General features: G+C 43.4%; 5 protein-coding genes and 1 non-coding gene across 10 annotated transcripts; 3 read left to right on the forward strand and 3 right to left on the reverse strand.

Moving 5' to 3' along the window:
- The first annotated feature begins 11,666 nt into the window (after positions 1-11,666).
- Positions 11,667-12,929, forward strand: RRS1 (ribosome biogenesis regulator 1 homolog). Its single transcript, XM_068672000.1, has one exon. The coding sequence runs from the start codon at positions 11,700-11,702 to the stop codon at positions 12,783-12,785; it is 1,086 nt and encodes a 361-aa protein (XP_068528101.1). The 5' UTR covers positions 11,667-11,699; the 3' UTR covers positions 12,786-12,929.
- A 1,912-nt stretch (positions 12,930-14,841) lies between these two features.
- Positions 14,842-34,823, forward strand: ADHFE1 (alcohol dehydrogenase iron containing 1). The gene is made up of 15 exons (XM_068671998.1): positions 14,842-14,949; positions 15,204-15,241; positions 17,569-17,612; positions 17,780-17,833; positions 20,204-20,358; positions 20,515-20,711; positions 21,067-21,144; positions 22,288-22,393; positions 23,638-23,790; positions 24,882-24,980; positions 25,933-26,011; positions 26,158-26,254; positions 29,363-29,520; positions 33,107-33,235; positions 33,816-34,823. Exons 1-14 carry the CDS (start codon positions 14,894-14,896, stop codon positions 33,188-33,190), a joined length of 1,398 nt encoding a protein of 465 aa, XP_068528099.1. The 5' UTR covers positions 14,842-14,893; the 3' UTR covers positions 33,191-33,235; positions 33,816-34,823.
- Positions 34,824-45,786: 10,963 nt separating this feature from the next.
- Positions 45,787-63,898, forward strand: VXN (vexin). Of its 2 annotated transcripts, none has more exons than XM_068672001.1 (6): positions 45,787-45,958; positions 49,640-49,695; positions 54,703-54,829; positions 58,724-58,785; positions 60,034-60,122; positions 60,781-63,898. In XM_068672001.1, exons 1-6 carry the CDS (start codon positions 45,892-45,894, stop codon positions 60,965-60,967), a joined length of 588 nt encoding a protein of 195 aa, XP_068528102.1. In that variant the 5' UTR covers positions 45,787-45,891; the 3' UTR covers positions 60,968-63,898. The 2 variants fall into 2 exon arrangements, with proteins under 2 accessions (XP_068528102.1, XP_068528103.1); XM_068672002.1 differs by having other exon boundaries at positions 60,037-60,122.
- Positions 63,899-71,054: 7,156 nt separating this feature from the next.
- MYBL1 (MYB proto-oncogene like 1) lies at positions 71,055-93,571 on the reverse strand. Of its 3 annotated transcripts, none has more exons than XM_068672006.1 (16): positions 93,071-93,571; positions 90,025-90,127; positions 89,828-89,899; positions 88,193-88,285; positions 86,889-87,109; positions 84,934-85,117; positions 84,637-84,711; positions 82,875-82,976; positions 81,428-81,661; positions 80,776-81,141; positions 80,174-80,316; positions 79,647-79,761; positions 77,807-77,923; positions 77,616-77,720; positions 75,449-75,628; positions 71,055-73,660 (listed from the first exon to the last, which is right to left on the reverse strand). In XM_068672006.1, exons 1-16 carry the CDS (start codon positions 93,307-93,309, stop codon positions 73,532-73,534), a joined length of 2,478 nt encoding a protein of 825 aa, XP_068528107.1. In that variant the 5' UTR covers positions 93,310-93,571; the 3' UTR covers positions 71,055-73,531. The 3 variants fall into 3 exon arrangements, with proteins under 3 accessions (XP_068528107.1, XP_068528106.1, XP_068528108.1); XM_068672005.1 differs by having other exon boundaries at positions 82,875-82,979; XM_068672007.1 differs by lacking the exon at positions 75,449-75,628 and having other exon boundaries at positions 82,875-82,979; positions 93,071-93,570.
- Positions 93,572-93,808: 237 nt separating this feature from the next.
- Positions 93,809-93,898, reverse strand: TRNAY-GUA (transfer RNA tyrosine (anticodon GUA)). Its single transcript is given in 2 exon segments — positions 93,809-93,844; positions 93,862-93,898. It is a non-coding gene; the product is annotated as a tRNA-Tyr (tRNA).
- A 10,053-nt stretch (positions 93,899-103,951) lies between these two features.
- On the reverse strand, positions 103,952-120,242 carry VCPIP1 (valosin containing protein interacting protein 1). Of its 2 annotated transcripts, XM_068672003.1 has the most exons (3): positions 117,388-120,241; positions 112,125-112,211; positions 103,952-109,154 (listed from the first exon to the last, which is right to left on the reverse strand). In XM_068672003.1, exons 1-3 carry the CDS (start codon positions 120,071-120,073, stop codon positions 108,286-108,288), a joined length of 3,642 nt encoding a protein of 1,213 aa, XP_068528104.1. In that variant the 5' UTR covers positions 120,074-120,241; the 3' UTR covers positions 103,952-108,285. The 2 variants fall into 2 exon arrangements, with proteins under 2 accessions (XP_068528104.1, XP_068528105.1); XM_068672004.1 differs by lacking the exon at positions 112,125-112,211 and having other exon boundaries at positions 117,388-120,242.
- Positions 120,243-121,896: the final 1,654 nt, after the last annotated feature.

The following is a 121,896-nucleotide window of genomic DNA, read 5'->3' on the forward strand; positions in this document are numbered from 1 at the left end:
TCTAAATGTCTTTGTTGAGAAGTTTGTGGTCTACTCCATGTTTCCACACGAAAGTGTTGTTGATCACCCCCAGTACTATAGGACTTGCTGCCTGTGGCAGCGGGAGGGATCGCACTCCCTGTCATTTCTACACGGCACCCTAGAAAACCCTGAAGCTTTGTAATCATTCCTTCCATTTCCCTGCCAGTTTCACTTCTGAGTGAAGGATTCAGATGGCTTCACTTGCTCTATTTTCTATTTCTATTTCACTCCTCACTTGCTCTGTTCGTTCAATATTCTTCTGACACTATGTAGAAGTATGGCATCAAAACGACGAATGTTGGTCATGAGGCCTTAATCATCTCATGTAGGTCAGGACTGCAAAGAGTTAGTATGTTATTGAGGTGCTTGGCTTCTCCATTTAATGTAATTCTCCATTCTCCATTTAATTTAATATGAACTGGTTTTGTATTGTCATATATTACACTGTGTATCATATTGTATTATGTAAGGGGGAACCCCTCATTAGGCAGCAGTTGTGCAGAAAAAGTTATACTTATTCATGAACTGAATATGAACCAGTAGTGTATGATGTTGCATTAAAAATATTATACATATTTTAGAAAAAAAAAAGAAAAAGAAAAAGGCAGAGGGAAGCTATAGTCATATTTGAAACCTTTCATGGGACAGCAACAAGAATAAAAAGTTTGGAGAACCACTAACAGACAAGGGTAGTTTAGCGGGACAGTTAGCATCAGTACAATTTCTAGAAGTCCTTCCCATTTGCCATGCTTAAAGTGAGTGATTTTTGACTTTTGACTCAATCCTTCCAGTCCACAATCATCAACATGTCCTCTTGGGGAAACTTTTAAAGATCCCAGGGAACTGAAGGGCAAGCTGGGAAAAGCTATCTTTGTCAGGACTCCGGGCATCCATGCACTATGTAATGCAAGTTACAGGAATGTCAATAATTGTCTGAATCTCTGCAAGATGTTTTCCCCCTGCACACACTTTTCAACAGCTTAGCCTAATTGTACCCACCAAGGGTACCTAACTGTGTCTTGCAGGTACTCAGACAATTATTCACAACCTTGAACCTAGCTAATCATACCCTAACTGTACCCTCAGAAACAAATACAGAGCAATGCTTTGGCCCAATGCTGTAAAGCTGTGCCCCTCTAATTAGTCCCACTATTCATCTGTGCACCAAAGCAGGTTCAGATAGCTGGCAAAGCTGACGTAACCCAAGGCAATGCCAAGTCCCACCTGTCAAGGATTAGTCTGTAGACCTGCAACGTAGCAAGGGGAAAAAATTGTTAGTAGAAGCTTTCAAGGATCAGGCCCTGCATGGTTTTCATAATACAGTTAAATAACTTCTATTAGACACCAAGGGGAAAAAAAAATGTAGTTTATACTGTGCAGAAAAAGGTCACAACAGCACTTACATTTCAACAAGAGGTAATTAACATATTATTTGGCCTTTCATTTGTCAGTTCTTATAAAGTGATCTACAAGGCCAGCAGTTACACAGGTACACTGCTGTACTCATGTTAGCAGATAAAAATTTTATTAGAAAACCCTAAAAGTTACATGGAGGGGTTACTAATACAGAAATTATTTGCAAACTTCCAGATTTCTTCTTTTAAGCTTCACACAGAGAATGAGTACACAAAGTTTCATTGTGGGGCTTTTTTTTTTTTTATTGCAGGTGAGATGTAGGGACTTCAGATTTTCTGTTCAGTGAGACACACTGTTGGAGGATTTTGCATTCAAAATCTGCAGTTTAAACACATAACTAGCTTCAAACCCTGAAATGAGTAGGACTGCTCATGTGCCTGAATCTGAATACCTTCCTGAAACAGACTGGAAAACAGAGGAATTTTTTCACCTAGATAAGTTACAAAGGAAGCTGACAGAAGAAGCAAGGTAGCAGCCAACGTATTTTTAGCTTGTCTAACAGCTCTCACCTAGCATTGACTCTCATTGTCTTGGCAAGTCCCACATATATATATGTACATATATATATATTACATTTTAAAAAGTGGATTTCAAAGAGGAAGGGCTTAAAGGACAATTCACAAGATTCATACTTAATGCATGCTCAACTTTATCTGCCTGGGTTTAAATTTTGATATTTAAATAAGGGAAAACACTGGTGGTTAGTCTGCAGACAGAAGTGCCTAGCTGAATTGAGGAACGATTTACGAGTGTATTCTATGTCTCTATACATGTATTTTTAAAGTAGTGTAATAGTGTACTTTATGTGGAAAATGCAAATTCAAATGTAAATGTATAAAAGCAAGATTTTTTTTTTCTAAAGGACAGCAATCAATATCACAGTCAAAGTGTATTTTTCCTTTATGTAAAACAAACACCTGCCACCATGAAGGCTGCTGCTGAACCTATTGAGATGATAAACACAAATCTTTTTACTTCCAATCCTTAACTAGACTTTTTAGCAAATACTAAGTTTGATAGTATTCATCTACTTTTATTTTTGTTCAAATTCTTTGACTCTAGATTTATTTACAAGGCACAAGCTTAGTGTCAGATGTTTTCATCATAATAACCCATAGCCTGATCAAGAGCACATCCCAAGACCCATGAATATTCTCAGTCCAGTCCTAAGTCATCTACAGTTGTGTTGTTTTTTTCTCTGTATTTCTTTCTCTAATCAGTGAAAACATAATGAGAATATACTTTATCTAAAGCTGTTTTGCACAGCTTGAGTAAATTGGAGTGAAGGAAAAGCTGCAATCATTTAAACAATTCGTTTAAAGAGATGTTGATCTCCTCCTTCTTCCCTACTGATCCTCTAAAACTCATTTATGGAGTATTTTTCCACTGAGCTTCCCCCTTCTTTCCTCTACTCTCACAACTGTGGCTGTCTGTGTTTTCACTGCTGCAGGATGCAAAGCCCAGGAAAGGCCTTACTGAGTGAGTGAAAGGCAATTGTGTTCCAGTACGTAACGCTGCCCACTCTAAATGTACAGCTGAGATTTTCCATGATCCTCTAATTGACTGGTAACATCAATAAGGGTTGAGTCATAAGCTTAATTCACAACTCTGCTATTTCTCAAACTTACCGTCAACTGTTTCTCAAACTTACCCTCGACTGTTTCCCAAACTCACCACCGACTGCTTCTCAGCCTTGCCACACCATCCAAACTTATCACGCCGTTTATATCAGAGCATTAGAGGAAAGCTAAGCCTGGCTTACTCATGCAATTAATAGGTACTTTTTCCAGGTACCCAGAAGCAGAGAGGCACTACAACGCCAGGTCTGACACACCTCTGCACAGCAGGCAGCTGTTCTGTCTGCAAACTAGTCCAGAGGCATACTGCAGACTGAAGCAAGGCTGCGCCATGAGTCAGGTGAATTTTAGCTCAGTGCTTCACAGAAAGAATTAGAAATACTCTGGGAAATGATCAGGTAAAGCAGAGACTATGGAGAACTGCCTCAAAAAACAGGAACAGATAAATAAACATGGTAGAATTAACAGTCTTGGAGGTGAAGCTGAGATGTCTGCATTAATGTAGTAAACAAGGAGGAACTAGTGAAGGGAACGAAATGGATGACAGGAAAAGAAAGCCTTGGATGATGGATTATGAGGAGCATCTCGGAGGCACTCAGAATGGGTCTGTAGGGAATGCGGCAAGTTTTCAGAAGCCCAGAGAGGAGGCAGGTACAGGATTAGCTTCAAGAGAAAAGGAAGGTGTCCTTCATCAGAATTTGAGATGTGCGGACAGGTAGAGAACGTGAATGCCTGGCTGTAAATACTGCAGGGAAATGAGTGACAAGGAGCAGCAACACACCCAGCAAACACTTCTGTTTCCGTTCAATGCCTGTGATGATAAGATTGGAACTTTTCTTGCACTGGAAGTACAAGGCAGTCCCAGAAGCAAAGATGGCACATGAGTTGTATGAGATGCCTTCAGGTTTGAAGCCAGGAGTTAACAACATTGTAGATTAAGCCATTCATGCATCCTTGGCCAAAAAATCAAAACTTTTCTGTTGTCCCTTTCATTTATTGTATGAAAATATTTAACTATTTTCATTTTATCACCTGACTACTGCTACATACACAATTGCCCTACCTCTCCCTGAACATTTCCTCAGTAACTGAGGAGCATTACAGGTGAACCGATTCCTACAGTGCCTGTATAAATATTTTGGAAACTGAGTTCCTATTCCATTTTACAGCTTTGCTGCTGTACATGTAGTACAGCAGCTGATGAACAGAAGGATGCTGCATAAAACTAAAAAATAAGGATGCACTGTATAGAATAGCTGACTTGATTATGTAGTGGCACAAGGGAGACACTGAACAGCTCAGAAATTCACTCATCCTCTCCAAGGACCCAGGAGCTCTGACTGCAAATTTAGGACAAGGAATTTCCTTCCCCAGATGTGAGAGATCTGATTCAGCAGCAGCAGCAGGGAGGTTTCCTTGGGATGGCCAATGTCATTCCTGCTCCCAGCTCTCCCCCCCACCTCTCCACGGTGCTCCCAAACCCTCTGCAGGAATGACTGAGCAACCCATGTAGCAACTGATCTTGTTTGTATTATTTAAGGGTAATCCCCAACTGCTGCCAGCTCACCTTAGTGCAGCAGGCTGTGAGCTCTGGTTGCTGCAGGAGCAGTTATGGGAGATCTCAGTGGCTACCTGAGCAGTTATGCCACCTTTACAGCAGAGACTTCTTCAAGAAGAGGTTTGGCAGGCTGCTGTAGGCATGGGCCACAACTGCTCCTCCGAGGGAAGCCATCCCCACTTGTGAGTCAATCTGTGGCTAATTCCCCCATGGACAAAGCCAGTCTGGGAGGCTGCTCTTCCCTCTCAAACACCTAGCTGCTCCCACCCCAGTCAGCTATGCTGATTCAGCTACCTTCTGACCAGACTCTGTTAACCTCTAGGACTTCATTTTCAGTGCAAGAACTCTTTCAGACAAATCTCTTGCCACTGGGAAATGACGTAGAGTAACAGCCTCTTTGGTTGTATGACATTTAAAATGAAAAATATTTGTTTAACAGAAATTGTCCTAATTTACTCTGAGCCACAACATATATCCTAGCTACAAGCTCATACAAGCTTAAAGATGATTCTTGTCTTACATGAGTCACCTGTGGTTTCATGTGGTTGAAAACCTCCCTAATATCTTAGATTGAACCTATAAAGTGCCGTTTTCCTGTATGCAAAAGGATCTAAGCCAAGACTTCTTTCCCCTTTCATTGATAATTGTCAGCTGAAGATGTACCAGCAAGACCTTGACGTGACTGCAACCAATTTAATTGAAACATCGGGTCTGAAGCACAGCACTTAGTATCTTACTTGGACACCTACAGCACACATCATCAAAGTACCTTGTAGGAGGCATAGTTGCACCCGCAAACGCTTTTGCTCCTTTGTGGCAGGACGTGCGTGCATATTCCCCACTCCTGGTCATACATCTTCAGTGTGTATTTCATCACGCTGGTGTCAACAGTAGCTTTGGGAACAACACAGTCTGAAAACAAACAGAAAACAAAACTCCATCCTGACCAATCAGCCTCACTGATAGACGGAAATGTGGAGGATAAGGTTATGAGGTGTGTATGGGAAGCCTTTTCTTTGCTGAGGGCCAAGTAGTGCCAAGGCTTTGCAGACATCTTTGAGAAGCAGCATTTCAGCACACATCTCCACATCATCCTGCGAGGGCTGGGATCCAGGTGTTTGTGCTGTGTGAAAGGGTTGTGTTGTGTGTATGAAATGATGCTTGGATTTACATCTAGCCCCAAGATGAAGGTTCCCTGATAAGTCATTGAAGAATCATGATCCTAAATACATTGCATTGTTTTGCTTTGAGATCTGATCTCAGCCTTTTTCCTCTGGCAAAAGTCAACATTCAAATCTCTCAGCCCACATGAATGCTGGTATCTGCATAGGCTTAATAACATGCATGCAGTATTTGTATATACACATAAAAGGCTGAGACTTCCTATTGAAAATGTGGCCCAAGAAGTCTCTTCTTAGGCCACTGTCAGAAAATGCGGCTTTTTTGGGTACACCTTTTGTATCTCGGATGAAGACTGCCACATATTCCATATCACTCCCAACACTGGAGACATTTCTAACCATGAGCCCCACCCAAGAACAAAAGAACCTTTTTTCTTCTGCTGCTTGCAAGTGAAGACTTAATCCAGGGCAAATCTCCGTGCATGACAGGTTTCTTGTAAAAGAAGGAAATCTGTTCAGTGCTTAAAAAAAAAAAAAAAAAACTTGCAGAAGCAATCTTATGCCAAAGAGTAGGCATACTCTAGAAAGGTGATAAGAAGGAGTGACCCTGGAAGAAGAATATGTTACTACATTGCCATTCTTTTCATCACCGTCTGACAAAGGTCCCACTCTGTGTTTTGAATTCTCCTAAAAAAACATCTAACAAAAGCAAGCCATGCCATTGCTGGGATTTTTCACATTAAGACCATGCTACAAGAAAACTTTTTCAAAAAATCAGGTCACTGTAAAGCTCATAAAAAAAAGCAAAGTATACTGCAATCAGATTTCAGCCCGATTCCCTAATGCATAGCAAGATAGGCATCGTGCACTTGGGAAGGCCTCAAATTAGCTTAGCTTGTGTTTTGTTTGCCCAAAATCAGTTCAACGAAACCACACAGTCGCAGCCAGTCAACTGATGGAAACAGATTATGGTCTACCAGTCGCTTTCCACAAAGGCCTATAGGCATCCAAATCTGCATGCTATCTCACCAGCTATCTACGTTGTGGCTTCTGAACCAAAAATCTGACTCTGCTGGGTACCCACTTGTAATTGCATTTCCAATTGCATTTCCAATTACTTGGTTTTAGGTTTTTGAACTATAGCTACAGCCTCCTGAGTGTCACGTTCATGGTTTTCCATAAATACAGCCTTCTGCTAATACTGCATTCAATTTTCAGACAGGGAGATTTCCTGCTCACTTACAAACAGGCCAGAAAAGCTTTTAATCGTGTAAGCACAGGTAATACCTTCAACATCAACAAAACGGTCCACATGCTTAGAATTTAGCACGTCCCTTAATGCATTTCTAGCTTAAGGCCTTACGTTGGTGAAACCACAAGAAGGAACTACACTTTATTTGTAATGGGTAACATAACTCTTTCTTAAATAACAAAAATTTTAACCATAAGGCATTTTTTTTCAGGCCTTTGCAATTTGTTTATTCCTGACAGACAACTTTTTCCACATTATATGGACTAGGGAATAGAAAAGTGTCTTTCTTTAGCCAAGTTGTTTTCATTTCTGCGATTTATTACTTGGACTGCAAAAGCACTTACATATCCCAGGAAATAATATATATTTTGAAATACATCAAGATTTTAAAAATAATAATAATAATTGGGAAGCAGAACTAGGTCTACAAACTGTTGATCTTAATTTAGCTTCAGTGAGCTAACTTCTCTCTTACAGGAAGAAATCCTGCAATGTAGATTTCACTTTAAAGCGTACTGAACAAAATCAGTGGAAATAAGTGATTTGGAGACATCGTGGGTAATTTAAGGGCACTTTCTACTATTTGCCAAAATTACCAGCACTTTGTGTTTTCCTGATAAAAGTATTCTTCATAATGATCCTCACAGCAGGTTAAAGAATTGGTTGAATCATCTTGCAACTACATCTACTGCCATCCAGAGGTAATTGGCAAAAGTTTGAAGAGTAAATCTAAGCTAATTGTATCACTAACAGTAAGACCTGAATGCTGTACATTGGAGCAGGTCTGATGAAATACACACATAAAGTTGTAGCCCAGCTGAACAGAAACTACAAAAATAAAAGCTAAGCAGGATAGTTCCTTATTATTTTTCAACAGGCAAAAAATATAGTATATCACGTGGATGTTGTTCATTTGGTGTATTGCATATATCCTTCATTATGCTTTCTATTAATGTTTTAGACAAGTGCTTCTGCAAATTACACTCTACCACCTTATATTGTTCATATAAACCACAATTATGGTAAAAAAAAAAAAAAAACACCAAACAAACACAAAACAAAACTGCAGCTTTTCGCACCACAAAGAAAGCCTACACTTTAACACAGAATCCAGCTTCTGTCTGATCACCTCACCAGACAGAAAGTAAACAGTCACTGAGGAATTAAGCATGAACAGAAACACATGCACTCACACTATGAGTTACGTATTTCTATCACTCATACTGAAAAGACAGAGAACCTCATGAAAGAAGAGGGAGGCTAAGACTGAAATTGGTCAAGTATCTATGGATTGTGGAGGCCTGCAGTTAAGGGTAATTCATTTCAAGTGCTTTGAGTGAGTGCTGAGCACTCACAAATCCAGCCACATTTGGAGAAATGTGATATATGCAATTTTAAAACTCGGTACCCTCAAGAGGAGAATCCAAAAATTCATCCTTAAAAAAAATATATACATTTAAACAGGCTGCAAAACCCTGTTATGAAAGATGGAGCAAGCTTAGATAAAAATATTTATTTCCTAAATATAATTTCCATAATTCAACATTGATATCATTCTGTCATCTTTTCAAAACCCCAAAATTTCAGCAGTACACACATCTATTCATTTCTGGGAAGCTATGTGCCTGCTTGTTACTCTCAGCTTATAACTGAGAGTTAAAAACTCAAAGTGTAGTCTGATTATTACAATGAGCATCTAAGAAGCCGCTTCCACAATGGGATATTTGCCCAAAATATCTATGGCTCCATTTAAAAATCCTGTTGGGTTTACAAATCCATTCAAACATTCTTCAAACCACCACTGCACCAACCGCACTGTGAAATCACAGGCTCAAAGATGTCCTGTCCATCAGCCTGTACAGCAGCACGTGGGTGCCATCACTGTGTACAGCTGTAATAATTTTGTAGTCAGACCTCAGTAACACAACATTGTGCTGAGGAAATTTGAAGCACAGCAGAGTGAAGCTCATTGCTCAGTTATGTCTGTTCTTCAGTGCTTACAGGACCAAAAAAAAATGGTGTTGTCAGTAAACTAAGCAGTTATTTCTTTCTTCTACACAACAGAAGGAGATCTATACAAAGACTATGAAATTTCTCCTCAAGATAAATTAGAACTGACATTGCCAAGGACTACAGCGAAACCATCAAAGACTTCAGCTTGAAGGTTTTCACCCATGCTCTTTGAAAGTCTGAATCTTTAAAAAGACGCAGGTTTTTTTTTTCAGGTTTATTCTCTAAACAGGAATTTAAATGATTTATTTGTGTTTTTTGAAACGCTTTAAGAATGTGTTGTAACCTCTACTTGTGATTAGTTTCAAAGACTTACCTAGTCTGCTGAAAGTGTGACTTTCAGGATTTTCATAAAGAGCAAGTAAACAAACAATTTAAACCATTTACAGATTTCCTCTGTTGATTATAATTGCTACTATTCAACCACGTACATAGAGACTAAGCCATGTAGCAAATCAATACTTCTGTTTACTGCTTTCTAAGCACTCACATAGCAAATTACAATTTCTGGAATATGTAAGAAGGCTGGAATTCAGTTCTAAACAGCAGTTGCCAGAAAGTGAATTTTTACCTTCTGAGCTTCTGATTTTTTCCTCCTTAGCAGGTGCAAGCTGTCAGGTAAAACAGACCAATTTGTAGTATGTGCTCCTTCTGCTATTCTAGTGATACACAGTAACCACAAACTCTCAAGGCATGTCTGGCAGTGTAATAAACACTAATAGTTAAATCCTCCTATACCTAGTCACTTACCTGAAGGTTTTTGGGTTCTGTGCAAATACAAACTGAAGAACTCAAAGAGCAAACTGCTTAAGGATAAAACTCAGGGTAGTGCAGGGATCAGTCTAAAGATATTGACCAGACTTCCAAAACGATGGACCTTATGCTTCTCAAAAGCATAAATATACGCCTAAGTCCAATCTCATAGTGCATGTACATCTCTTCGAAGACCTGTCTTTAAAGTTATTTTTTTCTGTATTTCCAGGTGATAGCATGAGCCGTCCAGGAAAGAACGAAATAGTTTCCAGTGCGATGCCATCTTGTGGTAAATGGGGAAACGGTCTGTGCCATCGGATCTGCCTCGAAACACATAGGGAACCTGCTGTTCCATGGTATATGAATCATACTCATAACTGTTTACTCAGGAAAAAAAAAAAAAAAAAAAAAAAAAGTAAGACTTTATCATAGTTATAAAGATATTCATCTCCTTTTACAAGCCAAGCAATTTTTCTCATCCCCAAAACACTATTGTGCCAGAACTGTTTCCATCACTCCGGACATAATGTAAAGGTAGAGATGTGATTTAACTTAGCAGAAAATTGTCTCTCATATAAAAACTCCCACCACTTGGCTGCAGTTCAATGCTACCATGAGCTTGTTTTCAGGGCACACGGGATCAGCTCGAAATGTCATGGTCACAGAAGCCAAATCACCGTACAGCTATAAAAGGATTCTTCCATGGCTCATTTGTTTAAAAATAGCATGGAGGTATCTTTGACCCATCTGACCTTTGGGTGTATGCAGTATCATCCGATCACCTCGCTTATCATGGTGCCTGAGGAGACATCTGCCAGGTGATACTGCTGGCCTCTCCTCCCTCCTCTATGGGGAGACTTGCCCACAGGGCACGTGTCAGTCTGAGCAGAGCTGGTAGAGAGGGGTTGAATATTGGTCCAGCTGCTAGCACTCACAGACACAGCTCCACAGAGGCAAATTTCAGCTATAAACAGCATGCTATGCACATATAAACATATGTATATAAACACATATGTATGTGTTTATGAGGCTTAAACCAATATGACCAATGTGTTACGGTGTATATATTTCGTGTTCATCAGGCTTAAACCTGCTTGCTGTTGGAATACAAGCACACCATGTGCAGTGGCAGGGTTTTTTTGCTGTTTGCTCACCCTGGGCACCATGCACATGGCAGTGGCCATGCCCCACGTGCTGCAGACACCAAGCAACCATGCTTTGGCTTTGCCCCTTCCATGCCACCTTCCAGTGCTTGGCTTTGCCCCTTCCATGCCCTTCCAGTGCTGCTGCTTCAGTCCTGTGTGTTTTGTATAGGTGCCTTAAAGGAGGCTGTAGCGAGGTGGGGGTTGCTCTGTTCTCCCACATGCCTGGTGACAGGACGAGGGGGAATGGGCTAAAGTTGCACCAGGGGAGGTTTAGGTTGGATATTAGGAAGAACTTCTTTACCAAGAGGGTTGTGAGGCATTGGATTGGGCTGCCCAGGGAGGTGGTGGAGTCACCATCCCTGGAGGTCTTTAAAAGATATTTAGATGTAGAGCTTAGGGATATGGTTTAGTGGGGACTGTTAGCGTTAGGTCAGAGGTTGGACTCGCTGGTCTTGAGGTCTCTTCCAACCTAGAAATTCTGTGATTCTGTGTAATGGCGGGCGAGGGGTTTGGGCAGAGAGGTGTGGGGCAGCTCTCTGGGGACTTCGCAGGCCTCACTGGGAAGCCAGCAGGCCTGAGGTGTTCCCAGAGGTGTTTATTGCTGTGTGTGGGTGATTAAACAGCGGTGAACAACGGGCACAAGGTGCAGCGCCCTGCAGGGGGCAACACCCGCCCCCCCACCAAGGGCCAGCCGCGCAGACTACACTTCCCAGCATGCCCCGCTCCCCCAGCTCCCCCAGCCTCCGGGACTACACCCTCGGGACTACAACTCCCGGCAGGCAGCGGGGCGCGGCACTTCCGTCGCGCTGAGGCAGAGCGGCTCCCCTTCCGTTTCCCGGGCAGAAGATGGCGGCGGCGGTGCGCGTGGAGGAGCTGCTGGCGGCGGCGGCGCCGGGCGAGCGGGAGGCGCCCAGCTCCGTGTCGGTGGAGAAGGAGCTGGAGCTGGAGTTCGACCTGGGCAACCTGCTGGCGCTCGACCCCAACCCTCCGCCGGCAGCCGGGCTGCGCGGGGCCGGGCCGCGGCGGGAGGCGGCGCTGCGGGCGCTGGCCCGGGACAACGCGCAGCTGCTGGTGGCGCAGCTCTGGGCGCTGCCGGCCGAGAGGGCCGGGGGGGCGGCGGGGCCGCTGGTGGCCAGCCTGCCCGAGCCCTCCTGCCGCCTGCCCCGCGAGAAGCCGCCGCCGAAGCCGCGGCCGCCCACCCGCTGGGAGCAGTTCGCCCGCCTTAAGGGCATCCGGCGGCGCAAGCGGACCTCGCTGGTGTGGGACGAGCAGGCCAAGGAGTGGCGGAGGCGCTGGGGGTACCGGCGGGCGGGGGGAGACCCGGCCCGCTCCTGGCTGCTGGAGGTGCCGGAGGGCGCCGACCCGGAGGAGGACCAGTTCGCCAAGAAGCGGCAGGAGAAGCGGGAGCGGGTGGCCCGCAACGAGTTCAACCGCCTGCGCAACCTGGCCCGCGCTCACCGTGCTTCCACTGCAATCCCAGCCCCGCCGCTGCACCCCACTGGCCACCAGAGCCGCCAGGAGCTGGGCCTGGCCGCCCGTGTCGCCCGCGTCTCCACCGCCTCGCTCGGCCGCTTCCAGCCCCGGCTGCCCAAGGAGCCGGTGGAGCTGCCCCCGCGAGGCCGCTGCAGCAAGAAGCGGCGCTTTGAGCCGGTGCTGGGGGACCTGGCAGCCGAGCGCGGGCGGCAACTGGAGCTGCTGAAGGCCATGAACAGCAAGAAGCCGGCCCTCGACATCACCCGCGCCGTTAACAAGCAGCTCCGCGAGGAGGACGCCGAGGCGGCCGCCGCCAAGGGCAAGAAGCAGAAGCAGCGTGGGAAGCGGGGCCGCCGGCAGCAGCAGCGGCCTGCCCGTGGGGGCAGGAAAAGCGGGGCCCGGCGGCAGCAGCGCCCTGCAGGTGGCAACGTCACAGGCGGCAAGAGGAAGAAGGCTTGAGGCAGGGACTGAGGGACTGGGTGTGTGTGTCACATGCTGGGGGTGCCTGCTGAGGGGCATGAAGGGACTGCTGGTGCCGGCCGCCTGCCCTGCGTGCTGCTCCCACACCTCATTGTCAATAAACGTGGTCTGTTTTTTTCTAAAGTGGCCTGCGTTTGGCTCTTGGGTGGCGGTTGACGAGGGCGGTGTGCTCCATCCAAGAGGAGTTCGTGGGGTGCCCAGGTGCTCCCTGGGCTGGGGGCTTTGGGGATGGCCAGGTTCCAGCTTCACGGCCGGCCATGGCTGCAGCATTTCCTGGCTGAGCAAGTCCTCAGCATAGGGGGTGGGCCCAGCTGCAGGGCTGTAACCGTGCTGTGATTGAGGAATGGTGCACGCAGACAGGTACAGGTGAAAGACAAAGCTCTCTGCTCTGGGAAAGCCGCCCAGCGGGAGCTCTTGCTCTGTAAGGGAACAGCTGTTCAATTCATATACAGGCTCAGTTACAAGAGGAACGTGGAAACTTACTGGAAGACTCACTGTGGAGCCTAAGAAATAGCAAAGATTTCAGAGAGTTCTGTTTATTAAACAAAAAAGTCAAAGCTTTTGAATAGTAGGCTAAAACCTTATAAATTCCTACTTGCATTAGCTTTAATAGTAATAGATCACTTTATAAAAATAGTTTTTCTAGTTTTTTTTTCTGTAATTTTTCTTCATTTTTTCTTTACCAAACAGATCAGATACTGGAAATTATCTAGGGTTTCTGTTTCTCTTTGTGGTGTCTCCCATACATTTGAACTAAAAAATAAAATTTTCTGTCCCAATATGTGGCATAGCTCCGCGAAAGAAGACACTTTAAGAAGCCCTTCTTGGCATGAGGAGGGGTAAAATGAGTTCCAGTAATCTCAAGTAGATGAAGGTTTCAAGCTTTCAAGTGGTAAACTTGTTAATAACACCATTTTGCTGCAAGGTTTTAGAAAAAGCTAGATAATTAGCAATTATTTTCTTGTTCTGTAGAAGTTCGGTAAGATGGCAACTTGACCATGACCCAAAAATGAGTTAAGACTACCGAGGAAGACAGAAGGGGTTAAGTGGTGGAGCTGGAGGAATTTGAGTGGCGTTAATGGATCAAGTACCGCACTGAATCTATCAACTTTGCAAAGGATGCATTCTTCACCTCCCATGCATCCTGTAGCTCACATGGACACAACCCCCAGAAATCAGGTGTTCAGCAAAATTAGCCAGGCACAGCAGGGCAAAAAGCACTGGGAAGTGGCAGGAAATGTTCCAGATTTTCCTGGCATTTCCATGGGGCGTGTCTTGTACCTGCTCAACTAGATGGCGTCGTTTTCTTTCCACCCCCTGACTGCCCGTTAAGTATTTCATGCTGCTGTGTTAGTGGTGAGCTTTCCAAAGCTAAGGATTTCTCCATTAAAATTCCAGAAAGTCTGAATTTTCACAAATAGTTATGTATTTAGAACAGAGATGTAGAGTGCTTCCTGGGTGCTCCCGCTTTCTGAAGCTCTGGCATGACTACAGATCTAAAAACTCCGAGAGGGTGCCAGTTTTTAAGCAGCACAGGCACCAACTTAGCCCTACGTGTGCAGGGAGCTGAGCTTGCTTGGGTTTGGGGAGAGGAAGGGCTGTGCTAACACCAGCCACTTGTTTGAGATGTATTTATTGGCATAATGTAATTTTTATGTCCTTTTTATCTGCTGATGCTCTGCAAGCAAGCATCAGTTGAATATTGCAGCTACACACCCGATGTTTGAGAGTGTTCATAGAGAGAGGTGAATAGGACAGTGAGGCCTGTATTTTTGTTAAAACTACAGACTTTGAGGCAATTTTGTCCTCTGCTGTAGGAACCGGCCCCAGAGCTGTGCCCCCCCGCTTCTCCCCCGTTCCCGACGCCTGCAGCGTCGCGCAGGTTCCCAATTCCTGTGCAAGCACCTCGCTGAATTTCCACCTCCGTGAAACCAGAACCACCCCAAATCTCTTTTCCTGCCCGTTCAGCACCCGTTTCACCCGATACACGTTATTTTTAAGCTCTCCCCCATGAGCACAGCTCCCCCCCGCCTCAGGCCCCGCGGCCGAGCAGGGAGGTCCCGGCCCGGCCCGGCCCCCCCGCAGCCATGGCGGCCGGGCGGGAGCGGGCTGCCCGCCTCCTGCGCCAGCTCCAGCGGGCGGCGTGAGTCGGGGACGGGCCCCGGAGGGGGCTCCCGGTGCCCAGCCGCTTGCCCCGGGCTCCCCCCGGGCTCTCCCCCGGTGCCCGGCCGCTGGAGGGGCCGCTTGGCACCCCCCGAGGCTCGGTCCCGCCGCGGCCGCAGGGTGGCGGCCTCCGGCTGCGGGTGCTGAGGGAGAGGGTGGGAGGGTGCCGGGCAGGGACACGTCGGGGGTTGTGCTCTTAAACCTGACTTCTGTGTCTTTTTTTTTTTTATTTAGGTGTCGGTGCCCGAGTCACAGCCACACATATTCCCGAGGTAAGGCTTAATTTATATCTCTGACATAGCAGGCAGCAAACAGTTCAAAGCATGAGGGAAGCAGGTAAGCAGCCTGTTGTTTGGCAACTCGAAGTACATAAACACAAGAATAACCACATAATAATACAGATTTTTGTTTGGAGAGGGTTCCTGTGCCTCCTCATCAGCCACAGCTAGCACATCTGGCCTTCCCTCCCCTCACTGACAGGCAACCAGAAGCTGTGGTTTCTGCTGGTCCTGCCATCACCCGAACCATCTCCGCGTCTGCATCTGTGGGGAAAAACACGTCTCTGCTACACTAGGAATAAACAGAAGTGCCGTGAATAAAAAGGAGCCATGCACAAAGGCGTGTGTTATCTGGGGGAGTGGGATCTCCTCAGGCTTTTTGTGCAGGCAGCCCGGAGGATGTGGCTTTTATCAGTCAGGGTTTGGGAGCAAGCAGGAGGAGCTCTGCTGGTGACAGGTGCCCTTGGAGGAGCTTCTGGTTGCTTTGGCTGTAGGGTGTCCAGCAGAATAGTTTACAGATGCTCTCAATCATTTAATACCTCCCAAATGTTTCACTCTTAATGCTACAAAGGTACCTAAAAGATACAATTGGGATAGTTCCTGTAAAAATGGGTATTTGGGGTCATAATTTCAATAATGAGTGGTTCTGAGTGGCTTAGTTTCATCTGCTTTACTGAAGACACTTTTTAAAGAATTATCATTGCATTATCTTAGCTGTGGAAAAGCAAATATGTGTTTATGTGTTCATACATTTATTTTGCTCAAGGCCATCAAACATCACAACAACAGCACAGCTGAGAAACTGAATCTCATTTTTCTGGTTGTCTGCCTGATGACCTCCTCAGTCAATTTAAACTAATACCCTGTAACTAGAAATCTTAATTAAGAATACCCTCTAAGTTTTAAGCAGAAATTGATCGTATAAAGTAGCAAGATGGTATCAGTTCTGTAGGTCTGTAAATAATGGGAACTGGCTTAACAGTAACTAGAAGGAAAAAAAAAATCGTTCATTGTTTCTTGGCAGTAAATAATGCAGGTTTTGAACTCAGTAACATTCTTCCTGTAAGTTAATTTTGGCTCAAGAAAATAACAGCAGGGCACCTATTATTTCGTCAGAAAGCAAGAGAGTAAATCGCTTGGACATGTTTTTAGCCTGTCAAATTAATGACTGAGGGTACAGCAGACTCAGACTCCTGGAGAGGTCAAACATGTACAGCCTGGCAAGAGATGGCAATGAAAGAGCTGATAGCAGCTGGCCTGGGCTTGAATAGAAAGCACATAAAGGATTTTAATACATCTATCTGTTACTGTCGTGGGTCAGTGCTTCAGTGCACCCCAGAGTGTCTGTAAGACTCATTATCATGGCTTCACTCATTGGATCTGAATCCAAATCACATTTTTTCAATTAATATAACAGACAGAAGGCATGACTTCAGCAGGAAGAGCAGAACGCCTCATCTGATCCTTTCTTGGAGAAGAATGGGCTGTTTCAGTTGATGCTGTTTGTTTCACTTTCTGGCAAAATCAGGATATGCAAGAACTAGAGATCTGTGAAAATTCGTGCAAGAATGACGTGGCAAAGAGAAGATATGACTGAAGTACTATCCTTACAAATATTTGCTTCTGCTAAATAAAGTTGATAGCATCACCAGTTCTTGTTAAAGCCCTATTGTTAGTGATGCATGCAGTTTCTTAATTTTGAAGCAAGCAGTTCGGATTCACCTGCAAGTTCAGGACTAGTCAGAAGTAAAAAGCAGCATAAGCAGCTGTCAGAATTATTTTTACATATACAAAAGGTGTTTGCAATCCTGATACATAGAGAATATCTCTTGTTTTTGTCATAAAAGTTGGTCTGAAGGTTATAATGTAGCCTCTATGCATTCCTAACAACTCTCAAATGATAGAGTATCCTGTATGCTCTGCAGATACTCAGTTCTATGTATTTATTATTTAATTCTACGTATTTATTATATATAAACATATTTAATAAAAATATATTTATATAATAAATAAATAAATGTTTTATACATTGTAATGCGAATTCCCTGTTAACTTACTCAGTTTTTATAGGAAAGAATTAGTGAAGGAAGGAAAAAACACCCCTTTTTGCTGAATCATATGAATCAAAATAAGCATTTAGGTTATTAAATCTCACAAACAACTAAGGACAAAATGGGTAAGACAAGGCAAGATGACCTGTGCAAATGTATTAGTGATTTTAAAAGCAAAGAAATCTGTCATCTGTAATATTGTTATAAATGTAATATAGAGAATGAAGTCACTTTTTATTCCCTAATTTTACTGTTTAATTTTCATTCCAGTTCCTGAACATGCTACCCTGGGAAACACAGACTATGCATTTGAGGTAGATTTAATAATAAAGTTTATATGATTTTTTAAAGTAATATATTCTTTCAAGTATAGCATTTAACAAGTGCTTACATTAGTAAATATTTAAGTTTCACTTTGGCTGTTTGGGACTTGATGTCATTTCTTCATTTTTTCCAGAAGAATGTGTTCTTTATTTTGCAGATGGCTGTTTCTAACATCCGATATGGAGAAGGAGTTACTAAAGAGATTGGCATGGTAAGCCTCTGTAATGTAAATCCCTCACTGGTGAAAATTTATTTTCTAAAGGACTGCTGGTGCTATCAATCTGTTAAAAATAGGAAAGCTTATACATAATGTGTCTGAACCTCCGCTGCTTTGCTGTCTGTGTAGTCATACACAGCAGTGTGAAAAGGTTGGAAAATACTGCTGGGTAAGGACCAGAAGCATGTTACATCAGCGTTGCTGTGGTGTAAGTGACTGCATGACGTGTAGCACTGGATAATTGGATCATTGATGATTGGCCATGATTACTCAGCAATACTTGACAGGGAATTGAATTCAAAAAATTTTGAATCACAATGACTCAACAGGATTTTTTCAGTACTGTGTCTCTTCCAGCACTTATTAAAATGAATCAGAGACTTTCCATTAAATCAGATGGATATTAGTTGGGCTCTGAGATTGCACTGTGAAGGCGTGGAATTTGTGTTTCAGCAGTGTGGGGTGATTCACCTGAGTACATTGTTCTAGTTTGGCTTTATCTTTTTTTTTTTTCTTTTTCTTTTTTTTTTGTATTTTTTGTTGCTGCTTAGCATTTATGGAGTTAATAGTTCTCTTTATTTGCATACGTGTTAAGGAGATTCATGGTCAGATAGTAAATGAAAAGTTAGACAAAACTTCTATCTTTAAACCTAGTATTTAGATACTAGGTTTAATACTTACCTAGTATTGAGTATTTAATTTTAATTTACTATTTTAAGTAAAATATAGTATATATATAGTATATATATATAGTATATAGTATATATATATATAGTATTTTAATTTACTATTTAAGTATTTATTTAATTTACTATTTAAGTATTTAATACTTACCTAGTATTATTATTTAAATTACACCTTTCATGTAGCTATTGCAACAATTAATTTAGCAAGGGTTAGGATGCAATATTATGTGTCTTCTTTTTGTCACCTTATTTTATTTTTTTATTTTTTTTTCAATGACAAATGAATATTCAGTGTTACATTTTCTAGTTATTAATGCTGTGCTTTGGCAGGCAGCTAGGAGAGACCTAACATGGAAAGGCCTTTTTATGTCACAGAAATTGTGTAGGGGGAAAAAATAGTCCAAAAATATTTTACATTTTAATGCAGCCTTAGGCAGTTCCATGTGGTTTTCATTTGATATCTTTATCTTCAGTTTTCTGCTTGTGGTGTTTTCATCCTGCTGGGCAGCTAAACTCCACCACAACCGTGCGCTCACTCCCCCTCCTCAAAGGAAGAAGGGAGAAAGTACGATGGAAAGGGCTTAAGGGTTGAAGAACAGGGAGATCACTCAACAATTACTATCATGGGCAATACAGGGAGATTAATTAAAATAGGGAGATTATTGATATTTATTGCCTACCACTAACAGATTAGAGCAGTGAGAAACAAAAAGCAAATTAAAACCACCTTCCCCCCATCCCTTCCAACCCCTTCCACCTCCTCCCACCGAGGGGCACAGGGGAATGGGGGCTACGGTCAGTCCCTGAAGCTTCGTGCTCTGTACCACGGGGTCCATCCCCCAGGAGCAAACTGCTCCAGCATGGGTCCCCCATGAGTGGCAGCTCCCCCCAGACCCCTGCTCCTGCGTGGGCTCCTCTCCACGGGCTGCAGCTCTGGCCCGGGGCCTGCTCCTGTGGGGGCTCTCCATGGGCCGCAGCCTCCTCCAGGCCACATCCACCTGCTCCACCGGGGGCTCCTCCACGGGCTGCAGCGTGGAGATCTGCTCCATGTGGGACCCATGGGCTGCAGGAGGACAGCCTGCTCCACCAGGGGCCTCTCCCTACACAGGCCACAGGGGAACTGCTGCTGCATGTCTGGAGCACCTCCTGCTCTCCTGCTGCACTGCCCTTGGGGTTTGCAGGGCTGCTTCTCACTCCTCTCTCCCAGCTGCTGTTGCACAGCAAGGTTTTTTTCCCCTTCCTTCAATCTGCTCTCCCAGAGGCCCAGCCAGCCTCACTCCCTGGCTCGGCTCTGGCCAGCAGTGTGTCTGTTTTGGAGCCAGCTGGACCTGGTCCTTATCTAATATGGGGCAGCTGCTGGGCTCTGCTCCCAGAGGCCACCCCTGCAGCCCTCCTGCTACTAAAACCTCACCAGGTAAACCCAGTACGTTTCTATAATGAGACTTCAGCTATAGAAGTTTGACAGCTTTATAATTTATGCTATTGTCTGCATCCTTTACAGACATATGAACCCTCTTTTTTTCTTTAGATGATACTGTTTCAAAAGTCTTATAATAAGCAACAATTTTTAGTTTTTGTTTTTTTATTAAATAATTCAGTTGCTGTGGATTGGAAAGTAAATAGTTAAGCATATGATTTTACACCAGTTGTTTCTGTTGCAATTTATTTGTTATTGTAGGACCTGAAGAATCTGGGTGCTAAAAAAGTTTGTCTGATGACAGATAAAAACCTCTCCCAGCTCCCTCCCGTAAATGCAGTATTGAATTCCTTGACAAAATATGGTATAAACTTCCAGATGTATGATGAAGTCCGGGTGGAGCCGACTGACCAGAGGTACTACTTACAACAGCACATTTCTCAAAGTAGCACGCAGGCTCCATGGTTGTATAAACACCTCTTTGCCTGTCACCTATGCACTGGTCTTAATAGTAATTTCTCTCTGTGCTGTTTTTCTCCTGAGTGATTGAAAAGCTTTTCCTGTTTTCCAAGTTTCCTGGATGCCATTGAGTTTGCTAAAAAGGGAGAGTTTGATGCCTACGTGGCTGTTGGAGGCGGGTCTGTCATAGACACCTGTAAAGCTGCCAACCTGTACGCATCCAGCCCTACATCAGACTTCTTGGATTATGTCAACGCTCCCATTGGGAAGGGGAAGCCCGTCACTGTGCCCCTTAAGCCACACATTGCAGGTAAAGCAGCACAGGTGTGTGTGGGGAGTGAGGGGCAGGAGGAGAAGAGTCAGTTTACCCTGACCTTTTCACCTTCCTTTGGGCTTACTTTTCCTCTAGTTGTATTTGGCAGCAAGTTTGCTGCTTATTTCACAGGTTTTGTCATTAGTTTGTCTTTTTTAGCTGAGTTGGACTCCATTTACTGAGAAGAACAATCAAAGGGGCTGTTTATTTTGACCTGCTGGGTTTGGATCAGGGACACCTCCAAGATTTCCCAGATCCTATATTTCTGGTGGCATTATTAGTGTGTTTTTCTTTATTCTGTGTTATTATATATTACTTTTTATTTGTTATTATCCCCATTCTTCTTTTTAAGTTCCTACAACAGCTGGAACTGGAAGTGAAACCACTGGTGTTGCCATTTTTGACTTCAAAGAACTAAAAGTAAAAACTGGTGAGATTTTTTGTCTTCTATTCAAGATATTTTTCCCCCAATGTATTCATTATTTTCCTGCCTTTAAAAAGGAATACTGCGTGCCATTGCAGATGTCAATTCATTTGATTCAACTGCCACAGACAAATTTGAAGAGCTTAAAGGTTTCCTCCTCAAATTAAATTTATAGCATATTAACATAATGAAATGCCTATGTAATATAGTGGATTATAGTTTGAAGGCAAAACAGGAAACTAAAATCTTTCAAGTCCTTAAATGGCAGAAAATGTTAATGGCAAAGGAAATTTCTACTTACATTCAGGGTCAACCAACTGTTCCTTATTTCCTCTGTATTTTTCTTTCTGTTTTTAAGAATTATGTTTCTTTGTTGTATAATTGCGACCAAATGTTCCTTTTCCTGACTTCTGAAACCTCAGGCCTGAGATGCTGTGCAAGTGAGGGGCACTGTCTTCCTCTGACCTTTTCATCCCTGGACAATAAGGATTACAGCTAAAATGTCATCTTAAGCTTCGTAGCTATTTTGAGGTTTTACTTCAAATTGTGTGGATTTTTTACACTATGCAGTCTACGGTAGTAGTCCCAAGTGGGAGTGCTAAGGAGTTGTGGCTGTAGCTCAGAGTTTTGTAGTCTCTATATAGTCAGTCAATCTGTCTGTCTGTCTGTCTGTGTCTCTCTCTCGCTCTCAAGGCTACATCTGTGCCAGTTTAACCAGATATGAAGGCACAGTGATTGTAGATACTGAAGACAGCAGTTAGCAACAGTAATTTGTTGTGGAAACAAACCACTCGTGTCCTCTGATTCACAGAGATGTCCGCAGGAGATGCAAATTTAAGAATGGTGTTGCAAATGCCATTCAGCGCAGACATTTTGAAAGGCAGGCTGCTCAGGGAGAGTGACAGCCAGAGGGAGAATGTTGTCTGGTGGAATTCACTCCAGGCAACAGTCTCAAATCCAAAAAATCTGTTACAGGGACTTCATCAATAAGACTTAAATTCATAGATACTTACTCTCCCTTCTCTCCCTTTGCTTTTCTCCTGATATTTTCAAATCACTTGCCTTCCTTACCTATTGAACATTAGGCTTTTGCTGTCCAATTTTGTTGCAAAAAAAAAATTAAACTCAGTTTCTTCCCATATTTTGCAGGTATTGCTTCCAGAGCCATTAAGCCAACGCTGGGCATCATTGATCCTTTACACACGCTGTCTATGCCCGAGCGAATAGTGGCCAACAGTGGCTTTGATGTGCTTTGGTGAGTTTTCTGTGTAGCCTACTGCTTGATTTTATTATAGTTTTTGTATTTTACTATGATGACTGTAGAAAAAAATATATTTTAGGAGTAGAAAATTATGATCTTTTCTCCTCCTCTCCTGTTCTTGTTAAGGTGATCTCTGTTCTGCATTCCTCTTACTTAATTGCACTGCCTACCTCAGAAAGCATGGGCAAAAATCACTCATTTGCAGACATTTTAATGTTCTTGCAAAACTGGAGAGACCATTTACTTCCAAAATGGTTGCTGTCAGGGAAGAGAGTCCGGGTGTCCTTTTTTTAAGAGATCAAGTAGATGATTAATCACAACTGTGACAGCATTTATCACATTTGTCAGGCATGGCATGGAATAGAGGACAAGGATTTTCTAATAAAAGCCACAATGTGTCAAACAAACCTTTTGAAGACCTGTGGGCTGCTGACAGGTTTTAGCCCAAATACAACCGTCTTCACTACCTCTCTTGTAATGTGTTTTTCACTTGGCACTAAATTATCTTCAGCTTTAACCTACAGCTTTCAACTGCACAAAATGCATGGAAGGTTCTATTCTGAGGGCCAGAGCTTGCTTTGCTTCTGGGTGCTGTGTGTGTTAGAGTAGTAGATCCATAACGGAACTCTGCAGTTTCGCAAGCTTGGGGAATTATTCTGAAATACAATGTTTGTAATGGAATTTAGGCATTTGTTTATAAATGAAAATGGTTTTCCTATAGTTTAGTACATCGAAGTGCAGCAGTGTAGGCAGCGCTCCTGCTCTGTGTAACCAGATTTATGCATATCTGGGAGATAAGATTGCTGGCACTTCCACTTAGCTGGAATATCTTACGTGTAATTTTTGGAAGATCCATGCTTTTAAAAGAAAGGGGTCTCACTGTGCATCTGGTGCTAGAGCCTCTTAAAGTGCCTGTCCTACAGAGAGGAAATGCACCCACTGCAGATGCAAAGTGCTCTTTGTTGAAAAGCATTGCAGTCCAAGATGCCAGTTCATCCAGCCTAATTTTAGGCATGAGCTGATAGATTGTGACTGTGTCTGGACTGCATTCAGTGTGTTTGTTGGAGAGCTAAGCACCCTGGAGGTGTCCGCCCAGCATTCTCTCAATTGCCCATGAGATCGTTTCTCTTTTTGGCTAAGCACCAGAGATAAATAAGGAGAACCTTAACTCAAAGGATAGCAGAGCAGCAAATTGGAGCTCTCCCACTTAAATAATTAATTTTTCATCGTTCTTTTAGCCATGCTCTCGAGTCATACACCGCTCTTCCTTACAAGATGCGCAGTCCCTGCCCTTCCAATCCCATCAACCGGCCAGCTTACCAAGGCAGCAACCCCATCAGCGACATCTGGGCTCTTCATGCTCTGCGCATTGTGGCTAAATATTTGAAAAGGTAATACCTTTTACAGCCCCCCACCTCCCAGTGTGTTCAGTCTTCAGTGCCCCAAAAGAACTTAGAACCTGAATTTTAGGTTGAAGCAATGCATTAAGCCTTCATTTTCTACCCTGAATTTCTCTTGAATAAAACAAAATATTTATCAAATAAAATTGAAACTAGGATTAGGATTACTGGGTTGTTTTGTAGCCATAGCTTTTTAATGCCTCAGTGGATCTACTTCAGAAGTCCTCGGTTAAAAGAATTTCAAGCTGATCAGTTAATATGGGAGCAGCATTCGTATATTTTTGAAGATTGTCTTTGACAGTGTAAGAGGAATATGCAACAATGAAATATTGCTGCTGTCATTTCTGTGACTTTCATTGCAAATGAATATGCAAATAGATTCATCAAGAAGATGACTGCAATCACTTAGAAATGTGTGAAGTTGTACTTCTGCTGAAAACTAGTTAATACTTAGAAGACATTCAATTTAAATGAAGTTTTGGCTTAACTGGGAGTTGGCTTTGATCCTTACCAGTTACGTTTTAATCTGTATACAGGTTTTGTATACCACAAGCTTTTATGTTAAAGATCAATATATTATTTTCTTAAAGACTTTTTGCAGTACCTAGCCAGTCAAAGTAGTTTTTTTTTTTTGTTGTTGTTCTGTGGAATCTGTTCCAGAGACATTTTCTCCATATTGTCAAACTGCATAAGCAGCCTGACGTGATGGTGGGGTTCAGACCAGCTTTCTCGTGAATCTCAGTGGGTGCTGGCGTGATCTAGGATCTCTTTGTGAGGTTGCCAAAGCTCGTTAGTAGAATTAGTAGGGACACCTCCCACCAGACCAGGTTGCCCAAAGCTCCATCCAGCCTGGCCTTGAACACCTCCAGGGATGGGGCATCCACAGCTTCTCTGGTAACCTGTGCCAGTGCCTCACCGCCCTTAGTGAAGAATTTCCTCCTAACATCTAGTCTAAATCTCCCCTCTTTTTGTTTAAAGCCATTCCCCATTGTCCTATCATTATCTGCCCAAGTAAAAAGTTGCTCTCCTTTCTCCCTCCTCCGTCACAAATTTGCTGGTACGGTTGTCTCCATGGTGTGCAGAGCCATCAGAAACCCTGAAGACCGTGAAGCACGAGCCAACATGCACCTAGCAAGTGCTTTTGCTGGTATTGGCTTTGGCAACGCTGGTGTTCATCTCTGGTGAGTACAGAAAAATGTTAATCCCTTCTGAGGTCAGCCTCTAGCCCAGTGCTTGTTCTGTATTGTCAAAAACATTGCTGCCTCCTTTCCCGGGTATAAGACAACGTAGCTTGACCTGCATTGCCCCTTATCACAGGCAGGGTCATATGTTGTGAGAAATTAGTAGGCTTTTGGCATTTACATGGATGAAGATTGTGTATTCTGGTTTGGGATACTCAAATCAAATCCCATGAAAATTCCAAAATGTGGCCTTCTTTACCTTCCTTGACCGTACAAGTAAAAATCATAACTGGAAAAAGAAGCATCAAGGGCAGCTAAAATGTTGGATTCCATGCCAGCTCTTCTGCAGCACGGAGGTGATCTTGTGCCATTCACGAGCCAAGGCAAGTGGCAGTGGGGTGGGCATTCAGCAGCTTGAAATGAGCTGTAATTAATATTATAATCCAATCTATCTTCATAGGGGTGAAAACCTCAGAGAAGCAAAGCCGAAGCCTGCATTATGTGGGAAAGTTATTAGCAGTCATTCTCTTCAGAGACCTTCCTTTCATTTCTTTTGTTTGAGCAAATCCACTCTTTAATTATACTTTAAAATCACTGTTTATTTTTCTCATGCAGCGTGATCAGGTGGGAATTCGGATTATGTTCTTTTTGGCACGTCTGCCTTACTTTAGTATCAGAGCATCTTTCAGTCCCATCAGTAGAGTATGTAACTTCACCCTCTCAAAGTAAGGAGCTGCTTGCTCTTGCTGTTTTTAAAACTTGGTCCCTAATGTGCAGAGGATAAGGGTTATCTGTCCCCAACATCCATGCTGTATCTGTATCTAAATACTTTTTGTGTTTCTGTATCCGAGAGACTTGCACAGAGAAGGCTGACCACACAGGGGGTTGAACATACATTTCCCAAATACCAGGCAAGTTGCCCTAACCACTTTCTCTTTACTCTCTGTTCCAGCCATGGAATGTCCTACCCTATTTCTGGTTTGGTGAAAACTTACAAACCAAAGGATTATAACGTGGATCACTCTTTAGTGGTAAAACTTGGTTTATCTTTGTTTCCCTATCATGCACTTCAGTTCTCTGTTATATCACATTGCTGAGCATTAAAGCACATTGATGGTACAAGCAGATGTGCTGTTAATGTGTTTTTTTGTTTGTTTGTTTGTCTGTTTTTTTCCAGCCACATGGCCTGTCTGTGGTGCTGACATCCCCAGCAGTGTTTGCTTTCACAGCACAGGTACATCCTGAGCGGCACTTGGAAGCTGCAGAAATACTAGGTAGGAATCTCTGTGAATATTGAATTTGTTCCAAAATGTCTTTTCGGGAGGGGAAGAAATGTGTGGAAGCAGTCATAGTTGTTGCAGAGGTTTGGAATTTAAAACAAAACAAAAAACAAGTGTTGGGCTCTGGTGTCCAATTTTTTATTTTGGATTAAGTAATTAAAGAAGCAAACTGGAGAATTGTGCTTCTTGACTAGAAAACTGGAAAGCTGAAATTCACTAGATACCTTACAGATCAGGAGTGTAACTGTGATCAACATTTCTTGGTGCTTTATGGAGAGAAGTTACTTTAAAGCAGATACCATAAAATAAACCAATGCTCAGTTGCATCTGTTTGCAAAAAGAAAGCATTTTGCCCAACAAATCCCCTGCTGTTGCACTGAATTAGGACAGAGTGGTGTTCTGGATCGCTCCTGCTCCTTTTCCAAGGCAAACAATAACCGTGGCTTTCTGTCCTTCTAACGTAGGTGTAAGATAGTAGATTAGATTATCTGTAGGTGATGGAATTTCTCAGTGGCTGATACCAAGGGAAAGCACGGAGTAGCTGTTCCGTGGACACCTCTGCGATGGCTCAGCTACCCTTTTCTGCTCCTTACCAGAATGACAATAAATGCTGCAAGCTGACAACACATTTTAAGATTCTCTTTTCATACAGTGGCTCATAAATCCGTGCAGCCCTTTGCTGGAAGATGTCCTGGAGCTAGGATAGCTCTTTGTTGCACCCCCAGCATGGCTATGTATAGCAAACCAGCTCTCAGTGACGTAGTCCTGGAGCTGTTAGCAGCCTTGCTGTGACAGCATGGCTCTCCTGTGGGCTCGTTTATTTATATCTAAGGCCAGCTTTGCTGCTTGCACTCAGTCCTGTGTTGTAGCTAAACTGCAGCTAATACCCGTGCTCTCTATCTTGAGGAGTGAGCAACCACAGTCATGTGCACAGCAGCGTAGACAGCAGAGAGAAAGTGGGTAGAGCAACTCTCCTGGTATTTGGAAAATTCGTACTCAATCCCTTGTATGGTCAGCCTTCTGCCTGCAAGTCGCAGCAGTCCAGCCATGTGTATGGCTTCCCTTTGTATGTAGGCTGAAAGCACCGTGCTTCTCAGCAAAGTCTCCTGGATAGACAGTGAAAATACCACAGCTGTATTGCAGAGGGTAAAACAACATGCTCAGGAATAAATAGACTGGGGGAGAGTTCCGTTTATTTTATTATTTTCGGTTCTGAGATTTGTTCAGCCGTCCTCCTGCAGCCCTGCCTGTGGTCATAAACAGAACACAGCCTAGCTGGAGAGATACTAAGCTACAAAATGCCTGTGTTCCTGCAGCAGTAGCATACAGCTCACATAAAGTGGGCTGTTGTCAGATAACTGGCCTGCACAGCGTATCGGAGAGTTTGATCTCTGGCTCCCTGATTTTAAAACTCGCTGTTGAAAAGTAGTTCCTTTAGGTTTTGTGGTTTGAACAGCTGCCATCAATTCTGCTTCTAGAAGCTCCGTTAATATTCTCAATAGAAATTTAAGCTCTGTTAGTGTCTGCCTTGCTGTAAAGTGTCCCTGCTGAAAAGATGTCACGTGGAAGTGAAGTTATTAACTCCCACCTGGGGTGTTTGCTCTTGATTCAAGTCTGGAATCCAACTGACTCCAGTAGCTGATTCAAATCTGTCATGTTGCCAGATGCAGTGACTGAGGAGCTATTTTATAATGTGGAGAAGATTACTAAATAGTCATGTTGTGTGTATGTACAGCTGTGAATTTGGGTACAGCCAGAAAAAGCTTAATACCTCCTCGGGTGGATTCTGTAACAGTTGAAATAGGTGTGTGTGTGGCCAGAAATGTTCGGAGTGCAGTCAGTGACTAATGGATCCTTTAGGCTGAGCAAAAAGAAAATAACAAAACCTTTTTTTGTCCTTTTTTTTTTCCCCCACTCCCTTTCCCTTTTCACTTTACTACCTGAAGACAGTGGATCACCTTTACATCCCAATGACTCCTCTACAATTAAGCTCAGGTAGCATGCCATAATCCCCATGGCATCAGTCTGCATACAGTACTCTGTCGTGATATTCATCAATTGCTGGCGGTGTCTACCCCAGTACTGCCCCTCTTACTACCCAAATATCTGAGCTCCTCAAATGAGTTTGTTGGTCTCCTGTTCGCTTAGTCACCCGTGCATGTTACCCTGAACCGCAGGAGGGTCACAGAAAACATTTCTCCCGTAGCTATGTTGTGCTCTTACTCATCTCTCAGCATGGTTCTTGGGCCCAGCATAGTTCTGGTGTAACATCATTGAGGTTACGCAGAGAACAAACTTGGCTCAGGTTGCTTGGAAGAGAAATCACAGGGAGGAAGCTCCATCTTCTATAGGGACGTGTAGGTTTTTTTATTTTTTTTTTTTTTAATTCTTGACCATTCATTGAAGAAGGGGGAGCAAGCTATTCTGTAATTTTGTATTTCAGTTTATATTGAAGCTTTCATTGCTGTACAGTGGATGTCTCAAAGATAGCAATTCCTCCTCTTCCGTTCTGTGTTATCCTACACAAGGAAGCACAGATTCAAACAGCATTAACTGCAGGATTTATTTAACCTATTAAACCTCTGCCCTGCCAGCTCCTATCTTTCTCGGCCTCTGCACTCTCGTCCTCTCTTTGAATGTGCAATTACACAGAGCAAGTAGGAAATTATTTGGTCACTGGTTTCCATGTCCTCTAGATGTCAGCAAACTCAAGGCCTTAAAATAAAGGTAGCATCTGGCAGGCTGTCCATAAAAAATAAATAACGCTGACGTTCATGTGCTAGCTTCTTTCCTCCCAGCAGTTAGTCAGACTGAAGAGTGCTTCTCCCTGTAAGCACAGAGGGAGAGGAAGCTAACTCCATGTGGCAGTTAGTATTTCTGGCAGTGGTTACCTGCTTCTCCTGATCTTGTTTTATTTCACCTTTTACCAATCACCCTGACTGTAAAATGAAGACTGATTCCTCTTTTTACTTCATGTTGCTTTTAGGGCAGCGACTGTTATGTATGGATATGTATTCAGCTGATATTATGATTAAATTAAGTCCAGAACAGGCTTCCTCCTCTCTCTCCACCCTACAGTCAAGGCATTATGTCTTATTTTAGGAGCTGACATCCGCACTGCCAGAATCAAAGACGCGGGGTTTATTTTGGCAGACACGCTCCGGAAATTCCTATTTGATCTGAATGTTGATGATGGCTTAGCTGCAATTGGGTATTCTAAAGCAGACATCCCTGCATTAGTCAAAGGCACTCTGCCTCAGGTAAGACAGAAAGTAAAAGTTTTTCTTGTCAAATGAAATAGAGCAGATTTTTTAAAAAAACAGAAGGGTTTCTTTTCAAGCAAATGTTGTTTATAGTCCTACATGAAAACACAATGGAGAAAGTAAGGTATAGTCAGCTGTTCTTCTCTCTACATGGTGTAAGTTTTATTTTCAGTGAGATGGTGTGCATGCTGCAGTCTGTTCTTTGCATGGGTCCAGAAAGAACAGGGCGTTTTTTAAACTCCAAGTTTTTAAAAAAGGGGATGGTTTTCGTAGAGCTTTGATCTTGGTGGAATAAACTGTTTTCTCTTAAATATCTCTGTTACTTGTATGTGCAGGATGGGTTAAAGATAAAACCTTAACACCAAGCACTACTTGGTAAGAATGGCGAAGCTGACTTTGCAATAAACTTTTCCATACTGAGAAGTCACACTTTTTTTTCCACAGATGGCTTTTTTGTTCCATTGACCCCCATCAGAATTTGAAATAAGGTCCCCTGGGAGGGTGTAGTTTAAACTTGTAATACCCTTTATTGTTTCAGTGCTCACAAAGACACTGCAAAAAGCAACACACCACACCAAAAGCAAAATCCGGTGTCTTCCTTGTAAAAAGACAGCTCAATTCATGTGCTATGGACTGCTCTGTCTATTCAGGATTTATTTCCACCAAATAGCAAGGGAAATAAACAATATGGTGAAAATGAAAAATTTGTAGGCTGAAAGGTTAATCACTTCTTGCAGCAGGATCTCTTATCATGTCTAGTTCTCATTGATAAATCTCAGAGTAGCTTACAATAGAGAGTAAATAATGATACTCCTATTTTACACCTGAGGAAATGAGACCCAGAGATGCAGCTACTTGGGATCAAGTGGCAAAGCCAGGAAGAAGTAGTGTCAGAGTATGCATCAAATAGGTTATGCACATAAATTGTTATGGGGCATTTTGGAGGTTTGTTTTCCTAGTATGCTTTCTTTAAAACATTTATTTTGGGGCAGCACAAGCACAACATCTCATTGAAGGCATGTTTTGTTTAGCTAAGAGAGGGGGAAGTCTCTTTAGCTAGACATTGAAGGTTTTATTTGTTGTCGTTATTTTTTTGTTAGCTTATCTCAGATTGACTTTTAATTCATTTACTGTCATCTCACTGCATTGGTGATTAATTGTGCTGTGTAAAACGAGCTGACTTGGTAGTTTCTCAAACCTCATTTTGTGTATTTGTACCATACTGGGAACATATTAGTATTCCTTAACAGTCCATTACCTACAGAGCCAGTCCATACAGGTCAGTCTTTGATATATTTATTTTCTTTTCACCTTTCAGTAAGTTTTCTTCAGAACACAGCAGCCACCCATTTGTGCTGGCAAGGCAGTGTGCTGCAGGCCGCTGCTGCTAATACCATCAGTCAGCCAGGTGTACTTCATGCTGCAGGGCTGGAGCTATTCTGGGGCAAACCTGAAGTTAGAATAGGATTTTGGTTTTCTTTTTAAATGAGTCTGTTGGAATTGATCCCATTCACAACAGCGAGGTGAATCTATCAAGGAAGATCTATCAAGGAAGATCACGTCCCAAGGCCAAAAAGGTGGCTGGCCCTGTGTGGGTTTCAGGGGGGAGATGAGGAAGGCTGATAATGAGCGATGGCAGCAGCCCACCCACCCCTGCAACCATACCAGAGGCAGTGGCAGTGTGGCTGAACCAGCGATGAGCACAAAGTTGCTCATCCTTGGCATTACACCAGACTTTACTGAGTCAGCCCGGAGGAGCCAGGGCCTTGCTGTCTGGGCATCAGCACGTAACAGTGGGCTTGTGTGGGGGCAGCGCTGGTGCCTCTGTGTCGAGCTGCCATGTGGAGGGAGCATCCTGCTGCTGGGAAATGCTATGGTCTGTCAGGGTGACCGTCCCCTGTCACCCCGTGGGACTTCACAGGTAACACAGGGCTGCAAAACTGCAGTTTGGCCCAAAGCATCCCAGTTTAAGGCTGATGAATTTACTGGGTATTTGAGCTCTGAGTTACCGTGTATTGGGAGTCTGACAAAAAGCAACACACTTTTTCATCCTGGTGCTGTTTGAATTCTCCATTTGTTTTCAAAACTGCACAGAAGAATCTGAGCCATTTCCTTGGCTGGATCCATGTCTGCAGCCGCGCTGATCAGAGGCGAGGAAAGGTTTCATTCAATTGTTGCAGCTGTACCTGCAAAGTTCCTTTTGCACATGAAGTTGTCTGCACAAAGCTGCGCCTCTCGGACCCATCGCAGGCCGTGCTGATTATGAGCTGTGAATATCTCTGCGGTGACTTCCTCGCCGTGCTCGCTCCGTATCCACAGATGAACTTCACAGCGTGGTGCTCTCGCTTTGCGGCCGCATCCGGCTGCTCGGCAAATCACAGCCCTGTGGGCACAGGGGGAAGCAGAGCAGCTGCGGCAGCGGTGTGAGCTCTGCCTTTTGCTTTTGCTGAGCCTCCTCCAGATGCTGAGGGCCGGAGGCATCCCCTCCCTGCCATCCGACCCGGTCTGCGAGGCAAGCCCCACAGCAAATGACGTTCACAGTGTCACAGGTGGAAAAAAAGGGAGAAATGAATCAGGGCGTTTAGAGGGACAGCCTCTTCCACCAGGGAGATGTGGAAACCGGTTGTAGTAGGAGAAGCTGTCTTGCCAAAGAGGCAGCAGATAACGCTTAGAGACTGCTTTGCCGAGGCACGATGTGTTCCTGCTGTGGGCATCTGGCTTTGCAGGTGTTTGTAAACCTCCCCAGTACTTCAGTAAATGGTAAATTCATTGATTGTTGAAGGCATGAAGTCACTGATCGTAACACTACAAGTGCATTATGTTAGGCTGTCGCAGCCCAGTGGAGCCCTGTCATGTTTCTGCAGTCCCTGGCTCCCCGCACAATCACAGCTCCGCACCCTGGACAGCGTGGGGGCTCTTCGCAGTTGCAGTCCCTGCCTTTGTAGTTATTTCTGTAAAACAGCACGGGGAAGCGTACAGCTGGGTTTCGTTTCAGTCAGTGGGACTTATGCATCTGCAAACTCTGGTGAATCACAGGCCAGAGTAAAACCCAACCTAATTATTTTCTGTTCTTGGTCCAAGGTGTCCAGCTGTATATCAAGCAGCTGCACTACCTTCCTTTGGCGTGCCTCTCCTCTGGAGCCTGAGCTGCACTCACTGCTTATTCTCCCCATCTACTGGGCTTCCCGGCCTTTGAGAGGAGATGTATTTTGAAAATCTCAGTGCCTAAAAATTAAGTTCTTAGTTCCAACGCTGGCAAATGAATTTAAAATGGACTGTATTCCCAGATTGCTACCCCCAGCGTACCTGGATCTGTGACTGGCATGTTTGAAGTACTCAATTTTGCAACTGAACTGCTTTTTAATCTTCCTTCTGTGTGTTTAATCATAAGCTGTTTTAGCCAGAATATTACTGAAAGTACAGTGCAGTTGATGATGGTTCAACCTTAATTGCTTGATTACTTACTTGCAAACCCTTATTCTCTGCAAAGGACATCAGCACATAGCTGAGCTGCACAGTTAGCTGCTCTTTGATTCCACTTGTTGGCAACCTTCTCTAATCTGGTTTGTCTTTCATCTTGCAGGAGAGAGTGACTAAACTGTCACCACGTCCCCAAACAGAAGAAGACTTATCTGCCCTCTTTGAGGCTTCCATGAAGCTTTATTAGCGTAAACATTTTGCTCAGAAAAGCGTGCCCTTTTTTAACACAAAGGTAATTTCTTACAGAGAGGGGGGGTTGAATTTGTTTAGAGAATGGAAGAACTTGGGTGTCCTCCACTTCTGTTCCATTGTGCACCGCCAGAAGATCAAGTAATTCATCTTTAACTAACAGTACTTTGAAGTGAAGGATTGATTGCATTTTTCCTTGCTCAGTAGCCAGTAGTATTTCTTGCATGAAAGCTGAGTCAGACATCTAGCTTTACTGAGGGCTTGCTGGTGCTTTAGAGATGGTCAAAAGTGAAATTGTTTTTTACGGGGCGTTTTACAAAACGTGTGTTTTATTTAAATTGTCTATAATTTTGTTAAGAAGTCGTGCTATATAAGAAATAAACGGGGTCATTTTTAATTAGGGGGGAGGTCCCTTACGGAAAATGTCAATCAGCTGTATTGTATTCCACTTTTTCATCTTCTTACCCTCTTGCTTCACCAAGAAGGCTATTGAAGGGAGGTCATTTGTTGTTTGATTCAAAAACAAACATAACAAGAAACTACATTTGGACAAGACTTTCTGAGGTTTTGCTGTAGGTTAAAATTTTGAAATGTATTTTCCAATACTTGTCTTTCCTTTCCAGATATATATGAAGTATTCATAGGAGGAGCAAACCAGAGCAAAGCATGGTTGCACCCTCACCAGGAACCACCTAACAGCAAGACATCATCCATCACGGTCATTTTGTCTCCGTGGAGAAAACCGCTCCCTTTTCCTGCTGTGTTCTGTGGAAGGAAGCTATCAGCTGCATGTGTGAAGCGAGCGCTTCTGCTGAAGTCCTGCAGGTGCTGTCACTCGGAGCGCAGCCACCAGCCTCATGCAGTGGCAGCAGGCTGTGGTTCAGTACGAAAGTGTGGTGGTGGAGCATAGGGCTCCACGGTGCCCCGCTGGTTAGACGTGGGAACGAGTGTGCACGTTCAGAGCAGTTAACCAGCTGGTGGACTGTCAACTGAGAAAGGGAAGTGGGAAAGGGAGAAATGAAACTAAAATTTTAATACTATTTTTCTTTGTTTTTTAAAAAAAAGTGCACACAGTTGCATGTGCAGTTCATTTAAATCAGATTCTGCTTCATGTTGGACCCTTTCAGCACCAGATTTATGCAGTGAGCACAGCACAAGACAAACATAAGAAGAACCCCATGACCTGCTGGGAAAGAAGCAGTCCTGCAGTCACCCAGCCGAAGCAGAAGGCTCTATACATACACCTGTGTGCTTTGGGGTTGGTCTGATAGGATTAATGCTAACCTGGAATCTAAAAAGATCTGTCTAAAAAGGCAGACATGTCCTGGATGATGGCGTTGGGTCTGGTTTAATGTTCAATTGAAGTAGGTGGATGGATACTGATTGGATACCAGAGATTTTCTTATTTACCATAAAATGGGTTTGGTGGCAATAGGGACTGCACTGCCAAAATGCCTCAGCCTGTTCTGGAAAACGCATCTGTTTTCCGTGTCCTTCTGAATCTTGTCCTGCGTTGAAATAGTGCAGAGAAACCTCTATCATGAAGAGTGCCTTCATAATAGCAGGGGGTGAGGGATTCATTTTATTTTATCATGCAAAGTTACCATACTTGGAAAAAACAAAAACAAAAACACAACCTTCTTGTCAAACCCTTTTGTGTATAATATTTTGCTCTGTTTCAGCTTTTTGCTCCTACCTCTCTCCAGGCTGTGGGAGCAATCCTGAAGAGAGATTTTTTTTTCTAGGAGCCTAATTCATGGCAGCAGTGCTGCGTTCGGAAAGTTCTGGGGAACTGAGCAGCACATGGGTTTCATTACTGCACCAGAGCACTTTGATGGGCTACTTAGGAATGCAGGATATTTCACTCCAGCACACTTTTTGTTTGCTGTTTATGCTGCTGTGGCAGTTACTAACAGGCTGAGTTTTCAACCTCACACTAAACTTCATGTACTCGGGCAACCCAGAGCTCTTGCTAATTTCCAAGCTAAGCCTTACAACCCGTTCTGATGTAATAGGTTTTCTCCACGTTTTGTGGATGAGACAAAGGCTCTGATACCATACCTAACCCAGCATAAGCACCCGGTACTGTAAGGGGACGTTTCTTTTCCTGGCAGTTTTCTGAGCAAAATTGAAGGAGTTTAAGCCACCCTGCAGAGCTGTCTTTCAAATAATGATGGTTTGACAAGGAGTCATGTCCTGGCTCCTGTCCTATTCTGAGCACTGGTAGTTTCATTCACAACTGAATGAGGGTTTGTGTGTGTGTATTATCTAACTAAACTATCCTGTACTGAGAAATCTGTTTGATCAAATATACCTGTATCTTTGAACATGTCTATTTTCTGTACGTGAACCTGGTGTTTGAGGAGAGTAATGGGGGTGAAATTGCGGTGGTCGGGCACGTCTGAGTGACTTGTCCCACATGTGACTTGTTACTGCCCTGTTGCTAAAGGCCTCCGTGACACATCTGTTACCACCTTGAGATGATACTGGAATCCGAATAATAAATAGTATTGTACTTGCCATAAACACAGGCTTGTTTGGAAGTCTTTGACAGCAGTATTTAACTCTACCATGTTAACTTTTAAAATAACTATGAACCAAAACCATTTGGAGAAAATAAGCACTTGCTAGCTTTGCAGTGCATAGTGACTTTTCCAGCCAAGTTGTTTGGTGCACTCAGCAGTAGGCAAAGCCATTGCATTGGGGGTGACGACTGAGATGAATGTTAAAGTTTCAGAAACAAAAGCACCCCAGCTGCTGCACTGCAATTCTCTAAACCTTGAAGCAGCTTTTCTGTACACCTTACCCTGCATAGTCAGTACATAGGTTAACAAATATTACATACTGCATGACAACACTACAATCCTTGTGTGGCTTACTTGTGAGCACTAGGCTGTGATTGATTTCCTCCCCTTCCTTGAGGAGTCAGCCTTACTTTCTGCCTTATAACTACATAAAGGGATTTGCCAGTCTCTATATGAAGAACACATGCCAAGTTTATCTAGGCCATGTTTTTTTAATAGGTTTTGAGGAAGCGTAGATAGGGGCTATTCAGTCACGACAGAAGAATGGGTTGAGGAGACTCCAGGGACTCCTTTTCATTAAAGCAGGAGTTGTCATGTTCATGTTATCAAACTGCTCAGATTCTTGCTGTAGACATCGATTTCTAGTCCTGGATTCTCAGAGCTCTGTGCAGGCATACACAGGCTGAGCCCTGGCCCATTCGGTGACTCAGTTGGTCCATCTGCTGGGATAACCAGTGTGAGCAAGTGCATGTGTAGTGCTGGTGAAGGCAGTTTAACAGCAGGTATGGTTTTACCTGGACTACAAAATAGAAAACCAAAGTACTCAGTGCTCACAGGGTGGCTGCATGGCACCAGCAGAAATGGGCGCAGCTCGTACAGCAGTTTGTCCAGCCCCTCTTTTCCCTTGCCTCGTCCCATTTCAGTGCTGATTATCCCACCAGTTAAAGCAAAAGGAGAATGAGGCAAAAAATACATAACCTACATCTTGGAAAACTCCCACAGTCATCCTGCGTGAATGAAGGTGGAAGAAATTGCAGGTGGGTTAGCGTGTGCTTGCTCATCCCTGACTGCATCGTGTTCTCTTCAAGGCAACGTGCCAAGGCTGTCATCTCCTGTCTCGTGGTTGGCTTTCCATCCCCCTGAGGCCTGAAAAATGGATGAGGAAGAGCGTTAGTTAAAAGACACGCTGCAAAGCTCTCTCTAGGCACTTTCCATAAGCCCCAAGCAAATCTGCTTAAGCACTGCAGTGCTCCAGGACATGTGCAGCGTGTCTTGGGCTTCAGCATCTGCGGCCTCATAAATCCCTCCCTACACTGAGTGTGTCTGTGGAGAAGGGGCAAGAGCAACTTAATGCAACATAGCAAAAGCTTCAAAGTATGGTCTGTGTTTTGCCTCAGACCATCCCTGTGTACTTCCCAAACAAAAGGGAACTGCATTTAAATTCAAAATAGTTGTTAAACACCTGGTAGTGAATGCAGAAAGTAACGTGATCGTTCTTATCTCTCCAAGAGCGGTTGCTCATGGGGCAGTACAAAGACCGCTTGCTCGTTGCAGCTCTGGGAAGCAAGAAGAGGATCTTCCACATCTACCTCTCTTAGTAGTCCTGTCTCAAAACCTGCTTCAATTTTTGACTCATCACCTTGCAGAAGAAGGTGAAGAAGGCTACTTGCAGAAGAGGCTGCTCTTTGAACGGTAATACAGTGGGACTGTCAGGGACTGAATTTGCAAAGGTCTCAGCATGCACAGTTTTTCTGCAGGCAGCTGTTTACCTCAGCACTTACCTGCAGTGTACAGGTGTGAAAGAATACAGGCTCAGTTTGTTAAAAAATTGCTGGGTGTATATTTTTACATGCGTGTGTCACAGCAGTTGTGCCAATGTAGTTGTACATGGGAATATGGAGAAGCTTACCTTTCACTTCTGAATTTCTCAATGAAACCAAACCCAAAACCAAACACACAAACAAACAAAAAAAACGTGATATGACTAGGAAAGCTGCAGTTCCCTTAAATGCACCATTTCACAATGCAGTTTTATATTTTGCCAGCTTGGGACTCCCATTAGGAAAAAAAAATAAATAAAATCCATTCAGCCATTCATTTTCTTTTCTTCCCCCATTGTACTGAGACAGCTGCCACAAGTGAGTTGGTAGAAAACTTCGTGCAGCCAAATAATAACAATAAGAGGAAGAACCGCTTTGACACAGCTCAGTGGAATGTTAATTCAAGGTCTTGAGTTAACTGCTTTCCTATTAATAGGAGAGGGATGAAAAAAATGCTTTTAGTCTTTGGTTTCTTTTGAAAAATTACACGTGCCTATGTCTCAGGGAACTCTAAATACAGCAAATGGCAACAGATTTTTGTCTTATTTCTCTGAATGTGGAAATTAAAGTTAATGCACAGCCATTAAGTCGAGTAAAAGCAGAGAAGATGTGAAATGCATCCTTTCGAGGGCAGTGTAAATTGATGTCACGTTGTAGAGCCAGAGCCTGGTTCTGCTGCCACGTGCGCTGGCAGCACAGGCACCAAGTCAACCGAGCAGCAGCAGCAACCGCGCCGTGGTCTGAGCCTCTCTTAAATGTTTAATCTGATCCAACCCTGCTGTATCATGAAATATATATCCTAGCACAAACACTGGTTTATTGATGTGGAACTTCTCCTCCGTGTTCCTGCCTCGCGGTGACTTTGACCTACTTCAACAATACCCTAATGCTTTTCACGGGATGCACCATCTGAATGCTCGGCCATACAGCCCTAAATTAGCAACTTGACATTGAAATGCTGATTTACACCTGCAGTCAAATGGATAACACATGTTAAAGGCCGATTGTCAGCAGCTCCAGCGCGTTCTTGCTTCATTCTGTGGCATTGTCGCTTGCCTCCATGCAATTTAAGGACACCCTTGTGGGGCATTGTCAGTATCGCTGTGGACACAGCTGTAGGGGGCTGACACTTTGTCCGGAGCTTGTCATCTGTCTAAAAGCTGACATCACTTCCCCAAAATCACTGTGAACGTTTGGATGTTGAAGTGTTGCTGTATGTTTTAAGACAGCATTGGAAATAAAGAAGCTTTTGGCTAGCATAAAAAGCAGTTAGCATTGAATAACTTGCTCTTCTGACCTTCTCACCCCAAGGAAGATTAATGGTCATTTAGATCAGAACTTCCCCCCTGATCAGGGCTCTGAATGCCTCGGGGATTCGGACAGACAAAGGGAGCCTTGTCACCCCTGGGTCACCAGCCCAGACCTGCGGTGTATCTCCAGTGACCATTAGATGGTTGCTCAGCAGTTTATGTGCGAGAGGTGGTGGCTGTAATCCATTTTCCGATGGACAGGCCTCTGCCTCATGGAAGCTGTCACTATGTGCTTGCCGGAGCAGGAAGGAACAGGAATTCACACAAACTGTGCCCAAATTGGTTTGTCTTGCACTACTGAAACCACAGAGCCCGTGTAGCACTTGTTTTGGTGGCTCCATCCTCCTCCTGGAGGGCTTTGGCCTCTGCTCCCACCTCTGGAGCACGCGGGTCCTGCTCAGACACACTCATAGCTGCGTTTCTGGCACATGAGCCCAATTTTTTCTCTCCCACTTCTCTCTGTGTGCTATCGAGAGCTGTGATCTGCCCTCCAGGTGTTCACTTTGGAGGGAAGGGCCTTACTTTGGGAGCCGCCAGTTCAATGCGTGAAGCAGTTCCGACATCCAAGAAGAGCACGTCCCACAGCCCTCACGTAGCCATCTCCCAGGTTTAGTTCCTGATGTAACTCATGCCTACTGTAACTGTATTTTAAGTGGAAGTCCTAAAAATAGGACTACTCAGTAAAATCGAGCACAGAGTTCAGGGACAGATTTCGGTAGTAAAGTAACCGTTTGTGACTTCTTCTGTTAGAAGGGATGAGGTCACCAAATGCAAAGCACAATTTGGGGACCTACACACCAAGGCTAAGCTAAAAGCACCAACTTTTACAGCTGCACATGGTAAGCAGATGGTCTGTAAAGGGCTAAGCAGGTTGTACCTCACTGGAGACATCTGCATGTGCACAGCATATCTCTAAAAAAAATGACCTGTGTGCAGACATATGCATACAGTAGCTGCAGCTGAGACACTGAGCCTGAATATATAACATGGTTGCAGACCAGAGATTATAAAAAAATATATATATAACTGAAAGGGAGAAGTAGGATTGAGGAGCCTCTCTCTCCTATTTGGCCATGTTGTGAGAGGAAATAGAAATGTCAGACTTTAGGGTAATATCCACAATGAGAAATGCATTTTACAAAACACAATAAAATCCTAAGGGACGTAGAATCTAAAACTACATAGTTATTAAGGAGAGTGTGTTATGTCTATTGCAGAGCCCCAGAAACTCTCTCCTGTTCCCTTCTGGTTTTCTCTCTCCTAGGCTTATCTCTGCACAGCTGGTGCCACGGAGTGGACAGAGCAGCTGAGCAGGCCACAACCAGAACTGAGCTAATAAACTAAGTGTCTAAGTGTTAAAGCTAATAGGAATGATGTAAAGGACAAATAAATATCAGTTCTGTGAAAAACAAAACTCTTGGAGGCTGCACGACTTGAAAAGGCCTGACCTCTATGTAGCTTATGGGTTTGAAAATCCTCTCCTATGTACTTGCAGCATTAATTCATCTTGTTATCTGAGGTGATCTACTTTAATCAGATTCCTAGAAGCAAGTCAGGTACTTAAAGCAAAAGATCTTTGACACCCGTGCTGGCAGTGTCAGTAGAGAGGCCAAAGACCAAGCCAGCAGGGAGAGCAAATAACCCACTTCATCTCCTCAAAACCCCTTTTAGGATAATTGGCGTCAGGGGCATTTCTCCCAGTTTCCCCTCACGGATTCATAGCTGTAGGGCCATTTAGCATACTTGTCACACAAAAGCTGTCCCTAACGTTTTGTTTCAAAGACCCAGCTGTTCCATAATGCTCACAGCCTGTCCTGAAGCCTCATCTGTCAGGTGCCATCTCCTGTGCTTGAGGCTCCACACAGGCACCTTCACTTAAACCTGGCTTAAAGAGGGCCCCGTGAGCACGGGCCTGCTCCTGTGCCCTTAGTGCAGCTTCTCGCCTTTCCTATTCCTCTTTTCTGAATTTCCTAGCCCTGTGGTCACCGAGTGCCCATAATGAGGTTCCTTGTTCTAAACTTAATCTCATTTTCACCCAGAACTTAAACCAGAGAAGGAAATGCAATCTGCTGTCCTCCAGAGACCTTCATCCCACAGAGCACGTGTGGCACAGGCGGTAAAAAGAGCCTGATGGCAGCATGAGGACACATTAGATACAAGTAAGGTGACAGTTCATGTCTTTGGGCTTATCCATGGGAGGAATCCTAAGCAGTTCATGCCTGGTTATCCAAACAGTGAATTTTCCTCCATGTTATGTGAGACACTGTATGCAGCTGCAGCAAATGAGCTGCACAAATCCAGCATCCGTGTGAGAAGCTTTAATCAAGGTGCTTGTCTGTCCAGAAATAGTTATGTTCTTGTCAGGAGAAAATAGTCAAAATAATCCTAAAATGTTTTAAAGAAAAACATCAGGAGTAAAAGTGCCCCATCCCAAACTGATTGTGCCTTATCAGGGAATAAAGAACTCAAAACAGCCTGAAAAAATAAAGGATAAATGTAAATTAAGTTCAGCATCTTAATAAGCTATTGTTATCACAGCCTGATTTAAACATGCTACTCTTTTGGTGACATTTTTAATGCTTTCTGTGGATTACCAGTGCATGCCCAGAGTATGAAAGCTTGCTAAGCCTCCACGTGCTCAGCCCAAATACGCAGAATTGGCCCTAGCATTAACGCCAGCTCAATGCAATCCTTGCTGCTGGCACCAGCTATGCGGGACTTGAACTTTACAGGGCTGGGCATTGTGCTTCATACAAATCATTGTATGGACTTACTCAAGTGTGTTTTACAAGCTTAGGGCAAATTTGTGAATGTCCAATTATCTAGATGTAACTTTTTTAGGAGGCGCCAACCAGGCTCTTTTTGTTGTTGTTTCCTCAGAGTCCTGCAGTATCCTTCTGTAACTACTGGAGGATGCTTTCAGCCTGGCTTCCAGATCTGGCTGGTGTTTCCCTTCCCGATTACCAGATAAGATGTCTGTGCACTAGCCCTTTCAAACCGCTGAACATTGGCATCTCTTCTGATCCCCTACAGTGAAATGAAAGCTCAGAATGTTGTTTTAAATGCCTCAATCCTCTTACTCCTGTTTGGGTAAAAGCAGTCATAGCAGCTGCCAGCAAATTAAAATGTTACTTTTGAAGATCCTTCAGTTATTCACAGACCCTTCAGCTGCACAATGTTTCTTTTATTTCAAACTAGTCTTGCAAACTGCTGTAAGAATGAGGTGAAGTTGTGGATAGCACAGCCATCTCTCTTTTCCTCTTGTTTAAATGAGAATAGCAGGCTAGGTATGACAGGCTGACTTTACATTTTGCACTTGATGTTGGTTTTACTTTTTTGTCATTGTCAAGCGCAATTCTGTGGCCTTAAAACCATTCAAAGCAACTTCCTCCCCACAAAGACTACCGCTTCCATCGCATCATGCAGAAGCGTTTCAGAGTACATGCCAGCAGCATGCACGTGTAGTTTTATCCCATCTTATTTTTAAATGGTTAACCGTGCACACATTTGAGTTCACAATCCTATTCCAAAAATACCTGTGGTTTATCCTTATCATATTGCCCAGCTATCGGTAAGAAATAGGCTCAAGTGGCTCAGTACAGATTAGATTCGCCTCTTACGCAAGAGGGTACGAGATCCAGTGAGAGCCCGGAGACCTGACCCGGGGAGAGCTTTGTCTTCCCATGACCAGGGAATCCCTTGGCAGAACTGGGTATGCTGAAAATACAGGGATGCTTCCCACTGACTTCACTGGAAGAATACTGCATTAGGAAGGCATTAATTTGTTTACAAAGGCCAGAATAAATAAGGTCTAGAGGTTTCGGATACTTGTCTTAAATCACTCAAAGTTTTAATTTAATTTTTTGCAAACATAATTAAAATTTGTTTTTATTCTATTCCTTTTAAGTTTACAAACTATGGAAAACTTGGCAAACAGGAGAAGCATATGCAGTTGTTTCTTCCAGATGTGTCTAAACAGATCCAGTCCATGTGAAAAACAACCTTGCCACCCCCCCCCACTGTGACATTTTAATATCTTCTGGGTCGCCATGGGGTTTGCTCTTTTATGCTGTTCTCACCAATTTTTTTTAATCTCAGCTTCAGCATATGTCTCTTCCCCATCCCCACACCTCCCTCCCAACATCCCAAAATCAAATACTTTCCCTGTCCCAGGCCTGCAGATGATGTTAAGTGGATGTTTTGCCAGATGCCATATGTCTGTTGCTGTGTCCTGAGTTGTCCTCCTCCTCCTCAGTTGTCCTCACTCACCTTTGGTCACCAGGTTCTTCCACCAGCAATTGTTTTGATCACTTACTGACAGCACTGGGATTTAAGGCATTTGGAAAATAGAGATAAATAGAGATTTGGGAACTTGGGAACTTGGATTCCAAGTGCCGGCTTCGGAGTCTTTGATCAAAGATACAACCTAATGTGAAAACTTTTCGGGGGGGGGGGGTCTTCTCATGGCTGTAGCAGCACCATCCAAATTAAATTAATAACATTCTTTTAGCAGTAAGGAAAAAAATAGCCTAGTCTCTAGATATTTAGTGTAATTCAAGGAAAGAAAAAAATAAAAGGAACCACAGAATCTACAGACACATTTGGTTTCCTGCTGCCTTCACAAGCTGAGCTCTTGCTAAGTCAGTCAGGAGGTGAAGGAGATGGTGTCAAATTATCCAATGTGACTCTACGAGTACTTCTTAGGTTGGGAATTGTGGAGAGTGTCTTCTTTGAGGCTCAACTTACTGCCACGCTGTTCTTCAACAGGTTGCATGCAGTTGGGCTTTCTTGGCAGGTATTATCACATCTGTTGTAGCTGGATGAACCAAGATGATTTGTCCAAAATAACTCGTGGAGATCTAGAAAAAAGTAGGCATTCGCGTCATGGTCCTTTTCTTGAAGCCACATCAAAATTTTCTGCAAAACCCAAGGCATCCACAGTGCTTGATTACCTCTTTAAATGCTGGGTAGAATGAAGCAGAAAACTCCTTTTCATGATCAGGGGAAAATTCTTTCCCAGGTGATGATCCCAGAGGAAACATGCAGTGTGTTGGCCCTCTGGAGCCCTATTTTCTGTCTGAAAGGGCTGTGGGAGCTTTTTGTCAGCTCTCTGTATAAAGCAGCTCATCCTCAGAGCATCATGCCCCTTGTAGGGAGAGTTATTCAAAGCCTACCTGCTCAAAACCTGACCTGCAAAGCAGTAATCAGATTTTTGCTCTTAAATCTCACTTCAGTTTCCACACCCATGCTGCCCTTCAACATGATGAAACCCCAAATATTTGTTCTAACATTAAACACTGACTATGTTTTAAAAATATCCTTAGATCATCAACTAGGAAAACAATGACTTGGATCCAAAAGTACCTCTTCACACCAGACTCTGAATAACCAAAGGTGTAATAAAGGGTGGGATAGATGTGTTATAGCTTTTTTTTTTTTTTTTTTTTTTGGTCAACTATTCAGTGTTGCTCTTCATTATTTTTTTTTATCCTTTTTAAAGCCTTAAATCCTCCCTGCATAACCGCCTCTGCTCTATTCACCGCTGAATGGACGGTGCGCTGATCTTTTTATTGGTGGGTAGTGGATTTGGTTTGATTGCTTGACACGGGGACAATAGCGGGATAAACAATTCCTTTCGAGCCCGTGAAACTCCCCATCTGTTGGGCGCGCGCGTGTTCAGAGAGAGCTGGCCAGAGACAGATGAACACGGCAGCCAGGCCTGATGTTAATGGCATCAGTCATACAGGCAGAACATGTGGCACAATAAATCAAAAACTAATTGAACTTTTGCTCGATTATGTCGCCATCCCACTGCCCATTTTAAGCAGCGCACGGTTTCCTGGAACAATGCCCCCAGCCCCTGCCACAGATCCCCTGCCCTCGGACAGCAGGAGGCTGCCCTGGGAGGTAGCAAGTGATAGCGGCTTCTCTCTGCTTCTTTCTTGCTCAAAACAGCGACACCTTCCTCAGAGCCTCCTTCCAGGATGTGTATTTGACCAATATTTGTCTGTGCAAAGAGAACTGACATCAGTATGACAGTGACAGCCCACGTTTGCTGGCACATTCCAGCTGGGACTGTTGCTGACAGGATTCTATAGGAGAAGACAGACAGCATTAATTTATGTGCTAATTACAGTATTAATGAAGGCTGGACTGATATAATTTAATATCACTGTTAGCACTTGAAAGTGTTTCTGCTACATCTGCTGCTGGAGCCTGCGAGCCAACATTTTCAAGCTTAGATGTCTGTGGCAGAACTTGAGGGGGGCAAATTTCCACAGATGTGGAAGGAACAACTTCTGATGGGAGCATGAGGGAACCAGCTGGAAATCTTTAGAAAGGCACCCCTATAGTGAAGTGAATAAATATGAAATAAGGCCCCAAGATCCCTCAAGTCATATAGAAACCTGGCTCTGACTGAGCCACCTGCTCTCCCTCAGGAACCACTAAAGCATAGGGGACATACATACAGACCTATGGATACCTGCCTGACATGCCCTTCTTTAGCATTTAAAATTTTACGCTGACATGCCTAGGAATGCTTGGATGTTTACAAACTTAAAAGGTGAGGTGCCAAACACTTAATACACTTAGAATCAGCTCCTTGTTATATGGGAGGAGCAGCATTTTATGATAAATGTGTTAAAGTACACAAAACATAACCCAACTCATTTTATAAAACCTTGCAGCACTTCTGTAAAATTTTACTTGCCCATACATTAGCTGCACAGAGCAGACTTTATTATTAGCCATTTCTTGTAGAGGATTCTCCAAACTGGTAAAAGGATAAAATGTTCCTATCTGAGTAGAGGCTTAAGTAACAGCTAAATTAAATCTTTGCATTAATAGTATTCATAAAAAGGCAGATGGGAGCAGAAAATGTTGCAATGAAGAATATGGAATGAGATGAGATCACAGCATCAGTCTGTCCTTTGTAGATCTGGACAATGATCACAGAGCCAGATTGGATTAGTGAAACCTATTTACCAGAAGTTCAGAGCAGTTGCATGAAGCTGAAAGGCAGTCAGGAGAGAGAGGTGGAAAATGCACCAGATTTACAGCTGCAGCGACGAAAATTTAGAAGTTTTCACCACCGTGATTTCATCCAAATGTGAGTACATCGGAACTATAATGCTGGGCGCGGTGTTGTCTTTTGGATAGAAGGAGGGTTTTATCCTTAGAGAAACCTTTGAAAGGAGCAGCTCATCTGTCTGTTCTGCTTGCGCCGCGCTGCGCTGCCAGCTCGGTGCTCGCTGCTTCTTTCTGGAGCTAATCCATGCAGGTGCTTCGACATTGTGGCTGTGTAAAATCCTCGCACAGGCAAAATTGGGAGAGATCTGGAGTCAGTGTTCGTGTACCTATGAGGTAATTGCTAAAGTGACAGCTTGCAACTGTGTGGCTATTCTGTGTGATAGAAAAGAAAATGAAGTTCTGTGAGCAGTTAGCAGCTCAGATGAACTGGGTGAACTGCATGAATGTGGAATTTAAGTCTGCTGGCTCAATAAGTGGAACATTTCCAAAGCCATGCCCTCGAAATGAATGCATGATTAACATTAATTGCTTGTAATGAAGAGTAAGAACCGGACAAAGCCTAGTCTGCATTTGATTGAACAAATTAGTTTAAACTCAATAGCTGCATATTTCAGCAACAAGAAAAAGAAAGCAGGTAAAAGCAGGGAAAACAAATTGTGGGGCCAGATCTGATCTTTACTTGCAAGCTGCAAGCCTGAGCTCTCAGCTGCTTAATTTCAGAATGTAAGTGGAAATGACAAAGTGAACCATCATTGTAATTGTTTTTGTTGCCTGAAATCTGGACTGTACATACAAACAGCCTCTTGCAGGCAAATCCAGAAACGGCATCTGCAAGAATTCAGCCATGCCTCCCTGCTCCTGCTCCCTGCAGAAAAATCGTGTTTGCAGGGAGAGTCCCGCAACCCCACTGTTTTCATTGCTGCCATTGTATTCCTGTGCAAGTGGGTCACTCGCGTCTACCTCCGCAATTCACTCTTCTTTCAATGGCTATTCAAGTAATTGCATGTTTGCTGGTGCTGTGACTTCCCTTTCATGCCTTCCCTTTCTTCAGCCCATGTGAGCCATTTGCCACGTATGCTGGCAAATGACAGGCAGCGAGTGAGTCAGTCTGTGGATCGCACGCACTCTGAAAATAGGCAAATTTATTACCATTAAGTACATTAGTGCACGGTTCATCGTGCACCAGCCTGGTGCCAATAACAGCACAACAGTACTCACTTCTGGAAGAAATACGTATAAACTGTACTCCTCACACTGGGCAGTAAAATACCAGAGACATGAAGGTGATTCTTTGTGTCACTAAACTTTTCTGCACTTGAGTTTAATTAAAGTGCTTTGCCTGTGAACAATGAATGATTGTAGTCCTCACACAGTACAAAACCAGCAGTAAAGGTGATTGCAGCAGCTTCAAAAGCAAGTTACAACACATTCACAGAAAAAGAAAAAAGAAAAAAAAAAAAAGAAAAAAAGGGAAAAAAACATGGTGCTTGTACCATTTTCACCCCATGCTTGCCTTGTTTTAAAATATAAAACTACTCATGCAGGAGAAGGCAGTAGGGATCCTTGAGGATACCACCCCGTTCAAAACAGGCTGTGATCAGGCTGATGGCTGAGCACACTAACTGTGCACACAGATAACTCGCTTGTGATAGGTTTGTGAGCACCCTGTACCTCAGCAGGTTGCTAGCAGGGGACTTGGACAAGATTTATCACCTCCTTTGTTACTATCCTGCTATGGGCAGAGCTTGGCCAAAATTCTGTTTCTGTCTAATGGGGTCCTAATGCTCAGTACTTGCATCCTCACTGTGGTGTCTGAACTGGTGGTCTGGTTTTCAGTGGTGGCTGCAGGTGTTCAGCATTGCAGAGAATCAGACCACCCATCTGAAGTGGGGATTTCAGGTCTGGATCCATGAAAGTACCCGAACGGTGAGCTACCTAAAGCTGAGATCCCCACACCTGTGGGCTAGTGGCTGTAGGCACTAAGACTCCCGGTTTGCCTCAATTGCCCCACTAAAATTTCCAAAATGCCTGGATTCCTGTGACTGAGCACCTACACACTCTGGGGCTGGCGACTTCCCTGTGTGCAAGGGAGAAATCATGGGATGCCACAAGTCATCGCTGGCATTGTCCTGCACGGCCAGTGGCACATCTCAGACAAATGCAGGCTGTGTGGGAACAGTGATTCTGGTCCCATGGCCAGCTCATCTTGTACCACGGCCCCGAAAGCTGCTCAGTTTTCCTTCACACCATCCGAGGAGAGGCCGTGGCATGGGCAGCAGTGCCCAGCACTGTGGAGGCCACCGCTGCTGTAGTAGGCCCAGGTCCTTCAGGACCGCACCTCATTGCCTTAAGGCAGGAACTCAGATTCGCAGCAGCAATGAGAAGCCTTGGGCCAACTCCAGCTGCTTCCACATCTTCCAAAGTCTCCATGAACATTAACGCATAGCAAAGATGAACAGTGCTGCTCCTGGATGCCAAAAATGTAAAGGCAAAGCCAGCTGGAGAGCAAAAGTCACCTGTTACTCCCTAACAAACCTTCCTGATGCTTCAAGGCCTTTGGGCTATAAACAGAGCCTGAATGGGAAGCCTCCCTTCACATGCCTTGCCCACAGGGTCAGCATTTAGAATTAGAGTTAAACCTGGCTCCGAATTTTTCAAGTTTTTGTAGACTCCCTTCTGTAACCAGCTCCTGTAGCCATAACTCCCGTATCCTGCATACAGGGGAGGGTAATAATTCTAACATGCAAAGAGTAGGATACAATGAGAGCTGGGAGAATAACAGAGTTTTCCAGGTCTCAAGTCAAACTGGAACAAGAAGTGTTCGACCAAGCTTCGCTTTGTCCAAAAAAGACCATCCAAACCCAGTCACTTCCGTGTGAGTGCCAGTCAAAAGCTTGGCTGACGATCCTCATTTCTCATGTGTCCTGTGGCTAGTGTTTCTGTTTTGCCTATGATTTTGGTGTCTTCATGGGTTTAAGAAACCAAATGGAGAAAAACTTCAAGCAAAAGGCCGCATCAACTTAAAGTACCGAATGGGTCATTTTGTGGCTGGAAAAAAAAAAAAAAAAAAAAAAAAAAAAAAAAAAAAAGGAACAGATGTAGCACAAATGTTGTTATTTGGACATAATGTGATAAAACTGAAATTTCTTCATGAAGTGATTTGAGCTTTTTGGAAAAAAAAAATAAATCTGTATTTAAATAAAGCAATCAACCTCTCCAAAGTCAGTGTAGATACTAGCCATGGTTGAAGCTTGCTGGATGGAAGGAGAAGCTCAGTTTCTCCTAACACCAAAGAGCCCCTATCCCAAATATCATTAGACAGCAGGCCAGGACACAGCCTCCTGTAGGTAAAGGTCACATATTGATTCATCCTGGAAACCCATGGGAAAGTGCAGACACTTTGGGAAGGCTCTTGCCCTGTGCCCACAGATGTCTGCATTGTATAGCTAGAAAATGGTCTCTGAGGTGACGTTTAAAAAAATACTTTCTTTTGGGTTGTTTCAGCTGGAATCCCCCTTACACCCTCTTTTCCTCCCCTCCCAACCATGCCATTCTTTTGGAGGCATGTCAGAGGTGTATTTGACCTGGTGAGGGTCGCTGCTGGTCTCCTAACACTTCACCCCAAACAGAGCAGTGCCCGCTTCCACCCCAAACCAGCAAGATCCTCACCAGCATCTTCAATGGACACCACCATTGCGTGCTACTTGGGCATGTCTGCCTCCACCCCACCCTGACCGTTTTTCTGTTGTTCTTTTCACAGCATGTAGTCCTGCCCGGAGGAGAGCCAAAAGTACGCAGCACTTCCTAACCAAGAGTGTAAGAAAAATTTCTCTCCCTCTCTCTTTGTTTTGTTTGTTTGTTTTCATTCTACTTAACTAATCTTTCAAAATGCCATGGAGAAATGGGAAGCAGATCGTTCAGGGCAAAGAAGTTCAGCATCTCTGCATCTCTGATGCAGAGAATGAGAAAAAGGGAGTTCCTATACAGCTACAGATGATTTAGTCTGTATATACAGATTATTACAGAATTACTTTGAACCTCCTCAAAACAAACAAAAAAAAAGGTCTTTGTGCAGAGCTATTCAAAATGAACATAGCTTATCAACACGGGTCATCTGAGGGATTCACAGACTTAACTCTTATCCATAAAGCACTAATAATAATGCCAGAGGGACAGGCAGGAAAGAAAAACAAGCAAATCACAGCAACACATACACACATAAACCAAGGAGCCAGTACCACATTGCACTGAGAATTTGGGAGGAAAACACCAAGCAATTGGCTGTAACCTCCAGTCAAAAAAATGACTCCAAGGGAGACACGGGAGGATGCTTGTCCCTTGGTCCTGGTGGCACAGGGTCAACCTGGCACCTAAACACCTCAGCAGCTTGCGTCTGTGTATGGTTTTCTCCTCTCTCTCCATTCCTACCATCCAGCACAGTGCTCGCCCCTGCTTTGGGCAGAAAAATGCCTAAACACAGCCCTGTGCTATGCAGTCTCAGTTTTCTTCTCTTCATTCCCTGCTTTCCCTTCACTGAATGGGTGACTTGTGTTCATTGCAGTTCTCCTCAATAGGTCTCTAAGTATTTTTGTCCCTGATTATATCTGCTGGGCATTATTATTAAATAAATAGTAATAACAGCATTAGTAAAAGATCTGAACACTCAGAAAATGTTTTCCAAGTTTAGACAGTTTGACACATCGGTTTCATTTGAGTTTTCTTGTCTTCAGAGCCAATTTTCCTTTCTTAAACCCAGTTAGCCTATTCACGACCCCTTCCATCATCCTTTTATTGCAGTTCTGTCTTGTAGGCATGACAGCCCTGCTTTCTCTTGCGCATGTTAAAGCACAAGCTTTAAGACTCTTATGTCAAAGTGTTTCTTCTCATTATAGACATAGGTAGTTCTCTAGCACTTTGCTGAAACATTTTGCTCCATGGTCTTTCCTCTTCCCATGCTCTATCCAACTTACCAGCCTGATCCCCATTTGTAGATACCCTCCTGTTCATAGTCCAGATTCCCTAATCTCCCCACAGCACCACGGGTCCCCCTGCTTACCACATGTACCCATGCACTGTGAAAAAACTTGCCATATTTGCTCCCATCCCCTCTCCCGGTTATTAAAGCAGATCACAGAACCCATAGGATACTGAAGTGGACCCCAATAAGAGCCAGGAATATTCCCATGTTTTTGAGTAAAAAACACGTATGTGTGTATTTTCTCAGTTTGTAAAAATCTTATTTTCACCCAGTCACTCAGGCTGAGGTTTCGAAGTGACTCTGACCCAAATGAGGATGAAATTCAGTGTCCCAGTGTTGCTCAAAATAAGCTGTTTTTAGAAACTTTTTTTTTTATTTGTTATGCTCTCACATATGTTGTCACATAATGTAAAAAGAGCATAAAAGCCCAAACAAAAAGTGAACTGTTGTAATAAGGCAGAATGCTTAGACAGTTTTTTTTTGTTGTTTGTTTTGTGTTTGTTTTTTTTTTGACAAAATAAATACTTTTCCAACCAAATACCCAGATTTCCTCTAATCAGAACTTTCTCATAAACCTATTCAGCTGGATAATTTTCAGCTAGCTCTCATCAAAATCTAGGGCAACCGTATGCCTGTTATGATGTCTAAAAACTCAGTAGAAAATTGTTTCTGCCACATAGGGGGCCTCTAATATTTAATTTGGGTTGGGTCAGCTGTTGTACTCAGCACTACATTCACAAAGGTCTAAGAAAACAAGAGAGGAAAGTCCCTATTTTGTTGCTGTATTTTGGTATGATTTTCTTTTTCCTTTGGGGCTTTCCTGACCCCAATTAGAGATATCCTTTGACTGGCTCTTAGTCATGATGCACACAGCATCATCTTAGCTGTAGGAGCACCAAGCCTAAGGAACGGTCTGCAGATCCAGATAAGCAAGGCTTGCAAACCAATGCAATTTGGACAGTCAGCTCTTTGACTTGTGCATTCCTCTTTTTCAGTGTGATGCAGCTGCTGATGTGCAACCATTTAAATAAATTGCACCTAGTGGAATGTAGATGCCTGTGAGGAAGTTGTGATGACCAATTTCTATACCCACACTAACGTAGCAGTATGATTATTTATTTTTCACTTTTACTTCTGCACCTGCAGTCAGTGCTGTAGAAATGCCTCAGCTAACTTGAGAGCTTCTGCTCTGGTGATTGCAGTGGATGCACGACTTTAATCCTAGAGGAGGGCTAAAATAGCAAGCAATGTGGACATCTGCCAGACTTTTTTTCATGGCAGAAATACTCAAGCAGTGTAGCACTGAGTGAGTTAACATTCAGATGGCTGACCTAAGGTAACTTCCATGACATTTGAGAATTCACCCCAAAAGCACAATCATGGCAGTAGAAGGGTGAAAGGGAGAAGCACCTTCTTTTGTAAAATTATTTCAACAATATTGTGATTTGCAGTTCCTCTTGTCCTATTAAAAGTTCTTCCCAGTGACAATAGATCATTTCTTTTGATTTCTATGTACTCCTATCCCCCAAGTATTATGATTATAACTCTAAAAACACTCTTGATGACAGTACCTGAATACTTTGCAGAGAGCTGGCAAATCCCTCTGTGTATGCTAGTGCTGCCACATTAAAAATTAGATCAGCATTAGACCATCAAAAAAGAGCTTAACTCCAAAAACCTGACATTTCCTCTATAAACAATCACCTCATAGCCCAGCCTCTGAGCTTTGAAGTTTTACCCAAACCCAGATGTTTAATTGGCCCCTTCTGGGGGACTTTGGTTCCAGAAGTGCTGATGGGGTTGCTGGAGCAGCCTCCGCACTGTCCTACAATGCTCCTGTGTCCTCTGTGTCCCCTGTGTAACACCAGCAGGTGTGTAAGGCCTCAGTGCCCTCATGTGCATGTCCACATTAAAAAATAAAAATAATTTTAAAAAAAGACATTTTATTGAGCTCTGAATTCAGAGTCAGCATTCTGCAAACAGAATGAACCGAGCAAATGACATAGAGGTTTCAGTCAGTAATTATTTCAAGAGCAGTTTACTAATTCGGCAGAGTTTGGGTGACTCTGCCATTCACACAAGATTTAAATTTCCTAGTGCATTTAGAAAAGAAAAGTGACTTCTAGCTGATCCTTCTGCCTTACCCTAAGTACCCTAGAGAAATGTCAGCTCCACTTTAGATCAAAAGTGTGCTGCAGCAGGTTTAGTTTCCTGACCTAGATAAGTCTGTATGTATTACAGTAATGGGTGAGGTAGCCAAAGTCACAGTGAAGTCTCAAATTAGGAGTTAAGAAACTCCCAAAGTGTACTATAGCCAAATGCTGCGAACAGGCAAGTTCACTGAGGTGGTGCTGCTGTCCCTGACTGTAATGGCAAACGGCACTGAAAGTTGCTTGAAGGAGTTCTGGCACTCCTGATACGGCATGTCACAAGAGACCTTGAGAACGCAGATAACGTGCCTAAATAATTCCTGCTATTTACGGAGTTCAAACTAAGTATCATCCCTTGCAATGCACAGGCAGATTGTTAAGTTTCAAGTCAGTTGTGGTTTACACTGATCAAACAAGCCACTTTCAGGACTAGAGACTGCTGCAGCCCGCATCCTACTTACCAAAAATGCTCTGTCCATGACCATGCAAAAGCAGCGACCTCAGGTGCCTGGCTAGAAGAGGGCTGCAGAAATTTTCAGCCACACACCAAACATGACAGAGTGTGAGCAAGAGCTGAAGGATGGAGCAGCAAGAGGAGGCCTCCCACCACCAGCAGCCCCCTCATTCCTGAGTTTTGGGCAGGATGGTGTGGCCCAGCTGTGTCCGGCAGTGCCAGATTGCTGGTCAGGAGAGCCAGGCCCCACCTGCTGCACGTGCCTGACTTCAAGGACACCAGCAGGCCCTTTGGCTTTACCTTAGCACGGGGCATGACCTTAAGTAGCTTATAGAGAAGGGACTGCGCTAGGCTGCCTGCCAAGATCCACCCAACTACAAGAAAACCCCTCTTAGGTCTCGGATTAGGGCTTGCTGGCCTCACCAGCCCTTGGCAGCAGCATTTCTGCCTGCTGTCAGTCTGTTCCTGCTCCTTGTCCTGCTGGTCATGAGGATCCAGACCAGACTCCTGAGGATACAAGCAATCTAAAAAAGTAAAAAGTGGTCATGTTTGGGCTTTTATTTTGTTCCTGTTCGGGGAAACATCTGTTTGCATGTGTTTTTAATCTGCATGAAGGTTCACAAACATAGAATATTGCACATTAACAGTACACTGAATTCAAATTTATTTCAAGAAAATGAACGATTTTATGAACGCAAGGGGATGTGCCTGAACGCTGTCTTGTTTTTACCTGGCGTGTTTGTTAGAAGGCAGACCAGTGGGTGGAATGAGGCCTTTTCCATGTCAATAGCAGGTGAGACAGGAAAGGCCTGAAGAAATCGCATTTTTAATTCACGCTGCGTGCCCAAACTGACTGCCCAAAATATGATGCAATAAGAAATTAAAACTAAGCTGACTCAGAGGGGTATCCTGAATCAGTATAAGACAACGAGGGCCACACTTCGTTCCCTTGAAACAAATGTAGGAAGCTACAGCTCAGCACCTGGGTCCCCGAGGGAACGCACCTCATTTTTCCTTGCTTTGTGTTTTTCAAGCTCAGAGTCAGAAACCAAACAAGATGAATCCCACCCCACTCCTCACCTCTCCCCAGATGACAGGAATGCAGTCAGAAGAGCAAGCAGCACACTGCTCCCAGCCAAGGCTGCTCCATCAGGACTCTGACAGCAGACCCCCTGTTGGCCTGCAGAGGTAGCCCTGTCCCAGTCTGGCTCTAACAGGAGGTTTTTGCCTCTTCCCTGCAGGTGATAGCGGTGTCTGACTGTCAGCCCCACCACAGTAATCTCCACCAAATGTTCTACAGAGAAGAGGAGGTGCGGGGTTTGGGCCGCCTGCGGGGCGGGCAGCAGGGACCCTGCACCGCCATGCACGGTAAGTCCTCAGAAATGGCTTCACCGCCTTCTCTGTCTCCACTGCTTCAGAACATTTTTAGGCGTTGCAGTCTTCCAGTCTGCAGTGAAGCAGACATTTTGTTATGTAGAGAAAGGGTACTTCCATGCTTAAAACACTCGGTGAAATTTATGAGATAAAGACCACATCATTGCAGAGCTCTGCTCCCTGCAAGAGCAACCTAATAAAGCAGCGCTTGCTTTATTCAAAGTCATAAACTCTTCCTTTCCAAGAGCTGACAGTATTGCAGCGATGATAGATTGCTTATAACTGAGCTTGCCTGACTCATCTTATTATGTAAGATCCCTGTTCAGTTGCTTAAAATTTGCCAAAACATAATCATTCGGGATGAAATTTTAGATTCTGGATGTCAGCCATGGGCCTGATTTTCTTGGTGTTTTTTTTTTTTTTCAACCCAAACTTGTTCATCATATTTGTGAGAACCCATGAAGGAGAAAAAAGAGTTTGCCAATGCAAAAAAAAAAAACAACAAGGAAATGCATAAACATAAACAGACTGGTCGTTCAGTTCCCTCAGTGCTGATGTGTTATGCTTGGAAGGAGGAAGCTGGAGCAGGGCCATGACGTTTGGCATGGGATGGCCTTTTAATCAAAAACACACCTTTTGCTCTCCCATGGAAAACCACCCAGATGCAGCCAAGCTAAAAGACTTTGAAAAATCCCATATGGCACATGTTTGGTAGAGACATAGGAAGTTTAGCTGTTAAAAGCTGCTAAATATGTAAAGCAGATCCTACCATGAACGAGCATGTTCTTCACACCACCCCTCTGCAACTGCACGGTGTGTAAGGCACCTGATCTGAGCACAGAGTGGACAAGAGCAGGGCCTGGGAAACTGGGAAGGGACAAACTGAGATTGGGACTGTGGGGAAAGATCTGAAACCAGGAAAGGAGCCAGGACATGGCTCAACAAAGAGCTGAGAGGTTGGAGGAGGGTTGGAGAAGGAATGGCTGGGACTGGCTGGGAGGCAGTGGGTGGCAGGGAGGGACTGGGGGAGAAAGAAGAGGCTTGTGGTGTCTGTTGTGAGGGGAAGCAAAGGGGAAAAGAGACCAGGCAGGCACCAATGGGAGAAAAGATGCAGGCCAATTTCACCAGGAGCAGCTGTTCGGGACACCAGAGCTCCTCTAGGGCTACCTTAGGTTGTGTAGCGTAATGAGGACATGTGTAGGATCCTGGCACAGAAAGTGCTCAGAGAACGCAGTGGGACGTCTCCAAGTTCCTGAAAAAGCTTCTTAAGCTCTGTCCATGACTGCCAACAGGTTCCTCAGTGGTGCACATCTCCTAACACAGCTGATACATCCCCTGTTTTCTGGGTGCCCATTTCACAATTCAGACTCTGATACCCAGGAGCACTCATTTCTAGCTGCCACAAAAAGCAATACTTTGACGGCAAACCATGCTGGATTCTGCTTGATTCCTCTGAAAACTGCATCCCAGGAACCTGTAATCTTAAACTCAGTACTCTTTGTTTCCCCAGTATAGGGAAAATCCAGGAGGCTATGAAGCTGTTGAATTTTTTTTTAATGTTTGAGCAGATGTTAACTGCAGTGATCAGCAGTACAGAAAAGCACATAAAAATGAATAGTCTAGCCTTTAGAGGATTCACTAGTGGGAAAACTCGGTACCATCTACTGAATAATAAAAGCTGAGGATGAATAACTACTTTCTGAGTGAACACTCTCTATATGGTGCACTGAATGGGGCAGAACAATCTGTGGAAAAATGGTTTCTGGTCACAAATTAGAGCCTGAATCTCAATGGCGAGATCTCTGGGGAATAAAATAACTGTGGTCCAGTTCTGGTGCTTCATAACTTTTGATCACCTGACTACAAATTTAGCATTTTAAGGGGAGAAAAGCAGAAGTGTTTGCAAATATTTGTATGAAAATAAAAATAGCTCTTTGCTATGATCAAAGGATCACAGAACGGTTTGGGTTGGATGATGTGCTACAGCTTCTGGTTTCAGTACGCTTTGTACTAACAAATATCTACACAGAGAATGAGGTGCCATGAAAGAGTGCAGAAAGGTTTTTGCAGCTGTTTCTCAACAGCTGAGAGCCAGCCTAATGTGTTATAAAGTGATATATATATATTTGTCCCAGGATGTACATCATCTGTTTGCATTAATCTCTACAAATGTGCCCTCTACATAAATTTCAACCCTCAAAAACAACCTTCAACGTCCTTACTGGGAATAGTTCTGGCTTTGGTGTTTTCCAGGCTTGCTTCATAGACAATTATTGTTGAGTATTAAGCAGACTTCAGATTTGATAAAGCACAAATTGAAATCTGGGTACAAACAGTTAAATTTTCATAGTAAGCTAGAAATGTGCAAAGAGTACAGATGAGAGCATCAGCATGCCTATTGCTAGCATTAGAAATGCTGTACAAATATCAAGGTGTAAGGACAGTCTGTACTAGCATGGAGCAGGTCAGGGGTCAAGGCCAGAACAATAAACTCCTGACAGGCCTCAAAGCTGTGTTTTGCTTCACAGGATGGATAGATTAAATATATATGTGTATAAATGTGTTTATTCTATAGCAAAGAAGTACTCAGCCTTGTGCAGGCACTCATCTTGGAAATATAGGGCAAAGTCAGAGTAAAAGGTGTGGAGCAACCCTTGTCCCATGCTTGGCCATCCATAGCACCTTCTGGAAGTGGCATTCACGCTGCACCCAGCCACCCCTGTCCTGACAAGTGCTTACCAAATTGAAGCCGTGGGGACTTACTTTTGCTTAAATATTTTGCAAAAGTTGACCAGAGCATTTTCTATATCTAATAAGAGGGGGATGCTGAATGGAAGAATCAGACAATATAAGAGCAAACAAATAGACAATATATATATATTGTTTATGTGTATTGTTTGTAAATTGTAATATTTATATAGATTATATATTGTAACTAACTATATATGTTATCTATAATGGGAATATTAGCTGAAGCACTGGTGCCTGGAGCCACTTTCCCAATACTGTTAGTAACCTAACACACAAGATGAGAGAAAGTAATTGAATTAAACTTTGACGTGAGGGATACAGTTAGGTACCTAATGGAATTACTGGCGGGGGAGAGCAGCAGGAGAGAAGCTAGTTAAGATATTTATCTCGGTCAGCTATTGCCCCCAGAAGGACAAGACATTTCTGACTGTTAACTCACGCTGGAGACAGTGCTATAAGCAGCATCTCTGCTATTTCTGAGGTTTCCAGTCATTATTTATATTTCCTTGGTAACAGCAGTTGTGAATCATATTGTATCTTCTATCTTGGTGAGTCCTGGTGTTTCTGTATGTCTGTGCTCTTTCCTTACTTGAATACCACTTTTAAAAAAGAGCAGGCACCTAAAAATGGCCAGGAATGAGAAGAAAGAGGGGAGAAAAAAAAAAAAAAAAAAGAAAAAGAGAGAGAGATCCACATCATTCCCACAGCCAAATGGGAGGATTTGGCTCCGTGAGAAAAAAAATCTGGAATCCCTTCTTCATTTCTTTCCTTGGCACAACAAGCAGGAATGTCAGTGAGCATTTACATGGGGAGAAGGCCTTGGCTGAGCACTCGCCTGTAATTGCAAGCTAACCTCCAGGCTCGAGGACAGCAGAGGGAGGTCCCACTCAGCCAGAGGCAGACGGAAAGGTTAAAGTCTCTCCCTGTGGTGGGGTGGATGTCACACGCATCACTGTCCAAGTAAGAATAATTCCTTGGGTCAACCCAGAAGGGAGAATGACTCCCTGCTCCTAGACAGGGCAAACCTGGTGGGGAGATCAAGGGTACACAAAAACTGTGTTAGCAGAAGGGTGCTTTTAATACAAGCTGTGCCAATGGGATAACTACTGATAATGCCCTGTTTCTTATGCTTTGCAGTGGGAATAACTGAACGAGAGTCATCCAAGTCCTGCAATCACCAGTCAGATAGAAAAACTTTGGTAAGTGAATACAGCAAGACCGACTGCCACTGCCTGATGCATATTAAAACCTGGTACCTGTTAACATGTCCCACACTAACAGAGTGGCAGCCTGTAGCAGCACTTGTAGGGCTTCTTTAAGGCTTTGAGACAGGCTTGATGCCAGGGGCTACCCAGCTGGGAGCAGGGGCTGGCACAAGAGAGATGCCCCTCCTGAACCAAGGACACACTGTGGGATGGGGGCAGGCCGGCACCTGCATGGTCAGCCCTGGCAGGACTTGGGAGGAATTAGCCTCTTGCTCCTCAGGAAACCTCATCAATTGGGAAAAGATGAGTTTCTAAGATGGAGCAAGTGTCAAATAATTCACACACTCCAAAACGTAATGCTGAAAAGTTGATCAGATCAATCACAAAGGTCAATACAGAGTCAACAGGAAATCATCACACAAAACCTGAAAATTAGTTCAGTAGTAGGGACAAAATGTTTTGGTTCAGAATGATTCAGCTTTGCTAAAATATTTCCCTCCTCTTTTTCTTACAAACACAATTTTCAAACACAATTTTTAAATTTTCAAAACATTCTAGAAAAACTAGATTTTCAAACAGAAAATAGTCCTTTGAAAAGTTTCTGACCAACACTAGACTAAGCTACAGAAACTTTATGGCTTCAAATGCTCTTTGTATGGCTACAATATACCAGCTAGCTGTTAGCTAACCTACGCTCAAGGAAAATGACCAATATTTAAGGATGGTCAGAATTAACAGCATTAATTTTATTAATGTGATGAAACTAATTACACCTACCAGCAGTTAACCTGGTTGAATTTCAAAGAATATTTGCAAAAGTAATTTCAAACAGCTTAAAGTCTTGGGATTCTTACAGAACACACCTAAAAGTATCCAGTTCAGGGGAAGCACTTACAAAGGCTCAAGAAATTGTGATGGTTGGGAAAGCAGCCGTAGACATGACCTGAACAAAAGAAGCCAGGCATAAAAACTAAGGAATAAAAAGGTCTGCTAACCTTCCACATTTTTGGGGAGGTGTAAGTCCTGCTCATACAGCTGCTGTGCTGAAACTAGTGAGACCAGTCATGTGAGTAAAATGGTTGTGTGGGCAAGGATACAGCAGTCAGGTCCTTAACCTGCTTTTTCTTGCTAAGAGACTTACAGCATGCATTCATTTTCCTTAAAAAAATAATTAAAAATAAGAGCCTGTTTCCTCAGACTAACTCAGGTTCCCACTTAGCAGTGCTGTTACTTTTCCCCCAGCAGCCCCCGTCATCGTTAGCCATCCCCATCGCAGCGAAGCCGGCGGCTCTCACGGGCTCCCCCATGGATGACCACCCGCTCGCAGACGAGTGAGTCCCATCCCCATCCCCATCCCCATCCCCATCCCCATCCCCATCCCCATCCCCGTCTCCCAGTGAAGCCATGCGTGGGCACTGCCCGGTGGGGAGGGAACGGGTGACATCCCCCAGCCAGGCACCGCTTCACCAGGACCACAAGGAATTCCTCAGCCACAGATCTCTGAATCACAGCTGTAAAACCTCCTCAAAGAAAACCTGCTTCTTCCCAAAGAGAGGGAGACATTGGCTGCAGAACACATTGATGACACTGTTAACCGTGGCTGTTGTACAGCCACCCTGGTGTCAGCTACAGTTCTGTCACTAGAAAAAAAAAAAACAAACATCTAAATCCAAAATTTAACTATTTCCCCCTATGTAGTCTATAATATTGGTCCTAAGGCAGTTCGGAAAATGTAATTAAGTTGCCATTTTGTCTCTGGAGTGTAATTAAGGAACAGTTTGACCATGGTATAAATGCATCTCATCAGTAGATGGTTAACTCAGAAATGGATCTGGGTGGCATTTGAGCTCATCGTCACAGAGTCATGGGGACACCCATACCTTTGGGAACGGGCAGCCCATGGGTTTCAGTGGCTGGTCATCATAGAGACGGAAAGAGGGCCCCAGAGATGAGTGCTTTATTCCAGCCCTCCTGTGCTTTATTTGCCAGCCACAGGCAGCGCTTGAGGAAGATGGCAGAGTACGACCTGACCCTGCCACCAGGAGCAGAAGCATCTCTACCACTGACAGGAGGAAACCTGTGCGGGACGCCCAGCCTGCTGAGGAAGATGTGGATGAAGCACAAGAAGAAGTCGGAGTACCTGGGGGCAACAAACAGTGCCTTTGAGGCAGACTGACAAGTCTTGGCATCTCTCAGAAAGACAAAAGTTCCTTTAGCCAGGACAAGGTGCTCTAGGATTGATAAGGGAACAGACACAGCACAGCTCCCCCAGGAAAATGATATCCTTTTCATTACTTGATGCCATTGCCTCAGAAAAGTAGGAGAAAGGCTAACTAAGGTAAAAATGGTGAGTGTGATGCAGCGTGCTAGCCTTTCCTTGTTGCAATACACTAGAACCCCAAGTATCCCACTAGATGTACATCTTGACTCAATGATGCTGACACTACTGCTGACCTATTGTACATGTCCTGTCTGAATCAGCTCAGACTCACAACAGGAGAAGCCTGCTAAGATGTTTGTGTGTTCCTGCAAGGTTACGATTCTGTTTTTGTTACAGAGTGCCATTGAGAGCCAGGGGTTTGCTCGTTGTGTACCACTGCTTGCCCTCTTCCTCTTCTCATATCCTTTCTTCTGAGAAAGGAGACAAAAACTGCATCTTACTACTTGCTTGGTTAAATGACGTATGCTACACATCTTTTTTTCTTCAGTTTTGATGTTTCAAGACAGGAGTAAAAGATGCAAAAAGAATTAAAGAAAAGATGAGTCAGAACGGAGCAAGTTTGCAAATACAGATTTACCAAACTTTGCCACATGGCAAGTCACTGGTGCTTTAAAGTCCCCTGCCAGTTCAAACAATGAGCTTCTGAATAACCTCAAGAAACACTTTCTTCCATTGAACCTGCTTATTAAGTCAGTAACTTGCGTTCTACCTGTGTGGTACAGAATATTTTCCTAAGTGTGCAAAATGCTAGTAGAAAAGAAAATACATAAATGATGCAAGTAGACAACTAAATGTGAGATATTTGCATATACCAGATCTTTGCTTATGAGCTGGTGGATTCAGTGGAATCCCCTACCCCCATTTTTTTTTTGAAACTTAGAAATTGCAGATCATGGTCCCTTGGCTTTCCTCAAAAAAAAAAAAAAGTAATACAAAAAATGTCACCAGAATTACAGACAACATTATATTAGTCAGGAACAATACTTGTCTCACATAAGTGCTAGCCTGGTCTTTGTACAAGACTTTGGTTTGCTGAAATACACAATTTTAAATATAAAATTGGAGAAACTATGGCTCCTGCAGCTCATAGCAGTGATGATTTCTGTGATCTAACTGCCAGTGCTCCAAAGCATAAATGAATGGGTGGCCACCGATGCACCACAGGTGTGAATGGTATGACTGCAGCCAGCAGTGTAACTGCAGCTACATCTCCTTCCCTTCCTACCACAACTACCCAGGTAATTTCTGCACTTGTGGCAACTGCTGACTTCATCCACTACTTGTGTTAAGATATTTTCAACTTGGGCTTTGAAAACACGTATTCCCAGTTTCTCTTCCAGTGAAGGACTGAGAGAGCCTTGGATTACAGCCTACAGAGGTGCAGGCTTGGGCGGCGATCCACAGCCAAAGGCCACCAAATCAGAGGTACCAAGGCACAGCCCAGGCAGGAGGGAAAGGCTGCAAAAGCAACCAGCTCCATTGGCTTTGGGGTGAGCAGGATGGTTCACAGCCTGACAGGTTCACAGCCTGACAACCTGAGAAACCAAGGTCTGTGCGATGTGAAACCTTTCAGCTGGAGCCTGACCCCACTGCCCACGTGCAATAGTCTGGACAGTGTAACCCTGCCAACATCAGGTCCTCCGTGGCTGAAGCCATCCCCATTTTTTTCCTGAAATGTGTTTTACAAATATCACAAACCACACTATCCCCTCCCCTGCCCCCAGCCCTGCCACTGGCCTTGGCCTTGCTGGCACATGCTATTTTTATGTGAATAGGTAAACCTAGTGCATCCAGTGGGACTATTCGCTTGTACAGTGACACATACATTCAAGGAGTAGGGAGAACACTAATAACTAGATTTATTCCCTAAGCAAAGCAAAAATAAAAAGCAGAAAAACAGAGGGAAATGACCATTCGCTGCATTTGGGGTAATTAACACTGAGCACTTGTAGCTTATGTGGCCTGGAGAGTTCAGTCCAGGGCAGCAAGAGTTTTGTCTGTTGAGAGCCGTACCTTAGTATTTCATTTTGTTAATTAATAGCTTTAAGCAGTATGAGGATGGAGAAGAGACGGTTAATGTTTCTACATAAAATTTGCTGTATCTTGAAATGTGTATTTATGGTTTCCTTATTTATTTAATTTATAATTTGTGTCTGAGAAGGATTTGCAAGATGCATAATTAATTCCTCTGTATCCCAGGAACCGCTGTGAAGATTTCTTGTATTGTAGTAGATACCTATTTTATTGATTCAAATAAAATACATCCTGTTCATACAAAAAATAAAAGAAACACGTAACATGTGGTAAGATATGGATCTTTGTGACTTAAAAGCTTTTTGAAAGGCTTTTGTGAGAAATAAAGGCAGGTTTTGTCATACTGAAGAACATGCATATCTGATGGCAAAAATCCAAGGTTTGTTCCCCCACAGGAAGAGCCCGTAATTACGTGTTTGTGAACAGTCCCAGTACTGTACTAGTGAAAAACCCATCCTTTTTTATTAGATACTCAGAGAAAAGCCCTGGCACAGCCAGGCATTAGACATCACACGTATGTTTACTCATCTGACCAGAAGAGCACTATGGACAATGACGTCTCATCTCCTTGTGGCCCTGGGAGGTGAGCAGTGTCACCTCCATCCCACCCATCACATAAGAGCACCAAGACAGAGACTCCTCGAGGGTAATTAAGGCCCTAGGAAAAAATAAAACCGAGTACTTTCTATTTTCAGTCCTACCAGTTGGCAGCAAAATCACTCAGCTTACCTCAGACAGAACATGGCCTTCAGAAAGCGTAGGCTGAACCACGGAAGGCACAACACAAGGCCCAACACAAGGTGGGTGGCACAGGGACACTGGAACTGGAGGAGCTGACTGAGGACTGTGAGGGGAAAGACCTTGAGAAACAGCAAGGGAAGAAAACACATAGTGTTGGCATCCTTCACCAACCTGGACTTTGCCAACCCTGTCCCTCAGAGGAGGACTTGTCCCCTCAGCTCTCGTGAGAAGGCACAACTCTTCTGGTGCTCTGGTTATGGACAGTCTACGTTCAAAACAACCAAGGCAGGAGTGCACCCTTGGTGGGTACCCACACCACGGGGCTCTGCACAACGTTTTTGCAGGCAGTGGGAGAACAGCCTGGCCTCTGCTGGGAATTCCACCATGAATGCCTGACCTTCAGCCGTCCCCTAAAAACAGCAGCGTGGCTCGGGCTCAGGATGTGGACGTGCAGTATCATTTCCAGATGAGCGTGTGCAGAAAACAATGTTGGGTCAGCTCCAGCCCAGCACCAGAAGAATGTGAAATGGTGATCACGACGTACGTGAACTGTGCCATTTCGCACAGAGCTCACAGCATCGCTGCTGGCACTGCCTGGCACATGCACCTTGTCACACTTTGTAACATCTATGGGAAGATGCATTTTTCAGACACGTTTCTTGTCATTTTACGGTTTTGTGGTTCCCCAGCACTACAGAGAGACTAACTGGGGCATGGACATGACTGAAATAGGCTGCGTGAGGATAGCTCACCATGTTTAGCATCACACTTGCAGTAATTTGTATTTCATTTCCAAAAATAGTTCTTAATTTCTTCTCATCACTTCAAAAACATCTTTGTGACAGAGCAACTCCTTAAAATATCCATCATTTATTTGCATGCCACTCTATTTAAATAAACTGTAGTGAATTTAAAGTTAGACTACTATATAGAATAATTCCTACTGATGCATGAAAAAATCTCAGATATGCTTTGCCTGCCTTTCTTCCCCTTTTGCACTCAGGTCCTGCAGCAAAGAGATTTGCTCAATGGGCTGCTCACAGACATCTCTGTTTTGGGGAATAACATACACTTTTTACAGATATCATTTATAATGCAAATGTCAGCATTTGCACGACAAATTTCACATCTCTGAGTTACCCAGCCAGAAAAGATACAATATCACGACTCATATACATAAACAAAAGTGGAACAAGTCGGATTTCTCAGATGAAATCCCTACTCAGAAAGCTGTAAGCAAACTCCACAAACAATACAGATGCCAAATAGCTATGCATACCCTATGAGAGATTTAAAAATTTCAACATGAACTCCGTAGAGATAGTGTGTAAGTGAGTGGTTCAACTCTATATGATGTTAAAAACTTTTTTTTTTTTTGTGGCAGAACTATAATTTCAATTAAGGGGCACAGAGATCAATAAATTAAAGTGCTCAGGAAGAAAAAAAGAGATTAATATTTAATAAAGTTAGATGAAGGAGAAAAAAAAAAAGACCTAGCAGCCGAGTTCAAAGAAGAACAAATCAGCTTGAAAATGATGGACATGTGAAGGATGTCCCTCCTCTCAGTGATCAGGTTGGATTCACCACAAATACAGTTATCATTTTTAGCAGCCTCATAAACAAGCCCAATGCAAAGGCAGGTGAACAGGCACAGACACCCCGGCGGTCAGGCCCTGTGCCCGCAGCATCACCTGCCTCACAGTTTACTCCACTTTATTTTAAACGGACGTTTTCCTACTTGCACAGTCACGTTTTGCATAGCATCAGAATAGCCAAAAGGCAGCACACGGTCGGTTTGCCCACCGCTCCCTTTTTGGGGGAAGAATGCACGCTGGACCGTAAAGCAGAAGAGACATGCAAAAGGCCCTGCGGCATGCCCAGTCCTTCCCCTGTGCACCTGAGAGGGCAATTCTGGGTGATGCCAGCCCTCGGCATGGTCATGCCTGCTTGGGCACAGCTGTGCCGAGAGCTGACACTGCAAAACCCAGCGCTGCTGCTGCTGCTGCTGCCGCCGCCACGCCAAGGAGAGCAAGGTGGAGGTCAGGAAGCAACGCCGCCGCCGTCAAAGCAGTTGTCCCAGCAACGAGGACTGAGAAACAAAACAAAATTATGAAGCTTCTGCTTCATAAGTTACCAGGCACTTTAGCCAGGAAGTTGTGCTAATCCTAGTGAGGCTGTATTCAGCTGTTGGATGGCACAGACAGTCCTGCAAGGGATTTTTTTGGACTAAAGAAAACTTTTCCTGTGAAAAATGCAACTCTGCTTTATAACTCCATTCCAGAGCCTTCATAACATTGGATATCTGACATCTGTTCTTGTGAAGTAGGAGGCAAGTAGATTTTCCAACAGATTTGAAGCAAGTTGGCAAAAGATTTGTCTATAGCAAAGCCTTAAAAATTGGGTTAATCAGCCCTCTGACTCTTTCAACTCTTGCTGTTTTAACTGAGATAGTGACACCAAAAAACAAAGCTTAGCTAATCATTTTTAATTGTTTACATCATAAATAGAAACATATAGAAACATCAAGCTGTTTAGCTGACTACAGCATGTGTGAGGTGGGAGAGATTATAAAAAAATAAAAAAATAAAAAGAACAAGAAATAGGCCTCCAATCATTCTCCTCCATGGATAGACCCTTTGAAAGAGAAACTGAAGTGGTCCCCAGGACTGGATAAAAAAACAGAAGAGATATTTGGAAAAGTTTCCCAGCCTCTCAGTACTAGTGCACTGAGGTGGTCGTGTCTCTGGTGAGGCCCTCACCGGGTGTCTGGTCTCAAAGCAGGAGGCAGAGATGCATGGAGGCCCTGTGGTACCTCAGGTGGTGCCTTTTTACTCCTGCCTGCCCCCAAAGGACACGAGACAAGCTCCTGTGGTGTGGCAGAGGAGTTGCCCAACCTGCACCTTGCAAAGCAGCTACGGTCTGGTTGCCACTGCTCTGGCACCTGCATCGCCCCACATCCACCTTGCCGGCTTGAAACCTCCTTGCCTTGAAAAAGTCAGAGGTCCAAATCACCCCCAAATAACAGGGCTGAAGCCTTCAGTGCTGACTACTAATAAAAGAGAAAAGGGAGGTTCACAAATCTGGGAATACACATTCACACACCGTTCCCCCTGGCCTGCTGCCTGCTGATTCAATACCTTCACAGGCAGGGCTGAGCGGTGCCATCCTGGGCACAGCAGGCACTTGGCTGCCAGCAGGGCTGGGACAGTGCTGCTGGGACTTTCCATGAAGTCAGGTATTCTTGGAAAAACCTCGAGATGACTCGGACACATCCTTCCTCCAGTGTCTGACAGGCAAAAGAGCCAAACCCTGTGCTCTGTGATCTCCTTTTTGATGCACTAGAATAAAGTATTTAACTGAAGTTTGGGGTGAAGCTGGAGGTAAATGAGGTTGTGGTGGCACTTTTCTGGCTGCTCCCAGCTCATTTCAGCCCATCGGAACAGGAATCGACCTTTTTCCACTTGTATCAAGCCTAAATAGGGGGTTTAACATCACTGTCCAGCTTCTGTGTGGTAAAAAGGTTTTGGGGAAAGACGGGGCACTGGCACTCCTCAACAGGCAGACCCACAACCAGCATTTTGGAGCCACAGCACAGAGGTGCTGTCACTTCAGCATGCCGCTGATCTTGTGCAGTTAGCTCTGGAGGTCCGAACTGAATATTATCCTTTTTTTCCCATCCTATCATAGTCCTACCTTGCACCCTTATAGTGATTATTTTTTTTCTCCTTCTTAACTCCTGTAAATTTGTGACTGCTCAAGCAGGGCCAGCTCCAGGCACCTCTGCAGCACATGCCTTCCACACAGGCATCCGTGGTCTCAAGCAGCAGAGTAGCACCACGACCGACCCTCAGTACCTAACAACTCACCTGTGTGTTATTTACAGTGCTGGATCTCAGCCCTGCCCTGAGGATAACTCCAGTTTTCCCCTTGGCTCTGGCACTGGCCATGTCCCAGCCTCCCCAAAAGCATGACACTGAGCAGCCCAGACCCCATTTCCCACTTTTCCCCAGCCTGTGGCACAAAAGCGCTGGAACAAGCAGCACATTTTACACGTCCCCCGACGCAATTAGCCACACGCTGTCAGCGGCGGGGCCGCATTGTCAGCCCCAGCTGGATGCAGCTAAGCTGATTTGTCCGGGCTGGCAAAACTCCTCTTTTACAGGCCACGGTCTGAGGACGAGCCGATGAGGGCCCGCCGCGGCCCTGCCTGCCCCAGCCTGGCAGACGTGGACCCAGGAGGGCTGTGCTGCTTTCTCATGATGGAGCAGGAGTAGGTGGGTACCGGAGGAGACCCCGTGCTGGAGGTCTCCTTCTCGGCCGAGCCAGGAAAACTTTCGTGCCAGCACCGCGGGCCAGTATTTGCAAACTGCACGCCACACAAACACAGGCGTAAGCACTGCTCGGTACTGGCCAGGCAAAAATGCCTGAGCTGTTGTAAGCATCAGAAAGGGCACAGAGGGAGCGACAACTCGGCACCCACTGGGCGCTCCGTGCCCAGCCCGGGTGCCTTCTCTGAAGGGCACCGTCAGGAGCGAGGTGGCATTAGCAACAAAAAGGGGGGAGAGAAGAAAAAGCTTTTTCCCCTTCCCGCCAAAAATTATGCGGCAGCAGGTCCGCGGAGTGTCTGCCAGATGACCTGCTTGTCACACTCCTAATTGCTTCCCATCTGGTGTCTGGAGTACACAAAGCCTGGCCGTTTGCCAGCGCAGGGCGAGGCACAAACTGGCCTACTTCTGGTGCTGCGGGCCCTCCAGACACCGCCGAGGCTCGCTCCCTTCCCCTTCCGTATGGCTCGGGAGAAGATGGCATTCACTTGTAAATCACAGGCCGTGGATGCACCCGGCTGCCCTGCCGCTGCTTTGTATCTGTGTAGGAGTATGGTCCTTCTGCAACCAGCTTTCTGGGTTTTGGTTGGGTTTTCTGTTTTCTTTCTATTATACATATATTTTTTATTTTTATTTCTTATTTTTATTTAATGCCTACTGCTGTACCTGCAGAAAACTGAGCAAGCAGTCCTTGCCCTGTTGGACACACGACTGGAAAGCAGTGCACACAACACGTAGTACAGAGTGATGTAGAGCTATGCTGGCTGTGCAACCACCAAACATCACTTTTACCAGCAGAGCAGCTAAGATTGAGTGATAGTAAGCAAGGATGCTAATGCTGAATAAGTAGCATTCGCCCACCCTGAAAGACAGAAGCGCCTGTTCCCCTCAGACTTTGGCACAGGACAGTGACAGACCAGCATCACTGCCAGCCGACACACAGCCCGTGCCCATCGTGCTTGTGCTAAGGCCAATAACATCCATCTTCTCGGTAGTCAAAGGCTACGAAGCCACAGAAAAACAGGAATCGAGTAAACAATCCTGGGGTCTCTCTAAAAATAAATCCACATAGAAGAAACCTGAATCTCTGTAAAAGGTAGTAGCAGGAAGACAAAATTCATTTTGTAATAGCAGTAGCATCGCTGGGGGCATGCAGTCTAACAGCAGGCAACACTAGAGGGGTACTCTGGCTTCTGCACCTCACAGAAAAAAAAAAAAAAAAAAAAAAAAAAAAAAAAAAAAAAACAGCAACATAGCAGAAGAGAAAATGAAATTCAACAACCCAACCAATGCAGGCTGGTGCTGCAGAATGGCATATTGCACATCTGTTACTCCAGACGCAAACAGAAGCTGCTGCACTGATGTTTCTCCGTAACCACAGAGGTGTAACACAGCGGGTACAAGCACTCAGATTTTTACTTTATGCAAAACTGCAACATTAGGGCTAAATGTCCAAAGCTGCTCCTAACACACGCTGGCAGGACTACAAGGGCCCTATTGTTCCCCCCAGGCTGCAGGGCGAGAGTCCAGCCCACTGGAGGGACAGGCTGTCCTCCCGGGGAAGCCACACAGACCAGGTGTGCTGCAGCTCCAAGAGGGACCAACCTTTTGGCTCAGCTGGCACAGGAACAGTAACCCACAGCTCCCTAATGAAAGTAAGCATTTAAGCCTGCAAAGCTTAAGCTTATCCAAGGTCAGGGAAACTTAAGAAAAAAATTTAAGTGAGGCCAAGCATTAGGAGACATTAGTATGTTTACTGCCTCTGTGCAGAACCCGTACCAGAATGCTTGCCACAAAACTAGATGCCAGAATCAATTCCAGATTTAGAATATTTGTTGTTTGCATTGTGTAGGTGGAGCTTGGTCACATGCATGATGCCGCTGTGGTCATGCCAGCATCCAGTGTTAAGGCTCTTCTTTCTTGAAGCTTGATTCACTCACAGTGCTGTGTCAATTTTAATTTGGTACAACTCCAGAGGAGTTATTCTCGTGTAAAACCAGACTAGTAGCAGCATGAACTGGGCTCGTTCTCACTATTCTATTCCTTCAAAGACTGTTTCTTACAAATACAGCCAGGCCCTGAAGTAAAGCTTTCAGAAACTCTGCGTATAACCAAACAGTGTTGTGGCATACTCCAAGTTTGGCTGTTCGTCTGCTCCGGTTACTTTCACTGAGCAAGGTCAACACAGGAAAGACAGATTTGCCAGCCACATCTTTGGGGAGACTTCACTCTCATCTACCTGTGCTTTGCCCCAGTTTCCACCAGCCACAAGTGTGCCTACCTCGCTTATCCCAAGCAATGGAAAACTTCATGCAGTGCCAGGAATTGGACTTGATGATCCTTATGGGTCCCTTCCAACTCAGGATATTCTATGATTCTATGAAATATGAGCAGGTCTGCAGGACATTCACAGTGGTCTGGCTATCACAGCCCCAGTAAAAGTCACCCCGTTTGCTAATACAGTCTAAAGGTAGATGATACAAGTTACCAGGACATATGAATAGACTTGTGTTAAGTCCCTCATCCTTTTCCTTAGAGATAATCTTATTTTAACATTTATATTTTGTCACAAAACTGGGAAAGGCAATGAATGCCCATGTCTCAAGATAAGTCATATTCAGATCAAGGCATGCTGGTATTAAAAAAAAAAATCATGCTGCACAGTTTACACTTGCTCTTAACTCCCACAATCCAAGCACACTTATCAGAATAATTTCACTTCCACCATATAAACGATGGGAACACAAAAAAGCTTGAGGCTTACAAGCAGGTTGGGTTGAAGCACATGTTGCTCTGTTACCCACTGACTCACACAATCACTTTTTCTCTGTGCCCAGTCCAGAAAAGGTTAAGCTACTTGCAGCATCACATGCACATGCATACAGAGACATTGCTTTAAAGAGCACCAAGTGTTTCGGTTCTCCAACAAAAGGGACGTGCAGTAACCTGGTACATAGATGCTTTATTTCTGACATTAATACGGTCTGTATTGTATGTGAGAGTCTTACATAAAAGAAAAGTTGTAGTACAACAAAAACAAAGATAAACAAAGCATTTGTTGTACATTATGTCAAACCTTAAAACAAAAAAATGGAGTAATATGTATTGAATTTTCATGCAAGTTTGGCTGCTGCATGTACAATCTACTTATAAACTGAAAGAAATGCAAATGCACACAACATTCAAAAAGTAATAAAAGATGCCTGACATATCAGAGATTAAAACCTTCTTGCTAAAGCAACAAAGTAGGAGTTAACTAGACAATCCAACCAATACCAACACAAATTAAAACTACTTATCGTAAAACTATGTTTAAACGTGGCATAGGCAGTTTTTGTGATACCACTTCTACTGAAATATATCATCCAGATTCCAGATAGTCATTCTCTCTCAAGGTGTTATTTCATCCTTTGGGAATTAAATGCAGTCTCCAGCATAAAATGTTTTGGTTAAATCCATTCTGGTAATCTGAATCTCGTACTGCCAAGAATTCCAATTGCCTCCTCCCAGCTTTCATAGGTGAGGTTAATCCTGGCATGATGGGTGTTTTCCAATCCCATTACTAATGGGATTCCCCTCCCCCCCTAAAAATTTTGATCTGAATTAAAAACTGCTAAAAATGTTTATGCCTACTACTATCATAGCCAGGCGAATATTTAATATCAAAAAATCTAAAAATAAGGATTGTATAAGCTCTGAGATGTTTAAAAAAGTTGAATAACCATTTACTTTCTTTGTGCCACTCATCACATGTTAAAATTCTCCATTAATAAATTATTCTCTACCATCTTTGATATTGAAATGATAGGAATACTTTCCACACCCTGCATAGTACTGGTTGATCTCATAAAGTTAACTAGAGAACCTGACATCATTTTGTAATTTTACATACAGTGCATATGATGCTCGCTCTTTCCATCTCTCATAGCAGCAAGCCGATTCTGCCACTATCTGTAGCAGCACACCCGGGAGTGGAGAGGAAGAGTGTTTGAATTATAAATAGCTAAAACTACAGTGTACAAGTCTATTTACCTGTCAGTATTTGTTGATAACACACCGTTGCAATTTGCTAGAAATTAACTACATAAAAATTTCTACAACGAAAGCAAATGAAAACATTCCTTCAAAAAAAAAAAAAAGACATAAAATAAGTGCAAATACCTAAAATAGGCAACTAAAGCAACTGTTGTGACCTGTATTACTTTAAATAAGGACAAAGATTTTCATAAATAAAAGAATGTTCTTTGCTCTTCAAACATTTAGTAAGTATATAATGGTCAAACTTAAGTGCAGATAAAACCATTTTGAGATCCAAGGTGCCAAGTTTCTTCTAAAATAAAAAAGATAAAAAATGCATTAATTTTTAGCTCCTATGCAGGACAAAGTACTCCTGGGTCACGTACAGGACCCTAACCTTCTCTTCTAAATATATTAAAACAAGGTATGGGACCAGTAGCTGTATTTCAGGTATACCTTGTAACTATTTCGTAGACCAACATGATTTAAGGTTTATAGTGCAATCTTTATGTAGATGTAACATACAGTATAGATTTGTACACTTCACCTCTGTAATTCTTCTGCTATACCATACTTTAAGGTTAAACTTGTCCTTTTTCATTTCAGCTGTTTTAACAGGAAACAACGTTGGCTTCTAGACAACCTGCATACATATAAATATCTACATTTAAGCTTTAAAATGAAAATAAATTATAAAAAGACTCCTTTCCAATTTACAAAATTTTCCCTGTTCCTACATACTGTACAATACATTCAACAATCATCTCATTTTGAGATTTATGAAGAAAATACTGATGCTTTACACTAAAACCTAATTCACCCCCTCTGCCTACTTCTAAGTACCATTCGCAAATAAATATATTTAACACTGTAGTTAATTTCACTGTTTTGCAGCATACCAAAAAATTAGTAGTGCAACTTTCTATCCTTCCTTTTTACACCTCTCCATTGTGTTTCTTTGTATACTAGAAAAATGCTACATAAGCAAAAGCACATTCAGTCACGTATGTTGCTCATTCAGAAACCATTAACAACCTATAAACCTACTCTATATCAAAAATGCACTAGCAGAAAAAAGCAATGCAAGTCAAAAGAATAAATATGAAAAATAGACTTAAAAACTGTGAGTTGATGTGTACTGCAATGCTCTTTACCATTCTTTATGGTATTTCAGGGTGTTACTTTTTGAATATGTAAGAAACGCATTGCAGAACTGGTTGTACTATCCCTTGGTAGAGCTTCATGTCTGTTCTTTGTCAGTCAAGAGAAGAAAGGAAGCTTTAAGGTTTCCCTTAGCAGACTGTCTCAAAGTAAAGACTTAATTCACAAGTATTGTGCTGGAATCTCCTTCGACATTGAGTCAGTTTCAATGGAAAGAGACGGTTGTCAGTTGCAGTGACCATCACAGAATCAGAGCCCTTGAAGTGCTGTTGGTGGCTGTGTATGTGCTCAGATATCTTCGTGCTTGTTCAGTCATGATAAGTTGATCTTCTGTTTTTCCGTAAACAACTGCTTCCCATTCACAATTTGACTGCATAAAAGAGAATTCCATTAAAAAGATTCTTCTTTTAACTAAAACTCTTCTTCATTAGAATTAAACAAGTCTCATGCAGCCTTCCAGAGTAGTAATAAATTATCAAATTCTAGCAATGCTTCATTTTAATGTGAAGGATTCTAGTCTGCAATACAATACCTAAAATCTGTGACAAAGGTCTTTCACACCCCCCAATCCAGCTCAGCAGCAGTATATCTGTGTTGCATTTTTAAGCTATAACACACACCAAAAATGCTCTTAAAAACAGATTAGTTCAACAATTGAAACATAAAAGAGAAGTTAATTAAGTCATCTTCTTTTTGGATATCTTTCCCTTCAAACATGCTAAGTTGAACAGGCAGCAAAACACATTATTGACAGCTGTCTGGTGACACCAAGGAAGGCAAAATGGTTTGGCAGCTGAAAAGATACTGTAAAGGACTTCATTGAATCAAACTGACAGCTGTGGAAGAACAGTAAGACATCTTGGGGATATATTATAAATGGCAAAGGCATTAGGAGTAAAAATAATGAATGGAAGAATAATTGAGCCACTAGTCCTGCTTCTTCCATGAAGTAAATCCTGCATATTTACATGAGTTATTGAACCTCAAGCTGATTTGTAGCAGCTCTAAATTGGACCTGACACTAGCAGACTGCAGCATAATGAAGAAAGCAAGATTCTAGTTCATGCAGGAGGGAAGGAGAGGAACATGTAACAGAGGAAAAAAAATCAGAGAGAAAATCAGCCATTTGAATTTCTGTGTATTTCATGGCAAGGCATCATGTTTAGAGGAGCCAGTAAACTGAGAGGGAATTTCTCTGAGGAGAAAGGAGGAAAAGAGTGAGATGGTTCAATAAGAATATTAGCAAATCCAGTAATAAGCCCTCCTTTTCAAGTATTCAGAAGTGCATACTTCTCAGTCAGATAGATGTGTACCTTTACTGCAATTCACAGCATTTAGTTCTGTTTTGGAACAACTATAGGAGGTTTATTCTTCCTTCTCATTAAGAAGTATCAGAAAGAAATACTGTTGGACCTGTACTTAAAAACATTGTTAGAGCAATTAAGTGGAACACAGAAGATCAGACTCCAGGTGCCTTGCCTGTTTTTTTTTCCCCTTGATTTATTCAGACAAGTGGATGTTCTGAGAAGAGACATTAACTTATAGAGGGCAAAATGGAACAGGTGCCAACTGAATCAAAGAGAATCTCTCCCTAAACCTGGTGGTCAAAACACAAGCACCCACACACAAACTAGGTTCCACTAGCTGAACCAATCAACAGTTTTAATGATATGGAAAATATAGTGTTGTACAAGAACAGGCACTTTACAAGAACAATTACCAAACAGAACCTGTGGACTAATTCTGCTTAACGAATCCCACTGGGATTATTATGAAGCAAGGACCAGACAAATTCAAGAAACGTAGGTGCTGTGGATGTTCAATTTGCCACAAGTCAGTGCTACAAACTTTCTTAGTGCTTGACTTGAGCACCCAATCCTATTTTCTACATCTCTGCTATCCTGACCCCGTCACAAGTACACATATTTAAATCTCAGGGAGCATTTATTGAAGCATCAGAGTCACATTTAATGAACTTGGGTATCAGCAAACACTTCATGGACCGTACAACCAACTTCTGAGAAATATGGATAATGGAAACACTGACCCAAACAAGATAACTGAATAGAACTGTTCTAGATGTTACAAGACAGAGACAAAATAAATTATTTAATAGTTAACCAGCCAACCAAACTAACAGAATACTTTGAAACCAGACCTGAAGAGCTTTCTCCATTTTGACATTTTTTGAAGCACATGCATTCAGTTTCTTCTTAATTACTGCATTTGCTTTGTTTGATGAATTTGTATCCTGTTTTTCTGATGTCAGGTTACATCTGTTGTCATGTATTTCCAACAATGGTATCATTAATAAAGACGTAGTATATACATTTTCTGACTATTAAAAAAAAGCGGGTAGGGAACATGAATAATAATTAGTATTTCATTGGAATAATATTCAACTGCTTGAAAAGAAGCCAAAATGAAAACAAAGCAAATACTATTAGACAGACCCTAGGAAAAAAAACTGAAAGGAAGCGATGAACACCACATAAGCGAACCAGCCTGCTCTACACTAGGATTCACAGCCAATACTGAGCACAGTAAAATTATTAGCTGCTAGCATGGTTTCAGCATTACTGAGTAGAAGTTTCTCTCTTCCATATAAAGCCTTGCTACAGCTGATATCATTCTGTTACGAGCAAATTTTATCAAGCCAAGTGGTAACTACAGAACAGTTCTAAAGAAAAAAAAAACACAACACTTGTAATTCAGTTTAGTACAACCCTTGTGAAAGTAAGGACAAGGAAACTAGAGTAAAAAAAAAAAAAAAAAAACATATCAAGATCAGTATCAAAGGAAGAACTGCTTTAAGAACTGAAATAAGCACTAGATTGGCAGTTCCACTGAAGAGTTTCATATGCTGATAACATTTGTGGAAATGAAGAAGAAAATAATCCAGCTTTACTAGAGCAAAAATGGAGAAAGGTATATCACAGTTTAAGAGTATGAAATTAGATGAGAGTAACTGTGGCGTATGTACTTGTTCACTTGCAAAAATACACTATTAAAATGTGTTTAACTGCCTTTACATATCCTCCCTTAGACCCCACTCCTAACTTATCTCCCCACTGGCACACAATTTCCACTTAAGGACTAGCACATTTTTGATTTCTAAATCAGGTATTAAACCACCATCTCTCTTCATAGGAGACAATGTTCCTGTTGCATCAGCATCCCTCACTGAGATAGAGGAAAAGCAATTTCTCCCAATCCACTGTCTCTTATGCACCAAAAACTCATTGTGTATCTTGGTTTAGGCTCGATAAGCTGACCATCAGTGATGCACAATATAGCATGGCATAACAAGATGTTACTAAGGGACCACTGCATATTTGTTTCCGTTTTGAATGGCTGCAGCAATGAGGAGTACAAGAAGCCGGAGGTGTTCTTAGGGAAGCACAGGATTTCCACTAGGTGGCAGAGCACCTAACACCCGGTAAGACAGACACCTAGGCTTGTAGTGGAGTCTGAAGCACTTAAGAAGGGAATTTAGAAAAACAGCTACAATAAACAGAAAGGGGTTTGACTTAAGCACCTGTTCGTTTTTATCTCCTACCTCTTGAACATCACTTAACACCTGATTGCAATTCATAGACATTTGCTCTTTCAGAAAATAATGCAAGTGCTTAATTAAGAACTATTATTATAATAAAGCTTTCCCACAAACTACAAGACTAAAGATTAATTTATTCAGTCACTCAAGTAGAAAAAATATTGGGCCACTTTTGAAAGAAATGAAAGACCAAGACAGTCCCATCTCTGAACTCCTGATTTCTTGGTTGCTGAGGGAGAATTATTTGAATTCCTTCAGGCAGAGGAAAACCACAAACTTTATCTCCCACACACTTGGTGTTTCTTAAAGTATCCTGCTATTATGTGAAGTGGGAAAAGGAAAAACATGCTGCCTAATATGCAATTACGTATCCTCAAATCATGCCTACCACATTGTCAAGCATGCAAAACACAGGGGTAAATGCCATCTACTTGGTGAATTACAGACAGCTTCAGCGTACTGTGTATGCTAAAGCTTATTAGTTAACCAGCATGGAAAGTATGCTGCTGTAATGGCAAGCCTGCTAAGCATCCACACCACTTCACTAGTCAAAATTTCCCGCTTCCCTGCCCTGAGGGCCTGAAAGAAAGAATTCATGAATGGAAGAGCAATGTTCAAGTATTGCTTAAGTACTTAAAGTAATAGTTCAACATTAAGGTGATTTCATTTCATAGATTTATGATTCTAACCTTTAGCTGATACAGTGAAAAATATTCAATTTTATGTTAATATTGCTGCCAGTGATGCTCTTTAATAATTTAATACCGACCTGTACATCCAAACCACTATCTTCAGCAAAGAGCTGGGCACCAAGGTCTTCTTTTTCCCATGGATCTAGGACCAGTGATTTTCTGACTTTTTTAGAAGAATTGCGCTGCAATAAACATTTTGCAAAGAAAGATTGTAAAATATTATTGAAAAGCAGTTATTTCCTATCTGAAATTATTATTGTGAAATTACCTCCTGCTTGCAGCTTTTATACACAGAGTCATCTTCCTCCTTGAGAAATATATCTGTTCCAGTTTCCTCTTTCAAAACTTCCCTAATGTCTTCCTCCAAGAAGGCAAGTGGTTGCGACTAAGTTAATTAAAATTGGAGGAGAAAATACAGGAAGTCTATTAGTTTCTATTTTTTACCACATTCTACATCTGCCAGATAAAAGATCTTGCAAAACATAACAGATAAAGGATTTAAGCCATTGTAGTTAATAAGCTACAGATAAACATTTCAAGACTACAGAGATTTTATAATTCACATTACTCCACATTATTTGTAGCCAGATAAAGCATATACTTGCACACTGTGTCTAAAAAAAACAAAAACAAAAACCACACAAGATAGCATCAAAGATGATGTGAACTATTTGTTCACATTTGTTAGCAATAGTTACTCACTGACAAAGGGATAAAAATTCTTTATAAATACTAAACACAGAAAGACATGTATGTATATATGCATACAAACATACTAAAAAGTGTACTATCAAAGTCTGACTCTTGTTGGGAAAGGAATTTATATCAATCGTAACACAAATCTTTGAATAAGACATTGATAGTCCTAAGTACAGTACAGAATTTCACAGAAGCCATACAGATGGCTCCTTTGTGTACCAACAGGAGAAGAATTCCCTTAAGCCCTCAAAATTTGATTTTGAACAGGAGGTTAACAGTGGACAGAAACAGAAATGCCAAACCACTCCATTTGCATAGTGAGAGACTGTGAATCTATAGGGTAACACAGATGGTGCCAAGCCCTGTGGCAAAGTCTGAGCTACCTTCTGTGTTTGCAAAAAAAGAAGTAGTCAATATACATTGGCTGGAATTTTTTCAGAACTTTAAAAGCATATGTCTACTGAATTCCAAAAGTTATTATGCATTAGCATGCCTTAGCTAGGCTAAGAAGGGAGCAAAAATTGGATTAATTGAAAAATATGTAACATTATTCATAGTCAACTAAAAAAGGTCTTCTGTGACAGCCAGAAGAATCAGAAGAAACATGAATTCCTAAATTAGGGGGTTGTTTTTAGATTGAAGAAAATTCTAGAGTTCACTCAAGAAAACCCGTAGGAGGGATATAACACTTCTAAACATCTTCCCATCCAAAAAAGCTCAGAATACTAGCATGCTGTGATAATTATCTGGTTTCAATCCTAGCAGTACAGCAGAGCCAAAAGCAAAAAAACAGCTCAGCTCTTACATGGCCCAGAAGATTCAGATAGTGCATTTTTTCAAGTTAAACGTGAACATTGGTTAAAATAAGCAATTAGTCACTCATTCGGTCATTTATCTTCTCCAGTTTGCTCTTACAGGGTTATCTGGTTGGAGAACACACCCCCTTTCCCTCTCTCACTTATAATTTTGTCGTTTGAAAACCAGAATGCAAGTATTAAAACTTGGTTCTCAGACAATGATATTACTACCTAGAAGGAGGTACAATGTTAGCACGGCTGCACAAATTTAAAACACCTCACAAATGCAGAAACAATGTTTTAGTCTATGTCAGTACTCCTAGATTACTGTGTGTCAAGTGTTTGCATGTACTGAATACCATTCAAAAAGGCAATGCCTTCATACTACACTGAGGGATGCCAGTCTGTTCAGCATAGAAAGTCTGAAACACATTAAACATTTTATTTTTTTTCTAATCTATGGTCTAGCTGTTCTCTTGAATAATGCTGAAATTCGCTGAGACATTAGCGCTGCTTGAAAATGCTTTTCAAGATCATGCTGAGGCTCACAATATCTCAAAAACAAGAGGACACAATTTAAAAAAGAAGAAAATAAATGATGTCATCACATACCGTAAGTTTAAGAGGACCATACTTTTTTTCCTGAGCAGCCAGAGCATTTTTAAAAGGAGTTGGTGTCCTCGGTGTTGAACCCAACAGAGATCTTCTAATTGTGGGAGTTCTAAAACTATTCAAATATAGAGAAGTGTTCACACATGCATTTTAATATTTTACTTTATCAACAGTAATGTGATAACATGAATCTAATAAAATGAATCTAACAAACAATTTAAGAAATACCTTAATTCACACAATAGATACCACCACCATGAATCAAGTATTAAAATTGCCAAAATATTGCCCCAGGTATATAAGAACTTTAAATGGATTTTGTTCTGTATTTCAAAAAAGAAAAAAAAAAATTAACCACCTGTTAAATTAAAAACAGGAAGCCAGTTTACATTAGTACACAAATATTGAAGTGTGAGGGTTTCTAAAAGTCATTCATAGCACACAAACAGGTAGACTCATTTCTCAGCATTTAGAAAAACTTGCATATATTGAGCAACACCATCAAATACTTAATGTCATAACCCTACCCAACGTTTTCCTTTTGATCTTTTGGTGTCATTTCCTTGTGTAGAGGAGTCGTAATGAGAACTTTCTGCCCACAGATTGGTGTTGATGTGAATGCAGGATTTTCAAGGTTAAATTGTTCGTTTCCAGAGCAAGTGTTGAAAAACTAAGCACAAGAGAGAAAAACTAAGTCAACTTGAAGGACAAAGCTTCACCATTGTATTGAGCACTAAAAACATATAAACATATATCAGAAGAGCTTTTACTGATAAGCCCCAATAAGCTGTGACTTATACTCCAAGACATTTGCCGTATTCATCACTGAAACTTGTAAAAAATTCTTACTGCTTGTTTATGCCATAGACAATAAGCTTCTATCTACAACCACTTGCATGAAAAAGAGTGAACTGAGACATTAATTCCCCCCAGCATGAAAGTTAATTTTCCAAACAAACCAAACATGTTCTTTTAAAAAATCTTTTTGATAGATCTACCCTTATATACACGTTTTAAGGAGTTTTTAAATATATTTGTTTAGGCTGTAATGTATTACGAGGGGATAAAGTAATTTATAATCCACACTCTGCAGACTTCCTAGCTTAGCTGTATTTAAAAATAAACTCACCTGTGATGGAGAAAATGGTAGTGTTTTCACTGGTGTATGCTTTAGTGCAACATTGATGGCATCATTACATAAGCCATCGTTCAGTTCATTAACTGGTGATTGCCCAACACGCAATCTCTTCTTCTTTCTTAGGATAGTAGGTGGAGTGCTGAATTTTGTTACGTTCGGGGTTGTTGAACAAATTCCTTCTTCCTCACCACTGCCATTGTGTTTTTTGCCATCGAGCACAATACCGACGTTAAACTGGCACTCTGCAGCCCGGTCGTTGTGTTGAATCCGCATCAATTTTACTGGAGCTGGCTTGACAGGAGATGCAACAGCCTCTGAAAGGTCAAAACTGGTGACATCACTCCAAGCTACGGGATCCTGTGAGGCAAGATAGAAAACAGTCAAAAACTAGCAGACTTATCTGAGATTATTTCACGACTCACCTATCTAACAGCTTTCTACCTTCAGAAGCCACATACTGTATTATACTCCTTCCACACAATGCTAAAACTCTGAATGTTTTAAAGCAGGCAATAAAAAAAATCATTCAATCCAGGTGAAACTACAGACAAGTGCACAATAACGCATTCACAGAAACATTTTATACCCATTAAAGTTTTGATGTCCCTAAATAAACTTTTTGTTAGAATGAATACAGACTTACAGATTCAATAAGCTCTAGTGTCTCTGCAAATTCAGGAATGGTTTGTAGAGATGATAACACTGCATTTGCTTCCACAGCCAAGTACTTAGTGGGTGAATTCTGCTGAACAGATACGCCCTGGGTCTCATCCATGCTGTAGAACTCGCTTGTTTGTTCCCCAAGGCTATTTAGTGTATTAGGCACACAGTCTTCCATGACAAAACTTCCAGACCAAGTAGGTAAACTTCCAGCTTGCTAAAAGTATAAAGAAATATGTTAACCTTACTCAACTTAGAAGTTGAACAGAGTCATTTGTTAAGTGGAGAAAATAAATAGTATGTGGAAAGACTAAGCTAAACTATTAAATTTTTCTCTTTCAAACACCAATTATCTGTTTGCATGAATGCAGTTAGTGTTTTCCTTATGTTAATGCAACTAAACATTCTCAAATCCTGTCAGATTTTTATCTCAATCTTCATTCATATCTTATGCATGCTCGTACATAGATAATTATGGGTTGTATTGGAAGCCATCCGTGATGAAATTTCCTGTGTTCCTGAACATTAGCATATTACAAAATCATCTTCACTAAAGTACAAGGTACGTTTTAAGGCTAGAAACTTCCTAAAATGTGAAATAATTCCAGTATGATCAGATTTTTATTGAAGATTCTACCCTGACAGCTTGCTTAACTTCTAAGTGGTTATTCCCTTTTAGTATACCACTTAGTGCTCAAGAAGCAGATTCTGGTTTGCACTGAAAATCTAGAAACAATGTGGATTCTACTGTATAAGGAGAACATCACACTGTTTCAAGAGAAAGCTCAATCACATAAAACTGGAGGTTGACCTGTAATCTAAAATACCAATCAGTAAGGTTGGGTTAAATATTTGACTTTGCTCACAGCCCTCTGTTTCTGAGGAAACATCTGTCATCTGCAAGCTTCTCCCATTCTACTCAAGCACATGAAAATTACGTACAGTGCAAATTTATATAGTATTTGGTATGTCCAGATGTGGATAATATGTACTGCAAGCACACACCGAAGTTTGACAAAAAATAATACACAGGATCAGAGATAAACTTTTGAAATCAAATAGGACAAATCCAATACATCTTTCACTTTTCTCTGATGTACAGTTAATTGACGTTGCTGATCTATAAAACTGAATTGCAGTGGTATCAACAAGCATTTGCTGCCGTTTGGAAAGAATTTAAATTGCAGGCCTAAAATTAGGAGTAAGTGTCAAATTGCAGGTCACATTTCTGTTGTTTTCAGTTTAGAAAGTGGCACTGAAAGTATTTTGCTTCTATTTAACATATAGAGTTTGTTTTATAGCTGAACAATAGCTTTGATTTTAGGAGGTCAGATGAAAAAATACCATACAAATCCAAACATGCCTGACCATGCCAAAGATTAATCTCAGTAAAGCATATGAAAATATTTACAGAAATTTACAGTCCTTACAGATGATACTCGCTTTCTTCTGATTTCATTCTCTGCTGACATAAGCAGCAATTCAAGTTCCTTTATTTTCTTTTCTTTATCAGGATCATCATCAATAAATGACTGCTGAAAAATTGAAGAAAGAAGCCATTACTATTTTGCACTTCTGTCACCCCTTCACAGCAAGGATCTACATCATACTTCAGCTACATTTTTACCAGCCATCTGCACATAGCTGGAACAGAGCCATTCCAGCTGCATCATATTTTGTAACACAGTAGTCACTTGCAAGTAAATCAACTCCAGCGATTAACAGGAGATGAATCTGGTGTTAACAAGCTAATATGGTTTCTAATGTGCTCTATAAATGCTAAGTATACTATAGCACTTTTTAACTATAAAAGTTATTCAGTTCCACCTTTCATAGAAGCAACAGTACTGGCAACTCGATAGATGTGCTTGTGTTGTGTTCTCATGTGTTTCCTACAATTTTGAATGATTTGTTTTTCCCTCAAATAAGCATGTAAGGAAGTAACAAATTGTTTCAAATCAACGTTTCTTGTCAGAATGTCCAGACAAACCATTCTACCACTACTATCAGAAATTAAAACAAGTTAATCATGTCCTGGTTTTATTTTTTTGTTTTGTTTTGTTTTTTTGTTTTTTTTTTGTTTTTTTAAAATCTCCCTAAAACTTTCTAATACTGCTATAAATACAGGCAAGTGAAAATATATGCCAGGAGCTTCAAAACTAGTTATACTCCCTGGTTTAGGGAGGATTTCAAGGAGCAGCAAGTATCTTAAACATTTCTTTATTATAGTACAATCCAGAGTGTCAGAAGTTTTGTGTCATGAGGCTTTGCTAGGATTTGTATTCATATACTGAGATCAGGGAAGAAAATTCACTACAAAGCAGATGAACTGCACAGGGAAACTTAAAGTTAGGTACAGAGTTCTGCAGAACAAATATAACACACCTAGTGCAAACAAAACATCTATGTTTCCCTATGTCAAATTGTTTTATTGATTTCAAACTCACAAAAATTCTTCTAGGAAGTCATATTGCCAGCCAAGATATACATTTAGTCTGTACCACACAAGGAATTTCAAATCCATTACTTAGTAAACAAGAAGCAAAATGGAACCAATATGTTTTTGATGTTTGTTTTTTTTTTCTTTACAGTTTCTCAATGCTTTAGTATACAGAATGCTGCAAAACAGCATTTTCAGCTGATTGACAAGTGTTAATCAGTCACAAAAGATAAAGCATACTGAGAACAAAAAAAGTACAGCCATAACTTTTAGTTATTGAACGGAATCTTTTCAGATACTGTATTTAATACATACATAAAGTAGTAAAATCCCATCTTTAAATCTCACAGGAGTTAAGTAATACAAACAGGTTGTAATTTTTATCTAAATATTTCACTAATAACTATGTTTTAAGCCATACTTCTATCAGAAATAAGCACAACTCTTGTGCCCACATACTACATAAAGAAATAACATATTGTGCCCTTCATTATCATCTAATAAAGCTCTCCTAAGGAGGAAAAAAGAGTACGACAAACAAAACCACTTGCAGCACTGGGATCTATGAGGACAGCTCCTTTTTTCCTATCTAGAACTATCTATCAACCGAGTCAGAAAATCTTCTTACAGAGGAACATACAGAAATTTAGATGAGTGATAAAAACTTAGAGACATTTTGAAGCTATGTGTTTACTCTTCATTTTACAGTATAATACATGGTACAGTCTCTTCATTTCCAACACACAATTTACCTGAACTAAGTTGGCAGAAGCAGAAGCATGTTCTATACAGCTGCCTTCTGGTGAGGCATACTGGTATGCTGGAATCTAAAAGACACAAATCATTTTACATACCCTTAAAAAAAAGGCTATAAAAGTAGCTCTAGTTTATTGTATATAAAATATTTATTATAGTTTAGAAACCATAACTTACCATGCCATCACAAAAATATTTAACAGATCTTCATTCTTACAGATTTGTTTCTAGTTCCAAACGCAACACACAATTTGAAACTGGGAAACACTAATTATTCTGAATTTAGAACTTACATGTGTCTGAACAGGTATGTAAAATTGATTCTGAGTGTGCAAGTGTTCCATAGCCACACAAGGTTTGTGCTGAAGTTTGGATGAACTAGCTCTTTCGGACTTTATACCATCTTGTAAATATCCTTCCTGTTCCACCTTTCTTCGCATTGTTGAGTTCCAGTGATTTTTAATTGAATTATCAGTCCTAAAATGAAAGTGCACAACAATAACTGGTTTCCGTATCTCAGAAAGCTTAACACATGGCATAGTTCACAGGGTTTGTTACAAGTGGGTTAATCTGAAGCCACAAATCCAGAAAGCTCCAGTAGCTTTGAAAGTTCTATCAGTGTTTTTTTGTTGTTGTTTTTTTTGACAGAATTACTAGAAAACTGCTCTTTTCAAAACTTCCTTCTATTGAATTTGAAGTCTGCAGGAAGATAGGAGCAGAAAAGAGAAAGCCTTGGTTTTGGCTATGATCATGGGTAGGAACTTTTTTTTCCTCAGATACTTAGAACATCAATGTGTTCAGTATCATTGGATCATTTACCCTGTACTACAAATTTGCAGAACATCAAGCTAAAGCACTCAGCCTACTGTCCTGCAGTGTGATAAGAGCACAACGGGCAGGGTTTACCATCTGAAATCATCTTTTCTAAAATGACAGTATGCATTCCCAGCTCTAAAGGTGCATGTGAGCTTTCTGGAAGAACATCCCAGTATCTCTTGGTGCCCTGACTTTGTCTGGGGAAAGCAGGCATGGCAAAAGACCAGTAGCTATTGCCACTCCCCTGGAAACAAAAGGCCTGCAGTTTGACAAGCACAGTGAAATCACTTAATACTAGGCAAGAGTAGAGGATGAATTCTCTACAATCAAAAATACTAGCAATATTACTACTAGCATAAAGAGTGGTATGCTTCACTAGAGCTCAACTCCAAGAGGTATTCCCCTTTTCCATCCCATTAGTGTTAGACTCTTCACCATTGCCCATGTCTAGGATCTGAGCTACAGGTAAGAGGCTCATCTTGGGTTTATTTTCAATTAGTAAGTTACTAAATGAGGAACGCCTCTGTCTTTACAATCTCATCTTCCCTCCCTGAAATTCTATTCAGATTCAAGCCATTCCCTTCCCATTCCTTCAAAGGATTTCCTGCAATTCATGGCTTCAATACTTTATCAAAACTTCAAACTTTTAAACACACATTCCAAAGGACTTACTCTCCCATCATAACGAGAGCTGACATCCCTTATGAACATGCTAGACAGTCACCTCCTGAATATACACACTGAATTCAGAGGGTCAGCTTAACATTGAATTATTAACAGTACAAGGCTAAAATTTTATTTCATTGAACTTTTTATACACTGAAATAGTTTTCTACAAGCACGTAAGTTGGCAATCATACTTAAAACAAAGATAAGGAGAACAACGCATACAATTCATTCTTAATTTAGAGTCTACATGGTAATCAACAAGATTTGCAATACACAATTCCTAAGCCTGGAGTTTTGAAGGTTACTTAGAGTCTCCTTTTGAGTGCCCAGTTTAAAAAAAAGTGTTGCACAAAAATTAGAAAAAAAAAAAAAAGGAAGTCACCCTAAAACGTGTGTTAATGAAGGCACTTTGATATCAACTCATAGGATGTTAAGGCATTCTTCCCCTATTACTTGCAGGAACTTTCTTCAGCTCTGCAAGAACTTTTTCATCTCTTTTAAGTTAGATGTATTATAAGTGAACAGGAGGATTTTGAAGGAACCTGCAGGATGCTAGAGAACCTTCTCTGGTTTTCTGTCTTTTTAGGAGTACATAACCAAATGCAAAAATCTTAAAAAGATAAGGGTTTCATTATTCATCAAGATAGAGAACTTGTTACAAGTTTCAACAGGTGATCTCTGACTAGCAAATCACATTGGAAAGAATTTTGTAACAACTGCTTTCCATATTCCAATATTTAACACAAATAGAGTTGAAAAGCACCTTCCAGGAAGAAGTTTTGCTATTTCAGCCCATCGGTTTCCCAAACGCTTGTGAGCTTCGTAGATTATTCTGTCTTCTTCCTCTGTCCATGAAGACTTTTTTACCTCAGGGTTGAGATGGTTATGCCATCTCTCTCTGCATTGCTTGCCTATTCTTCCTTTCAGGTGTTTTGCAATTAGAGACCAGCGCTTTGGACCATACTTCTGAACTAACTCAATAACCTGGAACACAAATAAAAGCATGTTATAAACGCAATTCCTAATTTTTCCTAATTAAAAAAAAACTGAGAGCACATGAATTCCCATGTTAGAAAAGGATCATAATAGTCAATTTAATAAGAGAGTAGGATTACACAGGTATAATGTGACTTTGCTTTTTAAAAATTATTTTTCAAAAAAAAAAAAAAAAGTTTATTAAACCCAATTTCGCTGGGTTTAGAATGTAAGTATATACTGATGACAACAGATATATGGATGTTTCAGGACTCCAGTCATCCATTCCATAAAGTGACATGAGAAAGTTGGAAGAAGCAGCTGGTGAAGATGCTTGATTTGACTTCTTTCAAAAGCATCAATATGAAATAAGAACCTCCATTCCAACCTCCATCCAGTCTCTACAAGGTTGGGTTTTTTGTGTTTGTGTTTCTGTTTGTTTTCTCTTCTAAACACAATAGAAGCCTTTCCTTAAAAAGGCTGACAAGAACTGTCAAAGGATATATTAGGCAGATCATAACCAGAATTTGACAAATACTGGTTTCAAACAGCTTACAAGTTTTATGCAGTGACAATAAGCAGTGGATTTGAAATACTGTATGCGAAAGCTCAATGTATACCTCCCTAAAGTGCAGTGCAGGTTTATGAGGCAGAAATTTGCAGGGCAGATCAACAGAGGCGGGAAGAAGGAATCAAAACCACCATTATTAGCTTATTTAAGAGTAGAACACGAAGTAATTTCCCTCAGTCCAAACCCCTGTAAGTCTGATGGGTTCAAGAAACAAAGGATGTAAATAAGACCTTTGATCTTTGGTGCCATGAGAAGTCCTCTACTTAGCGCACTAGAGTTCAGCTAGCAAGCTGAGCAAAGGGAAATGAAACACTTGAGCAGACCAGACACTCCATCTGCTTAAAAGCAGCTGCATTTTTTTCTTCACATACAGCAAAATATAATGTAATGTAATTCACTGTGTCACAAGATGCATCAGACATCATGTGGGGATGAAACCTAAGAAAAAGGTAGACACTCTTAGCAGCCATATGTCAATTTTATTACAGTAAAAGAGCACAATATCAATTAGTTCTCATTACCCTCTGATCTTCTTCTTTAGTCCAGGGACCTTTAATCAATTCTGGGTTTAGTACCTTCTGCCATCGATGCTGGCACTGAAAATCTGAACGATTCTGAAACAGAAGACCAGTGTAGCTGGTTAAACTTTAATACATAAGATTAAAATATTAGTTAGCCAAAATTAATATATTATTTCAAATTAAAAGACTTATTCAGACCTTTTTTCTAGGTATCAGTTCTTTTTATCTCGAATGCAAGTGTTCTCAGTTCTTTACTACAGCATTAAGGAAAAGAGATTTATATCAAGGTTAGCTAACACACACTAATTAAACAACATTGCTTTTTCTGCTAAGGACAGATGGTGCTTTTCTGTAGCTTCACTAAGGATCTTTTGAAATATTGTTCCCAGTTATGAAAGAGAAGCTTTCACTTCACCCCCTAAAAAGCATCTGTAAGAAAGTTTGGGACTACAAGGGTAGTTGGTCAGATCCCTAAAAATACAGATAAGAGCCTGTCCCAACACAGCGTACTAGCAAACCTCTTATGACACTGGGATACACTAATTTACTGTCTTCAGTGCAAGCTGCTGGATAGCGAGTACTGAGTTCAACATTTCACTGGGCTTGTCTACCATGCTAAGACAAAGTTAAATGAGAAGCAGTCTACAAAACCTCAAAAAATACCCAGAACACTGGTACATCTACAATTAGGTTGAGCACAGTACCTTCAAGTTAATCCCAACTAGACACTATGCTTAAAACCACACTAGAGGTTTTATCACTTCCTGGAGAAGACAAGCTGTGAAAGACTTTCAGTAGAGGCTACCTGTTTCTATTTTCAGTGCAAAAAAATTTGGAAGTTGTAGCCTTGTAGTGCTTTTACCTTCCATTTATGAAATTACAGCACATTTTGAGAAGCGAAAATGTATGACGGGATAAAGCAATACAGTCATTTCAGTTCTGCTTTAGCAGCAACAAATTGAAGGTGAACACAGGCTGCATCACCTCCCTTGAATCACCTTCTAGCAATCTTCACTTTTTTGTACAGAATAAAGGGGTTTATTTGTCAAATAGTAGTAAAACCACAGCAGCTTCTGAATGCTTTAATTGCTGTTAACTGAAGATCCAGTTGATCTTCCTAGCAAAAGAGCATCAGTAACAACACTGTGCCACTCCTGCCAACCTCCTTCATAGCAACTGAAGGTATCATTAGGCGGAAAGATTTGTTAGGGAAGCTGACATTGCTGTAACAACAGCAACACAAAACAGAAACATACAAACACCTTTTTCTAAGGTGATCAGGAAATTGATCCTGCTTCTTTGAAGCAATCTTTCAGGTGCAATCCACTCTCCTAACTGTTGGAAAGTCAGAATATATTCCACAATAAAAACAAACAGCAAGTGTGGAAATAGGCTTTTTTTAAAAAAAAAAAAAAAGTCTTTTCAAATCATCATTCAAGTCCCAGTCTGAGCTAATAAGGTTTTCTGACATCTGAGCTAGATTTCAAGTCCAAATTACAAGCATCCTTTAAAATATAGACATGTTTTTAAGTACTAAGTGTTTCTGGTTTGTTTCACCTCAATTCCAAACTAGAGTTATGACTGAAACAAATAAATATTACAGAGGAACTTAACTGAAGCAAAGATTCAACTTACTTGTAGATGACTAGCAATGAAAGCCCAATCATCTGTACCATTTTGTTCCACCAGCTTCTTTAGCCTTTCATCCTGTTAAGACATAAGCTCAGCCAATAAATACTATGTGCTATCTAGATGTAATACTAAAGAATAACACATTTCAGCATGCAAGCAATATTGAATAGGAATGAAATTAAAGCAAAATAAAGCATTACCTCATCCCGGGTCCATTTCACCCTGCTGCATATCTTCTTCAAACCTTTTTGCTGTGGGACTTCATAGTCATGATCTGCGTATTGACGGTCATTTTCTTCTTCACTGCAGAGTACAACAGAAGAATGAAGATATTAGAAGTTGAGTTTAAAATAACTCTGAATAACTTATTTTTTTTTCCAAACTTTCTTTCCAAGCTTTCTTCCCCCAGTCAGTACATATTGTTATAACACGCGGAATTTGCTTGAACATGACATATTCACTATGTCAAAGGAACAGAATGAACTTCAGTTTCTAGGCCATATACTGGGATACAGACTGATAACTCATTCCAAGTCAAGACTTAAATCTGAAGCAAAAGATATTAAAATCATCTTTCCGTAACATATTTATGAATCTTTAAATAAGCAAGCATATAAAATGAATGGGTTTGCTAGCCTGAAAAGATACAATTGTATTCTGTCTCCCTAACTCATACAACAAACACAACAATGTTGCCAAGCAATTCAGCATCAGCTTGAGATTTTAAATGGTCTCCTGCCTTGAATAAAAGCATTGCCTCGGTGTTACAGGAACTAGAGACAACTCCCAGCTTCGAAGACAGGGATACCACAGCAAGAAATAACTGTGCTATCAGGGCTGACCCTCTAAGGTAAGAGTCAGAGGGGCAGGAAGCCAGGTAGCCCTTGTGGCAGCGTGTAGATCACGCTCCACCTACCGGAGAAACACCTCCTTCACAGCCTTGGCAAACAAAGCCTTTCAAATAAGCACGGTGAAATGCTTCGTGGAAACATCTCTTAAACGTGTAAGTCAGTGCTTCGCAACAGACAGCCGAAATTCATGTGTTCATGCTCAAAACTGCGTTTATTAATTCTTCTCAGTCTCGAAAATGACTTTCTTTTTTCAGCCAAAGGTAAATAAATCCCTTCCCGGTAATGAAATGAACCTGTGCTGGTCTCCCGAGAACTGATTAGGTGTCAGAGCTCTGAATTACTACCCACGACGTGCAGCTCACCCCCGCAGCTCGCCAAGCAGCCGCTCGTGTATGAGTTATTTCACAAGATGTATTTGCTCCGCAGCTAACATGAGTGCACGGTCACTTCAGGAGAGCACCACTTACTTGAAAGCTTTACTACAAGGCAGGACACGCCAAATTCTTACAAAACCAGCGTATCTCATGCTGCTTCTACATCCTACACCACATCTTTCATGAGGATTGTCCCTGCTTAATGTCATGATGTGGCAGAAGTAGTCATCAACACACACACACATTAAAACTCTGTGGAGCCAGTAAGATGCAAGGCAGTAAGTTTGTCTACAGGTCAATATTGTTGTTCCCTTTTCTCAAAAAGAAAAAAAAGAAAAGCTGCAAGTCTATTTTATTACAATGATTGTAAGAGTTTTGTCTTAACCGGCTTAGGACTTAAGAAAATAGGATTTAAGCTCGCAGGTAACTAAGAGCTCTCCCTCCTCCCCCTTTTTTCTTTTTTGTCTCTTTCTCACAGGCTCTCAACAAACTTCAGGAGCGTATCTTGGTATCACAATCCTATTTTATACCAAGGAAACCGCACAAGCCACTTCTACCTAAAAGTCTGGCCTGGCGGTTAAGCCCTTTGTCAACGTACCCTCCCCGCTCAGCCACCGCACAACCACCTAATTCGAGGACCCAGCCCTGGGTTGGGTGAAAAGGGATGGGGGATTTTAAAAAGGGAATATTAAAAAAAAAAAAAAAAAAAAGTGAAATAGGAAAAGCAGAAGACAAAAGGCAGCGATGCTGAGGGAGCCGGTAGGACGGGCCGGCGGCCGTTGGGGTCGGTGCTGAGGTTCCGCTGCCGGCACCTTCCGTGGGCACCGGGGCCGGCCCGGTGCGGGGCTGGGCACAGCGGGCGTATAAATCACCCCTACGGGAATATTTGGGGCCGTCTGCTTAGGATTTCGATTTATGAGGAGGCTTTCCAGGGTGTTGGGTTGCTCGTTTGACCTTTCGCTCGCAGTTATGGAGCTGGGCTAAGATACCACGTGAGGGAAACGCAGGCACCAAGTTTCCTCAAATAATGAAGAAATCTGAAAGAATAAATAACGCAGTGCACGAGCTGTGCCGGCTGTCTTTAAAGGCACACACAAGTTGTGCTTATTTTGTAATTCTGAGGTGCGAACCGTTCACAGAAAAAAAAGAACTTCCAAACGCAAAAAAAACAAGCACAGGTGAACAAAATTAAACTGAAGTCCATCTGGGGCTGAACCAAACTTGTTTCTTTTTAGTCCCCGCTTCAGCCCATGACCTTGAAGGCACCAACTGGCAGCTGGGATGATTTCGTCTGGGGGCTCGCCACCCGCCACAGCATCCCCCTGGGGCTGCCGAGCTCTACCCAAAGGCTCCCCCGCGATCCGTGGCCGCTTTTATTTTCTGTTCTGACCCCGAAGCGCCCCGCACTGACAGATAAGGCGAGATCAGGCTCGGGGGGGACGAAACCGTCGCTTGCAGAGGCAGCAGCACGGGTGGAAACCTCTGGTGACAGAGCACCAAGCACACCGGGAGCTGGCTCCTGCAAGCGACGCCTCCCGCCGCATCTTTGTCCCTCACGCCAGCAGCGCCCCAAAGCCCTCCCCGCCTGCCTCCCTTGCAGTTTGTCCGAAAATGGGGGTTAGTTTAGGGGCTGATCTCGCATGGGGGAAGGCGCCTGTAACTTTGGGAGCACCCCCAGGCGATGAAGGCACAGCAAAGCCCAGGTGCCAGAGGCAGCTCAGAGGCTGGCAATGGGCACAGCGCATCCTTCTCCCTCCTCGTCCCTCCCTCGCGTTTCTCCCCCGTGCCATTTAGGTCAGGCACAGCGAGCAGCTCCCCGGGACCCCCCCCCCCTCCCCATGAAGGCAGGGACACCCATTTTGGGGACGGGCAGGAGGAAACCCGCAGCGGGACCACCCGGGGCCGGCACCCCCGAGGAGAAGGTCCGACCCGAGGCGGCCCTTCGGCCTCACCGCGAGCAGGAGGAGGAGGAGGAGGAGGAGGAGGAGAGGCGGGGGTACCGGTGCCCGGAGCTCGCTCACCTGCGCGGCCGCTTGGCCATCCTCGGCGCGCACCATAGGGGGGGCCGCCACGGCGGCGGGGCGCGGCGCGGCGTCCCCCGGCCCCCGCAGGGGCCCGGGCTGGGGCTCGCCCTCCCGGACGACGGAGACGGGCAGCGGCGGCCGGAGGAGGAGGAGGAAGACGACGACGACGAGGAGGAGGAGGAGGGCGGGCAGGACTCCGGCGGCGGCCCCCTCCTCCCCGCCGAGCCCCGCGGCATCCGCGGCGAGCTGCCGGCCGCCCTCAGCCCCGGCCCGGCCCGGCTGCCTCAGCCCCGGCCATGGCCCTGCCCGCACGGAGCGCGCGGGGCCCCGTCCGCCCGCGGCCCCTCCTCCCGCTCCTGTCAGCGCCGGCCGCGGCCCCGCGCTGGGGCTGGGGCTGGGGCTGGGGCTGGGCGGCTGCCGCCGAATCTCGCGCCCAGGCTCCCTCCCGGGCCGCCGTTTGAATCTGCGCAGGCGGACTGCGCGCCCATTGGCTGCCGCCGCCGCACGCGGCACGGGACGCCCGGGAAGGGAGGCGGGGGGGGTGAGGGGGGGAATGGGGCGGGGCCGCGCGGCAGCCGCGGGCGGGCAGCGGGAGGAGGGGCTGTGGGGGGAGCTCACCGCCCCCCACCGTGTCTTCTATCACCCCTCCGGTACCGAAAGTGGCGTCGAAATTAATAAAATAACGTAAAGTGGATTAAAAAAAAAAGGAGGCGGCCCCGCGGCGCAAAACCGAGCTCCTTCGAGCCGGAATCGAACCAGCGACCTAAGGATTCCCGCGGGCGGCGCCTCTACAGTCCTCCGCTCTACCAGCTGAGCTATCGAAGGGAGCTGCGTGTGGCCGCCATTCCGCGCCTCACAGCCCTCCCGCCTCACAACGCCCTCACCTACACCACATCCTTCTCACCAAACAGTGTCCTTCGCTCACGTCCCGACAAAAAGCTGCCACACAAATGAAAATCAGGCTTTCGGGGTGTTGCAGGATTACCACACACACCGTGCTGCCATGCCCAGCTTGTTGTGGGATCTCAGCGCTGAGTTCAAGGCACACACATCCTAAGCCAAAAGGCAGTGAGAATCCAAAAGCAACTCTCTGTAAATACTAATTTGTGGTGCGAGGGGTGCAGTCACACGAAAAGACACACACAACACACGCATCCCACTTACAAAAATGCAATTACTGAGAGGACAAATATCTGGACCCCAAACTGCAAGGTTTATAATACCCAGAAGGCTGGTAGGCCCTAGGGGTGCCCACATCTCACACACCTTGCAGGTTAGGGTCCTTAATACCTCTAAAATCCCGCGTGTCAAACCCTGTCAGAAATACCTATTCCTAAAGTTGCATGTGGGACAAATCAGATTAAAAACATATATTCCCAAGTGCAAGCAAAAAAGAAGGTGGCCATGTCTGTTAGTAGGGGTTTTAGGGTGCTCCCCTCTGGTGCTGAGCGATTGACCAAGGTGGGGATGCAGGAGCAGCCCCTGGGCAGCCCCGTAATGCACTGCCACGCAGGAGCACGGTCTCCACACCACAAAGTCAACCCTCTTCCATTTTCACCTCCTCCTCCTAAGCACTGATGCCCTGTGGTTACACGTGCGCTTGAGAAGCGAGAAATGAGAAATGTGGGTTTAAATCATGCCCAGCCATCCCACTTACTGGGTGGCTGCTCTAACCACTACCTGCTTATACATTAAAAAAGGGAAAAAAAGGAAGCACCCCAAACATCTCACCACATCCTCCTGTGGGTGCATTTACAGAAACATAAACTCTGCGCAGCTCTTAGGAGAAAAGGGTGTGAGCACCTGCCTTAAAGGCATGGGTTGGGAGTTCCTGAGCCAAAAAAACATGGGAGCATCTTCCTGCAACTCTGTGAAAGACACTCCTGGAGTCAGCTTTTAGAGGTACTTGTCCACTGCATTTGCTCACCTTATGACTATTTATCCTAGGGCCCAAACATCAGTATTCTTCATTTATTCCTTTATTAATGTGCTTTTTACTTTAATGGTCAAAACAAATCATCAAAACATTACGTGGTTTCTTATTTCAAACACATTCTTTGTTTAACTTCAAAAGCTGGTTCACTTATCGAAAACTGTTAAACACCTGAATAGAGGAAAAAACTTCTTGAAGCTGCAACAGCACAGAAATCCAAGCTACATTCCGGCACAATCTGTGTATTTTCTAGATATTCCCCTCCACAAAAGTCTTAAGCTGCAGGTTATTCGTATAAATGAAGCCTTAGATGTACGGAGCTTATACACACACACATATACATATGTTTATATACGTACAGGTTATGTACAGCGTCTCTCCACCCAGTGGGGACGTGGCTCTGAAGCAGGGTTAGCGAGAAACCTTGACTTGCAGCGCCCCCTGCACATGCACACAAGAACCTCAGATCTTGGTACCTCCCGTAATAGACCACAGGAGGAATAGTAAAAAAAGCCAACCAAAAAATTTACATACGCTACAAACCTACTAATCACACATGTAAACTCGTACCATTGCATCTTTCACAGAAAAAAAAAAAAAAAAAAAAAAAAAACATATATATATATATTTTAATTTACAAGCAGTCTTTGCCTGCTGCATACCATATAAGTGTTCAGCACCAGCCTGCATTCATTGTGATTTGCTTTTAGTATCCAGAGATGACAACACAGCAGGTTTACCCACATCAAAGCTATGACAAGAGTCTTTGAACTACAAAAGCCGTAATAAGAAGAAAAAAAAAAGACAACAAAACACCCTGAGACAGGATTTGTGTCACCAGCCTCATATATTATGAAATATCATCATTTAGCATTCATTTATATTTAATTCAGAGTCAAAGGAACCTGAATTGAAAGTATTGCAGTTTAAATAAGTACCTTTTTCTATATTCCCATAGTAATACATATGTTCTTAATTTGTAGGAAATGGATCCTAACGAAGGCATCAGCTGAGTCAAACTACTAAATTAGTAAGTACTGACAGTCCTGCTGTAGAATATATATATATGTTATATATATAAATATATATTAAAAAAACGATGTGTTTATATATATATATAAAACCCACGTGTTATGACATCCAGTAAACACTTGCCTTGGAGTACATCAGATCACATACCTCACGTAATACATATTTTTAATCTTGTATGTATTACTGGCTTGTGTGACAAGGTTTAATATTATGGAACATCTTCTAGAGCATTTTTTTTGTTTTACCAACTGCTTATTTAGGAAAATCCCTAAGAAAGGAGATATAGACTGGTAGTCTGTCTCTGTGGTAGGATACAGAGCGTATCCCCTACATGCCGCCCTTTTAATGCGCTGTCCAGGCTGTCACTGCCCACAAGCCATCAGGAACAGCCTCAACAGACTCCTAGCAGAACACTCACCAGCCTGCTATATCTGAGTCCCATTCTACAAGAACTGCTTTATACCTTCATTTGTGCTTCCAAAGACTCCCCCTTGTCACGAAGGAGAGCTCCATTCCAGCCTAGACCTGAAGAACACGGCAACCAGATCCAAAAACACTGCTGCAGGTTCGGGTTTGCAGTACGAGGCAAATTATCACCATCACTCCAAGCTGATGGCACTCCAAGTGCCACCTTGCCACTCCCCCACTGCCTTAGTTAGTGGGGTCTCCTGACAAACTGAAACCAATTGGTATTTGGATTTGCAACTAAAAGGAAGTCTTGTCTTCTGATACTAAAATGACAGGAAGAAAGGACACCTGCACCTACTCTGATCCAGATGATTTGCTAAGGTGAAGTACTCAAAGACTGAACAGTGATCGTGTAATTTGCCCTGTTATTCATTCCCTCTTGCTGAGCTTTCTACTGAACTGCAGAAAAAAAAAAAAAAATATATATATATATATATATATATACACACACATATATATATATGTATTAGGCATTCATTATGTGTCTGATCTGCAGCAGATCAATGACTGTTCCTGCTGGGAAACAGGTCCCTTTCTGTGCAATGCTGATGCTTCAGAAAAATTATACCCATCTGCAGTGGTAAAAAGGTACCACACGATTAGGCCATGTTAAGTCTGTATGTGTTTTACCGGGCTCATTTGTTACTGCTCCCGTTCTGTGACAGTTTCATCTATTCCCTCCAAAAGCCTTTAATGAATAAAAAAATCCCAGTCATGAATCCATTTCAAATGTTCACAGAGCTGAAATGATGGAAGGACTCTGAAGTAATGTGAATAAGTGCAATTATTTGCTGCTACCCTCCTTGAAATCTTACTGTAAATTCAGGCAGGCAGTTAAACATTTATCTGAACAGCTAAGCAATACAAGGAGCCTATTCCCCAGAGGGCACAGGGCTTAATATTACTGTCGGGAAGTTAAGAATAATCAGTCTATCCTGCATGATTTGCCTGGAGGTTGTTTGGAAACCTTGCAATGGAAGAACCTAGAGTCTTTGTCAAGATCGTCCTCTGCACAGACAACCAGCAAGGCACGCAACTGACTTCCTGCCATGACTGCTTCAATCTTTGAATCTAGCAAAATTCCTACAAGGTAAACCCAGGAAATAGTTTTGTGGATTGTGAAAATGAAGTAGTTTATTTCCTCAGTAAAGCTTCCCAGCTCAAAAACAATCACTGCCAGCCTCATAGAACTAAGATCATTAAAGTTAGCATGACAATTACTAACATCAAGACAAAGAGCAGCATAAATGAGCTTACAGCTCTTTAGCAGATTATTTTTAGTAGTTTTCAATGCCTCATCACCTTGAGTGTTTATAATCTCCAAAGCTCAACACTGGCAAAAACACCAAATCAAAACCCCAGGCATCCATCAGGACTTCAGCCCAGCTACTAGACTCGGTCTCGAAGTGCTACTCACTCAGTGCCAAAGGTGATCTTTGTGGTTGCACCAGCCCTGTAGGGGCTGAGTATTTTTCTCCACACGTTTGGAGAAATTTTAGATGAAGAGAAGGCAGATACTTACCAGATACTCTTTTAAATTAAAACATTTCTCCATATGGACAACCCTGTACTACCTGCATCCGCTCTGTGTCTCGGTACTGAAGATCCCATTTTGTCACTGGCATTTGAGCCACCTCACAATCAGCTCAGTGGGGCTGCAGTTCAGATCAGTTTCAACTTGCTGTGTGCCTCCAGTCACACACAGTCTTTTTTTCTTTTTTTTACGCTTCTCAGTATCAAAGTTTCTGAAGGGCAACGTTCTCTGCGTGGCTGCTGAAAATGATCTGCTTTTGCTGAAATTTCTCTGAATGTTCCTTACAATGCTCTTCTGAAATGACAAGTCTTACAGGAACAAAACGCTTTACTCACAAGAGTGAGCAAGCTTTGAGTACTTTTGACTCAATCTATTTATACTGTCTTTCAGAGAGGAGAAAAAGTGCTAATGCCTCTGCCTGCCAATTTGCCTGTGTTCTGTTGATCATGACAGAAAAAAAGAATTGCACGTACCTTGTGAAACCCTGAATCACACTGGTACTTTATCACTTTAGCATATTGGCAGGTTTACTTTATTTTTGCTAATAGAGGGAGGGTGGAAATATAAGAATTAAAGGCTACTATATCACAAAAATATGTATAAAAAAAAACCAAGTATATCTGGATGTGCTTAGAATTTGCACTAGTGCATTAACCTCCATGCCAATTATGGATTGTTCCAGAGCACAAAAAATACCCTCTTGCACATTCCCAAGGCAAATTCTGTCAGCTTCTCAAGGAGGCTGTATAGCTGCTCTAACAATTCTCAAGTGGTCTTTGGATCAAGCCTTGAAATTAAAAAATAAAAATAAAAAAGAAGAAATCACAAAACAAACAAACCCCACCAGTTTCCAAGTACAGAAGATCAATAAAACAGCTCCAGCAATACTGCCCTACCATAGAATAATTGTCGCTCTCAGAGATGACATTACATTTCAGATCTCCTAAGCTGCTCTGTATCCTTGCTTCTGGCAATCCTCAGCTGTCACTGGCTTGAGAAGAAACTGAGAGGTCGTGCTGAGCTCGCGCTTGCCTCTTGCACAGAGCATGAGGAAATTGCATATGCACTGCTCTGATGGATGCTGTCATTTGGAAACCAAGTCCCAAGCCTCAAGTCATCTGCTTATGCAAGCACAGCGGCAGCTACTCTGATGGTACTCCTTTGAAGAGACAAATTTCTGGTTGTCAACCACTTGCCAATGGTTTCATTGCCACAGATAATAATTTATGAGGCACTACGTAGGTAAATGTTACTTTTTAAGGGTTAAAAGTAGAACAACCTTGAATCAGTCAAATGGTGAAAACATTCCTAATTTTATACTCAGACATTACCTGGATCTTGTCATCCAACCTTCCAAATAAATAATGATACAGCTGCAAAATTAGATGACATCAATCTTGATTATCAAACATCACTAATTTCTCAAACGTCACTTGTTTATTTTGGAAATCAGGGACCCAACGACAGGATGAGACGCAATGAGCAGAAACTGAAGCACGGGAGGTTCCGTCTGAATTTGAGGGGGCACCTCTTTGCTGTGAGGGTGACAGAGCACTGGGACAGGTTGCCCAGAGAGGCTGTGGAGTCTCCTTCTCTGAAGGCATTCAGAACCCACCTGGATGCCATCCTGCACAATGTGCTCTGGGTGATCCTGCTTGGCAGGGGGGTTGGACTGGGTGATCTTCAGAGGTCCCTTCCAACCTCAGCCATTCTGTGATTCTGTGAATAATTTTATTAATTAAGCCGAGCCAGTCAAAAATATGTGTATATAGATAAATAGATTTAATCCTTTCACAAACATGCAAGCAACTTTGGAGATTGAAGAGATTCCCTTGGAAGTTGCCTATTAATCAGGTATTAACAGCACACATTTTCCCATGCTGTTTTGGTATTATGCCCTAGGAAGACACCACTACAAATGCCAGAGGAGTCAGTTTAATCCTTTGACCAAGACGATGGTTTGCCAACACCACGAGCAAACAATTGGTGCTAACACAACAGCTTTGTAAAGGAGCTGGAGCTAAACTCAGCCAGCCAAACGTGAACAGCAGCCAGGCAGCAGTGATAACAGCGTTTCAGTAGCGGCCTGAGCTAGATACATGCACACAGCTTAAATCTGGTGGTATCCCGGTGATGAATGGAAAGCACTGGCTTGACTTGCTACGCCACCCCCCTCACAGAACATTGCTCTGGTCCCCTCTCTTCTCAACTAAGTACAAGACTCCTTTTGCTCCTAACACTGATCACAAGATAATAACCGGAGTCACAGAGACAAATCTGTTATCACAACTGGTGATGCCAGAGATGCCGGCCTCTGCTGCTTGCACAACCGCAGTCTGCCTTTTTTCCAACACAATGGTGTTCCCACGTCCCATACAGCTCCAGCAGCAGGAGAGGAGAGAACATAGCAAGTGACTGCAGCTGCAAAAGACTGTGCACTTCCACGGTAGCTCCACTTCTGCAGCACGTACTGACTGTCCAGGAAATGGCCTCAGGTATGCTGAATGAATGTTTGTTTTTTCTCTTTGAATAAGTTTGTGCAAAGAGGTGAGTGTATGACAGTTTCAAATACAGTACCTCAGGTTTAGGGTTGGAAAGATCCAAAATGTTAAAACAAAAAGAAAAAGATGGCCTTCAGAATAGACAATGGTTAATAACGTGGGGTTTTTTTTGTTTGGTTGGTTGGTTTTTGGTTGGTTGGTGGCTTGGGTGGTTTTTTGTTTCTTTGTTTTTGTTTTGATTTCAAGCTGCTGGCTTATTAGAATCCGGAGATTGCTTGGAAAATTTGGAAATGGAATGAAGAAGGGAACAAGCTAGCTTGACTGACTTCAAATACAGAGAAGCACACAACAACAACAAAACAACACATTTGTGAATATGGCAGGGTAAAGAAGAGGTTAAGGTTAGAAGAAACGGGGGGAGCAAAGAAATACAAACTGGTATTTAGCATCCTCTGGCGTACCATGCCTTGAATTTTCTTATTTTGAAAGCAAAAGGAAGGTACTTTTGACTATAATTTCCCTTATCCCTCCTGCTGTCTGCAACAATAATTGTGATTTCCAGCATCCCTCTTGGGAAGTCTTATTTTAAGAAAGACACGGGGGAGGATGGGGGAGTAGTATTGCTGTAAGCACAGCACTCAGACACAGGACTCGGGCATGTACCGAGCACTATTTCAGCAGATCTGAGCATGCAAATAGTTAGGAAAAGGAGTTATTTTATACACCATAATTTTAAGTTAGGCTCTTGCCTTTTCTGTGTCTTTTGGCTGTCTTCTTGCTGCCACAAATCCTATACCATCGTGCGGCAACAACGGGCTGGGCCTCAGCCCCTCTCTCCCATGGGGTGAAGGGTTTCTTCAGCAGCTTCAGCTCCTCGGAGAACAGAGGTGGACCCCAGGAAATCCCCAGACTCAAATTCAGCCACTGCAGCTTTGAAAGCTGATCACCCTGGAGGCAGAACGCCACCAAACACAGCCACCTTACAGGACCATGAGGTGATTTTACAACCACGGAGAGATCCCTGTGTAGATTCTTCCCTCCACAGAAATCCAACCCCGAGGTCCTCTGCTCTTCCAGGAATCTCCCTTCACTCCCTTCTGTGCCATACATACGGATCTTGGAGGAAGTCCAACAAGGTTTTAATTCCTATCGGTCTAATTGGTGTGAAATTGCATCATTTCTCTACTGCCTCTCACCGTCCCTCTGAAAGCAGCAGTATAAACAGAGGACAATAAGCATACAGAAATCTCTGTTATAAAAATGATTCAGTATCAAATGGCAGATGAAAAACAAACAAAAAATTAGCACAAGATCAGAACTTGTTAGGATTCAGAGACTGCACAAACATGGGAAAGGAGAGAGAGAGGTAACATTTGGTAAAAGGGTAAAGGCTCTCTCTACATTTTATGTAAGAATTCGACAATCCAGAGGAAGCTTCATTTAAAATAAAATCTTGTATACTGAGCTGACAAAATAGCATATAAAATCAAAATTTTCTTATTCTGAAAGAAGATGCTTGAAACCATGGGCCAAAGGTTTAGAAACGACTTCATGCCTTTCACAACTGGGTTAAAAAAAAAAAAAAAAAAAAAAAAAAAGTACCTACTGAACCTTCATCTTATTTCTGGCTGTTTCCTTGTACCTGCCATGTTTCTTTTAAGTTTTTTTATTTATTGAATGCAAGTTTCCAGCCAGTACAGATCTACAGGATGGCTTTAGAAGTGAAATTAGATTAGCTACCAGCAAGGCAAGCCGCTAGAAATATTTCCAGCAGAAAACAAAATTAGGTAGCCATTTAAAAAAAAACAGAGGTGGATAAAGTCCAAAGACAATTTTGTGCTATGTCATAACCATCAAATCAATGCCTGTAATTAACAGAGCAGAGAATGAGTCTTCTCTGAAGCCTCTGCAAGGTACTGCAAAAGAGGTAATGCTCACACAGGAATTATCAAAGGCATTAGACTCTAGTAAAAATCACGATGCTGGGTGATTCTGAAAGTTAAGTAATTCAGATCAGAATAACCTACTTCAAAACAGCTGTGACAAAAGGGTTTCTGTAACATCAGCTTTGCCATCGAGTCTATTATGGACCCAAGCATTACTACTTTTCTTCATCTAGGATTAAAAAGTAAGCATTCGAAAGACCACAAATGAGTAGAGGCCAAGATATAGGCCAACAAATGAGTAGAGGCCAGCCTCAATAAAATAAACTCGGTATCAAACAAAGCAGCACGGTTTTTATTAACTTTTGCACTCAAAGTGTGTTTGAATTGACTCTTCCTTATACCTCGAGCACTTTCCACGACTCACTACACACGCTGACGGACATCCAAGATTTGTTCTCATCCTGATTGTATGGAGAAATTGTTTTTGTGAGGGGTCTTGTTCTGGCAGGAAGATGAGGCTTGGCAGCCATTTTAGAACAGGTCTGCTAGGTACATAATAAAGGGAAAATGAAAACAAATGCAACAACTCCAATCTAAATTTAAGAACTTAAACAGTAAGGCTGTGTAATTAATAACAAGAAAAACGAAAACACTCTTAACTTGGTTGCTTCATACATACAGTATGGGTTTTGGCTCAGCTTACGGAGAGTGCATTAAACAAGATGAATAAATGTCTAGTTTAGCACTAAGCATTTAAGCCACTGAAATACAAATCTTTTAGAGGATAATTATCAATTTTTTGTGATGTGACATGCAATCAGAATTACCTCAGTACATTCAAATCCGTCATTTAAAAGAATGTTTTAATGCTGTCTCATTTTGAATCAAAGCCTTTCAATAAATATAGGAAGAAGAAGCACGAGCTTCACAAATGGATTTTATGACATCTTTGCAAGCTCAGAAGTTATGATTACAGTTTGAAACAAAATACCACATGTAGTCAGTGGAATAAGCACAGAGATAATTTAAGTAGTTGTCAATATGTTCAGGTTTAAGTACTGCCAAATTTTGAGAAGCCTCATTCTTCCAAATTGTACTATTCACATTTGTATATTACATGCATGCCTTAAAATTTGGGTTTGAAATACCTTTTGACCAATGTTTCAAACCACAGAACACAAGATAAGTACCACATATGACTTGGTCAGCATTTTCTCACATAATTTTCTTGGTGACAACTTTGCAAAAAAAGACTCAGATCTCAAATTTTGCTCTCAAATACATAAAAACCTGCTTTTAAAAGTCCCTCAAATTCAAAGGTCCTATGGGTTAATGAAATATTCAGAATAGGTATGAGAATGAAAAAGCTTTTCCGAGTATTCATGTATGCAACTAGAATGTAATTTATATGTAGAATGCAAAAGTAATTACAACTCACTCCTTCTGCAGCCAAATCAGTGTTAATTAAATAGGCTCATGTGTGAAAGGCTAGATAAAAGTTGCATCTTATAAAGCCAAAGCAAATGTTTTAACTTATAGTTTTAATATAGCAATCAAAGAAAATTTCAAATACTGTACAGTGAAGTGTAGTATAGTACACTATATACTGTTATAATACACTATTGTTACATTACAGATAAAAAAATCAAATATAATTAGTACAGCAATCACAAATAAAACAAACCAAAGTGTGCTGGATAACAGCCAGTGCTGCGAAGATGGTATAACTTCTATGCTAGTTTCTTTTTAAGTCAACATGTAAAGCACTTACTGTTTAAAAAGATTTGTTTGCTAAATATATACACTATTAATTCTTATTTATACATTTTTTTTTTAAATAGCATTCCCTCCTAAAAGTGCACTCTTTCATTTCTTGGCAATAATCCTCATTAAACGTAAAATAATCCTGGACATACCACTCAGCTCAACCTTTTATTGCTCAACCGCAGGCGTAAGGGCTCAGAGGGAATCCCGCATTCGAAAGATCTTAAGCAACTTTAAGCAGCTAAACTGATATTCACAAGCAAAACAAAGAAACCACTTACTGTCTTGTTTTTTTTTGTTTGTTTGTTTTTTAACAGAAGGATCAGCTTCATGTTATTATTTTACAAAAGCGTGTAAATGCTGCTATTTGAAAAATGGGAGCCAAACAAACGTAGAGGTAACAGTGGCTTCTTAAATCATTCACTTCTCACTCATCACATCTCAGCTCGAACGTAGCTCTCCCGGCTGTAAGCACACGAGGAATGTTATTACCTGACATTTTCACGAGAAACTGAGAAAGCAGCAAGCAACACTGCTAACCTGGTTAGAGCAACAACAGATCCCACTCCTCCAAAGACTTTCAGTCGAGCGTTCTGGTTGGGGAAGTGTGCCTGGGGTGCAGGGTTGTTAGCACACAGCCTCACAGCACCGTGCCCCCGTGAAGCTGCTAGTCCTGTGTCACAGACGACACCTTGTTCTCGTTTTGTACCAAGCAGACCAGCAAACTACACGGGATTCAGAAAGCCAACATTACACATTGCTGTCTTGTGCCTGTAACAGTGAACACGTCCCAAATGCATTTATATTACTTCATTTGAAAAATGTCTTTTCCCCTCACTGAAATTCAGCCAATTCCCAGACCAACAGCAGTATCGAGAAGTCAACCTTACTAACCAGCCAAGCATCTTTGTAGTAAAAACCTTGCATTTGCCTGCAAAACGGATCTGTGCTCCTGAGGCTTCCCCTATGCTTGTTCAGAGTCTAGCTCTTTTTTTCTTTTTGTACCAGGCCTGTGTTCTTCAGTAGTCACCTCTCACTTGGTTACACCTCCAAAGCCATAGTCAAGTGTATGATTTTCAAGTAATTTGAGTTGTCTTTGTCATGAGACTGTGTTAAAAGGTGGCTGGCCCCTGGACAAGAAAGCGACTCAGCAGCCCGGCCTAACTGCAGAGGCAATTCAGTGGCAAGAAGTCAGGCTGCTTGTTTTCTCCTGTTTGTAAGAAAGGAGCATTTTCTGCACCATCTGAGATGTCCTGTTCACGGGGTTCACACCCACAACGAGCCTTCCCTGCCCTTGCACCCCACCGCCACCTTCCTGCCTGAGGGGACGACCTGACAGGCAGCCGGGTGCTCACGCCAGGCACGCTGACTGACCTCAGCTCACAACTGCAGCCCCTGGTAGCAATCAAACGAAACATCTGCTCAAGCTTCCACGTCGGTGTTCTTCATTTCACTTCTCCTGCACAGTTACACGCCGTGCCAGCAGGTAGGCACAGCTTAGCCTTCCTTGAGGGTACCAAAAGCCATCTTTCTCAGAAACGCTGGTATTTAAATGCGTGAGAAAGCCCCGTGAAAGAAGAACACTGCACCAGAACTATGTACCATCCTGCATCAGACCAGAGCTCACATAAGATCTTGTGATTTTGACACCGTCTGAGACCATTTGGTTTTGGGAACTGGAGAGTTCTGGTCTGCATGGCGTGAGTGGATCCCAGAGAAGACACTAAGGGTGAGTGAAAGCGAGCTGTCATCCGTGCCTACTTCTATTTAGTTAAGAGAGGAAAATGTCAAATTGCTGCTGAAATAGGAAGCGTGTCAAAATCAAACCAAGCCTTCCTCTTTACACAGTCAAAGGCACACAAACTTCCGCACTCTCACCACAAAGGCATCAAAGCAGGCGTCTTTCCTTGGAGTAAGGATGATGCGCAATAAATACTTCAATTTATTTCAAAATTAAAATTCTCTCATATACACATTTTTTTTTCCAGCCAAAGAAGACTTTTCTAAAGAAAATGTTAAAAACGTCTAGGTGGTAGCTATTTTATCTAGAATGCAAGAGATCCGGGTGATGCCTCCCCCTGAGCCTCTCCCCACCTGAGCTCCTCCTTCCCAGGAACACGCCCCTGCTCTACGTCCCTCAACCTCACGCTGTGACAAAGCACAACCCTCAATATTTTATATATAGAAGTGGCCTTCAGACAGCCAGACTGATTCATGGGAGACTAAATGTTTTCAGAAGTCGGGGCAGGCTTCCAGCTGCTGCATGTGCATCCTGTTTCTCACTGAATAAGCCCTGCCAGTTAATCAATGCATCAGCAAGGTCAGTCCTGGTGTGCCAAATTACTTCATGCGCTCCAAGCTGCCAAGTCCTAACCCACAGGTTCGCAACTGGAGATCTTAACATTTTTATTTGTGAAAAGGTGATTCTTATATTTTACCTATAAGTAGTGGACTAAATGGTTAAAGGTTTATTCCCTCCGCATAGGAAGTTAACCAGCAGAGGAGTTTAAATTGACTTTGACAAAATGAGGGCTTATTCTTTAAGTGATTTGCTTCAGGTAGTTTTTACATACAAAAATAAATCCTCCCCCACGGAACATTTTCTCGTACTAATGCTTAGAACTGTTTAAGTGATTAGAAATGTAAAAAGTGGAGACTTTCCTGAATACAAACATACACAATACAAACAACATCTGTGAACTGGTAAAAACCCATGTGTGCACACACATTTAAATGCTCTTAATTCCTTTGAAGCTGTATTAACATCTTTCATCCACTCAGTGTTATTTTGCCATGAGAGGAAGCAACAACAGTGCACTTAACTCTGACTACGAAGATAGGAAGCAAAGTGCAAGATCAGACAAACATTCTGTCCTCGGGGAGCAAGCACAACGGCTCCTTCTTAAAAACCAGCACTGCAGCTCTGATGAACACGCTACATAAGTGGATACCAGCTGCACTAGCACTGCTGCAGGTCTCCCTGCATCGCGAACTGAAATGAAGCTCAGAGAGGTGGGCAGTCTTTGCAGACTTTACGGACAATGAAACAGCACGCAGGAAACAGGCAGCTTCCAAGAGCTCAATTATTACTGAATATTTGAGGAGAATTTAGGTTAGAGAGTTGTTTCCTTCCAATAAAATGCTAATTTGCTCTGAGGACAGCCTTTTTTTTTTTTTCCCATTACTGACCAATACTAGTAATCAAAGCTTTTTAAGAGAAATGGATTTGCTAATGAACATTTGCTATTCCTTACAACTGCCAACTTCTTCTCTCCTGTAGTTGTATTTAAAGTTGCACAACATCTGAACCAGCTCAATATTTGGGAGGAAATACAAACACGCTATCACTTACTAACAGAGCACCAAAATGGTTGTGTTGGCTCAGACAGCCACGCGTAACCACACCACATTCACTTTATCTTCATCGTACACTTTTTTCTAACTTGCTCAAACTGACAATACGCAGAAATTAGAGAGTTTACTACAGTCACTTATTTCAAGATTTCTGACAAGCGTATACAGCTGTATGAATGAAACAAATTTAAATCTGAGGAAGTGCCAGTGTAATTAAAGTACTGTGGATGCCATGTTGTAAAATTTAGCACAAGTTTAGTTTCAGTTGTTGTTGTTTTTTTTTTTTTTTTGAAGTTTATGTGTAGCTCGTGTTTACGGTGCATTTTTGAGTGGAACTAAGTACCTGGGACAGGATTAACCTTGTCAAGTTTCTAGTTTTGCCTGGTTTAGCCTTTCCAGTAACCTTAAACTAGCGTGGTAAGAACCTTGCATGGGCTTAAATTTTAAGACTTATACAGAATTAAAAATTACAAAGAACTTTCAGTAACCCACATTACAGCAGATATTCATCTCAGTGCATTTCCTAATAACTAATTTACAGGTAACAGAGCCAGCCTGGGTAGCAGTATGGTAATATTAAAAGCTATTGCCAATCACACACTTGCTTATCATGCACTGAATAAGATGATATAATCTTTGACATACATACAAGATTTAATAACTAATCACTTTGTGTGGCCCAGCCAATAAACATTACATTTGAACAGTAATTTCTTCTACCCTTATTAGATTTTAACCTATCAAGAGTGATCCATTGGCTCAGTAACATTAGTAATTCCTGCATCTTGACTATCCATCTCCTCAAGCTCCTCAACAGAACTTCCCTTTTGTGCTTTAGACCTTGCAGGGAAAGTTGCTCCCACAGAATTCACCATGTTACCATCAGTTGATTCAGCATTCAAGCGTTCAGTACCACCTGGTGCAGGAAACGACTCGGGTAAGCCAGCCTGAAAGCTCCCAGTTTTAGCAGTTGAACTCACTGCCTCTACTTTTCTTTGAGAGACATCAACTGATGCTGACTGCTCTGTATTCTGATCCCGCAAGTGTCTATCCATTGAAGCCTGAATGGAAGAGACCATCTCCTGCAACTTTTTTCTCTGTGCCTCAATCAAAGTGGGGTCAAGCTGCCTGCTGTCTCTCATCGTCACCACCCCAGGAGCTATTCGGATAAGCTCACTGTTACCAGAAGCAGCTGTGAATGCGGAAGGCTCAATTTTAGCAGGACTGAAGTCCGTTTCTGTGCTAGGCTTTCTTAAGAGTGGTGTTTCCCTGGCTCTTTGATCGTGCTGTTGACTACTGGATGCAGTTCCTAGGGAATGGCCCTTGCCTTGAAATGCAGTTATGTTATGCAGTTGTTCAGATTTCTTTTTCACTACTCCACCACTACCCAGCTTCAGCATTCCATGCGAAGGGCTTGCCTCCCTGCTCCTCGAAGTAGCTTCGGCGCGCACTTGACTTAAGGCCTCTTTCACTAAGTCTTCAACATCAGGACCGATGGGGAAGTGCCCAGCAGCATCCACACACAGCTCTAATCGATCTTCTGCTGCATTGTACACAAAGTTTTTACCAGGCAGATGCGGAAAAGTACAGTGCTTGCCATCAGCCAAACCTACAAAGACAGGAAAAAAAAAGTTATTCAAAATGCAAGCAGATTTAAAGTTATTGCAGCAAAAATGTAAAAACAAACACATCTAAACTTTTTACTATGGGAGAAAAACAATTCAGGCTCGTATACCCACAGTATACCCCTAAGACATTGCTGCCTTCTATAGTGATTTTATTGAACTGCCAGGACTGCAGCACCACTAAATAAAACAACCCTGTTGGTAGGGCTAGCAGTTCTAACACAACACAAGTTGAAGCAGCAGCACATGCCTGCAGTAACACAAAGAAAGCCAAACCCCACCACCACCCTAACCTTCCCCTCAGCCAAAAAACAGAGAGAAAACATGTAAAGAGTAGACAGCACGTTTCAAATCACTGTGCATCTGGAGAAGGTAAAGACCTCTTTCGTACTGGTTAAAATAGCAGGGTTTCAGCACGCACAACTGCACTTAAACCTGAGGATGTTCATATTTCCTATTTCTTGTCTTCTCAGAGAGAAAGCAGATAAAAATGTTTCAAGGTTACTATGTTCAGTAGCCCTAGGCATCATAAGTATTAACCTTTACAAACTTAACATGAGACATAATATTTTTGATTAGCTGTTTGTTTCATTAATCTACTTGTGATCGGACAGATCTGCTGTCAGAGCTCACCAGGCAAATTTAAGTTCTGAAGCCACTCTGTGTCAAAAAAGGAGAAAATCAGCTTTCTATTTTTTCGGTCATAAATTACAAAATAACTTTCATCTCTGTCCCATACAGACTGTGGTACAAGCAGTAAGGCATCATTTTAGTGACAAGGATTTTATGAGAGTTAAAAGCTGTCTGCAGAAGAAAACTTGGCTGCCACAACTCTCTTCAGTTCAGTTCTATCAGCTATGAAATGAGAGCTACAACAACAAAAAAGCAGACATGAGATACTTAAAAGAAAAAAAAAAGTGCAGTGAATGGGTAAATTTATGGGATTTTCCTCATATTGTCTTACAATTCCTCAAGAAAGATACCCAAAATTACAGAGAAGGGAAGCAAGGTGACACCTAAATCCTTCTTCTATGTTATCAAATACAATGCAGTCAAAACAAGTATTCTAGGCATCAACAAAAAGGCCAAATCAAATTATTTGAGATGTTACTAAACAGTTTTTACACTGATGAATCAAGTGACCAAACTCATTCAGCCTCCAAGGCTTCCGATTCACTCTCCTACAGCTGCATGGAATCTACAGATGAGATATTCTTCATTTCAACAACTTCAGACACACAGCTTCTTTCTTTACATGTCCATGGGAACTGATAACCAACCAGCCAAAACACGCTACAGAACAAAATTTAACCCCAAGCACCTGTCTCACTTAGCCTGAAGAACAAAATTTAACTACATAATCTGCCAACTCAACCTCAGAAGAGAGTCCTGCAAGAGTTTCTATCATAGATCAAACCTGATTTGAAAATGTGATCTTGAAATCCAAATGAGATCTCAGACAATCTGCTAAATCAAATTTCTATCGATTAACAGTGACTACAGCTGATGGAAAGCTTTGTTTCAAGTGTTCAGTATAATAGCTCCATAATTAAAATACAACAAATATGTAAGGAGCTTCTTTATGTGAAAAAAGAAAACACTGTTGCACAATAATTGATGTGGAAGTTTAGTAGTTCATAAAATGCTAAAATCATACAAGTATGCTAATGATGAAAACTGCAATTCCACCTACCAAGCTAGGAGGTAAAATACCTACACATACAGAAGTGCAATCAGAATCAAATCAGAATGGCATCTCCCCCAGCCTTAGCTCTTACACTGTCAGTTGGCAAAATACTTTAAACCAGGCATTCTCTGAGCTAATGACCAGCTGGGTTAAAATCTCCTACATCCATTTTAGGCTCTCAGCTCCAGCTAGTCATTTATCAGCCCAGAACATCCTCTCTATTGGGCATCGTTTAAGCTAATTCACTCGCCACAAACAACACACCAGTCTTCACTGTACAAGCACAGTAAAAGGATAACAACGAAAATGAAGCAGATCTCCTGTTCACTTGCATGCCTAATCTATTCCTCAGGCTAATAATCCAGTGAGAGGTAACATGCACTAAGGATGCCACACATTTTAGCTATTGCAAATATGAAAGAAAGGATGAATTAAAACAGTTAATAATAAAATAAAAAATAATCAAAGTTAAGTAGAAAAAACTGCTTCAGAAATCATAAAGCAAGAAAGTGGCAGAGGAAGTATTATTATAGATGAAACCACAGGAGCTAAGCTGTGAATACAAAGACTTCAACAAGAAAATAGACTCCAAGTGAGAGAAAATAACTCAATAGCATGTTTTATGAAGAATCAGACATTATTCTTTGTAGGCAGTATTTTAAAAGCCATCTAAAAACGAAATATACTTGAATTGCTTGCTTATTCCACACATAGTCCAAGATGAGATATTTATCAACATAAAAAGGGGATGCGTAACTTTGCTTTTGAACAACAGTCTTAGGAATATCAAAAACAAATTTAACCAACCATTTAAATTTAACACAAGCAATAATCCTGTATAAAACACCTACTAAGACACAGTACAAAGATGAACTCCTTGTTTAGCGAGTGTTTCAAAGTATAATGGAAATAGGTCCTATAATTTTCTCCTCGTTTGATCTTTCCAGTAGGAAAAACAAACCAAAACCGAACCACAGCTGGCTTATTGAAGTTGTTTGTTCTAGTCAGGAAGTTTATATGGAGATGTATGGCTACAGAGAAGATCTTAAAAGAAAATATTTAAGCTGAATGAACAAATCTTAATCTGATTCCCCAGTGTTACAAGAGGCTCTGAGGGAGTATGAGGAGCTCTACAATGTTATGAAAATTGAAGGTGTACCATGCTAATAAAATAAAGTCTGTTTATGCTTACAAGTGACTCAAGACCAATTTACACTTTTGAAGGTTTGAAAACAGAGGAAGAAAGAACAACAAAACCAAAAGATACCTGTGGTTTTCTTCATTATGCTGTAGAACACTCCACCCTGCTGAAACAACTGAGGAAGCCCCTTTGCATAAGACCAAACATCTTCTCCTATAAAAATCAAACACAATCGTGAGAATTAAGCACTCCTGTTTTAACATCACAGACAACAGCTGAAAAGCTCCTTGGAATAAATCCTCACTTTTAATGTGAGAATGCAATTAAGAATTTGAATTCTGATTGCTTATTTGTAGAACAGGAACCGAGGACACCGGGCAACTTCCAGGAAAGCATCCCACAGTCTTCATTAAATATCCTACGTGCTCCAGTACAAAGGTTCCCAAATTTGATGTGATCCAAGCTGCAGCTCCCGGTTCTTTGCCAGGCCGTACACCCAAATCTCCCCTCCCCTCCTATCACACATTTACACAAGGAGATGACTGATGCTCTTCCAAAATTCAGGCACGTATCCTTGTGCGTTAAAGCCTCAATTCTATATCTCTACACCTTTCCCTGGATGGGGTCTCAGTGTCACAGCAGCCACACGCTGCAGCACAAGCCCCCATGCAGACAGCTGGGCAGAAGTCACGTCCCTACCTTCTTCCTCCTTCCTCTTCTCAAGGCTCAGCAGCGAAATGCCAACCCCAGGGCCCAGCAGCCCCCTGTAACTGGCATTTTTCAACGATGCCAGAAAGGGCATTGAAACGTGACAACCTGAAATGCTGCTGAGGGGTCAACAGACAAAACAGAAACAGCAGCACCACCACCCCAGGACTACGTTAAGGAAGGTAAAGAACAGAGAAAGGGAGTTACAGCGACAGTATCAGCAACAGAGCACCTGCTAAACCCTCAGGTGTGCTGCTCCTCATCCTGCTAACCACTCACCTGCTCCCCAGCAGTGGCATGTGGTGTAAATGACATTGTCGTGCAAACAGGAACTGCTAACAATGCAGAAGCAATTACTGGGCATTGACATTTTCCTTAAAAAAAATGAATGTTTTCCCCCCACATCACATCAAACCTTCAGGGAAAGGACTGAGATAGAAATTGCAGCCTTCTTTAATCATCACAGCCTCAACAGCCGTTGCTCCCACTGTTCTGTTAAAACTGGAGGCCGTGAATCATCAGCTCAAGTTAACTGGATGCACAACTGCTTGGGACAGAGAGAGCTGGAAAGCGTGAGGCAGCAAAGTACTGCCCACCAATATTTCTTGGCTCGCCCTTAGGAGCAAAATAAAAGCATTGAGTCATTTTTAGCAGCTGCCACCCCAGAAGGCTGCTGTTGGGCACCTCCCCACTCCAGGTGTTCCTCGAGTCCCCATTCTCCGACACAAGGAGCAGCACATCTTCGTGTCCTCTCTTTAGACACCTAAAGAAAGGAGCCCCACGTAACTTGGTTCCCGGTAAACGCGCTCCTGAAGCCACAGGCATGCTGCTTTGTTCCGTTCATTTGCACATCAAGCTCACGGCTTTGACGGAGCACAGACGGGGCTGGTCAACAGGCATCCACTCCCAGCAAGGAAATCCAGCAGACAAGTCGCCTGCTGCTCGTTCTCATTTTCCACGATCCACCACAGAAGGATGTCTCGCCTTCTGGCTTTACCCTGCTAATTTCACCACCTCAAAAGGGGCTCGCTGCCCCCCCGTGCCCCTGTTCCCATTTACATTTTGCAGCATACATCTCTGGGCAATGCTCCACACCCTCGCTGCTGGGGCTCCTCATTTCCCCCAGGCAGCAGCAACCCCAGGTCTCCCTGCTGGTTTAAATACCACCTGCAGGAATCAAAATAACCTCTATGCTGGTAACAAAACAGCCTTCAGTCTGCTGAAGCATGGGGAAGCCACGGCCAGCAGCCACACAGTGGCCGACTCTATTTATGGACCCCCATGGTGCTGCATTTAGCATTATTCGAAGGGTTCCCATCCCTCCCACAAGGTTACCACCAGGTTTTTGGTGAAAGTCCAGTTTTACAGCCTCAGGCACACTTTGTCAAGCCTTGCACCAGCGAAGCATCTCTGTTCAGGCAGCTTTTTGTGCGACAGGAGCAAGGACTACAGGCAGAAGAGTGTGGTGGGCAGGGCTCACCAAACAAAAACACTGAAAGCCACTGAAAGAAAGAAACCAAAATAAACCCTTACGCTGTTTTGAGAAAGAGGTCTCAGACTGGAAGAGCAAAAAGAACCAAAACAATTGTCTGGAGCTCCCCAGGCTGGAGTAACCACCATGCATTATTCAGCTAAACTACCTTTGAGCTCTGCAGGTTTGTGTTCCCAGTTGGGTCTGCTCGTTCTGGTTCTGCCTACAGTGGCAGTAAGATGTTACAGGTCATGAGCTGATCTGGGCAATCATCTAGCTGGATGAAAAGCTCCCTCAGGCTGCTGTACTCACCACAGGGCTGATGTTCTCCCCACTATTTCCACCACACAGCTCCCCCAGGGCAGGCTGCAGCCCCACAGCAGGAAGGCAGGGCAGCAAACACCGCGTACCCTGCCCACGAGCACGCCTGGAAGAGCTGGTACAGACCAACCTGTGCCAGTGGCAGCCTGAGATGGTCCCTGCGTGCAGCAGAGGAGGCGTGCAGCACTGCTAAACAACCCAAAAGCTCTGCTGATAAACACAGGCTACGGGGAGCTGCGGCTGGCTTTAAAATGCTGGTTAAATCCCAGCAAATCCTGGTGTCGATTAATAGGTCTAATTGAAACCTGGCCATTCAGATTTCACGTGAGCTGGCAAGTTCATCAGCGCAAAACAGATCAGCCAAAACAGATTCATACTCGGCTTGCACGTATCCGGAGTGGTTTTGCCTGGGTGTAATTAAATCAGTTTAAAAACATAACACATTAACTATGCTGATGTGAAATTAAAATCCCTTTAGTCACTTCCTTATAGGATCGTATAGTTGGAGCTAAATAAAAATAGGGGTAAAAGCTGCACATCTTAGGCATGCTTTTTGTAAAGTAGTTCAGAAAAAAAATAAAATCACAGTATCTAATTACCCAAGGGTTATTTTTAAATTATACATGTAAAAATTAAATAACATGGTCTAAAATTTTAATGAGTTAACTAGCCAAGCCCAGAAACGAAAAATCTAAGTAACTAAAATGGGAAAGAAGCATCAATCCACCCAAGAGGAGACCCTGTCATAAAACTCTTCTAAGCATCCAGAATTAATAGCTCTAGATCAGTGAAGACAACTTCAACTACAGGCATGGGGGAAAGAAAAAAAGTTTGGTCCAGAGAACCTACTTCAGTCGCACCTATCCTCTTCGTGTCCTGATCTGACCATGTTGGATGAATGTTTTTAAGAAAAATAAGTTACAACAAGAGCACGAAGGCCGAGCTGACTCTCAAAATTTTGCAGCACCCTAATAACAGAGAAGCACAGCTGAGAAACACTGAGGTTTCCCTTCCCAGAAAGGCTGAACATACCAGCCCGAGGAGCTGGCACCTGCACCCTATTAAGAAAGGCTTCGGAAATGTTTTTGGGTTTGTTTTCCCACTGAAAAATAACAATTGGAAGTAGCCAGCTGCCTAGATTTTTTTTTTCACGAGTATTGTGGAAGGAAAATGAAGCCCTGATGCAAAAAGCAACTACACAAAAATAGCTTCTTATTCAGTCGCTGCCCAAGTTGCTATAGCTGGGTGGTTTATCATTTGCTGCCACTTTTAGTCCCATTAGTAACGCAAAATGGATACAGGGGAAAGGGTGAGGTAAAGGCTATTCCGACCTGTGCCTCACGGGAGGAATCTCACAGCGGGGAGAGGCAAAGGAAAAAATTGATCTTTGAACATCAGGCTCACAGTTTATACGGGAGTGGATGCAGAAAGGGAGGCACCTTAGTGCTGAAGTCACTTGGATCCTTTGACAGCACCTCTGAGGTTTCTGTAAGCCCACGACCACATTTTCAAGCCTATTTTTTCAAGGCTCTCTTAGTTTCACCCTGGAGTTAGGCAAGCTTTCTGCCCCAGCCTTTCCTTCCCTGCACTTTGGAACCTCAACCCGAACGCCAGGGCGGCGAGGTGGCAGGTGGCCGGTCCAGAGACAGCGGAGTAAACAGCCAGGCTAGGGGAAAATCAAAGTTCTGCACCGTCAACCTCTGACACGTCGCCCCGGGCTTATGCAATGGGTTTGTTCCTGCAACATCACATGCCTCGGCCACACCAAATCTCTCCAGCAGAAGAGGAGACTCCCACAAAAACAAAAAAAAATAAAACAACCTGCAAACATGACTATTCGACCTGTTCGTACAGCTAAAGGGTAATTGCTGGTCTGCTTCCCGTCAGGCACAGCAGGAATGGTGAAACCTAATGAAGAGAAGTCCCTTCAATGTAGAGCAGACACACATGTTGGGAAGAAAAAGCAAAAAAAAAAAAAAAAAAAAAAGGAAAAAACAGACAAAAAGATCTGCCTTTTGTCAGTCAGCAGATTCATAAATGTAATTACGTGAAGAGACTGGCACGCAAATCAAGGCCCAAATCTCCTGAGTCCACATATGAAAATGAAAGCCACAGGCAACTGAGAAAAGTTCATTAGTTTTGAATTATTACCAGGCATTTACACGAGTGATGATTTATAAGCATAGCTTTGCTACCCTATGCTACAGCCGGGCTTCAAATACACATTCAGTTCTTCCAGTTTCTCCTCTGCCTGCATTCTGAAATGATGCTTTTCGTGGTTCCTGTTTGAAAATAAAACAGAAAACCACCCAGACCTTCACGTGAAACGAGCAGATGAGCCAAGGAGATGATGCTGCGCTGATCTGCTTACACCAACACAGCTCTCCGTGGGGAGAAACGCCAGGACTTTATCCTAATACAGGGGTGGGGATTTGGTCCTCAAACTTCCGAGGAGCGGCCAACATCCCCTTCTCACGGCTACTCTGAATTCATTTCCTGTGACCCGGGGGAGGTGTAGGAAGCGAGAGTGTGCAGCTTGCACAGCACGCCCATCAAATGTCTGCTTAATGAGGTGCTGGAAAAACAAACAGAGAATGCAGGGAGAGAGACAGAGAGGCAAAGGCATCGACTCCTAAACGGCAGTTTTTAAGAGAGGATTTCATAGTGCAGAAAGAACAAGCACCTCACACACACGTTTTAAAATTCACAGCACTGAAAATCCCTGACAGCACGCTGACTCTTCCTCTAACAGAGGAATAATGACACTAACCTGTACTCCATGGTTACAGCAAAAAAAAAAAAAAATAGATTTACGTAATTGTGTTTTGTAGAATTTTATCTCCTACTTAAAAGCCACAATTTGAAAATACAACCTGAAGCCGGCCTTACCCATCAGTGTTGCTAGAAGACACAGCGAGTACATCTCCTTGTCGACCTGCTCTTGCAGCTCCTTCGATGAGATTTTACTAGTCACAGCGACGTCTTCATGCTTCACGGCATGGGCCGAGTGCGCTGCAGCGGGCTGGCTGCTCTCCTCCTTGCCTTTCAGGATCTCTATGGCAATTCTGTCACCGTGCTGCAGCGGCACGGGCTCGTTCTCCATGCCTTCTTTGGGAGGCAGCAGCTCTTTCGGAGGAAAGCCGTAGCGAATGCACTGCAAGTAGGGAGGAATATTGAATTCTCTAGCTATGCTCTCCTGCAGCTCCAGGAAGGTGGTGGTGCACTTCAGGGTCAGCATCGACTGCCTGCCATCGTTGGTCGTTATTCGGATTTTCTTCTCCTTTGTTGACGTGGGTGAGTACGGGGCTTTCGTTGGCGTAGCGGGCGCGGAGGACGGCCCCTCACGACCAGCCCCCGGGGAAGCAGTCCTCGGTTGCCCTTTATGCTCTTGTTTCAATTTTTCGCTTTTCCGTTTCTGCATCACGGAAGCCTGGTCTGCAATGTTCTGCTGAATAGTTCTTTCGGTTTTGCTCATGTTTAGCTCCTCCTTGTGCAAAGTTTTTGTCTTCTGTCCGGTCAGAATGATTTTGGTGGGAAGCTGCGCCTCTGCCTCTTGTCCTTGCTGCACCTCATCAGCTCTTTGGGCGTGGGCACCATCGATATTTACAGGGGTATAGTCGTCGGGGTTCTTCTTGGCAGTTTGATGCAATATCGTGTTGACCACTTTCTGAACAAGAATCTCGCTACCAAACTCCCCGGGGAAGTGCTTGGTAACGAGCTTCATGGCGACATCGTACACGTTGCTATTCAGAGAGGTGTCGCTTTCGTACTGGAACCAATAGACCGTCTCCCTCACCACTCTTCCACCCCATTCCAGAGTGATTGGGAAGGCTTCGGGCAGGTTGTCATATTCTTTGCCTTCCCAGTAGTGCTTGAACCCGCAGCCACACTTGCCGCCCGTGGACCTGGTGTTCGTTCTGTCTCCGTCCAGGTAGGAGACGGAGCCGTCCTCCCTGACACGGCGCACCAAGTTGCCGTGGCACCAGTTGCACGCCGTCAGGCTGCTCAGGCTGTAGTCGGGCACCAGCACGTCCTTCGCAGGGTTGTAAGAGCACACCAAGCTGTTGAGGGGAAAGCTGTAGTTTTTGTCAGGCCGGAGCTGCCCGTGGGTGCTTTTCGCCAGGTTGTACAACTTCCCGCCCGGCGCCAGCCACTCCGGAGGCACGTGGTGCTCCGACAGGGCCCCGCAGATGAGGCACCTGTGGAGGCGGTTGTCCGTCACCGCTTTTTTGGCAGCTGCAGTGACTTCTTCGGGCTGGACTCCTATGACGCCAGTCCTCCTGTAGAAATACTGATGCACATCGGCAACGAGACTGGGATGAATACCGTGTTTGCTCATGAAAACCTCCTCCATGGCAGCAACCAGCCTCATCAAGTACTTATCTTGCAGGCTTCTGTCTCCGCCGATAATGCAACCGCCGTCCTCCTCCAACTTGATGTACTTTTTGATGAGGTCTTGAGGAACTCCCCAGGCTTTGGGAAGGAGCTTCCTAGGCAGTTTCGGCAAAGCAGCACCTTTTATTCCAACCAGAGGGATGTAATGGTTCCGCCCTGAACTACTCCAGGCGATGCAGATCGGCTTGTTCAGCATGCCGTCCTTCCCCATGCACTTCTCCAGGGGTACCAGGCCGGGGAGGAAGGTCGCCGAGTAATCCCCGGAGCTGCGCATCCCGCTCAGGGAGTCTAACAGGATGATGGGCCGGTGAAGCACGTTGGCCAGCCCGAAGATGTGGATGTTCCTCAGGCCCATTGGCACGCCTTCCGGCGGCACGAACAAGGGGTCGCACTCGTTGATGATGTCCTCCCACTCGGCCGCGTCGATGAAGTCGTGGAAGAGCGCCTTGTAGTGGCTCAGGTTCTCCTCAAAGTGCTTCTTCAGGTTCTCCCGCAGCGCGTGCCAGAACAGCTCCCGCCCCACCAGCGCCCGCGACACCGCGTGGACCAGGCAGTGGCCGTCGCCGTCCACGTGGACGGGGATGAGGCACTCCTGGCTGTTGTTGGCCTTCTTGATGTCCTCCAGGGTGTCGTGCAGGTACACCAGGCTGCCCGAGCGGTCCTTGCCGTAGCCCACGGTCTCCACGTGCTCGGGCTCGATGAGGAAGGCGCGGTCGCCCAGCAGGGAGCAGTCAAACACCTCCCCTTGGTTCATCTCCCTCAGCAGCTTGGCCTTGCCCGTCTGCTTGTCCATGCCGTAGCGGGCCAGGATGGGGGCCAGCAGCTTGCAGTGGTAGTTGGACAGCCCCATCACCTTCACCAGCTCGGCGCTGCGCCGGGCCGGGCCGGCTCCCAGCAGGGCGCTGCGCAGCAGGTTGTGCAGCACCACGTCGGGGTCCGGCACCTCCTCCACCGCCAGCAGCTGCCGCTGCTCGTGGCGCCGCCCGCACTCGGTGCACTCGATGCTGCCGCCGCCCTGCGGCCCGGCGGCCGGGAAGAACAGCCGCGCCTGGCATTTGGGCTCGGGGCAGGTGCCCGAGAAGATGCGCCGCTCCCGCTTCTTGCCGCCGCCCGCCGCCTGCTGCTGCTGCGCCGGCTGCTGAGGGGACGGCGGCGGCGGCTGCTGCTGCGGCTGGGACATCGCCTGCGGGACCCCCGGCCGCTCCTCACGGGCTCCCCGCCGCCTCCTCCCCCTCCTCCTCTTCCTCCTCCTCCTCCGCCAGCCGCCGCCGCCGCCGCCGCCCGCCGGCCCCCATCCGCCGCGGAAGCCGCCGGCCCCGCCGCCCGTTTGGCCGCAACGCAACGGCCGCTCGGCCCCTTCCACGCCGGCCGCGCAGGCGCCGCGCAGCCCGGGGCCGTCGGGAAAGGGAGTCCCGGCGCCGCCGAGGGGAAAGGGGAGGGCGGCGCGCCTGGACTACAAGGGCCGTGGTGCAGCGCGGCGCGGGGAGGGCGAGGGAGGGGTGAGGGAGGCTGGCCGCGCTGCCCCGGGGGGTTGTGGGAGTTGTAGTCCGCCCCCCCTTCCCCTCCTCCCCGTGGGGCTGGGTGGGATGGCGGGCACAGCCTCAGCTCAGCGCGGCGGCTGCACAGCCGTGGGCAGCTCGCCCTGCTGCGTCGCTGCACCTCCTCGCAGCTACAGGAGGAGGAAATACAATTGAAAAGGGATCCTGGGTTGAGATAAGGGCAGGGAGATTGCTCACTGAGTACTGTCACAGGCAAAGCAGATTGAGCACAGGGAGATTCATACAATTTATTGCCTACTAATAACAGACTGGAGCAGTGAGAAACTCCAAGCATACTAAATACACCTTCCCTTCGTCCACCTCCTGCATCCTCCCCCTGAGTAGTGCAGGTGAATGGGGAATGGGGGCTGTGGTCAGTCCCTGACACTTCGTCCCCACCACTCCCTCACAGTCCCTCTCTGCCCCTGCTCCCCGTGGGGTCCCTCCCACCGGATGCCGTCCTTCCCCAGCTGAGCCTGCGGGGGCTGCCCACAGGCAGCAGCTCCTCAAGAACTGCTACAAATTGGGGTCTGTAACATGGGGTCCATCCTTCAGAAGCGGACTCAACGCGTCCCTCAAGAGCAGCAGCTCCCACCACATCCACCTGCTCCACCAGGGGCTCCTCCACCCATGGGGGGCTGCAGCGTGGAGATCTGCTCCATGTGGGACCCATGGGCTGCAGGGGGACAGCCTGCTCCACCAGGGGCCTCTCCCTGCACAGGCCGCAGGGGAACTGCTGCTGCCTGCCTGGAGCACCTCCTGCCCTCCTGTTGCACTCACTCTGCTGTCTGCAGGGCTGCTTCTCTCACATTTTCTCACTCCTCTCTCCCAGCTGCTGTTGCACAGCAGATTTTCCCCTTCCTTCAATCTTCTCTCCCAGAGGCCCAACCAGCCTCACTCCCTGGCTCAGCTCTGGCCAGCGGTGGGTCCTTTTTGGAGCCGGCTGGAGCTGGCTCTGATGTGACACAGGGCAGCTGCAGGGCTCTACTCACAGAGCCCACCCCTGCAGCCCTCCAGCTACCAAAACCTTGCCAGTAAACCCAATAGAGGGCAGAGCCCCAAGGGCTTCCCAGCCATGGAGTTTTTCAACAAGCATCTCTGAACCTGCCTGTCCTCGCTGGCCAACCCTGGGCAGCTACACCAGGCCCTGCCCCAGGGGTGAGTGGTGGCCATGGAGGTGTGCCCCAGCTGCCAGCTGCAGATAGGAGACACAGGAGGCCTCAGGGTGAGGTGTTAGCGCCAGTGATCCCGCCTGCTGGCGTCACACGCACAGATAATGAGGGAGCGGAGGCCGTGTGGGCCTTATCTCCAGAAGCCATCTGAAATGGTACTTCACAGGCTGGGAGATGAGTGCCTGGAGAGCAGCTCAGCAGAAAGGGATCTGGGGGTGCTGGTCAGCAGCAGGCTCAACACGAGCCAGCAGTGTGCTCTGGTAGCCAGGAGATCAAACTGCATTTGGGGGTGT

This window comes from Anas acuta, chromosome 2 (assembly GCF_963932015.1).
Source record: "Anas acuta chromosome 2, bAnaAcu1.1, whole genome shotgun sequence".
NCBI lineage: Eukaryota > Metazoa > Chordata > Aves > Anseriformes > Anatidae > Anas > Anas acuta.

Coding starts and splice junctions, on each gene's coding strand:
- RRS1 (XM_068672000.1), top strand. CDS start 11,700: ATGGCGGCGGCGGTGCGCGTGGAGGAGCTGCTGGCGGCGGCGGCGCCG.
- ADHFE1 (XM_068671998.1), top strand. CDS start 14,894: ATGGCGGCCGGGCGGGAGCGGGCTGCCCGCCTCCTGCGCCAGCTCCAG. Junction 21,145..22,287: donor AGAACTAAAAGTAAAAACTG/GTGAGATTTTTT, acceptor CATATTTTGCAG/GTATTGCTTCCAGAGCCATT. Junction 23,791..24,881: donor GTGGCTAAATATTTGAAAAG/GTAATACCTTTT, acceptor CATGGTGTGCAG/AGCCATCAGAAACCCTGAAG.
- VXN (XM_068672001.1), top strand. CDS start 45,892: ATGCACCAGATTTACAGCTGCAGCGACGAAAATTTAGAAGTTTTCACC. Junction 45,959..49,639: donor CACCGTGATTTCATCCAAAT/GTGAGTACATCG, acceptor TTCTTTTCACAG/CATGTAGTCCTGCCCGGAGG. Junction 60,123..60,780: donor GACCACCCGCTCGCAGACGA/GTGAGTCCCATC, acceptor TTTATTTGCCAG/CCACAGGCAGCGCTTGAGGA.
- MYBL1 (XM_068672005.1), bottom strand. CDS start 93,309: ATGCCGCGGGGCTCGGCGGGGAGGAGGGGGCCGCCGCCGGAGTCCTGC. Junction 77,924..79,646: donor ATGGTCCTCTTAAACTTACG/GTATGTGATGAC, acceptor TAATTAACTTAG/TCGCAACCACTTGCCTTCTT. Junction 73,661..75,448: donor AAATGGAGAAAGCTCTTCAG/GTCTGGTTTCAA, acceptor TCTTTTATGCAG/TCAAATTGTGAATGGGAAGC.
- VCPIP1 (XM_068672003.1), bottom strand. CDS start 120,073: ATGTCCCAGCCGCAGCAGCAGCCGCCGCCGCCGTCCCCTCAGCAGCCG. Junction 112,212..117,387: donor TCTTCTAGCAACACTGATGG/GTAAGGCCGGCT, acceptor TGATTTTTATAG/GAGAAGATGTTTGGTCTTAT. Junction 109,155..112,124: donor CATAATGAAGAAAACCACAG/GTATCTTTTGGT, acceptor CTGTCTTTGTAG/GTTTGGCTGATGGCAAGCAC.